At 42.3% G+C, this 144179-nt stretch overlaps 4 protein-coding genes and 1 pseudogene across 8 annotated transcripts; all 5 read right to left on the reverse strand.

Annotated features, from left to right (window-relative positions):
- Positions 1-4367: 4367 nt before the first annotated feature.
- Positions 4368-5842, reverse strand: LOC147011573 (uncharacterized; annotated as a pseudogene).
- Positions 5843-17613: 11771 nt separating this feature from the next.
- On the reverse strand, positions 17614-52981 carry LOC147011574 (hepatic and glial cell adhesion molecule-like). 3 transcript variants are annotated; one of them, XM_085857046.1, is made up of 6 exons: positions 52853-52981; positions 45246-45496; positions 43737-44168; positions 41525-41926; positions 25806-25828; positions 17614-21835 (listed from the first exon to the last, which is right to left on the reverse strand). In XM_085857046.1, the coding sequence occupies exons 2-6, from the start codon at positions 45301-45303 to the stop codon at positions 21698-21700; spliced, it is 1053 nt and encodes a 350-aa protein (XP_085713172.1). In that variant the 5' UTR covers positions 45304-45496; positions 52853-52981; the 3' UTR covers positions 17614-21697. The 3 variants fall into 3 exon arrangements, with proteins under 3 accessions (XP_085713172.1, XP_085713171.1, XP_085713173.1); XM_085857045.1 differs by having other exon boundaries at positions 52843-52973; XM_085857047.1 differs by having other exon boundaries at positions 45246-45479; positions 52843-52901.
- Positions 52982-61370: 8389 nt separating this feature from the next.
- On the reverse strand, positions 61371-88351 carry LOC147011575 (sialic acid-binding Ig-like lectin 15). Of its 3 annotated transcripts, XM_085857051.1 has the most exons (6): positions 88134-88342; positions 87809-87855; positions 71340-71759; positions 67574-67975; positions 63809-63849; positions 61371-63163 (listed from the first exon to the last, which is right to left on the reverse strand). In XM_085857051.1, exons 3-6 carry the CDS (start codon positions 71704-71706, stop codon positions 63041-63043), a joined length of 933 nt encoding a protein of 310 aa, XP_085713177.1. In that variant the 5' UTR covers positions 71707-71759; positions 87809-87855; positions 88134-88342; the 3' UTR covers positions 61371-63040. The 3 variants fall into 3 exon arrangements, with proteins under 3 accessions (XP_085713177.1, XP_085713176.1, XP_085713178.1); XM_085857050.1 differs by lacking the exon at positions 87809-87855; XM_085857052.1 differs by lacking the exons at positions 67574-67975; positions 87809-87855 and having other exon boundaries at positions 88134-88351.
- Positions 88352-99096: 10745 nt separating this feature from the next.
- On the reverse strand, positions 99097-116665 carry LOC147011576 (uncharacterized). Its single transcript, XM_085856351.1, has 5 exons — positions 116656-116665; positions 110715-111128; positions 105605-106006; positions 102233-102273; positions 99097-100331 (listed from the first exon to the last, which is right to left on the reverse strand). Exons 1-5 carry the CDS (start codon positions 116663-116665, stop codon positions 100251-100253), a joined length of 948 nt encoding a protein of 315 aa, XP_085712477.1. The 3' UTR covers positions 99097-100250.
- Positions 116666-124063: 7398 nt separating this feature from the next.
- On the reverse strand, positions 124064-134771 carry LOC147011577 (coxsackievirus and adenovirus receptor homolog). The gene is made up of 4 exons (XM_085857066.1): positions 134537-134771; positions 130011-130415; positions 128520-128924; positions 124064-125726 (listed from the first exon to the last, which is right to left on the reverse strand). The coding sequence occupies exons 1-4, from the start codon at positions 134589-134591 to the stop codon at positions 125713-125715; spliced, it is 879 nt and encodes a 292-aa protein (XP_085713192.1). The 5' UTR covers positions 134592-134771; the 3' UTR covers positions 124064-125712.
- Between the last annotated feature and the right edge of the window lie 9408 nt (positions 134772-144179).

Below are 144179 nucleotides of genomic sequence, written 5' to 3' on the forward strand. Positions count from 1 at the left end.
CTTATGTGTAGTTCTCAAAAGGAAATTAAATCGCTGAGTGTGTTCCTTGTTCTGAGAAATACAGAAAAGAGAAAGAACGAATAGTTTGTGCACACATAGTTTGAGGAACTTGAAAAGGAAATGATCCCAGGGGAGTAACATTTCGATCCATACCCATCACTTATTTACCAACCGATTGCTCTGAAACCCAATACAGCCCTTCTACACGATGGTCCACATAATTGCTTCGGTTTAGATTTTTCGATTTCAGATCAGGGAGGGCTCCTCGGGGGTTCCACCAAATCTCCCAAATTTCATTGAACGACAACCTCAAGAGATGACCATCAGCCCACTAGTTAGTTTTGCCGTTTGTTTTCATTACATTTGGTTAATACTGTATTATGAGTTGGCTACACTGGGAACCATCAGCGATCACCGATCGCAGCCCTCTTGTTTGTAATTGATTTGTAATTTTTAAGTAATAGGTATTCTGAGAAATATTTACTTTTGATCGTTTTGTTCTGAACATTTTTGAAGTCTTCCCCAAAGCCCAGTAGGTCCTGGTTTAAATGAGTGAAATCCTCCTTTCAAAGGAAGCCCTCCTCTTTGTAAAGTGGATGCAAGTATGAAAATCTCAGTGAAGAATTTAGCAAACCCAGAAAACCCACACAGATATTTTACAGTATTAAAAAGCTGAGAAAATAAGACAAATCAGATGAATTATGAAAAAAAAAAATATATATATATATATATATATATATATATATATATATATATATATATATATATATATATATATATATCAGGTTAGTGAGATTGCAGATATGTAGCAGTTGTGAGGTTTAACGGACAATGGACCAATAGGGAGTTTTACTTGGAGGATCTTGGAGTAATATCTGTTATTGGTGAAGGGCGAACAAAATAAAAAAAAAACTCTGGAGGGAAGAACACTGCAGGAAAGTGAGTGCAGTTGGGGGGGAGGGGGGTCAATTGAGAAATATGGAGCGTGAATTTGAGGAAGGAAGAGGTATCCTGGTACTGTATCAACATTTCCTCTATTTCGTAACCCTCTGAAGCTGTGACGTTTGTTTTGCACAATGCATTGTTGTGCACCTTTTGGGACTGTAAAGATAGCTTAAAGGTATGCACACTTAACTCTGAGCTGTGTTGCCCAGGTTCGAATCTCGACCACGTGATTTTCTAATTGTCATCCTTGTGTTTTGCAAGCAGAACGACACATCAATGTGTGTGCCGTCCATCGTGAAGGATGCTAAGCTGGAAGACTTGTTGCAAGCTGGTTGTCGGTGGACATTAAAGATCCCCTGATGTTGCTCGTGAAGAGTAGGCGAGCTATCATCAGCATCATTGACGAATTACAAAAGAACAGCCGGTCGGCCGGTTTATGAAAGACTGAGCAAAATGGACCCCAGCTGACCCCACAAGAGGGTGTGAATAATTGGGGCAATTCGAGCAGTTGCAGATCTTTATGCACCCTTCACCGCATTGTTAGCTAATGCTTTGCTTGTCAGGGGCCAGAAGCTATGGTGAAATGTTTTTTTCCTGGAATTTTACAATTTCCTGGATCGGAGTCAGATCTCACACTTCTTCGTGTAATGGAGGCAGGGCAGTGGTTAGGAAATTTGCCTTTCTAATTTTTGGGGAACCATCACGAATCCATGAATGCTTTGTTTCAAGCCAGTTAAACGTTTTAACTTCTCAATAATATAATGATGTGCTTTGAAATGGAAGATGTTTCCATAATGGTTAGCAAAGGTGATTTGGTGAAAATTTGGTAAAAGCTATATTTTCCTTGTCAGGGATTTTGAATGCAGGACACACCGCTCATAGGTTGACACGTAAGACTGTTCACCAACAGTGAGCCAGTGGAATGTAAACTGAAAATAAGAATGCCGTTTTTTCTCTCCAATGAGGAAGCCCTCAACTTACTGTGTGACAGAACTCTCCACTGTACAACATGAACAGCCTTGAGTCTTTGGGTAGAAACGGATCACAGCTTCTGGAGGTGGACTGAATGAAGTTACACACTCTGGAGGTGGATCGAACACCAAAAAAATCACAACTCACAATCAATCCAACCACACTCACAATGAATGATAATGAGACAAACAAATGTCACCATCTCCAACATACTGCAAACTTTAAAAATCCACCCAGACGCTGTCTTGTCTCCTTCTTGTAACTCATTTAAGACCTCTACCTTAAGGCATGTTTTAGTCCTGGATTGTGGTATAAGTAATTTGCTGTGAGGGTGGAAACATACCAGGGGTAGGTTGCAATTTAACTTGTTTTGTGAAAGCAAGTTTTGGATTTCTCGTGTTTTAGTGTATGTTTAGGATGTAGTCTGGGAGCTAGGTGAGATTTGTTCAACATGGAAGGTGCAGAAGGTTTCGGGTGCCAGTGCTGTAGAATTAGGTTAGGGGACCCCAAAAACCCGATTCTTAAGTTACACCAGTGGTGGGTGGGGTGGGGGTGCCACCCCAAAACCAACCCAAATTGTATTTGTTCAACATGAAGGGTGCAAATATCATACCAGTGTCATTTGGTAGAGGAAAGTACACTGAATGAGAAAATTGAACTTAAGAATGGGATTTGTGGTGGAGAGGGTACTTAAGAACGAGGTTAATTAACTGCTAATTAGACATTTATTTCACATAAAAGATGCAAGTCTAAAACCAACATTAAAATTTACCCATAGACAATATAAGTTTTATTCATCAACTTAAGAATGTAATTGGTGGTGGAAAGTGTACCTAAGAAAGGTCAAAGGTCACGGATGAACCATTTTTGACTTAATGACCCTTTTTGCAAGTTTTCAATTCACAAGTTCACAGAAATGTTGTTTATAGAAAGATGCAACTGGGTCATATACAAAGTCAATGAATCTTGAGCCACCTGTCTCGGTAAAATGTAATTTTATAACGAAAATTGCACTCTTTTGACCCCTTTAACAAATTAAAATTTTAATTAACATAAAAAGTGCGAGGATGAAACCTTGCATTTAATGTGGATTAGAATGATACTATGTATGATCACTCAATTAAGAATGATATTTCTGGTGGTAAAGGTACATAAGAAGGGGTTGAAGGTAAGTTTGCACCGAGTGACCCCGAATTAAAAATGCAATCAACATGAAAGATGCAACAGTGAAACCAGTCGCGAAAGTTTGAAATGGGTACATAGATTAGTATTGTGGTAAAGGTACTTAAGATGAGGAGATAGACAAGTTGGCATGATTGACATCAACTCAACATCAACTCAACATCAATAGACCATTTGGCATCAATCAATGACAGGGAGCAAACTGGTGATGATATTTAACATCCCTTGTGATATTCTGAAAAATTCTTTAACATTGCTTGTGAGCTCAGTCACTCTGTACCGGGCTAAAGATCAATTTGCATTATATTGCCAGCACTGAGGGTAACATGGCGTCATGCATTTGGCAGAGCTAGGACCTGGTGTTTGTTTCATTTCAGCTACCGCACAACTAATCTTCATCAGAAGATAGGCAGTCTTCATCATCAGATGAAGAAATGCTGAAGTCGCTGTCATCAGAGCTTTCAGGATCCAAGGCGTCATCTTCATCTGGGGTCAAAGAATCTGGAAGTTGAGGACCGTCGAACCAAGTGATTTCATATTGATCATCCACCAACTCCCACCCATCAGCTGATGATGGATGCTGGCAGATTTCTGATTTGTCAGCATTGGCCGACATCTTTGTCACGAATGATGATCTGCTTATGTGTTTGGAAACCTCAAATTCATAGGGAGAAATCAGGCTGGCGTCAATGCCCTTCAGCTTCACTAGGCAGTCCTCAGCTCTGACCTTTGGTCTATATGTCTTTTCAAATATGTTGCAGCGATGGTCATTGAGTGAGACATCTTTTCCCTTTAGACCATACATCTTGGTTGTAAATTTGTTCAGGGTGCCTCTGTCTTCATCGGTTATCGTTCCTTTGGTCATCTCTGAAAATGCTTTCTGGGCATCATTGTCTTTCACAAGCTGTGCAAAGGGGCGATCTTTTCCCTTCCCGTGGAAAGAGGAGGTGTAGTCTGATCCAGTGACCGCATGGAATCCTGGTAAGGCAGAGCAGAGAGGCTGTCCGATGCTGGCACCAATGGCAGTGATGTCAATGTATCTGCGACTATTTCCTGATGATGTTCCAACATCCATCCATATCCGTGTAGCCATATCCCCGCAGTGGTAGAGGAGGATGACGGCTATGTCTGTGTCAGATCCCCTAATGACAATATTGCAAGTGTGGTCCATCTCCTTGGCAATTGATTTGACATGTGCACAGATCAGGGTGTCGGCCTCTTCGTGGTTGGTTTTCGGCTCGCCTACTTCCTCTCGGACAACCTCCCCATCATGGACGAAGAAGTGGTAACTTGCCCCAAGGTATGAAATGAAGACATTTCTCTCCCCCAATTAAATGTGCATACCAAGGCGACTCCCACTCGGAGGGCAGGAACTTCGGAGTTCTGTTTCCATTTGATTCATCTCGAGTTTGTGGGATCTTGTTCTGATAGAGTATACCCATGGTATCATGGAGAGTATCGGCACCAGATAGTGTCCCAGTTAACTCGTCAAAATTGTCAAATGCAAACCCCATTGGTGTCCCTACAACAGTACCCTCTGGACATGCCATCTGTCTAGCCTGTATGGATTCCCCCAGTGCTGTCTCAAGTTCTTCAAGAGCATGATAATTGACAATATGTCCAAACCTGTTCAATATTCCTACCAGCTTTTTGCTGCCTATCATTGACTTAATCGCCATGCCAAGAGTAATATGTTTACCTGGTTTTACATTGCCATTTCTCACAATAAAAAGTGCATCTCGACTGGATGAGGCAACATATCGTTCAATCTTTTCACTATACTTTGCAGGATTTGCACCACCATACAGAACACTGTAGAATGACAGCAAGAGATCTGGAACTGGAGCTTCGCCAGTCTTCAGATCATTCAGACTAGGATTGTCTGGTCGGGGAGTTCTCTGCACTGCTTTGATCGATTCACGCAAAACTAATGCAGCCTTTCGAATAGCTGCCTCTGATGAATTAACGTAATCAAAATGAACAGAGAGAGAGCAGCTTCACCCAACCCTTTCACAAACACAACATCACCTCTTTTGAGTGATTTACTACAACGCATTTCAATTTGATCGAATCTTTTCAGTAGATTCTTTGACAAGTTTTGAGCAGATGTAATTGGCTCCACATCGGCATCCTCACACATTTCTACATATCGGCTGTAAAGAGATACAAGGTATTCTGACCTACGTTTTTTGATAATCCACTCTTCAATATATTCATATATACCAAGGAGTGCTTTATTATTGGACTTCTTTTGTCCAGTTTCACAGTTGGTTGATTTTACAGATGCCAAATTCATATAGAGACGTCTGCAACTTTGATGATATTTCACTTCCTTAGCTACAAAGTCAATGTCTGCAACTTTTCCTAGGAGTCTATAGTCATTTCTTGCAACAGCAGCAGCTTTGATTGTTGATTCTGCCTGCTTCGTTTCACATGCAGTGAGGGTTTCCTCTGTGCTACCTTTCTTGCGTCGGACTTTCCTGCAGAAAAGGCACTTCATGGGGAAAATACCCGATGGACGTAAACCTGGTGGCGACAATTTGAACGTAGTTGTTTTGGAGCAGGGATACTCATTCACACCTGTCTATGGAACAGCAGTAAAGTTCTTGTAGCATTGGACGTGGTTTCCTTGAGATATAGCAACGTTATTTGGCAGCGATTGGACGACTTGAAAGTATTTTGAGCCTTTGAAGTTCTTCTTGAGTGCCCTCTTTTTGTTGCAGCTTCTTTGACAACGTCCCATTTTTCAGGATTGAAGGAGAAAACATCAGGGCTTCGTTGCTCGCTACTGGTACTTGTAGATGGCTGTTCAATGTGAAGGATGCATGTTCCAGCGTCTACCACTCGATCACCAGATGTACCAGGTTCTGATGGATTAGATGAATCCATTGTCAGGGCTCTGGAATAAAAGGAATGCTGGTTTTTGTGGTAGGCAAAGCATATCGTAAAACAAGGGAGCAGTCTCTGAAACATCCACTCAGAACATGATAGTTGATACACCCCATCGTCGGTTTGTAACTAAAGGGAAAGGATTAGAAGGGGTAAAATAGTTCAATAAATCAGGGAAGGGTACCAAAACATGGGTGAACCGTGAAGCCAAAAATTATATATTGGGAAGTGGGGCATGTGGACGGACCCACTGTCCTCTTCTGCCACCTGCATGCCTACCACACATATATTGCTTCAGTAAACACAAAACACTCAACTAGATTATTGTACACGAGGCATCCCATTAGGCTGCATACATTGGATCAGAGTTATGCAATAGGAGCCAGCCTGATGGCATGGCCTACAGTCCAACTTCTGATATAGGCCTACATGTAGTCTACTTAAACTCACCTAGAGATTCTCATATAACATGCTAAAATGGATGTAACCTCTGAAATTGGTCAGCAGTTTTTCTTCATTACTCTTCTTGGCCCTCACATAGCATGTACATTTCAGGAATCTTTGAACATTGGTGGCAGCACTGACTTGAGCTATGGAATGCCAAATCATTAAAAAAAAAAGAAATTGATGTCAATCATGCCAACTGGTCTATCTCCTCATCTTAAGTACCTTTACCACCATAATAATCTATGTACCCATTTCAAACTTTAGCGACTGGTTTCACTGTTGCATCTTTCATGTTGATTGCATTTTTAATTCAGGGTCACTCGGTGCAAACTTACCTTTAACCCCTTCTTATGTACCTTTACCACCAGAAATATCATTCTTAATTGAGTGATCATACATAGTATCATTCTAATCCACATTAAATGCAAGGTTTCATCCTCGCACTTTTTATGTTAATTAAAATTTTAATTGGTTAAAGGGGTCAAAAGAGTGCAATTTTCGTTATAAAATTACATTTTACCGAGACTGGTGGCCCAAGATTTATTGACTTTGTATATGACCCTGTTGCATCTTTCTATAAACAACATTTCTGTGAACTTGTGAATTGAAAACCTGCAAAAAGGGTCATGAAGTCCAAAATGGTTCGTCCATGACCTTTGACCTTTCTTACGTACACTTTCCACCACCAATTCCATTGTGAAGTTGATGAATAAAACTTATATTGTCTATGGGTAAATTTTAATGTTGGTTTTAGACTTGCACCTTTTATGTTAAATAAATGTCTAATTAGCAGTTAATTAACCTCATTCTTAAGTACCCTCTCCACCACAAATCCCATTCTTAAGTTCAATTTTCTCATTCAGTGTACTTTCCTCTACCAAATGACACTGGTGTGATATTTGCACCCTTCATGTTGAACAAATACCATTTGGGGTGCGTTTTGGGGTGGCACCCCCACCCCACCCACCACTGGCGCAACTTAAGAATCGGGTTTTTGGGGTCCACTAACCGAATTCTACAGCACTGGCACCCGAAACCTTCTGCATCTTCCATGTTGAACAAATCTCACCGAGCTCCGGGACGAATGCCAGAAATGGCTAATATATTATCAGTTATTAGCAAAAACTGATTTTACACATTTTCAATGGCTCTACATAATTTGTTATGTACAAATAAACTAGAAAACAGGGTTACCAAAGTTATTTTTGGGAAACAGATGAGAAACAGTATCAAAATTGGATCCTCATATCTTATCTTCTGAGACATGTGCAGAAAAAAGATTCAATGCTATATGAATACAATGTTATTGTTCTTAGTTGTTGGATAAGTTTGCATGAATTTTACATATATATATATATATATATATATATATATATATATATATATATATATATATATATATATATATATATATATATATCTTTATCAGTTATCCATAGAATGAGAGATTGGAACGTGGAACAGCTCAGGTAGAGGTTTTGAATAAAATCAAAGTCATTCCCATGAGACTCAAGAATTTCTGGTTTTGCTCACAATTATTCATTAGTGTCAGAGTCATCAGTGGAATATACTTGGGTTTGGAGGTTTTCACATTGTTCATCGGCCATACAAAAACAAGCTTCTGTACAGATTAAGCCATTTGCTTTGCATCGGCGCAAGTCATTCCGCCTACATGCAGACTTTTTGCATTTGCATGAAATGAGCTCTCGAATGGCAGTTGTTGCAGGTGCTTTTGACATGAGAAGTGGTTTTAGTATGCCACTGACAAGCTCCCAACCGAGTCCAGCAGGTGATGGCAAGTGCTGAATGGCACAGAGTGATTTCTTCCACATATATGTTTGAAAGTTGGCCCTCTCAATATGATGCCCAAGACTGTTTGATGTTGGTGGCAAGTTCTCATTTTGTTTCTGCTTTTGGCAGAATAGGAAATATCTACTATCATCAGCTGTACTGTAACCATTTTTGAAAGACAGTGCACAAACCAACTTTTCACATGAAGCTTGACACAATAAAGACAGATTGAGATTCTCTCCAAGTAGAGACAAACATTGTTGATGCTCATCAGATGCCTTGAGCAAATTAAAACCTTTTTTCTTGCCAATTCCAGAGAAGGCACTGGTATGTCACATCCAGTCAATGCGTGGAATCCAGGAAGAGCAGCACACATGGATGGACCAAGATGATTTGCTATTGTATGTATAGCAAGTAGCGTAGCTTGTCTTTTGTAACAATTCTGAACCACAGTTCAGGACTATGCATGGATGAAAAGAAGTAGGCACTTAATACTGCCACATCTGTATCTGGAGATTGTATAACCATTCTATCATGATCCTAAGAGGCACGAAAGGGATCCAACATCATGCGTGTATCTGCCTCTTCATGATCAGAGTGCAGCTCATCTAGACATTCAGAATGACCTAATGTGAGCCTTACAACCTTCAGTGGATCACAGAATCCTCCAGCAAGAACAACTAACTTGTCTGTTGGTAATGTAGCAGTACATGTGTTAGTCCACCTCTCACAAAGAAAATTTGTAAGGTTGGCCTTATTGACAGGATTACTCATGAATTTGTTCCACTGGGTTGGTACTGGAGTGTTTTATCCAGCAATTTTTATTTCCAATGATGAGGATGATCCCCGTTTCAAACGCGTCTGCTCTTTGATCGAATCCTTCTTAACATATTGGTTAAAGACTATGTCAATTTGATTGCAGTCATTTTGGTTCAGTGCTTTTGTAAATGCTTCCCAATATTTATCTGCCAAAGCACCGAATGTTGTCACTCCAACAACCTTGATCATTTTCACCATTGCCATGGCATCTATTACAAATGCAGTCATTTGTGGTGGCTGTGAAATGGGTAATCTTTGAAACTTCTCTGTGTCTGTCTCTAGTAACTCCAGTAATGCACTCTTGGTGTTTGCTCGGAGATTTCCATCGGAATGGGCCAAAGCAAATGGAACAGCTGACAGTTCATATGTCAGGACATCTCTCAGATCAACATCTAGATTTTGCTGCTCTGACTAATCGTCCAAAAATCTGTCTGTCTGCATTGAGAACTTGTATCTTTTCTTCTCTTGGCTTCGTTTTTGTCTTCTGAAATAAGTTAGCAAATGTTTTCAATTTCAACTGTGGTACTGGGTCCCAGAAGCTTTGAGAATGACTGTTTAGTCGTTCTTCAACAAAATTTTCCATGTTTCCAAAAAATATTCCAACAAAAACTTGTTTTCTGGTTGAAGTGCACATGATGAATATGGTTGTGGTTGGAAAATCATTGGAAAATGTGTTTTTGGTTCATGCTATTATTTTATGATATATTAACCACCATGGATACACATATATCAGCTAACACATGTAGAAAAATATTAAAACTTTAGCGAAAATGCATACAATTGTCACCTACACTTGGTATGTTTTAACCCATTTTGAAAATTACTTCTACCACAATTCATGACTACAACAGGCCTGGGTAAATTGCTAAGGTATTTTTCAATCTGAAAAAAAAGACAAGACAAATAAGTACTGTATGGGCTATGTCATCATGTTGGACCTGGGTATTGCTCCTGGACTATAAGTCCAAGTAACTGTACTAATTACATAAACAATTTTAAAAGATTCATTTGTCCATCGCTTTGCATAACCTTTTTCAAAATGAGATTTCCACCTGTATATTCTTACTATATCACCAACTTTGAACTTAGGCTTTATGTCATTAATCTCATTTTCATATTTTAATTTTGTAAATGTTTGTGATGGTTTCATTTTCGTTGAGGTATGAATCGTATCATTGTACTTATCTACAATGTCCTGAATGATAGATAACCATTGTTGAGAACCGAGTTGAGTGAACATTGTATGTAGTCTCTCATTTAAAGTGCGATTGAAATGCTCAATAACAACTGCTTTTCCTTCATTAAAGGTGCTGTACAATGTAATGCTGTTATTTTTAAGAAAATTCATAAATGTTTTGTTGTAGAACTCTGTACCCTCATCAATCCACAGTTTTTTAGGTTTTCTCTTGCTTTTATTAAATATCTGTTGAAAGGCTAACATAAGAGTATTTCCTGTTTTGTTTTTTAAAGGGACAACCCATGCGTATCTACTCTGCAAATCAATAATGGTTAAAGCATACTTGTACCCCTCATCATTATTGAGTTAAATCAAATCAGCGGACCAGATAAAATCTACTTCCGTGGAATAAATCTTCCTTCTATTAAACTTTGTGATTATTGGTTCATATAATTCATCAGCTAATTGGTCTTCAATCTTAATGACATCAAGAGAGCCTATAAGTTTTTTCAATTTCCAAGCCCAAGTTTCAATTTAGCACTGATCATCTTCTTCACAGTGAACCTATCAACTTTTTCTCTCAAGGTTGGATTTTGAAATAAAGATAAAATTATACAACATTTCTCGATCTGCTTTGTGTTTTTCTTCCAATGTTGTTCTATTTCCATTATCAATATCGTGCCTCATGCACACTTCATCAACCCGATTCATAGGTTTACTCCACGGTTTAGGATTGTCAGCCTCATCTAATCTTTTATTCAAGCTTGTTCCTGGACCATAGAAAGAATACCCTGGTAGATGTAATTACCCTGGTATTCCAGTTGTTGTAAATTTACTTCATGAAAAAAAACTTCCTGGAAAAAAAAACTTTTGTATATCTCCCCCTCGTTTGTGTTTGGTGATGAATTTACTCTTTTTTGAGCCACACACCAAACATGTACCTTTTTATATAACCCTATTATTTTTACTTTTAACATACGAGATATTTTTGCTCTTGGTTTTCTTTTCACATTTGAGACAATAACTCATTTATTTATGTGAAAAATTCCTACAGAGTGCGAAAACCTCTTTAGTTTCCAACAAGCGCATTTGAATCTTAATTTTTAAAACATAAAGAGTCCTTAGAAATGTCTTCACTCTCTCCTCTATTTATTTAAGAAAAAAAATGTAAAACTTTAATCACAGCCAATTACACCAACATCATCAATAATATAATCTTTTCCTTCTTTCTCTTCTTTATCTCCACTTTCTCATTTAAATCTTCTCCCTGAAATCGATGTTAACACTCTTGACGCATATATTTCTAATAGACTTGTCAATTCTTTGTTTTCCTCCTCTGTGCATTGAGATTGATTTATTTCCTGTAATACCTTTGATCTTTTTATAATCTCACTGCTTTCCATATTTTTATATTTATTTATTCTCTCTCTTTCCTCCCTCTCCCTCTCCTCCTTCTCTCTCTCTTCTCCCTCTCCTCCTTCTCTCTCTTCTTTCTTTTTTCTCCCTCTCCTCCTTCTCTCTTGCCTCAGTTTCTTCAACTCCTTCCCCATCCCTTACTATCCTTGAACCACTTTCACCCGATAGAATATCACACATATATTCATCTGGATTCTATGATACTCTTGTATCCACAATTATTTTTCTCATAATAGGAAACCAATAAGATTTGTAGATGATTTCTAAGAGTTTTATATTTCATCACCTTTATAAGTTCATTTTTATTTAATATTTTAATCAAATCTCTATTTGTGGGTTTTTTAATATCAGTAAAAGGCCAGTTGACTTCAACAGGTGGTGGAAGGCCAAAACTATCAAAATAATATTTGTCTTGACTATTAAAAATACAAACATAATGAGAACCGTTCCCATTATTATCTTCTAAGTTCATAGTAATATTCTTTGTATGTTTAGACACATTTGTTAATTCGTCTCTCATACAAATAACCACATTATAAATTTTTAATTTCTTACAATATTTGATCAGTTCTAAATTTGATGTTGTATTCTTTCCAAATTCTTTAAATCACTCATCAATGCTCATTTATTAATTAGAAATATATATAATCAATTACCCCTTTTAGTTAATTTTACACCTGCTTGTGTGATAGAAGAAAGCTTGTGCGATATATACATATATATATATATATATATATATATATATATATATATATATATATATATATATATATATATTGTTACAGCTGTGGAAATTCGCAAAACCACCATTCAGGGCCCGTAGGTGAGATAACTCGAAGTACATGTGTAGTTAGCCCCAAACCCGTTGTTTAGAGGGAATTTTATGTGATTCATTCGGGCTGCGACGCTTTGAGTTAGGCGTTTTTCTGTTCTATCTTTATTTTGAATCAACCACCATGACCATCAAACCACCACCAAAAACCCTCCACCACCCTCACCTCTCTTCTTCTACGGGTATTCCCGCACCACCTGTGAACGCTGAGCGTCGGGCTGTCTTGGGCTCGTTCAAGCGATACGCATCGAGCCGCGAGTGCAAATAGCGGCCTTTCCGAGGGAGAATTCGGATCCAGAATGCTACACGCCCACTTCTGATCCGTCCAATCAGCAAGCGCGGAGCGGCTTGGCCCCGCCTCCAGGCACGTCCATGTGAAATCGAAATATGCAAATTCTAGGATCAGGGGAGGTTCACGCCCACTTTTCCTCCGTCCAATGGGTGAGCGTGGCTCCGCCTGATCCGGAAATTTGCATATAATATGGGTTCTCCTGCCGGCCTATAAAACGCCGAGCGCAAGGTGAATCGTGGCAGAGTCAGTTTGGAAGAGCAGAGTGTGGCGGCAGCAGAGTCAGGTGGCGAAGGCACCTTTGGGTTCTGCAGTGGCGAAGTTGGGTTCTGCAGTCGGCTGAGGAGAGTTGGGGGAAGATGCCAAGGAGCTCGGGTCCAAGGCGAGAAGGACGGCGGTTGGCGACGAGGTCGCGGCGGAAGATCGCTCGTCGCGGGACCCAAGCCAGCCAGCCATTCTCCCTCCCCCAGAGCAACAACATTCCCCTTTTCCCCTGCGCTGAGATAGTGCAACAAGGGTTCCCACCCCACTCCAGACGTCGTGCCAACGAAACCCGCGAAGGAGCACGGAGTCGGGGCACAGCCACGCGGCCACGTCTGCGGCTCGTCCACCAACGCGCCACGAGGACGCGGGTAGGACCCACCCGGTCTCGCGGACCTGGCCGCTCCTTCTGGTCCCGCGCACATATTGGCCTACAGGCCCATCTGCCCCCTTGTCTATGAGGGTGGCTTCTTTCCTTTGCTTTTGAGTAAATGTGTGTCGGCACCGTGTCTTGTAAAGTAGAATTGTATAAGTGTTGCCGTGTGTACGCGTATTCGGTTGTAACTCTGCATCGTTGTTTCTTTTGTTTTCCTGATATAGGTGCATTCTGACTGTTTGGCTGTATATGTGTGCTTTTCATGTGTCGCGTAATAAATGTGCATTGTGTGAACTGTTTTCCCATTTCGCTTCGTCTTTTCGTTATTGACCCTCCATCCTGCTTCACATATAAGGGTTCGTAGTGGGCTTAATACGCCCGATATTTAATCGGAACCGTCGAGGGCGACGATAACACTGCTTGGTTATCCCGATAGCATGGAACGGACCGCTTGAGCGGTTTGTGTCTGGAGTCGGCCTGCGGCGAGGTACGATCGCCCGGTCGACCATCCGCACAGGTACTTAGGTGATCGAATTTGGCGAGCGACCCTATCCTGCGCGGGTGGGCAATTGGCACGGTCGTGGTGTGGTTAAACCCCCACCCGTGACTAGCTCCCGGCGTTGTTTTGAGAGAGTCACGACAGAATTGTCTGTTCCGGTGGGCGAGGCGGGCACTATTCGAGTCGAGCGGCCGATCGCACATCGGCGGTGGCGGGCCTTTCGGCCTCACCACCTAACCCTAACCCTAACCCTAACAGCTCGGCAAATTATATACAATAGAAATAACAAAAAAATGGCAAATTACATACAATAGAAATGACAATAAAATGGGAAAATTACATCGAATTGAAATGATAACATCCTTGACTAATCCTTTTTACAATGTAGATTACTTAAAAGCAAGGGAATAAAAATGGGTTTTCAGCCTCGATGTAAAAACTGTTCTCGAACCGGATGCCTTCATGTCGTCTGGGAGTTTATTCCACAGGTGGGGTGCAACCGAGCAAAAAGCCCGATCCCTCATGATGCAAAATCATGTCCATGGCACAGATAGAAGTCCAGCAGTGCTTGACCTAAGGGTGTGTGTGGATTTGTGATGACCAAGTAAGCTTTGCAAACATGTGGACTGGGCTGGTGCCATGTAATATCTAAAAACTAAAAGTAAAAATTTAAACTCGTTCGATATTTTACTGGCAACCAGTGCAAGGAAGCCAGCACAAGAGTGATGTGCTCTATTTTCTTAGTTTTGCTTAAAACCCGTGCAGCACTATTGTGAACATATTGCAGCTTTTGAAGGGATTTAGCAGGTATACCAATAAGGAATGAGCTACAGTAATACAGCCTGGAAGAGAGAAAGTCATGTATAAACTACTCTGCATCAGGCATCTTTAAGGAAGATCTCAATCTGGAAATGTTTCTGAGTTGGAAAAATGAAGTTTGACACACTCTCTTGATTTGGGCTTCAAAAGACAGAAATGGATCGAATGTATCACTTTGATTAGTGACCAAGGAGGAAAGTGGAATAACTTGCCTATTATTTACAATATGGTCTTTTCCAATTTTTTTTGGTCTGATCAGTAGTACCAATAAGTACAGCCTCAGTCTTTCTGACATTGAGTTGCAGAAAGTTAACATCCATCCATACCCTTCCCACATCTAAACAGTTGTTTACTCGGGTAATTACAAGATGGATATTGGGTAAGGTTTACAAATACACCTGAGTGTCATCAGCATCATAATGAAAACTGATACCATACCACCTGAATATGTGACCAATAGGGAGCAAGGAAATTATAAATAAAATGGGTCCCAAAACTGACTGCAGTGGAATGCCAATTGTAACAGGGCAGATGTTGGATCGAGATTTATCCAGGGTGACAAATTAATTTCTGAGTGACAGATAAGAAGAAAACCACTGTAAGGCTGTACCAGAGAGACCTACGTGGTCATTAAGGCACTGTTGTAAGATTTTATGATCCACAGTGTCGAAAGCCACACTTAGATCAAGGAAAATGAGGCTGGGGAAGCCAGAATCTGCAACCCTGAAAAGGTCCTTAACCACCTTAACGATGTGCAGTTTCTGTTTGATATGCAGGTCTAAAACCAGACTAAAATACCTCATAAAGCTGGTTGGATTCCAAATGAGACTACAACTGAAAGGCTCCCACCTTTTCAAACACATTAGATTAAAAAAGGTAGAATAGAGATGGGCCTATAATTGGAGAGGACCTCATGGTCAAGATTATGTTTTTTTTAATTGGGGGTAATTGCTGCATGTTTGAGCGATGATGGCATGACATCAGTTCTAAGTGATTTATTGACTATGTTGGTGACAATTGGGAAAATGGCAGATAAACATGATTTCAGTAGAGATGTTGGAATAGGATTGAGTGAGTATGAGAAGATTTCATATTTATGATCATGGCAGATAAAACAGAAGGAGTAACCTCAGCAAGGATGTTGAGGGATGGGCCAGTGTAAGAAGCTGGAACAGTGAGGGGGGTTAAGCTGTGATTAGTGGACCTGGTTTGTTGTCTGATTCCGGCAATTTTTTTTCTAAAAAAATCTCATAAACAGTTACAATCCGCAGTAGTGTGTACAAACGGGGATGAATCAGAGGGCTTCAGGAGATGGTTACAGTAGAGAAAAGATGCCTAGGGTTGTTGAAGCCATTATCTATCAGGGTGACATAGAAGGAGGATCTTGCTACCTTTATCATGGCAGAGTAAGCTGACTGATGTTCTTTAAAAACTGGAGGTGAACAATGAGATCTGACTTTCACCATGGAGTTAGGGAGCACTGAGCAGTTTTCATGCTAGATTGTGACAAAGAGCTGTCAACACGTCAAACTCTGTTCCAGGGCTCCAGCATGGCTTGCCTCCAGGTTTGAAAGTGACCTCTCAGCAATGAACAGTCCTTAAGATAGAACCAATGAGAAATCTATAACACTTGGTTTACTTAGGGTGGTATGATTCATTCAGGGTTAACGGGTTTATTCACTGATTAATTTGTATTTATTTATTTATTACACGGTGGTTCTTGTTATTGCTTCATGTAGTTATTTTCCCATGCTGTTTACTTGTTAAATAAATATACCTGGTCACGGAGTTGAATTCTGCTTGTTATGGTGGCCTCATTTGGTGATTCCAGGTGATTTCAGTGTCGTTCGACCAGCCGGCTCAATCCAGCTTGGGCTGTGCTCAGGATCCACAGTTGCTTGGCCAAATTAGAAAGGACGCGAGCGCCTATCGTCACATCACCCAGTTAATTTCATGGTCCCAACGAGTATTGTAACATGATAAACATGTCTGGGAACTTGCATGGGGCTGTGGACTTGCGGTCTATGTTTTGACATGAATTCAAACCGGGTAACTGGAATGGGCCATGGCTGTAACAATATAATTTGGTAAATTAAGCGAATTATATAAATAAACACCATTTTTACCCCGTCCACGTGAAAAGAAAGCAGTGGTAAGCAATTGGAACACTTTTCTCTCTGTCTGTCCATCCATCTGCAAACGTCAGTTTATGATCGAGGATCAAGTTCATTTAAATTGAATTTTATATTTTGAACATGGATCAGAAAACAAACCTGCAATTCAGCAGAACTTTGGCTCTGAATTTGTCCCAATCACACATGTGCAGAGAGGAGAGAGATAATTGTTTTACTCTGTCTGCCTGTCTGGTTGTCAAGCCAGGTTAAAAAATCATTCCAAACAAGAAACGTACTGTTTGTATCTCGAGAAAAGTGTACCCCTTTGTTTTTCAATACTGTTTGGATGGGTATACCAAGGAGTACACCTATCTAGGTTAAGGACGTCATAAAGGGAAAAAACAACATGCATGAATTAACAAGGAGAAAAAGACGTAAAATGTCATAGCTCCCGTGGTTTTAGTAATTTTGCTGTACTGAGTTAAAGGGCTAGACTATATTTACAAGATTTATGTGTATGAGCAACTGACTTGAGTGGTCATGTGACATACAAGAACCTTTGTGACATGTGATATTTGCCAAGTTTCAACAAATTCAGACCATGCATCACCCTTCCCTCACAGCATTTTTGAAGAATCATGCATGAAAACGTTTTTATAGCAAAGTGTTAGTGTACCAAACAACCAAACTATGCCTGGGTCTAAAAAGACCCACAAATTAATTCTCGAGTTAAAATTTTAAAAATCATTTCTCCCAATCCTGAACCAAAAAACCCCAAACACACACAGGAATATGTAATACCCTTTATTTGAAGCACATATGAAGGATCTTGCATCGAAAAAAAAATTATTACAATGTTATAGTGAACCAAACAATGATTCTGGGCAATGTGATGGGGTAAGTTTTTTTTCAAAATAACCACCCCCCCCCCTCCGATCCTGAATGGAAAAAAAAACACACAGAAACATTCATCTCCCTTCGCTCGCAGCATTTATGAAAAATCATGCATGAAAACGTTTTCATCACAAGGTTATCGCGTAACAAAAAAAAGATAGCCCCGAGTCTAAAAAGACCCACAAATGCATTATAGGGTGTCTTCGAGCGGTTCTATGTAGGGTTAAAATCATTATTTTATTTCAATTGAATTATATACCTGAACACTGCATGGGGTAATGTGCTATATGAACTCTCGAGTTATCTCTACCACCAAAGGTGGATGGAGGTTATGTTTTTACCCTTGTCTGTCTGTGTGTGTGTGTGTTTGTCTGTGAGCAGGATATCTCACAAAGTTATGGAAGGATTCGGACTAAATTTGGTGGACAGGTTGGGTGTGGGACAGGATGCAGTGATTAGATTTTGGTGAAGATCTGGATGTAATAATTTTGAGACATTATAAGTGATTCTTCACCATGGAGAGATAGGGTCAAAATAATATATAAAGCACGATGTCTCAAAAGGTTGCTGATGAATTCAGATGTATCTTGGTGGTCAGGTTGGGTGTGTGAGAAGGACAAATTAAATCGATTTTGGTGAAGATACGAGTATGAGAAGTTAAAAAAAAAATTCAAATGATTCTTCACCTCCATTGAGAGATAGGGTCAACAAAAACTGTGCAGCATGATATCTCAAAAAGTTGTGGACAAGTTACAACAGAGTGAGGGGGATGAGTCTGTTAGGTGACAAGAACAAGCCGATTAGATTTTGGTTCTGATCCAGCCTATCAGTGCAATACAAAATGTAAACTGTTCAGCCTGGCGGAGGTATGCAATCTACCGAGTGCAGTTTTGGTTTTTACTGTTTTTTACAAGTTGTTTTTCCTTTACATCGCTAATTTTAATGTGAATATGTACAGGAAAATGTGACATCCACAGTCATTCAGGATAACCTCCTTCAATAAAGAAGTAAAAGACAAGACCGAAGAAAGGTTATAAAAAAAGAGAATTTAAAAATTGATTCAGTCCTTGAACTGCTGAAGGTTGTAGGTTGTTGGGAAGGCAGAGAGAGGCAGTTGAAGACAGACTATTATAGTATAAGTAAAGGAAAGACGAAGAACATTTATTGGTTCTGTATGAATGTAGGGTCACATAATAAGAATGGTTAACTGAAGCCAGGTGAGTAGAACGTGGAAGTATGATGGAAACTATAACTGTAACTGAAAATTCTGTAGAACAATGCCATGGCAGTGACAGTAGAAGAGGAATAGAAAGAAAACTGCTCTACTCTAGGTTAGGAGATGAGGGCTGACATCACATGGGCTTCACAAGCAAGTCAAATTTCCTTAACCTGTACTCCATTAAGAATACACAGCACAAATGGTCCAAGTTTGTGAGAAATATTCCATCAAGGGGTAAACTTGAGATTTGGAGTCAACAATGAGGAATAACTGGTATTTATGGCTCAGAAGAGAAATTCTAATTTCAAAGAAGCCTTTCAGGCAAAAGCTACAACATGGGGCTTCCAGGAGAGATCAGAGGGAATTTCATTTCCCTGAATGCTGATGATGGATATCTGTGAGATGGATGGATGTGCTACACACGAAAAGAGGAAATGATGTTTTTGACTTTATTCAGCTTCAAGTGGATTTTCCATTGCAATCTTATTGTTCTTGTAAGGATTAATATTTTTATTACAGGCAAATGTTGTGGAGACAATTCCAAGAAAACTGTTTTCGCTAGCTCTACAAAACTTTGACACATTTTTGATGCCTACGTAAACTATACTTGAGGAATTTTGTTTTTGCAGTTTTGACTTACTTTGGCTGCCAATGCCTGATGTCATAAACTTAAAACATCTTCTTCTCTGAAAGTGCTTGACCGATTGATACAAATTTTATAAATATGATCCACGACATATGTGGAATTTTTATTTTTTGAGAATGATGATGTCATGAGTCATGTGGTTTGGCAGCCATATTGGATTTAAAGAAAAACTTCAAAAATCTTCTTCCCTGAAAGCAATCAATGGAAAAATTTATACAAATGAGGATATAAGTTTGTGAAACAATGAGGATATAAGTTTGTGGAAAAAAACGTCATTGGTCCCATCGTTTGGTGGCAATATTGGATTTTCAAATAAAATTTAAAGAATCTTCTCCGAAACCGCCTATCCAATTGAGACGAAACTTGAAATATGCAGTATGATCGCATACCCATGTCAAAAAAGTGTTGAAATGTATGGCATCACAAGATATGTGGTTTGGCAGCCATATTTGAATTAAAAAGAAAACTTTATAAACCTTCTTCAAAACCAATTAACTTGTCGAAAATAAACTTTACAGGTATGATTGACTACCCAAGAGGAAAGTTTATTGACAGTGATGATGTCATCAGTCATGTGGCTTGGCAGCCATATTGGGTTGAAAGAAAAACTTCAAAAATCTCCCTCTCTGAAACCACTTAACCGATCCATGCGAAACTTCAAACATATGAACGCACACACATGTGGAATAAAAATGAAAAACAATGACATCATCAGACACATGGTTTGGCAGCCATATTGGATTGAAAAGAAAACTTTAAATATCATCTTCTTCTTCGAAACCTTTTAACCGATCGATATGAAACCTTACAGATATGGTTGACTTTGCATGCGGAAAGTTTGTTGACTTTGATGACATATCATCAGTCACATGGTTTGACAGCCATATTGGATTGAAGGGAAAAAAATTTTCATTGTCTTCTCCTCAACAGTTTAACCGATCAATACAAAACTTCAAACATATGATTTTGTTCCCACGACCATGGCAATAATTGATGTCTAAATATAACTTTATTTGTATCAACAACACTAAAAGTACCGACCGAGCCTGGAATCCTTTCAATATGCTCACAGTTCTAGTTTGGGATCTGATTGGAATGGATCTTAGAGTAGAGATAAATGGAACTAGATTTTGAGCCACATTTCATGACAGAGTTAACAGTAAATCAATTATTTTACAGTAAATGATTTCTCAAAAGTCGAGAAACTATAATTCCAATGAAGGCAACTTATGCTCTTATTGTTCGGAGGTTACAAAAGGTGAAAACAACTACTCGTCACAAAAAATAAATGTTGAACCTTGCCACTTGCATGTAAGTAAACTTTGTGAAGTTCTCCAGCAACATTCAGGATATGCTCTCATTCATAAATCAAATTATTTCATGTAGTTTGAGAATTAACAAATTCAAAAAACTGGTCATTATTAATGTTTGGACGCATGCTGAATCCAATGAATGACAACGCATGACCGAGAAGTCATATTCATGTTCCCACATTAAGTTTGTGGAAGAACACCCATACATCAAAACTATGCACAGAGATTTAAGAAATGAGAATTAAATATTATTTTCATTAATCCCCTCAATTCTGAATCCTGGATTGGAAGAGGAAAGCAGGTCAATTTAATTATAAGGGCACTCGGTAGAGCCAGGCTGAACAGTTTATGTTTTGTATCCCACTGATAGGCCGGATCCAGACCTGAACCAAAATTGAATTGGCATGTTCTTGTCACAGGCACAACTCATTCACTTGGTAATGTTATAATAACTCATGCATAACTTTTTGATATATTGTGCTCCATATTGTTTTTGGCCCCCATCACTCAATAGTGAAGAATCACTTGGAATTATTTTTTTTTTATTGTCGTATCTGGATCCAGATCCTCACCAAAAACGAATCAGTTCTTCCTTGTCATACATCCAACCTGTCCACCAAGTTTTGCTGGAATCCGTACAAAACTTTTTGAGATATCATGCCATATATTATCTATAGCCCAATGAAGCCCATATCTATAGCCCAATATCGCAGAATGAAGCAAAGATGGTGGCACTGCAAAGCTTTCGATGGGCAAATGTCGAATTGCTCATCTGTCAATGATGTAAGTTAAGATTTCTACTTTTGAACCACAGCGTAGACACAGTTTTCTTCCCCTGAAGCCTGGGAAGCATCAACACAGTTTTCTGATTTTGTCACTGGAGAATCAGCCTTAATATCACTTAGGGTGGCATATGTCACCTCTCCTTCTTCCTTCTGAAAAAAAAAAACAGGGATAAATATGATATTAAAAGTAGTAAATGATCTGAATGTTCTTTATTTCATGCTGTTATGCTCTAGACTGACTGAAAACAATGGAAACTAGTAGGGCACTTGGTTGAGCACATACCTCGCCATGTAATGCCTGATCCAGGAGAACATATTGGGACCAATACATTTTTGAAATATCATGCTATCCAGTACTATACAGTTTTTAGCCCTATCTCTCAATGGTGAAGAATCACTTAATAAAATTCTAGTAGTCGGATCCAGATCCGGATCTTCACCAAAATCTAATCAGTTTGTCCATATCACACCTGTCCTGTCCAAAAAGAAACTGTCCAAAAAATTTCATCCAGATCTGTCCACAACTTTTTTGAGATATCCTGTACACAGACAGACAGACAGACAGGCAGAAAGAGGGTGAAAACAACCTCCTTCACCTTTGGTGGCGGAGGTAATGAGCAATCAAAGACTGCAAATCCCTGTCCAGACTTGTTTGGTGTAGTTTAATCACATGCATTTTATAGACGTGATCGCATTCAAATTGTACATATTTTTTAGATGTACTCATATTCTAATTGTACATACTTTATAGATGTACTCACATTGCAATTGTACATACTTTATCGATGTACTCGGTTGAAAAAGAGAATGTGTACTACTGGCTACCATGAGATGGCGTTTGTGGTCTACATTAGCACATTCTGAGTGGACAAACACACAAAGAGACAGAGACAGACAAACAGACCCAAATGCAATATCATCTCCTTTGGAGAGGGTAATGAGAATGGCACTTAGTGGATCGTGTACCTCTGCCAGACTGAACAGTTTACATTTTGCATACCATTTATAGGCTGGATTTGCATCCAGACCTTAACCAAAATCTAAGAATTGTGAGGAGGCATAGATCTGGGGAAGGGTATAAAACAATTTATTGAGTGTTGAAAGTTCCCAAGAGCACAGTGAACTCCATCATTAGGATATGGAAAGAATATGGAACTAACCAGACTCTTCCTAGACCTGGCTGTCCAACCAAACTGAGCAACCAGGCAATAACGACCTTGGTCAGGGAGGTGACCGACCAAGAACCCAATAACCACTCTGATAGAACTACACAGTTACTTGGCTAATATGGGAGAACCTGCTGGTAGGACAACAGTCTCTGCAGTAATTCACAAATCTAGACTTTGTGGGGGTGGCCAGCCGAAAGCCATTCCTGCGAAAAAGGCACGGAAAAGACTCTGAGAGCATGAAGCAAAAGATTCTGTGTTCTTATGAGATGAAAATTGAACTCTTTGGCCTGAATGCAAAGCGCTACATCAGGCAAAAACTGAGCACAGCTCATCACCCATCAAACACCATCCCGACTGTGAAGCATAGTGGTGGCAGCATCATGCTATGGGGATTATTTTCAGCAGCAGGGAATGAGAGACTTGTAAGGATAGAGGGACCAATAAATGGAGCCAAATACAGCCAAATACCAGAGAAGAACCTGCTTCAGAGTGCAAAAGACCTTGGACAGCGGCGAAGATTTGCATTCCAACAGGACAATGACCCCAAGCATACAGCAATAACTCAAAGCTATAATCATTGCGAAAGGTGCTTCGACAAAGTATTGATGAAGGTTGTTGAATACTTATGTAAGTTATATATTTCTGTATTTCATTTTCAATGAATACTAATAAATGTCAGTGTGTGTGTGTGTGTGTGTGTGTACGTGTGTGTGTGTGTGTGTGTGTGTGTGTGTGTGTACGTGTGTGTGTGTGTGTGTGTGTGTGTGTGTGTGTGTGTACGTGTGTGTGTGTGTGTGTGTGTGTGTGTGTGTGTGTGTGTGTGTGTGTGTGTGTGTGTGTGTGTGTGTGTGTGTGTGTGTGTGCGCGCGCGCGTCAGTATGTCTGTCTCCTCCATAACTCCAAAACCATAAAAACCTAGCAGCCTGAAACCTTGCATGCATACAAAGAAAACTACAAGTAAGTGCGAGTGAAAATTGAGTGTTTGGGTTAATGAAAACACCTCTGTTGAAGATAATTAATGGCCTTATTTAATTATATCCTTTATCAGGCACATCCTTGGCCACCTCGCTCTCTGGGGTCTTAAGGCATATCCGAGGTAACCTCGCTGGGGTCTGAAGCCACCCTGATTTTTGGCCTGCTCAAGCATGCCTCGATTTGGAACAGGCCACAACAATATCTCAACTATAAAGTTTTTTTTTTCACTTTCTCACTCTTGTTATCGAATGCCTGTTCATCGTAGCTACAAATCGCTAGATAGCTGCAATGCTTTTAAAACACCGAGAGATGCCAGCATTCATGGCATTATTTCGTTTCTGCACATGTCATAACCTCGAGAATCTCTTTAACTAAGCAGAATTACAAAATTTAGGCTCCAGAATGGAACTTAGCAGCAGTTTCGACTTCTAAAATCTGTTCATTTGTCTGATTCGGACATATTTGACATTTTGGGTGTCTCCGGGAGGTGTGTGTTTAATGTGACAGTTTGGTGATTGCAAATCATGTACCAAGTGAACTGTTTGTCACCAGCTTTATTGGAGTGCCTAAGCCACTTGGTGAGCGCTCTGCAATATTCACACTGTCACTGAATACTGTATGTTGATTGACTTGAACAATATTCAGAGGCCTCTCACCTGTGATGGCCTCACATTGTTCTGCAGTCACATCAGCATAGTTAAACGCAAATAACTAAATAAAAATAAATGTTTTGTTTACATCACGGCAGGATAGACAATAGGTACTCACACTCACCCAAAGCTGTCTAACCTGCATTTGAATCCCGACCCAGCTATAAACTGTCATCCTGGTGTTTCACAGGCAGGGTGATTCATCAAAGTGTGTGTCACTGGACTGGTCCTCACCTCTGCTGGAATCCCCACACCTCCCCTCTTCTTCCCTGCCCCTCCCCCCATTCCCGTCTCTCTCCTCTCCCTCTGTGTGTCACCTCCCCCCACACCTCTCTCTCTTCCCCCTCCCCCTCTCTTCCCCCTCCCCTTTTCTCCCTCTCTCTGTCTCTCTCTGTCTTTGATTGTACCTGAATGGTGGTTATGCACCTATCCAGATGGTTGTATATCCAGACAGTGGTTATCTCCATACATGTTTTGACTTTGGTTATGTCCTGATGGTGGTTATTTCCAGATGCTGGTTATATCCGGACAGACCCTCCCTTCAAACTACTTTATCTTGCCCTCCCCTCATGCTGCCTTCACGTCCCCTCCATTCACACTTCTTTCCCCCGTTTTCACCCTGCCTTCCCTTCCCTCACCCCGCCTCACTCCCCCACCCTTCCCCGCTCCCCCTTCCCTTCTTGGTCTCCCTACCTACTCAATCCCTCCCCTCACCCTGTCCTCCCTCCCCTCCTTCTTACTCCCCCCCCTACTACACCCCACACACCCGAATAATATTTCCATCAGCGAAGCGACGGGTTGCATTTGCTAGTTTCATTAAATTTATAAAAATTCCAAAAAACATGTCCACTTTTTTGCCAAAAACCTGTTTTCACTTTGTCATTATGGGGTTTTTTTGCAGATCGGTGACAAAATTTTTTAATTTAATCCATTTTAAATTCAGGCTGTAACACAACAAAATGTGACAAAAGTCGAGGGGTGTGGATACTTTCTGAAGGCACTGAATAATATGGTTTTTGGTGTTATGGTGAAGAATCACTTGAAAAAATACAAAAGTCCAGAATCACTTGAAAAAATAAAAGAAAAAACATTCTCGTATCCGGATTCGTACGTTCACCAAAATCGAAACAATTCGTCCTTGTCAAGCATCCAAACCGTCCACAAAGTTTCGGCCAAATCCGTCACCAAGTTTTTGAGATATCCTAATCAAAATCAAGCAGAGACACAAACACGAATGAAAACATAATTTTCGTCCACCTTCGGTGTGAAGGGGTGATAAAAAAATAACTGAAGCAGTGCTGTAACTATGGAATGAATGGTACTTACAGTATCCTGCAGAGGTGAAGTTCCTGAAATAAATCACAGCAGTTAATCACAAATCAAAATCGATAAATGATTACAATTCACATTGTCATACACTATATTTTTAAAATCTAACATAATATCATTCGCTTGTGGACTTCAAATATCTCACGGGGCATTTTGAAGATAATCCACCATTGTGTGTCCGAGACAAATTCCACATCACCCTGCTCGGAAGGCAATGGAAACCCACCCAGAGTGTTTCTAGCAAAGCATGAGACTTTATCAGAAAAATAACCCTGCTGTAAAGGGGGTCAGAGGGGTCGGGGTTCGGGAGGGAGGATGACAAAATAAAAATGATAATCCATCCATCCATTAGAAACAGACTCTGCAAAGCAGTGGTGTGGCCGAAGCAGTATCCTTGGCTATTGAAAACAATCCTGGACAGGTCACCGTGCCAATACTGGATACCAGCAAGCTGGCATTCATTTTGCTGACCTCGGAAGGATGACAGGCAGTCAACCCCACATGGTATTAATTCAACAGCTGAGGGGGATTTGAACTCAGGACCCTAGATAAGCTCACCACCATAACCATTAAGAGTATTGCCATGTATGCGATAAATTGGCCACGGCCATATCAACCGGTTTACATCAACCAGTCTCCAATCCTATCATCAATCAACGTTGTCATCCTAGGACCCAAGAACCGAGGAATCTGACCTTCACTAAGACTTCACTTCACCAATATCGACACCTGTTAACATTACCATGTGTTTCCAACATGATGAACATATTATTAACTTCACTTCTGCACATGATGGTTAAATGACATCAGTATTGAAATGTGAACATGTCTAAAAGATTTTTTAATTAACATTTCTCAATTATAGTCACAAAGTTGCATTACAACGTACAGTACATGCAGGACGTTACATTTCCAGGATGACGTTGTTAGCAGGAGGAGGAGATTGGGACCATACTCTGTGCAGAGCGTTGGTGCTGCCTAAGCAGTCCCCTTGGCTATTGGGTACAATTCTGGATGGGTCACCACTCCAACACAGTATACCAGCAAGCTAGCACTAATTTTGCAAACCTCAGAAGGATGACATGCAGAGTCAACCCCACCTGGTATTAATTTAACAGCCAAGTGGGATTTGAACTCAGGATCCTAGGATCCCAAGCCCAACGCCCTAACCATGAAGCCAACACTTGGCATAATGATATAATCCTTGTGAAATAAATAATGTCGATTTGGCTTCAACAGTGAAAATGACATTTTAAAGTTCTGGGTGATCCTGAGTGATGGTGGTAATAACAATCACCATAATTAGGCATAAAATTAGTTGAAGACCAAAGAAGATAACTGACAGTTTCACCCTGGAAGAGAAAACCAATTTGTGAAAAATTATCTCTTTCACAGTTCGTGAGTTACAGGTGAAACAGTTATGGTTTGGAAATGGAACTTGGTTTTGATGGATGGTGTCCAACTAAACACAGGTGGCAAGAAGATAATGACGTCAATCGAGAAACATCAACACGAAATGTTCTCATCGTCGACTGATTGATTATTTTACAACATAGTTAATCACAGACAATTTCACAGAAAACGTTTCATAATCATACAGGTGAGTTCTCAAAACAGGTCAGAACTTTAATGAACAAACTAGCATTATCATTTTATTTTGTATACATAGTCAAGGCTCGTGGAAGAGCTAGTACTAGTACACTGAATGGATCAGCACACAAGGAACAGCAGAGAGAGAGAGAGAGAGAGAGAGAGAGAGAGAGAGAGAGAGAGAGAGAGAGAGAGAGAGAGAGAGAGAGAGAGAGAGAGAGAGAGAGAGAGAGAGAGAGAGAGGGGGAGGGGGACCAACAGCAGAGCCAAAGACCAAGACAGAGGGAGGCGGACAAACAATGGATGTACAGAGGAATTGGAGGGAGGTGGCAGGAGAGGCTGCATAGGGTGAACAATATAGACACAGAAGGGAACACTCAGGAAGGAAAACTGGATATTTGGATGAAGGATGAGGTATGTCATGGTAGAAGATGGAGTCATCAGCAAATAGATAAAGAGGATTTTCCAGGGAGTCAGAGATATCATTGATGAATATCAGGAATAGGGCTGGGCCCAGAACACTGCTTTGGGGCACTCAGCCTTCACAAGGAGAGCAGATGAAAGGATTCCGTGGAGTGCATCACGTTGTCTAAGAGAGTAGACAAAGTCAGGAAGCATGTGTGGAGTTGGTGTTGGATGCCATAGGCAGACAGTTTGGAGAGCAAGGCAGGATTCCAGACTGTACCAAAAGCACGAATGTCCAGAGAAACGGCACTGATGTCATGTCTGATATTGAGGGCCTCGGTCCATTGTTGAGAGAGTAGAAGCAGCATGTACAAGGTGGAGTGGCCTGGTGTGAAACCAAATTGATGATCTGAGATGAGGCTTTTGGAGAAAGCATGATTTCTTATCAACCGCAATGATGGATTCCATGACCTTGCTGATGATTGGAACTAAGCCGATAGGTCTGCAGTTAAAGGGAACAGTTTTTGCACCTTTTATATTGGTATTGCAGTGATGCTGGGAGATTTTCTGGCAGATTGAAGATGACCTAGCACAAATGAGAAGGTGAAAATTGCAGAGAGAGGATGTGTAAGAGCAGCAGAGCAGGTTTTGAGGACATGTGCGCCGATTCCAACCAGTCCAGTGGCAGAGTTAGAATTGAGGGTTGATGGAAACTTGTCCACCTTCTCAGTTATGACTAGAAAGGGTGGGTACAGAAAGTGAGGGAAGGGGGACATAAGATTTGGAAGCAAACACAGAAATGAAGCTTTCGGTCTTCTCATGAGCAGAGTCGGCTGTGGTGCTATTTGAACAGAAGGAATGGATAGAAGAGGAGCACACACCAGAGACCGATCAAGCAAGGTGCCAGCAGGTTTTAGAGGAGGGAGACAAGTTTGAAAATTCATTCTTGAGGTTTGACATATGTTGTTTTCTGGCTCTCCTGAGAGTGGACACACACTTGTTGTCAGATTGCCTTCTGAGATTGCCTTCAGTCAGATTTGCCTTCCATGAGGTGAAGGCAAGTTGTTTCAGAGCAAATGCCTCACCACAGGATTCAGTGTAACATGGGCAGGAAGGGTAGGATAATTGAAGACGAGATCGGATGAATCTGTATGTGAGAGAGAGTAGGTTTCTGTGGAAGAATTTCCAGGCTGAGTTAACATCAGGGGCAGTAGATATTAGACGAGGCAAAATCTGTGAAAATGTGTCTATTTAAGGTGCTGAAGGCAAATGGTGTTAATTTATGCAATACAAGCTATTTCGGGGTATTGAGGGGTGCTGAACTCAAATCTGATGTATGCACAGCTCAAAAATGGCCGATAATGCCTTAAGATTGAGAAATCCAAGATGGCCAACAACGACGGGCTGAAATGTATTTATGTTCATATCTTTTTGACTAAACAAGGTAGAAACTTGAATGAAATGTGCTTTTGTATGTTTTCATAAAAGGGGCATCCAATGCCATATTCAGTTTTGATATAAAATGTGAAGAGACTGATTGAAGATGAATAATTCGTCGACCAGATAAGATCCACAAGCAGGTTGATCCTACGTGTCCAGGAATAATTTACTCAGTTTGCAGTTTTTTCTCATTGAAGATATATCCAATATAATATAATCCAAATACGAATAATATAATATATAATAATAATAATAATATGTGAGGGCTCACAACCCCACAGGCACCCTGTGGACCGTCCACTTCCTGTTTGCTAAGCCGTTAGCTGTTAGCTAGACGCCAATTACATTGCACAGATGGTCGACAAACTGACTACCGACAGATTTCAGCAGCCCATGAAAGATACGTGTCAGGTCAGGTTCGATCTGTGACCTGCTACAGGTACCATGTAAACCTGTACTAACCTGTTCCATGGTCGGGTTGTCGGCGACTAAACCGTCTCCCCCACCAGGTTTTCTGGTGAGGAGGGTGTTTGGATATGGACACCCAGCAGGATTAAAAACAAAACCTGTCAAAGGGCGGAGGAGCTCCTTGTGAGCCAACGGCCATCCATATCTAGTGCCCAACTGTGTCTGCGGACGTCCTCCTGCAGTTGGGTCACTTCTTATTAGGAGGTTGGTGGCAGGATTTGCCCTCCGGCCACCGTAAAACCCTTCATTCCGCAAAATGCAAAAACGCAAAAAAATCTGAAAACCCACTCCGTGGGAGTACCTCCTGTGCAGCTTCCCTTCGCAGGGCAGCTCACCAGATGACGGGATTGGGGCAAAGCCTTCGGGACCCCCAATCTTTGATAGGAGGGAAACCACGGGGTAACATCCCTGGGTGAGATTGCGGGAGAGTGTGTCGGAGTGGTGCTGAGGTGTCGTCCACCAGACGGCGGTCTCCTTGGGTTAACCTGAGGCGGTCCCTTCGGGTGGGTGCCTGGAATGTCCTATCCCGAAGAGAGGATGATCACCTGTCTCTGTTATCATCTGAGCTCAAGCGTTTGGACATCGGGATTGCAGGTCTCTCTGAGGTTCGGAGACCGGATTGCGGCGAGATAATGGTGGGTGGTTACACCTACTATTGGTCTGGTCGCTCTGATGGTTACCATACCCAAGGAGTTGCTGTAGCTGTGTCCAATAAGCTGACCCCAATGATAATTGAGGTAACACCGGTCAACGAGCGTATTATGAGATTAAGGATTCGTCACTCCTTCGGTGTCATTTCCCTGGTCTCTGTTTATGCTCCGACTGAGGCGAGTGATCTCACCGTGAAGGATGCATTCTACGCCACACTCGAGTCTGTGGTTGATCAGTGCCCCAGACGAGATACACTTCTAGTCTTGGGGGATTTCAATGCATCGACTGGAACTGATAGTGATGGTTATGAGGTGTGTGTTGGTCCCCATGGGTCAGGAACTATGAACCAGAATGGCACTAAGTTCCTTGACTTTGCAAGAAGTCATGGACTTAGGGTGGCTGGTTCATGGTTTCAGCGCCCACAAGCTCATCGCTGGACTTGGTATTCCAACGCTGGCGGTGTGGCAAAGAAGATTGACCATGTCCTCATTGACGGTCGTTGGAGGATGATCCAGAACTGCAGGGTCTACCGGAGTGCTCAGTTCCTCAATACTGACCACAGGCTTGTTGTAGCAACTCTAAAGCTGCACCTTAAATCCTGGAGAATGGTACCATCCCAGCCGAGGCTGGATGTTGCCAAGCTCAGGGATGAAAGAGTAGCTGAGGAGTTTGCGAACAGGCTGAGTGGACACTTGGTGGGTCTGGGTGCTTTGGGGGGGGTCTGGGTGCTTTGGGGGGTCCTGAAGAGTTGTGGAGCGCCTTCAAGACCACCGTCCTTGATGTTGCCGGTGGATGCCTTGGAGCTCACCACAGGGCAAAGAAGAATTTTGTCTCTCAAGGGACACTGGATACCATTGACCAGAGTCGCAGGGCCAGGCTGAATGGCAGAGCTGAGCTGTTCAGGGAGCTGAGGCGTAAAACTGTACGTGCACTGAGGTTGGACAAGGAGGCCTATGTGCGAGGAATCTGTGAGGGGGTAGAGCATCACCTGTGGACAGGTGATTCTCGTCCCGCTTACAGGGGAATTCGCGCATTACGTTCATCCAAGCCCATCCCTCGGAGCACTACAGTTCGAGCAGAGAGTGGTAGGCTCTTGACAGAGGAGTCTGAAGTGAAGGCCCGCTGGGCCGGTTACTTTGAGTGGTTGTACCAGGCTGATCCCCCAACTATCGAGTTGGACGTCAAGGGTGTTACAATCCCTGTTGCTGAACCTCCAATCAACTGTGGTCCACCCATGCTTGTGGAAACACGGGCTGCGGTGAACCAGTTGAAACGGGGCAAAGCTCCAGGGATCTGTGGCATCCATGCCGAACTTCTCAAGGCTGGTGGAAATGCTGCACTCGTGTCGTTGCATGCAGTTTTGTGCTCTGCCTGGAACACAGGCATCATCCCAACTGACTGGAAGAGGGGCCTTGTTGTCCCTCTCTGGAAAGGGAAGGGTGATCGCCAAGACTGCAACAACTACCGAGGGGTGACGCTGCTCTCAGTGCCGGGCAAGATCTTTGCTCGGATAATTCTCGATAGGGTTCGCCACCATCTGCTTGAGCACCAGCGTCCAGAGCAGTCAGGCTTTACACCAAAGAGGTCAACGATTGACCGTATCCTTGCACTTCGTGTCCTCACCGAACGCAGACGAGAGTTTTGGCAGGGGCTGCTTGCAGCCTATGTTGATCTCTGTAAAGCGTTCGATTCAGTGAATCGGGATGTCCTCTGGAGGATTCTTGGTCTTCGTGGGGTGCCACCAAAACTGATCGATCTGATGTCTGAACTCTACTCTGGTACTGAGAGTGCTGTGAAGTGTGGTGGTACCATCTCTGACTTATTTCCAGTTGTTACTGGAGTCCGTCAGGGATGTGTACTTGCCCCCACACTTTTCAGCACTTGTATGGACTGGATTCTAGGGAGGATGTCGGAGAGATCAAGTTGCGGTGCGTCATTTGGGAATGTCAAGATCTCGGACCTTGACTTTGCAGATGATGCAGTCATCTTTGCGGAGACTTTAGACATCCTCTTGGGGGCCCTCGAGGTGCTGAATGAGGAGTCGGAGCCGTTGGGATTACGGGTTTCTTGGGTCAAAACTAAGATCCAGGCTTTCGGTGACATCTTGGATGCTGCTGTCCTGTCTGTGTCTGTTTGTGGTGAGAATGTTGAGGTCGTGGAGAGATTCACTTACCTTGGCAGTGATATTCATGTCTCTGCTGGCTGCGAGTCAGAGGTCAATAGACGTCTGGGTCGGGCCTGGGGAGTCATGGATTCACTGGATCATGGGGTGTGGCGCTGCCGGTACCTGTGCGGGAGGACGAAAGTCCGAGTCTTCAGGTCCTTGGTACTTCCAGTCTTGCTCTATGGGTGCGAGACTTGGACTCTGACCAAGGATCTGAGACGGAGACTTAATTCCTTTGGTACCAGGTCTCTTCAGAGAATCCTTGGCTATCGCTGGTCGGATTTTGTGTCCAACGAGCGGTTGCTGAGAGAGACTCGGATGAGATTTGTTACCTGCATAGTCCGTGAGCGTCAGTTGCGGCTGTATGGACATGTGGCTCGTTTTCCTGACTCTGATCCTGCTCACCGGATTCTCTCAGCGAGGGAGTCTCATGAGTGGAGGAGGCCAGTGGGTCGACCACGTGCCTCATGGTTGCAACAGGTTGACCATCATCTCAAGGAGATGGGGATGGGCCTGGCATCTGCCTGGGGGATGGCCAGACGGAGGCCCCTGGAGTACCGGCGGAAAGTGGACGCAGCGACGTGCTGTTCTGGCACATGCTCCCATACCTGACCTGATGAAAGAGTACCCGGCAGCTCTTGCATTTGATGACCCGAATGCTGAATTCTGGTGGGACTATATGACTATGGACAGCATCCTACTCTGCTTCACAAGAGCGCAATGTGATGGATCATGGGATTTCCACCTATATGCGTTCAAACGTATGCTGCCATTCTTCTTCAGGTACGATCACGAAAACTACGCCAGATGGGGTACTGTATACCTGGCTGAGATGTCGGTTCTCCCACCAGAAGTCCCCGTTGAGTTCCAGGAAGGCAACTTCGTAATAAAACGCACTGATCGATGCTTCAATCAGGTTTCGACAGACCAAAGTACGGAATGGCTAAACGCTACAGGAAAGAAGAGTGGAGGATTAGTAGGTATCACCAGAATAGCATCCACACTCAGTAGATGGACATTGTCATATAATCTGAGAACAGTCATAGCTTCTCAGACAACAGCAATGCTGGGACTGCCAATGGATGATGATGATGAGTACACACAATGAGTGCATGAGAAGTAGGATGAAGAAAGACGACTCTGATGAAGGCAGCATAGTTGTATCGTTAATACATCATGGCGTATTTCAAAGTGGCGGTGACACATTGAAGAACATAACCACCAAGGATGTGGTAACGCCTGTGATTCAAGAATCTCTGCTGAGTGCAGAACACCTTGGACAGGCGCAAATGAAAGTCTTCGTGAACAAACGTCTGTGTGAACCTCCAGATTTGGATCTGGAGGATCCAGCACCTGGATCTGAAATCACCCATTAAAAAGAATAAGGCCAAGACATATGCCTCTTTGTACGAAGTTGTGCAACTTTCCAAGGGCAAGCAAACCACTATCAAAGTGGACAAGAACATTCTACAAAGGCTCATAACAGCTTATAGAGCAGGGCACAAGGTAAACCCAGAAAACATCCTCAAGCATGAACTCATGATCATCCCACTATCTTTGGCCACAACTAGTGGTAGTCTACATTCCACCAACAAGTCTGTGTTAGCAAACATACTGACGCAACAAGTCCAAACTCCTGCAAATGTTACACTCGATGAACCCAGCTGCCTGCTCATTGATGGCCAAGCACTCATGATGGCACTTGGAAAGCCGCCTGACATTGGAACGTTTAATGACTATGCCAACACATTTGCTAACAATGTGTTGAAGATGGGAGCTAAATACCAGAGGATCGACATAGTCTTCGACAGGTATCAAGGAGAATCAATCAAAGTAGTTACCAGGACCAAACGCAAGCAGCGCCACTGACCGGTACGTCGTCAAATAGACAACGAGCCTTCAGTTCCTCTCCCATCAGACTGGTCTAGCTTCATGGCACTCGAGGAAAATAAAGCAGATCTCGGTTTACTACTTTCAAACCATCTGATTGAACACACCATGAGAGATGGACCAGTGGTTGTAGTAGCAAGGGGGTTCACCGAAGCGACCACTGTGTGATCCAGATCTTGAAGTCTCTCTGAGGGCTGACCACGAAGAAGCTGATACCCGGCTGATTTTGCACAGCATCCATGCTAATATGGAAACGATAGTTGTATCAGTACGTGATACAGACGTGCTTCTTCGACTTCTAGCACACTATGACAGAATGGAATGTACATGTCTCTACATGAAAGCTGGGATGTCGAAGGCTCCAAAGTATTTCCCAGTACATGAAATTCGCATGTTGCTATCTGCTGGTCAAGTGGACACACTACTTGCCTTCCATGCCGTAACCGGCTGTGATAGTGTGTCTCAGTTCAGTTTCCACGGAAAGAAAACAGCCTGGCAGGTGTTCCAGCAACATCATACTGATCTGATTGGCCGAGGCAAGGGTCCTCTCACCGAAAACATAGCTATATCAACAGAGAAATTCATCTGTAAGATATATGGCGTGCCCGAGGTCGATACATGCAACAAAGCACGAGTCGAGTTGTTTTGTATCGGTCGTGCACAAGAGACTCTGCCACCAACCTCAGATGCAGCAAAGTTTTACATCATGCATTCACACTATCAAGCAAGTGTCTGGAACCAAGCACACTCACCATATCCTGCTCTTCCTCCAGTGACCGAAATGGGATGGATGCACCTGGACGGTCAGTTCGTGCCACGGCTACTCTCTCTCTGCCACCTACCCGAAAGCATGCAGGGAGATCACCTCATGTGGTTGTACGAAGGGGTGCCTCAGCCAACGCTGCAGGAAATTCGCATGAAATGCATCGAGGCATGCAACTGCAGGAAACTTGGCGACAACTGCCGGAACAGTCATGACGACCGGGAACAAGTTCATGTGTGCACATCTACCTGTACACACAATGAAGGACTGTATATAACGCTCTAACTATATGATATATGATATAGACTCTGACTGATATAGACTATATGATGAACTCGTGCAATTCATGCAAGATTAAATCAAAAATTCTTGTCATTGTTCTCGTGTAACAAATAAACAAATTGCTTGTCAAATGTTGGTTTACGTCGAAGCGCGTCAGTGTTATTTGGGGGTACCTTACTTTGCTAAGCCAAAATGGGTATTGCATCCCACTTATATGTTTCCTGCTAACATTTAAATCATACGTAGTGCCTCTGGGCTTTAAAAAATGGGTGGTCTGTGTTCCTGGTGGGGAGGGTGAGAGATGGTGCTTGTGGATCTTATCTGGTCAACGAATTATTCATCTTCAATCAGTTTCTTCACATTTTATATCAAAAATGAATATGGCATTGGATTCCCCTTTTATGAAAACTTACAAAAGCACATTTCATTCAAGTTTCTACCTTGTTTAGTCAAAAAGATATGAACATAAATACATTTCAGCCCGTTGTTGTCGGCCATCTTGGATTTCTCAAATTTAAGGCATTATCGGCCATTTTTGAGCTGTGCATACATCAGATTTGAGTTCAGCACCCCTCAATACCCCTAAATAGCTTGTATTGCATAAATTAACACCATTTGCCTTCGGAAAGTTGATTTTTGGAAAATTGACCTGGACTATATGGGAGACCAGTCCTGAAGAGAGATGGTTGCTTGCAGTCCCTGCAATTCTGCCTGCATAAAATACCAGACTCACCAACATTGAGGTAGCTCTCTGAGAAAAGCCAGATAGATGTTGACTTTGACAAGCATATGATCAGATGAACCAATTGGAGTTGAGGAAGCGCAGGAGACATTTGCTGGAAAATTTGTCATCACCAAGTCCGGAAGGAAGGATTTGCCAATGGGAGAAATCCGGGTTGGAAAGTTCACAGATTGAGTCAATTCCATGGAGTCAAGTCCTTCGCTGAAGTGCCATGGCTAGTGAGGGAGGTACCAACATCCAGCCTCATTCCATTGTGACAATTGAAATCGCCACATATGAGGAAGAGAGTTGGGGTGAGTGGTTAAACGATTGTCCATGACGTCTGACAAAGGGACATAGATTGGGATGTCACTTTTACGAGGCCAGTGCAACACACAGATGAACAAGTGGTTGGAGCAGAAGGGAAGTCACAGCCAGAGATACTCCTGGGGGTTGGGAGGTGTAAGATCAGTACAAGGACAGTGGGAAATTGAGCTCTTGATGTAAAGTGCAACTCTACTGCCGGGGCAAGGTTCAGACCTATCGATTCAGAGGAGACAATAACCGGGAAGTGACACGAAGGAGTCACGGACGTCCAGGAGGAGTAAGGATTATATGAAACACATGATGTCTGCTTTTTCAGCAGCAGCCTGGATTGAGAGATCTGTCAGGTTAGAGCAGAGACCTCAGATGTTTGAGGAATATTGTTAGAGATAGGGGGGAGGTGTTGGCAGGGTGTCAGATAGGGGCGAGTGGAGGCTTTGTGTTGGCAAGGTGAGGCTTTGTGTGGAAGGGTGGGGTGAAGGGGGAGGTTTGAGTGTGTGGTGTGGCAGAAGGTTTGAGTGTTTGTGATGCAGGCGAAAGTGTGAGTGTGTGTGTGTGATGCAGAGGAAGGTTTCTATGTGTGTGGTGTAGGAGATGGTTGGAGGGTAAGGGGTGGTGGAGAATGTGCGAGTTTGAGTGTGAGGGGTGGGGGGGATGGATTGTGTTTGTGGGGTGTGGGGGAAGGTTTGAGTTTCAAGGTGTGGGGGAAGGATTTTGTGTGTATGTGGTGTGCAGGAAGATTTGAGTCTGAGGGGTGCGTGAGAAGGTTTAATCATGTGGGGTGCATGGGAAGGTTTGTGTGTGGTGTGTGAGGGAAGGTTTGTGAGTGTGGGGTGCTGAGGAAGGTTTGTGTGTGGGGGGTTAGTTTTCATTGTGTGGGGTGCATGGGAAGGTTTAAGTGTGTAGGGTACGTGTGAAGTTTTTAGTGTGTGGAGTGCATGGGAAGGTTTAAGTGTGTGGGGTGCATGGGAAGGTTTAAGTGTGTGGGGTGCGTGGGAAGGTTTGAGTGTGTGGGGTGTGTGGGAAGGTTTAAGTGTGTGGGGTGCATGGGAAGGTTTAAGTGTGTGGGGTGCATGGGGAGGTTTAAGTGTGTGGGGTGCGTGGGAAGGTTTGAGTGTGTGGGGTGCGTGGGAAGGTGAGTGGGTGGGGTGCGTGGGAAGGTGTAAGTGTGTGGGGTGCATGGGAAGGTTTAAGTGTGTGGGGTGCATGGGGAGGTTTAAGTGTGTGGGGTGCGTGGGAAGGTTTAAGTGTGTGGGGTGCGTGGGAAGGTTTGAGTGTGTGGGGTGCGTGGGAAGGTTTAAGTGTGTGGGGTGCATGGGAAGGTTTAAGTGTGTGGGGCGCATGGGGAGGTTTAAGCGTGTGGGGTGCGTGGGGAGGTTTGAGTGTGTGGGGTGCATGGGAAGGTTTAAGTGTGTGGGGTGCATGGGAAGGTTTAAGTGTGTGGGGTGCATGGGGAGGTTTATGTGTGTGGGGTGCATGGGAAGGTTTGAGTGTGTGGGGTGCATGGGAAGGTTTAAGTGTGTGGGGTGCATGGGAAGGTTTAAGTGTGTGGGGTGCGTGGGAAGGTTTGAGTGTGTGGAGTGCATGGGAAGGTTTAAGTGTGTGGAGTGTGTGGGAAGGTTTGAGTGTGTGGAGTGTGTGGGAAGGTTTGAGTGTGTGGAGTGTGTGGGAAGGTTTGAGTGTGTGGAGTGTATGGGAAGGTTTGAGAGTGTGGGGTGCTGGGGAAGGTGTGTGTGTATGTGGGGTGTGGGGAAAGGTTTGTGTGTGTGGGAGCATTGGAAGGTTTGTGTGTGTAGGGTGCAGGGGAATATTTGAGTGTGAGAGGTTTCTTGCAGAACTCCCCCTCTTCATCCATCTATTCAAATTACTCATCCCTTCCCTCTCAACCCTCTCTTTTCCCATATCTTCAGAAAATCCATCACCGTTTCCCTTTCAACAATCTTCTTCTCCCTACATTCCTAAAGACCCCTCTCTTCATCAATCCCTCTTGTCATCAATCTGTTTTAATCCTTTTTTTGCCATCTATCCATATACAAGTAGTAATGCCCGGTGTTGCCTGGGCTTTCTTACAAATTTCCTGAATAGCTGTTAGCGGTTAGGGGTTAGCGGTTAGGGGTTAGGGTTAGGGTTGCAGTTAGGGTTAGGGTTAGCGGTTAGGGGTTAGCAGTTAGGGTTAGCGGTTAGGGTTAGGGTTGCAGTTAGGGTTAGGGTTAGCGGTTAGGGTTAGCGGTTAGGGTTAGGGTTAGGGTTAGCTGTTAGGGTTAGGGTTAGGGTAGGTAACCCTAACCCTAACCCTAACACTAACCCAAACCCTAACCCTAACCCTAACCCTAACAGCTTGGCGTTCCAGAGGTAAACAGCGCCTGGGGCAAAGTGGAAATTTGCATCCCCCGTCGGCCTTAAACTTGAGTGGATTTGAATGGAAAATCCCATAAGGGATATCGATTTATCGATTTTTTCGAATATCGGAAGTGTTATGGAAAAAATTTATAGCCAATGACCTAAGTTGGACCAAAAGCCATAATCGTACCGAATTTGAATGGAATCGGTTGGAGTTTGTGAAAATGCGTCAAAACGAATTTTGAGGGGCCTCTTAAGGAAGACAATAATATCATTATTATATGTGCCAAATCTTGTTTCCTTTCATGCAGTAACAAAAATCTGATGGTGGAACAAAGAAAGGAGTGTGCCGAAATATTAATATAGATTACTAAAACTCTCATCTTGTATATTCCCGAAATACAGCTAAAACAGTACACGAAAGCACAAAATTTTTAGGGACACCTTCCTCCTCATGTATGCCTGGTGTTGGCTTAATGGTTGGGGTGGTGGGCTTTGGATCCAAGGGTCCTGAGTTCAAATCCTGCTCAGCTGTTGAATTAATACCAGGTGGGGTTAACTCGGCCTGTCATCCTTCCGAGGTTGACAAAATGAGTGCCATCATGCTGGTATACTATGCCGGAATGGCGACACATCCAGGATTGTACCCAATAGCCAACGAGACTGCTTTAGCAGTACCAACGCTCTGCACAGAGTATGGTACCAATCTCCATCTCCTCCTCATTCACCTACGGTGTGGAGTATCAAGTTTCCTTCAAATCAGGCAACGAAAAAAATTATTTAAAAAAATCAATTCCGGATTCAGTCAAGTACTCTTTGGGAGTATTTGATCAATGCAAACAACCTCAGCGGTATAGTTTGCTGGAGCTATCTTTTTTTTTTCTTCTTGAAATGATTTTTTTTTCATCAACCGCTGTCACAACGGGAATCCAATGCTGTTGTCTAGTTCTTCTTAAACCTCTCCTCCCCTGCACCTTCCCACAGTGCAAACCATGCACTCAATGCAAAATGTATTACAGTACACACATTACATTGCAAAATACTCTCAATCAAAGCCATTTGCAAGGTAATTCCTGCATTAGTTGCGTAACCCACAATACGCCACTGCAGCACCACTGGGAGAGATCCTCCGAAAAACTACGGGGGTAGCCGCATGCAAGAGCCAGTTGCATAGCTGACCCTCTGAAAAGCTGTGGGATGCGCACACCAATGAGGAAGCAACACACGAGCGTCAGAGTGTTACCACGACCCTTGCTCTCTCGAAGCCACGCCTCACCCAGGGCCTGTAAAATATGGAGCACACCGAAGATCGTGTCTGATTTCCAGGGACCAGAGTGAGAAGACAAATGCCTGCCTGCTTGACTCACTGCTTGCCTGTTTGGTCCGAGAGACAGAGCAGATAAGTTACACTGAAGCGAGGCTCGGAGACTGAGCAGCGGCTCGAGTTACCTGGGATGCATCAGCCGACATACTAACTTGCCTGCTCATTCCTTTATGTTTCTAGTTTCCAATTTGTCCACATGAGTCACACAAAGGAGCTCTCGAACAGCCCTAAAGAGTGATCACCGATTAACCTCTTGATCCTTCTTGGCGAGGTACTGATATGCATTTCACATTTTTCCTCTCGAGCCTACGCTGCATCTGCCGCACCTCTCCCGAGCATATTGCACACACACCAACCCCATTCCCTCCCTTCCTTCCACTTTGGGACCAACATGAGCCCATTGGCTCGTGTCAGGTGAGCAAGAGACCGACCCGACACCCAGGACTTTCTCTCTAATTTCCCTGAAGCGATTGAGGCACACCTGTCTTGTGTGGAGATAAGATAATAATGTGTAAGGGGTTCGACATTCCGTAAGGGCTGAGTGTTTTCTCTGTGCCACTGCATCACTTGTGAATATTGCTTGTAAATATGTGCCTTTTATTTCTATAAACTGTTTCCAACCTGTGCGTTTGTCTGTTTTCTCATTGGTTAAACATAGCATATGTAATAAATAGACAGGAAGTTGTACCCCATCGATTCATTGCACTAGATTAGCCAGAATCCCACCTACAGTTTCACTCGGTGGTACATAATAAGTAGAAAGGAAAGAGTGGGAAGTTGAGAGCACTGTTCTCATCAGGAAGGGGCTAAATCACCAGAAAGGTAACAAGAACTTTGGCACCTGGACCCTGCCAGATTAAACCTCCTGAGACAGCATCCACGGTTGCTCAGAAACCTGTCGAATCGTGGAGTTATCCGTAGCTCTTCAGCTTCAGGATCGGATGTTGAGTACCACGTCCGAGACACCACCTCGTGAGCCCCGCGCGCTCCTCCGTACACATAACAATATGTTCTCATATAATACATGTTGTGTCCCACAACTCGATAACCCCTGTTGCTGAGTTATAGACCGCGGAATATTTGATATAAGTGCACGTTTCTGGCATCAAAATTTAGCAGAAGGATCAGATAAGACGGGAAAAATAACACATCTCTAGTCTGATCATTGAGCTAAATTTTGACGCCAGAAACGTGCATTTCCATCAAATATTCTGTGATCTATAGCTCAGCAAAAGGGGGTTATTGACTTACCAGACACCCTGTATATAACAATTAAATATAATCTGATAAGAATGAAGACTAGTAAAAAAAACGCTCAGATTTGTAAGGAAAAATATGGATTCTAATTTTTCACCTTGGTTTTTGAATTTCTTCTTGCAGATAAATAATCCTACAGTGAGAAGAAGAATAAGAAGAACAAGGCAGAGGAGAGTTGACCAGAGAACCACAGTCCAGGAGACCTTTTGTGGTTTTTGTCCGAAGGACACAAACTTGTGATCCGCTCCGTGTTTGTTCTGTACCAGGCACTTGTAGTTCTCTTCAAGCAGCTTGTTTCTGATGATCAAACTACTGTTGATCTTTTGTGTTTTGTTTGGATACATTTTATCAACTAACATTTGGCTTGCATTCAGAAGGAGTCCCTGAGGGTTCCACCAGGTGATGTTTGGTTCCGGCTTGGCCTCGGCCTCACAGAACAGCTTCCAGGAGTTGCTGGAGTTCACGAACTCGCAAGAGATGTTCAGGATCTTCGGACGCACTGTGGGATCACATGGTCAAGTTTATACATCATTCACCGTGGTACATGATACATACACTTGCCATGACATAGTATCCTATATCATAAAGAAAGGAATATGATATTAAATGTAATTGTCATATGATATCATGATTATTTTATTACCTCCACCACCGAAGGTGGACTGAGATTTTGTTTTCACCCCTGTGTCTCTGTTTGTTTGTTTGTTTGTTTGTGTGCACGATATCCAATAATGTAATTATTAAGTGATGATTATTCACCATTGAGTCGCTTGGTGTTGGCTTAACTGTTAAGGTGGCTGACTTAAGATCTTAAGGTCATGAGTTTGAGCTCCTGTTGTGCTGTTGAAATAAAAACAGGTGGGTTGACTCAGCCAGTCATCCTTCGGTGGTGGGCAAAATGAGTACCAGCTTACTGGTAACAGGGGCACTTTATTAGCAGCACACTGCGCTTCCAGAAAATGATGCAACCAGCAACTGCAGGCTGCATATGAAACACCAACAACCATTGAGAGATCGGGCCAAAAACGATATATAGCACGATATCTCAAAAAGTTACAGATGGATTCATCCGAAACTTGGTGGACAGGTTGGGTGTGTGACAAGGACAAATTGATTCGATCCGAATCCAGATCTGAGAATTTTTTTTTTTTTAGTGATTTTTCACCATTGAGAGGTGGAGAAAAAAAACGACTGAAACAGTTGTTGACGGATTCAAACAAAGCTGGGTGGATGAGTTGGTCATGTGACAAGAACAAGCCCATTTGATTGTTTCAAGTTTGAATCCATATCTGGCTTATCAGTTGATACAAAACGAAAAGTGTTCAGACTGGCATCGGTCTGCGCTCTCCGGAGTACCATTCTATCTAACTGCCTTCCATGTGGAACCTCATCGAATTCCTTCTGAAAATCTACATAAACTACATCACCTGCACTTACCTCGTCTACCCAATCAGAAACTGCCTCATAGAACTCCAAAAAAATAGTTAAAGATGTCTTCCCTTCGGCAAATCCGTGCTGAACACCTGTAATGACTTTGTATTAATTTTCATGATTCTCATTCCGATCCCTGAATAATGTCCCCACACCTTCCACACAGGTGAAGTCAAACGAACAGATCTATAGTTCGTTCCCTGAGTTCTTCTCGAGATAATTTATGAAATAACTCGCAGGATAGCCGGTATGCACACTCGCCTCGAAACTGTCACACGGGTTCGAATCCCGACCGAGCTGTAATCTGTCATCCTAGTGTTTCACAGTCAGGGGAACTCATCAGTGTGTGTGTGTGTGTGTGTGTGTGTGTGTGTGTGTGTGTGTGTGTGTGTGTGTGTGTGTGTGTGTGTGTGTGTGTGTGTGTGTGTGTGTGTGTGTGTGTGTGTTTCGTCCCTTGTATGGACGTTCAACTGACATTCCATCTGCCTACATTAGTTGGTGGTGTTAAAGACCCCACGGTGTCCTTCATGAAGAGTAGGCGAGCTATCGCCAGCATCATGGACAAATTACAAATTCCGAACCGAACTCGTTTGTCGAGTGTCACGCCTGGCTTGCCAGTTCGTGAAAGACTTGCATGATAGACTTTCCCCGGCCAACACCACAAGAACGTGGGAACAATTCTGTCAATTACAGAGGAAGAAGATCCTTTAGTAAATGAAGGTGTTACATTTACTACTTTACAATCCCATGACACTTGGCTATACATACTATTTGTGTTCATGTAATAAACATTTCTATTTTTGTTATTCATTATTTTAAAATAAAAATGATAATCATCATTTTGTGATTATAATGTGAAACATTCTTTGTGAACTTACCATCGACCTGAAGATTTGTTTCTTTCCCTTTCCCAACTGAAAATCCCTCTTTTTTTCCATTTGATTTTGTCCATTCAAACCGACACATGTACATTCCCTGATCCTCCATCCTCAGGTGACTGATCCTCACCGTCCCATCACCTGATCTTGGGTTACCTACAGGTTCGATCCTCCCTTTGAAATCTTCACTCGTCTCGTTTGATGAACTGTTATAAACTACATTCTGTTTTGGGTTTTCTTTCATCCTTCTGTCTTTGAACAACAACAAACGTAGATCTTTGAAGGTGTTTAGATTAGTGTGCTTAAACTGACAGGGAAGAATCACATCTTCGCCCCGCACACCGATCACCTCTCGTTGTACACAAAGTTCTATTTCAATCCCTCCATATTTACTCTCAATTGTACAGGTATCCGTGTCCAGGATTCGTGATTCTGTGGGAAATGTAAACAACAATATCAGTTACAATCATAAACACAGACTATGTACATTATGTATAAACTGTACAAACAATGAAGGTGAATGAATACAAAATAATTATAAACTAAAAATAAGTTTCGGAGTTTCATGGTTGATAAAGATAAATGTTTGAAGGTAAGATAGTCTCGAGGTTTACATTCTCGGCTTTCTATCCTGGGTTTGAATCCCGACCCAGGTGTAAACTGTCATCCTGGTGTTTCACAGGTAAGGTGATTCATCAGTGTGTGTGTGTGTGTGTGTGTGTGTGTGTGTGTGTGTGTGTGTGTGTGTGTGTGTGTGTGTGTGTGTGTGTGTGTGTGTGTGTGTTGTCCCTCGGATTGACGTGTTAAACTGGGTGTCCAGTCTTCTGGTGTTTCATATTGAGTGTTAATGACTCCACGGTGTCCTCCTTGAAGAGGAGGTGAGTTATCACCGGCACCCTGAACAAATGACTAATTCCTTCCCTGATTGACTGCTGGGAAAGCAACTGCAAACCACCCAGGGTAACCCTTGCCAATCAACTGTTTCGACAGAACCAACGTTAAGTATTAAGCTTGGTGCATCATCATCATCATCATCATCATCATCATCATCATCATCCTCATCATCATCATCTTCAATAGAAAAAGTGTTTGAAATGTTCAGAATCCGCAAAATAGTAAAAACGGCATTACAACAACAAGATGGAGATCTTATTCTGAGGACAAAGGCTTGGAAATTTGATCGAAAAACGTCTGTCGTGGAATATCTATTTAATATGTACGTGTCCGTTGGGGGTGTGTGCATTAGTTCTGTGCCTATGGCCCTCTCCAACAAAATTTAAAAGGATTTGGAAGCATGAGGGGATAGATCGGAGGATATGGGGACGGAGCACTGTAGGAAGAGTAGGTGAAAAGAAGGAAATATTATGGATGGGGGAGGAGTTGGTACTCTACACTGCTACATTTGTGATGTCATGAGAATCAGAATTAACGTTTGTGTACGGGATTGGGGGTGTGGTGGGGGGGGATGGGGGTCGTGGAAGAAAGTAAGACATGTAACAAATCACTTACCGATTAACAAACATCCCAAGATCATGATCATCAGAGCAGGATAAATGAGAAAGATCATTGTCGGGAGGGAAAATCAGATCCTCGAGTTGGTGCTGATATGAGATTGGTATCTGAGGTCAGAGACGATGAACCAGCACCGAGTTCCAGATCCTGATATCAAACACTCCCGGTAGCACCAAGAGTACTTGTGGATAATTCACTTCCCATCCAATCAGAACGTTCCACAATCTCCTCCTACAAGGGGGTGGATCCTGAACGATATGGAGGATGTTCGAAAAACCAACAAATATATATTTACACCAAACTGCAACTACACTTGAACACATATAGAGTATTATTCATTACCTCTGACACCAAAAGTGGAAGGAGGTTATGTTTTCACCCCCATCTGTCTGTCTGTGTGTCTGTCTATTTCTTTGTTTGTTACTTGTGAAAATAGAAGATTTTTCAATTATATTGCTTGGTTGCATACGTTATTCTGTTTGTTTGTTTGTTGTTTGTTTGTTGCAAAATCGAATAATTTTCAAGTATATTTGTCAGTCGATTTGGTTATTCTGTCTGTTTGTTTGTTTTTTGTGTTTATTGCCTACAAGTCACAATTTTAAACCGATATTCACGAAACTTCACCCCACATGGTACAATTCTTCATGAGCAAGAAGCCTATTGTTTTTGAGGTCAAAAGGTCAACCTGGGCCAAAGGTCAACACACTGTATTTGTCCAATTTCTAAAATCCTCAATTTTCATCCCATTGACTTGAAATTTGAACAGGATTTGCACATTAGGTTCCTGAATTCAACCACCAATTACTTTTGAGGTCAACATAGGCCAAAAGGTCAACGTAGGCCAAAAAGTCGACACAGTCACTTCTAAAATTGTCAATTTTCATCCATTTGACTTGAAATTTGAATAGAATTTATATATTTTGTCCAATTATTTTTTCAACCTCCAATTATTTTTTCAATGTCAAATTTGTTTTTTGGAATTCACAAGTATTATGCTATGCATGACATTATTGTTTGTTTTTCTGTTTGTTAGTGTGCACAATATCTCAAAAAGTTGTGGACGGATTCAAGGTGAAATTCGTTGGACAGGTTCGGTGTGTGACAAGGATGAACTAATTACATTTTGGTGAAGATCCAGATCAGGCTACTAGAATTTTTTTAAGTGATTCTTCACCATTGAGAGGTAGGGCCAAAAACTATATATAGCACGATATCTCAAAATGTTGTAGACAGATTCGGACGAAACTTGGTGGACAGGTTGGGTGTGTGACAAGGAACAATTGATTGCATTTTGGTGAAGATACGAATCCAGGTCTGGATACAATAATTTTTAAAGTTTTTCAGTGATTCTTCACCATTGATAGGTGTGGACAAAAAATATGTGTGTGTGTGTATGTGTGTGTGTGTGTGTGTGTGTGTGTGTGTGTGTGTGTGTGTGTGTGTGTGTGTGTGTGTGTGTGTGTGTGTGTGTGTGTGTGTGTGTTTTGCGCTCAATGTGTTCTACTAGATCAGGCATTGTGTGGCAGAGTCATGCACTCTACTGAGTGCTCTTCCAGTTTAATACTGTCATTTCAAACTTTGTCCACAAAAATTAAATAATGTATATATATTTTTCTGTATTTCTCAAAGAGGAAAGCAATTCGTCAAGTCTGTTCTTTGCTCTGAGAAATATAGAAAAAGAGAAGGAAGGAATCGTTTGCGGATCTGAATATAAAAAAAGTCTGAATCTAAATAATTTGAGGACATGAAAAGGGAATGTTTTACACATTCAAATGATCCATTTCATATCATCTACACTTGTGTGATTGAAGGTATCACCAGGTGTTACTCAAAAATCCAAAATGAAGTCTCAACATGAATCGCTATATCCAGAGTAGTCTGGATAATCAGCACTCTCATCTGTCCATGGTTTTACATTAATCTTACTATAAACTTGGACTGGAGTTCGGACATGGATCACGTGGATGACACAGACATAAAGACACATCACTGAACATTTACATGTTTACAAGGACGTGATTAGACAAATGACAAACACACATACCTGAGTATCGACAGCATGAGTGGGTAGGGTGCAGATGAGGATTTGAATGCATGTGGTTCGGGAGAGGGTTTGAGTGTGTGTGGGGTGTCAAGTAGGTTATTGTGTGTGGGGTGTGGGTAGGTTTTTGTGTGAGGGGTGCAGGTGAGGGTTTGAGTGTGTGGGATGTGGGAAAGGGTTTGAGTGTGTGGGGTGTGGGAGAGGGTTTGAGTGTATGGGGTGCGTGGCTGGTTCTTGTGTGGGGTGTGGGTAGGCTTCTGTGTGTGGCGTGAGGGTTTGTGTGTGTGGGGTGTGGGGTGCAGGGGAGGGTTTGAATGTGTGGGGTGTGGGTGAGTGTTTGAGTCTGTGGGGTGCAAGTCAGGCTTTGAGTGTGTGGGTGCAGGAAAGGGTTAGAGTGTGTGGGGTGCAGGAAAGGGTTAGAGTGTGTGGGGTGTGGGGCTTGGGGTACATTTTTGTGTGTGGGGTGTGGGGTAGGTTTTTGTGTGTGAGGTGTGGTTGGGGATTTGAATGTGTTGGGTGCAGGTGAGTGTTTGAGTGTGTGGGGTGCAGGTGAGGATTTGAGTGTGGGGAGTGCAGGTGAGGATTTGAGTGTGGGGAGTGCAGGTGAGGATTTGAGTGTGGGGGTATGGTGGAAGGATTGTGTGGGTGGGGTGTAGGGGAAGGTGTTAGAGGGTGGGGTGAGAGGGAAGCATTTCAGGGGTGAGTGAGGGGAAGCTTTGCCTGGGTGGGGTAGCGGGTGCAGGTTGCTTTTTCTGATCACAAATTCCCAATTTTGACAAACGGAGATAAAGATCATTGGATGGAAGATAAGATCGCTTGTTAAACACATATTTTGTGTTAAACACACAAACAAATATTGCGGTGTTTGAGCGGGCATGAGGGGTGGGCGTGGAGTGGGGGGGGGGGGTGAGCAGACGAACATCTCAGAAAAATAATATTTTTGAAGATGAAGAAGAGACATATATCATGGTGGAGAAGAAGAACACATGTAGCATTTATGAAGGAGATAAAAGGGTTTCAATCTGTTCTCAAAATTATTTATTTTTAATTGAAAGTAAAAATCAGGATTGAAAGACATGTTTGGAACATGTCTTTCAATCTGACAAATCTCACACTCTCACTATCTCTCTCCAAAAGGACCATCTGACAACCCCCAATCTCCTTTCTTAACAATCCTCTTAAGGAACCTCAGTCACTCAAACTCCTGGTTCTCATTATCAGTCATTATCTTTATTGGGCAAACCACATTTCAAAATTGTCCTCCAACTCGAGACGCCAACTGGGCATCCTCAGTCGTACAAAGTCCATCCTTGGCAAACCTGAACTCCTATCCACCTGCAAGGCTTATCTCCACAGTTTGATGGAGTGCTGCTCTTCCCTCTGGGCTGACTCCCCTGCCTCACACCGTGCTCAGGTTGATGCCATGGAAACCAAGGCCTTCAAGATTATTGGAATCTGCTGCAATGAAGGTAAGTCGATGGGTCGATCACTTTCACATCGCAGACAGGTCGGTGATCTCTCTGTTTTCCCAAATTGAACATACGAAGGCAAACTTCATGGGAGGATTGATAAAAAAAAGTTTTCCATAAAAGCATGGAGGGATGTGGAGCTGCAGGTACAAGAGGGTGGTTGATGAACAATAATCATTTAGGAATGAATAGGTTTGGCGAATTAGCCTTGTGAAAAAGAAGAATGTCGGGGTTATTCCTGATGGAGTAGAAAGGAGAGTGAGGGGAATTTTAAAATGCATTTTTAAGTGTTTTTGTTAATGTTATTAAGAACTTTGGAAGGAAGAGACGTTTTATTCAGTGAAGATTCAGTTTGGTGATGTTTAAAAGGAGAATGGATGGAGAATGAAGGTCCAACTGTGTAGGACAGATTGAGGAGAAGAAGGAGGAGGAGGAGGAGGAGGTGTTGGTGTTGCTGTTGTTGTTTGGGAGTGCAGAAGAGTTTTTTGTTGTTTGTACTTTTTTTGGAGTGAGGAGAGGAAAAGGATTAAGTTGAAAGAGTACAAATGAAATATTTGGGAGAAAACGAGTGAAAAACGAAGCATGGTCATGAAAACAGAAACAGACGCAACAATCCGACTCACTGAGCCCTCGATGAGTAGGTCGGACGTTAACAGGGACACAAATTCAGAAGGTATGATTTAACATGGAAAATTGGACGAAAACACAAACAGAAACAAAGGGACGAAAATGTAACAGTAAAACACGACGTATTTGGTTTGGAAAACTTAGCTTTGATTGAGGTGCAGGAACAGTTGCAAATTGAACCAACAAACATGGAGCAAACCCAGCACCGGAAGTTGAATGGTAAAATGGTATTGTTAACGTTTTCAACAACATACCTTTGTGACGTGAGCTTCTCAACATTGACACTCCAAATGGGTCATATCGAAAGAGCCTGGATCAGGAACTCCATGGAGCTCTTTCCATCATAGAGCCGAACATTAAGCACCTGATCTATTCCTCAAGATAAGCTCAAGTTTCACACTGGTGCCAAATGGAAATTTAGGCATTGAATTCCTCACTTGATTGCTTATGGGAACAGATTTAAACAAATTATTATTTTCCACCCTGGGATCGATCTCTAATATGATGTTTGAGAGACGTGTTTTGAAAAATATTAAGTTTACAACCTCCTTTGCATTGGCTGAATGATAATGAGGATTATCTTTCCTCTCTCACTTTCAGGTGCAGCCTTATGGTCTGCCTGGTGTTGGCTTAATGGTTAGGGTGGTGGCATTTGGATCCTGGGGTCCTGAGTTCAAATCCTGCTCAGCTGTTGAATTAATACCAGGTGGGGTTAACTCTGCCTGTCATCCTTCTGAGGTCAGCAAAATGAGTGCCAGCATGCTGGTATACTGTGTCGGAGTGGCGACCCATCCAGGATTGTGCCCAATTGCCAAGGAAGGAGACTGCTTAAGCAGCACCAACGCTCTGCAGCGAGTATGGTCCCAATCTCCTCTCCTTTTGGCTGCTGGTTGCATCATTGATTAAGGACACAGCTCTGCTGTCCCTATAACCAATACACTGGTACTCATTTCTGCCAACCTCAGAAGGATGACAGGCTGTCAACCCCACCTGGTATTAATTCAGCAGTCAACAGGGCTTGAACTCAGGACGCTCGGATCGCAAGTCAACCACCATAACCACTAAACCAACACCAGGCCTATTTTTCCTAATAAATTTTCAAATTGATTTGTATCATTGTTTGAAATATTTTGTAAACAACTTGAAATAGTTTAATGATTTTGAATGTCAGATCTGTTCGTTATAATTTGCTTGTATAGATGGAAAGGTGATGTTACTTCTCTTTCCAATCACATGCTCGTGTGTGATGGAAATATCATACACATTCACACGTTATCATTTGGTTTGGTATGCCACAGAATTGAGCAAATTGAAAATGTGTCGTGAAATTAAAAATGTTGAAAAGAGATATTTCAAAAAATGTTCAAGATTTACCTTTCATATCACACGGATCTATTCCTCATGACATTTTGTCAACCTGATTAGATCACGGCTGTGATTGGCAGAATTATGTTGCCATGGAAACAATCTTGGTAATTTGGATTGTGTACCATATGTGTGAGCCTTCAAGCCTTGTTTCTTGTTAAATAGGCTGTGTATAAGGAAATTAAAGGTTAACTGTAATAACAGTTAAATAAGGTGAATAATAACAAAATGGGACAAAAAACAAAATTAAATTATTTAATTATGGGAAAACATTTATTAAACACAATCAACAGATTGTTCGATGGACCACCATTTTGATGAAGAATAGTAGGTGATGTCGTTCAAGGATCCATACTCCCTTTGGCGATATCCCAACGAGGGAGCATTAAGGTTTAAAACTGTATTCGACTCAGAGTTGAAAGAAAATTCTCATATGAACTAAATCTTACAAATTATACTCCAATTTACCATGGTCCATTTCTGAAATAGGACAACATCCACCATAACTCAGGACCTCTCCTGTTTTTGCTCCTCCTCTTCCTCCTCCTGCCTCAAGATTCACCAATATTATATTTACAATAATTATATTAAGATGAATGATCATGACGTTTCCAGATGTTATAGATGATGTACTGCTTTTTCATCAAAAATAACCGAATGGGGAAGTGGGGGTGGGGCAGGGTGTTGCACGGGGGGGGGGGGTGAGTCGTGAAAGAAGGAACAAAGAATGAGTTGTGGAAGCTCAGAGGAGAAAATTGTGGACATTAAAACTTCTGCAAAACTTGTTCGATTTACTGCTTTTTCAAACAGGGGAAAAAAATTTCAAATACATATTTGTGGTCATGACAACCACAGCTTTCTGTTCAGCCCATCAGACTGCACATCAGAAGTCCCTTGTCTATTTATTATGTTTGCATATATGTTGGGCAGTCTTCCTTCCCCCCCTTTGTGTCCCATACACAGAGAGATAACAACACTCGCAGATTTGCGAGAACAAATGGGTCAGGAGGTTTGCGGGAGTCAGGAGGGTGGATGGAAGGAGGATGGATGAACTGAGGGAGAGATTGGTGTGCAAACGAGCTTGATGAGGAGATGGGTGAAATGAGGCTGAGATGAAATGGTGCAGATGGGGGGAAAGAGAATGGCAAAGAGAGTGGATAGGTTGAAGGAGCAAGGTAGGAGGAAAAGAGGTCTACCATGGTTGAGATTGGAAGATTTGTGAGGAGGGATATCAGTAAGGATGGATGGTTGAAGAGTGAAGAGAGTTGGCTGAGGACAAAGGGAACTGGAAGGAGTATCATGGTCAATGCAGGGCAGAAGCTCGGTGACATGGCACCTCGCCCGTTATAAAATAATGAGATGAAGAAGAAGAAGAAGAAGAAGAAGAAGAAGAAGAAGAAGAAGAAGAAGAAGAAGAAGAAGAAGAATATCCCACTGGGAGGCCAGATCTGGATCCGGACCTGAACCAAAATTGAATTGGCTTGCCCTTTTCACCTAACTCATCCAGATAGTTTTGTTATAACTTGTCAAAAGCTTTTTGAGATATCATGCTTTCCACATCATTTTTGGCTCTTTCTCTCAAAATAGTGAAGAATCACTTAAAACATTCGAGGATCCGGATCTGGATCTTCACCAAAACCTAATCAATTCTTCCTTGCTACATCCCCATCCTGTCCACCAAGTTTCCTCCGAATCCGTCCCAACTTTTTGAGATACCTGCTCTATATCGTTTTGACCCGATCACTCAATGGTGAAGAAACACTTTAAAATTATCGGATCCGTATTCGGATCTTCACCAAAATCTAATCATTTTGTCCGTGTCACACAACCAACCTCTCCACGAAATTTTGTCCGAATCCTTTGACAACTTTTGAGATATCCTGTTCACAGACAAACAGACAGACAGACAGAGAAACAGACAGTGGTGAAAACATAACGTCTGCCCACTTTCAGTGGTGGAGGTAATAATTGGACAAAATTTTTTAGTAACACTGGATATAATAATGTATGAACAAAACATAAAGTTCCATGAGACTATACCAAATGAAATTAATGAAAAACATGGAGAGGTAAAAATTACTTTAGTACTTACGCCTTCTTACCATCGTTGTTTACCGGTTGGATGCAAGGTCAGGATTTTCACCATTCTTGCTGGAATTTAGTGAATAAATGAAGTCTTTTCCGCTTTTTCGGTGGAGGCGTCAGCCAATTGGATCCTTCGCCATTTCAAAATGAAGTTGCTAATACGTCAGAAAAAAAAACGGAATAAAGAATCCACAAAATGAGAAGTAATGTGCAGATCCTTTGCTGTTGCGAGACGCATGAAAGCCTCATTCTGATTGCCTGTTGCATTCTGCTTACTTTGTTCCTGGAAATGTAAAGTTCATTGGAAATCAAATGTGGGTTTATGATACCTTTACAGGGCTCGGCGGGGTTTGAGGTGAAAATACAGGCAAACTCCGTTGGATGCGGGTAATTTGGGACTATGTGAGTGGCATTTTCTGTCGCTGGAATGGGGTTCTAGTCATTGTTTTTGCCACAGGAAGTGAGTGAGGACATGTCCGGTTATTGGTTCATCTTTATCTCAGTCTGTGACCCATAAAACGACTTTGTCCTTCGTCTTTACTGCTCAAACTTACTATATTATCTAAATCCAGAATGAAAAAATAGTTGTCTCGTGAAAGCTGGTGTCAACGTTCTCTACTTTTGATGAAATTTAAAACCCCCATTCTCTCCTTCCCTATTTGTCCCACCTATCACGTTTTCTCCCACCTATCACGTTACTCTTTCATTCTTCCAACCTTGTTTACATTTGTTCCTCTTTAAAAAAAAAAAAACCTGAAAAAATTCTCATTTCACAGAAGTTGGATTTACTCAGAATCAACGTTGATTCCCGTTCACTTCTCGATTCCTTTTGATTTTATGTTTGGAATCGAGTACTTTGGATTCAATTTCACAAATTGTTTGTTTGTATCTATATTAAAGTTGTGTAGTATCAAACATCTGTTTATATACATATACATATATATATATATATATATATATATATATATATATATATATATATATATATATACATATATATATATATTTATTTATACATATAAAAATCCATATATATATATATATATATATATATATATATATATATATATATATATATATATATATATATATATATATATATATATATATATATATATATATATATATATATATATTGTGAGGGTTACAATCACAATTGTGATTGTTGTGATTGTAAGGGTTAGAACACAATCAGTGCGAGCATGTAGAAATATCCAGCAAACACCGGCCACTGCACCTGCTTCATCTGCTATTGCACAGCACCTGGTTGTCAACCCTATCTGTGCAGACCAGTACAATACAGATATGTTCAGGATATTGAGCCGAGGTCAGAGCTCGTTTCATTTACGTATGTTGGAAGCAACCTTCATCCTTACCACCGATCCAATTCCATGTCGTAAAAAGGAATTTGTACGATCTCTGTGTCTCTTTCAACATGGAAAGATCAAGGGAAGTATGGAAACAAATGGTGAATGGACCTTAGGGGAAATCCATCCCCCCTCTCTCCAGGATGTGGTTGCAAACGTCAATCATCGACGAACTCTGCTCCAGCCAATGGGAGCTCAAGGTGAAGATGAGGAGCTGACCAATGGGCATTCGGATTATCCGTGACGTCATTACGGTTGAACCAATCAGCGTCTACCTTATTGAGACCTGTGTATAAAGCACTCGCCTTCACTTCCTTCCTCACTTGCTGCGATTTTTTTTACCCTGAAGAGTGAGTGCAGCATAAGCTTCGGTCACTATTTTGTCGTGTTTGTTTGTATGTGTATATATGTGTATATATATATATATATATATATATATATATATATATATATATATATATATATATATATATATATATATATATATATTAGAAGATTTTTCAAGTGGGGGTGGGGCAGGGGTCAGTCGATTTTGTTATTCTGTCCTTCCATCTGTCTGTTTGCCGGTCTATTTATCGCTTCCAGGTCACAATTTTAAAGCGACCTTCACAAAACTTCACCACATGGTATATTTTGTCATAAGGAAGAAGAATGTTATTTTTGAGGTCAAAAGGTCAACACAGGCCAAAGGTCAACAAAATAGGTGTTATTTCTATATCCTCAATTTTCATCCGATTGACTTGAAATTTGAAGAGGATATATAGTTCATGTCACTAAATTCAAACAGCTAATTATTTTTGGGACCAATATGGACATAAAAGTCAACAACTAAGGTGGTATTTCCAAAATCTTCAATTTTCATCCGAGTGACTTGAAATTTGAAGAGGATATATATAGTTCATGTCACTAAATTCAAACAGCTAATTATTTTTGGGACCAATATGGAAATAAAGGTCAACAACTAAGGTGGTATTTCCAAAATCTTCAATTTTCATCCAATTGACTTGAAATTTGAAGAGGAATTGCATATTTGGTCATTGAATTCAACCATCATCGAATGGTCATTGAATGAGGCCAAATTTTTTTTAATGGATTTTGCAAATATCGTGCTCTCTCTCTCTCTGCACAATGTCTTCTTGTTTCTTTGTTTGCCGCACAGAACGTGAGTACAGTTTTTCTCTGCAACTGCTTGTCAGATGCACGACAAATTTTCACCATAGGAGTGACCACTCATATGGAATGTTTTTATGATAATTATGATGTCATAGAACACATCGTGTTTCAGCCATTTTGGAAAAAAAGAAAAACTCTGGACCTACTATACATCTCCAAAACCGCATCAAGGAAAATATTGAAACGTGGCAATTGGCAAGTATTCCTCATGGGCAGTATATATGATTTTTGAATAATGCCATAGGTGCCTTCATCATGACATCATAATTGCATACATAGAAAACTACATCTATGCAGTCTGAAAAATGTTGAGGGTCATCTTGAGAAAACTTGATTGACAGAAAAAAAAAAATTGAAGACGTCATCAGTCAAATGATTCGGCAGTCATATTTTTGTAATTTCATTTTAAACCCTTTAAATCTTCTCTGAAATGGCTGAATAGATCGAGGTGAAATTTTACAGCTATGACTGCCTATCCGTGAGGAAAAAAACATTCCCACCTACGATGTCATTGATCACATGGCTTGGCAGTCTTTTTTCTTTTTCTTCACTGTCGAGGCTCGTATGAGAAGTAACACACAGAACGTACAACAAGTGGAGCAGGAGACAAAGAGGGGCGTTAGAAGGAAAGAAAAAACAGTGGGGAAGAGAGACATGAGGATATCTGTGGAAGGGAGAGGGATGGGGCAGAGTACACAGGGTAAACAAGATGGACATGACAGGGACTTTCAGGAAGGAAAGCCAGGAATTTGAAGGAGGTGGGTTTTGGGTGGATTAGTAGGTGTAGAAAAGATCGTAGTTTTGGATGGGGGAAGATAAGAGATGATGGTGAACAGCTGTTTTGAAGACCTGGAGGGAAGAGTGGGATTGAACAGAGTGTGAGACTGTTCCTAAAGGCCCTGTCACACCTTAACGATTTAGCCAGCACATGGCAACGCATCAAAATTTATCTAAAACGCTGGCGCACGCTGAACTATTGATGTTTCTTTTTCAGTTTTGGGCGTTTAATAGTGTATTCATAACGAGTTGGATGTATGCATAATGTATTAGTAACGTACACAGAACGTTTCAATAACATAGATAACTTATACCAACGAATCCTTAGCATGTTGTCGGCGTTCACAACTTGTGCCCAACGATAGTCTAACTTATGCATAATGTGTGGCAGCCTATCGCCAACGATCAGGTGGCGTAGCCTATGAAAAGGCTGCCGCTCAATGATTCAAATCATAACTGCACTAGACATCGAAGTGTCAACATCACCGTCATGCCGAAGAAAACTTCTATGAATGCTGCAAAGAAGTCTCCTGGCCGTGGACGCGGACGCAAGGAGGATCCATCATCACTCACACCCTCCCCATCACGCTCACCCTCTGACGGAGAGGATGCTTGTTCCAACGGTTCCAATGTGTGCATATATATATATATATATATATATATATATATATATATATATATATATATATATATATATATATATATATCTCTTCTTCTTCCTCTTCTTTCGGCTGCTCCCATTAGGGCTCGCCACAGCGGATCATCCGTATGATCCGCATAGTGATTTGGCTTAGTTTTTATGCCGGATGCCCTTCCTGATACAACCCTGGTCACCCCTTACGACACAGGGATATGGTACACCTATTCTAACCGGGGCATACACCGGGCCCAGTACACTGATACTCACTTCGCCGACCTCAGAAGGATGACAGGCTGAGTCAACCTCCTGGTGTGTATTCATTTAAGTGACAACGGAGCTTGAACTCAGGGCCTTTTGGATCCCAAGCCGCTACCCTAACCACTATGTCAATGCCAGGCTTTATATAGATCTGTGTATATATGTATATATATATATATATATATATATATATATATATATATATATATATATATATGTATATCGGGAAATGTAAGCTTAGTTTGCTGCAAATCATTGTGGATGTTTACATCTCAGTGTTTTGGACTCCGTGGTACCGCGAAATAAATGTTCATTGACGAAATGTACTTTTTGTTGTGGACAGTGGAATATTTGGGTAAAAAGAAAATTGAGTAACAAGATCTACACCAAGTCGGTCAACAACAAATTCCACAACAAACGCCCCGCGGAAATATGGGGGAGGGGCATATCTCAGACAGAGCAGGGGGGCGAGGCTGGAGAGGAGATGGTGGAAGACAAAAAGACCACCAACATGCCTGTGGTGAGAGAGTGAGAGACCCAAAGACTCAGCCTCATTGTGGGAGATACCAGTGATTCTAAATCACGTGCAGTGTCAACTGTGTGGCCATTTGATGTGAGGGAGGAGATGGACGGGGAATATACACCAGAAACAGACTAAACTCGATGCCACCAGAATTTGGAGGAGGGAGACAAGTTTGAGAGTTCAGACTTGAGATTAGAAAGATGTTGTTTTCTGGCTCTCCTGAGGGTAGATACACACTTGTTCTGAGCTTTGTGGAAGGAACTGAGATTGCATTCAGTTGCATTAGCCTTCCATGAGGCGAAGGCAAGTTGTTTCAGGACAATTGCCTCACCACAAGCTTCAGTGAACCATGGGCAGTAGGAACAGTGGGACAACTGAAGATGAGATGTGATAAATCTGAGCATGCAAGAGAGCAAGTTTCTTTGAAAGAATTCGCAGGGCGAGTTTATGTTGGAGGAAGTAACGATGGGAGACCAGTCTGGAAGTTTAATGGCTGCTTGAAGACCCTGCCAGTTGGCCTGAGTGAAATGCCAGACTTGAAGGCACTGAGGTGGTTCTCTAATAACAGCCCGAAAGATCTCTACTTTGACAAGGATGTAGTCAGATGAACCAATTGGAGCACAAGAAGTACAGCAGATATTTTCTGGGAAATTGCTCAAAATCAGATCCAGAAGAGATGGAGTACCATTGGTTGAGATTCGGGTCAGTAAGTTGACAGATGGTGTCAGTCCCAATGAGTCACAGAAGTCTTTTGCTGAAGTGCCATGACAGGTGAAAGGTACCCATACCAAGTCAACTGGCATGATGACAGTTGAAGTCACCACATGTAAGGAAGAGAGAGTTGGGATGAGAGGATCGCAGTTTGTCCATGTTTTCGGAGAGCGAGATGTAAATGAAGTCATCACGGTTTGATGGACGATGCACCACATGTATAAATATGAGGTGGGGGTGGAGGGGAAGCCATAGCCCGATGTATTCCTGGGGGTTTGGGGGAGATAAGGCAGTGCATCGTGAGTGAGGAAAAGAGTTTTTGATGAAGAGAGCAACTCCGCCGCCAGGACGAGGTTCAGGTCTGTCATACCAGAGGATGGAGTAACTAGGGAGAGACACAAGGAAGTCAGAGATGTCATGAAGAAGGAAAGTTTCTGTTAAGCAGATGATGTCTGGTTTTTCAGTGGCAACCTGTATGGAAAGATCTGTCAGGTTTGAACAAAGGCCCTGGATGATTGAGGTCTACACTGTTGAGGAAGAGGGAGGGGAGGAGGTTTAGGGTGCAGGGTAGGGGAGGGAGAGGGTAGGATAAGTAAGGAGGGGGAGAGAGAAGGAGCGTTATTGAAAGAGTTTGGGAGAGGGCCGGATAGGAAGAGAAAATGCTCAGTGGTGATAGGTTGAGGTACAGTGGGGAGTAATAACAGAGGGGGCAGGGGGCAGTTGAAGATTGGACGAGGTGGAGTGATGAGATGGAAGAGAGAGGGTGTGGAAAGGAGGCACCTTTGTGGATGTGAGGAGAGAAACTTTGGGAAGGGGGAGTGAGGTGAAAGATTGGAGGGAGAAGGGTGAGAGGGGAGAGTTGAGGGAAAGGGGAGAGGCGGGAGAGTTGAGGGAGGAGGATGAGGAGGGAGAAAGATGAGAGAGAAGCTTGTTGGGGGAAGTGTGAAGGTTGTTTTGAGAGGGAGGGTTCAGAGGGAAGCTTTGAGAGGGAGAGGAGACGATGAGATCAGGCATGGCCAAGGTGCAGTAAGGCGATGGAAGAGGTGGGGAGAATGGAAGGATGAGACTTGGTAGTGGTATGGTGAAGAAGGGATTGGGCATGGGGAGGTACAACATTTGAGTGGTTGTGAAGAGGGGGAGGTGTGCTGAGAGGAAGGAAGGAGCATGTTTGTGGTGATGAATGTACTGATTGATAGAGTGAGATATCTGTTTGGTTAGAATGGAGCCCACAGATGTTAGAATACCACACAGTTTGGGACAACGGAGGAGGAGCTGATACTGAAGCAGAAGAAGTTCCAAGAGTGGAGATAGGATGAGGGGCAATATGGGTCGGGTAAGGAGAGGGTCTAACAGGTGAGGTGTTCAGAGGTGGTAGATTTAAGGAGTTGGGGTGAATTGGCACAGAAGTTGGAAAAAAAAAAGGATTGATGGAACACGAACATCCATTGCAAACTGGAAATTAAATTAGTCAGAGATGCGATTAAAGACATTATGTGAGGGATGCAATAAAGGAGAATTAAGATAATGGAGAAAAGAAACGTTGTAACAGAGGGACGTTTCAGACACGGGATGGAGGAAAGATTGAATTGAAAACAGCCTTTTGAAGAAGAACAAGAGAAGTGAATTGTGATACAATACTGAGAACCACACATGTGAAAGAGAAAGTTGTAACATTTATGAAACCATTTTTTTTTGACCTTGATAAAGATTACTTAAGATTAGGAAAAGGGAAGGTTGAAGAAAAACCGTGTCAGTGTTTGGTGAATTTGGACCGGCAAACGCAAAAAGAAGCTGGTAGTTTGACGAAAGTTAGAGAAAGAAGAAATGTGCTTACAAGAGGTGGAAGGTGAGAGGTTAAAAGAATAAAGATTTTTTTTTTGTTTGTGTTGATTGTTTTTTTTAAGATTATGTAAGATTAGGTAAAGGAAAGGTTGAAGGAAAAATCCTGAAGATGTATGATGAATGTGGGTTGGTAAAAGTAGTTGATGGTAGATCAGCAGAATGAGTAGGAAGAAGTCAGTATCGGAAATCACGTGGTTATGTGGGGTATAATGGGAGGTAAAAGGCATTTTTGTTGTAGTTTTTATCTTTTAAGATACAAAATGGAGGGGTATAGCTAAGAGGGATAGAAGGAGGGTGGAGGGAAAAATGGAGAAAACAAAAAATGATGGTAATAATAAAAAAAATACAATAAACACGATCCTGCACACAAACGGGAAGAAGGGTGGGCCTCAAGGAAACCCGATATGAAAAGAGGACAATATCTCAACAATTAGCACAAGTTTTAACACAAAACCGAACAAGAAACACACAGTAAACACAGAGATAACAAAATGACAGTAAAAACATGATGAAAACGACCAGAAAACCTATCTTTGAGAAAGTCAGCACAGACCCCGAAGCAGAACCGCCAATGTCGCTCAAGAACCGGAACCGGAAGTCAAAGAGAGTCATATTGGATAAACCCTTAAAACATTAAAAAAAATCTTCCTCTCCAGAATAACTGCACAGATTGAGGGGAAACTTCACACATGTTCCCCAAGCTTTGGGGATACCATGGTGTTCACAAATAATAGGTCACATGGTCTGGCAGCGAAATTGAATTGAACGAAAATCTTTAAAATATATATTTCTCTTAAACGGCTTAAACGTGAAACCAAACAATTATGATCTAGCAATGATGTGGGAAATATATTTCAAATTTCAACTTGATCGGACACATGGTCCGGCAGCCAGAATTATTTAATCTTTTGAATCTGAGTTCTTTTTTTTATTTTAAGTTTTATTTTTGAATAAGGCTCACTTGGTTGTGCCTGGATGGATTTGAGGGTCGAGGAGTAGCAGCTGAAATGCAAATCCTATCCAGGTTCTTCCTGATGATTTAATCTTTGCTTTTTGCTTGTTCAGGTTCCTTTTGATGACTCCAATGCAGGACTGTACCTATTTGTTCTTCCATCTGATTTGAATTGAATTTATTTTAATCCACTTCTGAATTCAATTGCATCATAAAAAATAAAATAAAAAACATCATGGGTCAGGGTCCGTTGTCCGATCAAAGCAGGGTTGCATCAAAGCGAGACGTCTTGGTACCTGGTCATCACTGCCAGCAGTTATAAAGCGGCCGTTTTAATTGTGTCTCTTATTAATTAGAGCACACATCAGTACACAAGATTACGCAAACACCACACGAAACAAGTCCTGGCGAGGGTCTGCAATCTCTGATTGCTCTTTTTCTTGTTGATATCATTTCATGCACATTATATTTGGAATGTTATACATGCACGAACCAAAGTACTTCAACACATGATTTCTGAATGACAGTTGAACCACAATTCACCACATTGTACGACGAAAACATCATGGGTCAGACAGCCATAATTATCTCACAAACGTGAGATGTATCTCACTGACGTTACTCCAAACACAGCCAGCCATAATTATCTCACCACTCCTCCCCCCCCCCCTTTCACCACCAAAAAAAAAAACCCCAACAGAAACAAGAAAGAAAAAAAAAACATTTAAATAAATGCAAAAAAAAAAAAACGGGTGGGGATGGAATCCTCCAAAAAACAACCAAACAAGGTAAGGTTGACACCACAATACGACACCACAATATGACATCACAATCCTTTTGCGGGTTGCCATAATGACATCCTTTGACATTTTTCCATCTGAATCCCACAAAAAAATTATTCTTCGTTGGTATGGCAGCAATATTGGTTGAGGATACGACTGTGCTGCTGATGCAGTGCCCTCTGTAGGTTGGAGCAAGAATTTGGAATTTGGTCAGGATGCTGCTGATTGCTCACCTACTCTTACAAAAACATCTTCATACTATTTTTACTATGACCACACAGTCACTTATGACAAAAATATCCAAAGATGTCATAATGGCAATCCGTTAAAAGGATTGTGGTGTGGTATTGTGGTGTCATCCTGACCTCCCTTCTTTTTTTATATTTTTTGAAGATTCCATGAAAACATGTTTTTCATTACCTTCACCACCAAACGTGTTTTTCACCCTTGTCCGTTTGTCTGTGAATATGATATCTCAAAACGTTGTGGACGTATTCAGCCGAAACTTGGTGGAGATGATGGTTGTGTGACATGGACGAAATGATTTGATTGTGGTGAATATCTAAATCAAGATCCGCAAATGTTTAAACTGAATCTTCATCATTGAATGATGGGGCCAAAAACGATATACAGTCCAGTATAGCATGATATTTCAAAAAGTTGAGGACGAGTTATGACAAAATCAGGTGATTGAGTTGAGTGTATGACAAGAACAAGCCAATTCGATTTTGGTTGAGGTCTGGATCCGGATCCAGTTGAGGTCTGGGATACAAAACATAAACTGTTCAGCCTGGCAGAGGTATATGTGCTCACCTGAGTGCCATTGTCATTTGTTATTGTTTTTCTTCTGACTTGTTTAAATATGATTATAATTTTTTTATTTCATCCAGAGTCTGTTATAATTTTTTTACATTATATACTGAAAGGAAATAGTCATTTTTCAATTTTGGCCAATCTTCGTAACCCTTTTTTTATAAATCAAAAAATCCAGATCACTCTGGTCCTAATGATTATGTAAGATACAAATTGGTAGTGGCTGTTATTATAGTTGAAGTGGAACTGCCAGGACGGATAGCTGGTGACACTTAAAAGATCTGCGGATTGTACCAGTGTGAGCAGGGACAGAGTAAGTAAATGTAAATAGTGTGAGAGACACGTGGAGTGAGGGAGCGTTCTCGGTTCAAATATTCTCGTACAGCTGGTCTTCAGAGATGGAGAAAGTATTTGGCACTGCTGTGTAGGTGTTGTCATCGCTATGATCCTCTTTTGACACTGCCATGTAGGTGTTCTCATCACGCTGATCCTGTTTTGCAGACACAAATGTTTAAAAAAAAAACGTGATTATGTTACCATTGTTATGTGTAACCATCAATAAATGTTGTTTGTGTACATCAGTTATACATGGTATGTGAGTTCTCACCAACACCTTGGTCAAACTACATAGTTCTGACCAAGTACTCTCCATTTGAATATCAGGCCTGGCCAGCTGGCTCATGAGCTTTTTTCTAGTTTCCAATGATTATGGAAGAATGGTGTGGACATAACTTCCCAGAACACATTGGGTGCCAGCGACACCATCTGGAGGCTGTGGATTTTCTCTCCGCAGTATAAGGGGCATTTTTAATGGTGAAATCGCACACCCGACTTTCCTTGTGGCTAATGAAGATATGTGAGATATCTATTGCACAAACTGAATGAGTCATGGTGATTATTCATTCGGAAAAGTTTCTCCTTCCCTCTCCAGGTTCTCTTAGTTTGCCTCATATTTCCCCCCTGCTTTTCCTCTTATGACCGTTATCCCCTCATACTCACATATACATTACCTATTTACCTTTCTCCCATTCTTTTCTCAATATACTTATAAAATTATAACAACACCAGAAATAGGTTTGATGAATGAAACAATGACAGGACAAATTAATTAATTCAAACATTAACTGGGACTTACCGGCTCTTGGAAATTGCTCGTCCTTCTATGGCCTTGTTTAACTGCAACAAAAACAAGGTGATTCTTACAAATAACATAAATTACAGCAAATACAACTGAAACAACAGCAGCAACCAACCCGTTTGTCAAGCTTGGTAGCATCGAGTGCAGGGTGAAGCATCACCTCGACCATGACACCATCCAATGTCTCCGAAAGTGCAATTGACTGTAAACTAAGATACCACACCCTATAAGGTGCTTGGAATGTAGTGAAGTTAAAAAAAATAGATCACATGATATTGCCATCACTCGACAACCAAATGTGTATCCTTTGGTTCATGTAAACAAGAAATGATATACAGTTTACAAATTCAAATGCAAACCCTTCTCATGCTGAACACCTTGTGTCATCCTATTGATGAAGCAGAATGTGAAAATATAAATGTGTTGCAGGTACATCTATTGCAGGTACATTTGCATCTATTGCAGGTGTTGCAGGTACATTTGCCATCCTGTTGCCAAATTTCTCTTTTATTTATTTACCTCTGCCACCGAAGGTGGGAGGAGGTTATGTTTTCACCCCCTCTCTGTCTGTTTGTCTGTTTGTTTGTGTGCAGAATATCTCAAAAAGTTGTGTATGGATTCGGATGAAATTTGGTGGGCAGGTTGGGTGTGTGACAGGGATGAACTGATTAGATTTTGGTGAACATCCGGATCCAGATCGTGATCTGATAATGTTTTATAAGTGATTCTTCACTTTTGAGAGATAGGGCTAAACTGATATATAGCATGATATCTCAAAAAGTTGCTGATGGATTCAATTGAAACTTGGTGGACAGGTTGGGTGTGTGATAAGGATAAATTGTTTCGGTTTTAGTGAAGATCTGAATCCCGATCTGGATACGAAAATTATTTAATTTTTAAAGTGATTCTTCACCTTTGAGAGATAGGGTCAAAAACGATATCTCGCATGATATTCCAAAAATGTATTGTGCCCAATATATTCTCGTGGATCAGGTATTGCGTGGTGGAGGTATGTACTCTACTGAGTGCCCTTCTAGTTTAAAGAAGTAGTGCTGAATGACTGAGCTCACTAACATGGTGATATGAGCTGAATAAGTAGTTACTGCAATTGACATTGAAAAGTTACTCTTCCTCCAAGGCATCCAAAACCAGCAGCCTACTGGGTATCCTCCCTCTTTCCTTGGCACTTCTGAATTGTTATATCTACTTACAAGGCCTTCATCCACAGCTCAATGGAATACTGCTCTGCCTTCTGCGTTGGCACCCCTGCCTCACACCTTGCTCAGATTGATGCCATGGAAACGAAGGCCTTCAAAATCATTGGAATCTCTCACTATGAAGCTGAGTCTCTGGGCCTATTCCTCACATCACCGACAGGTCAGTGGTCTCTTTCTTCTACCACCTCCATTCTGGATGTGCATCCTCTGTCTATCCATTCTCTCTCACCTCCACATTTCCAGATGGTGCACGTGTTCTGCCAGTAACCCCTTCTGGTGAAACTCCCAAAATCCAGACTCACTGCTCATCTCCTCTAATTTCTTCCTCTTTTTCTTACTTGTGGAATAAACTTCCTCAGTCTGTTCAATGTCATTCTTCCCTCTGGATCTTCAAGACAGCCACAGGTCATCCCCATCCACAGCCATGACCTTATATATGTCCATTCACTACCCCCAAGCCCTCCACTTTCCCAATTGCAATTTCATAGCCATTGTGAGTAGCTGACAGGAGAAGACTAAGAAAGTCCTTGCCCAACATCTCAAGTAAGCTGGGGAAGAACAAAACTGAACCAATGCCCATAACATTTGGACACATGAAAGAATAGTGGGAAATGCTCTCTAAAATCAATTCATTTCAATTTGGCCTCCATACTGTCATCCCTTCAATTAGTTCTACATTTCCAGGTCTATCTTCACTTTCAGCTCTACATTTACAACAACACCTCCATCTCCAACCACTGCACCAGTTGTGAGCTTTTCTCAACCTTCATCATCATAGGTTTTGATTGCACGTAAGGAATGTTTTTCACTTCACGTGGAGTATGTTTACGGTTATGAAACAGTAATTCGACTTCGAAGCCAACATGGCTGGAAGCCTATTGTTTTTGTTCGGCTATTTTTCAGTCCCCTACCGGTTTCACTGGAAGGGACTATAGGTTTGCTCACCATCTCTCCGTCCGTCTGTCCCACCTGTAGTTTTTCAAACCATTTTCCCATACCCATTAACATATTCAAATGAAATTTGGCACGTGGCTTTTTCATGATAAGTTACAGTCGAAGTTCGAGTTTCAAGGCGTTTCGTCAATTTTTTCACAGAGTTCAGCCCTTTTTAAACTTGGAGAATATTGTATATTATACATGGGTCAGTTTGCAGCTGCTCTGACTCCATCCCACTGATTTACAACCATTGGCTGGACAGCTGGCCTGACTCCACTCCAATAATATCATGCGCCGCCATTGCATGAAGCAGCACAGGTCAGCAGGCCTCAGGCTTTAGGCCTGGGTGTTAGTCCGTGTCCCAGTACAATTGGAATGATCCCAGGTATGGTATATCACCGCAATGTATTATATAATCACATAAGCTATACGCATGTTTATGCTTCATGTATGTGCATCACGTTATTTATAATATGACATGGGCACAGCCTAGAAATGAACGAAACATGGTGGATTGGAAAGGTGGTTCTTCTTCATTTTGGTTACGGAATCAAGCAAACTAATTTTTTTATCTCCAGTTTATTATCATTGCTGTCTTCATTGGTTTCTCGTCTACAAAATATATCGGAAAATAAAAATTGCTTTTCCTTTTGTTTTGCCGAATAGACCCAAACACGGTGGTTAAAAAGGATTTCTACTTCTTCATTGGAACCAGTAAGGAACATGTGTTGTCAAGCAATTCTCACTCTTGTTATTGATATTTTAAGCTTGCAAAATGTTATGTCCGTGTGAAATTGTTATTATTCTGCGATATTATTAACACAAATTTCTCAGAGAACACTACAGCGATGTAATTAAAACTCCATCGGCTTGTTACAAGTCATGAGGTCCAGTGGATATCCTTCAACTAAATTAGTTTATCTAAAGACTTCGTAGCCATCTTGGATTTACAATTTTTTCATACTAAAAGTTCAAAGATCATCAAATTCAGAGCAGCTGAACCTTTAAACCAGAACCCATGAAGTTTCTGATGTAGAAGTATCTCTTGAATGTAAAATGACCAGCAAGAGCCAATCAAAATTGAATTGAACATACATGAATAATCTCACTAATTCTAATTATGTCTCCTTAACATGTCTATTTACATTGGTGGGAGTGCATTGTTTACCATTGTAAGTGCTTTTTCACTATTCATAATAACAGAATGATAAATGTGTGGTAAAGATAATGACTGGTGCGTAAATGTCAATTCGACCACAATTAAGGTCATCATTGATCTATGCAAATTAGAATGTGATTTGATTGAAGAAAATTGGGTCAGTAATGGAACCCACATGAGACACGTTCAAAGCAAGTGAGTTACATCTGGGACATCCTGGATGGCACTCAGGACTTCCAATGAGTGCCCATAATAATATTCTGGTCCTTTTCTCTTCTCAAAATAAAACAAGAGTAAAAAAAAAAACGTTTCGAGTTTAACATTTTGTTGACATCGACATTAAGAGAATGCTGTTTGGAGGAATGAAGGTTATACAGCGGGTATGGAGGAAGGGAGTGCAGAGAAAAAAGTGGGAGAGGGGTGAGATAGAAATTGTCGATGAGGTTTCACCTCCTTGATGTTTCCAACTCTTTGTGCAGAAAAATAATCCAACACCAAAAAGAAGGACAACCACCCATAAAGAAGTTGACCATATAACGACCATCCAGGAAACCTCTTGTACTGGTGTCTCGCAGAAATCGATGTGTACTTCAGCCGTCCCATGCTTGTTCTGTGCCAGGCACCAGTATCTCCCTTCTAGCTCTTTCTTTGTGATGTTTAAAGTACTCATGATGATTTGCACTTTGTTTGGATCATCTTGATCAAGTAAGACATGACTTTCATTCAGAATGAGTCCCTGTGGATTCCACCAAGTGATGTTTGGTCCTGGCTTGGCCTCGGCTTCACACAATAGTCTCCATGATGTTCTTGAGTTCACGAACCTTCTGCCAATGCGCAGGATCTGAGGACGCACTGTTGGATACATATCATGCTTACTGTGACATCACCAACTTCAGCAAAACAAACACAAACTTTTAAGTTATGGGCTATAATACCATGAAAACGACAGAAATATTAGTTAAACTTTTACAACATATCATGATACATCCACATTCACCACTGAGCAGTTTCCTCTGGGTTTGAATCTTGGCCCAGCTATAAACTGTCATCCCAGTGTTTCACAGGCAGTGTGAGTCATCAGTGTGTGTGCTGTACCTCCAGATGAACATCAAATGTGTCGTGCCATCTGCCTGAATTACTCGCTAGAGATTAAAGATCCCACGGTGTCCTTCACAAAGAGGCGTCGAGCTAACGACAACACCCAAAAACAAATTACGAATTCCTGTTCTTACCGACAGGAGGGGCACTGCATCAGTGGCACAGTTGCGTCCGCAGCAAATTATGTTACCTGCAATCATTTTCAGCAAATTAAAGAAGAAGAAATAGGAGAAGAAGAAGAAGAAAAGAAGATAACGATTCATTGAAATCTAGAACAGATATCCGGAAACAATCATCTGATTCACTTTTTTAACTGTTGAGGATGCTCTCGGCTTGTCTGGTTGTTTGTAGATTTAGATGTAATGCAGTAAACCACCTCAAATTGAACAGAGCAGCTGTGCCAAAAGAGTTATGTTTTGCAAGTTCAAAAATCCAAAACTCTAAAAGTTCCCGTTCGTAAATCTAAAACGTTCGTAAATCTAGAATTCTAAAAAAGTAAATGTAAAAGTTTTAAATCAAAATCTCAAGATCAATTATGATTGGAAAATTTATCAAATTCAAGGAAATGTTTTTACGAATGAAACTTGTGAGTAAATGCAACTTATATTGTGAGTAAATGCAATGTAAATGTGAGTAAAAAAAAACTTATTCAGCATTTACATGAGCTAACCACCCTGTCGCAACCTGATTCAGGTGTTCAGGGACAGAGGTGATGAGAAAAGTTGTTGGTTCGGCTAAACGTCCCATTATAACCAGAACTGGCTCAAATGCTTTCCTTCATTTGAACAAGGTGTTTGTGCAGATTAACAAGCAATGCTCACTCACTGTGCAATGGAACACTCTTTCGCAATGAAAGATTAATTCAAATATCAGTCTTAGCTTATGGCGTTTTCAACACATGATCTCGGCTCATGGAAGAGTGAGGTGACAGAGACCAAACAGGCAACACACTGACAGTGGGGCAATCAGATAAAATATCCGCAACAAGGGTGAGAATTGCTTTGCACTACATGTCCCTTATGGATATGATATTTTCCAAATACAAAAAGGACATAACTTGGTTAAAAATTGACGAAACATCCTGAAATTCGAACTTGTTCTGTAACATATAATAATATAGCCATGTACCAAGTTTCAGTTGAATATATTAAAGGGTATGGAAAAAAAAGTCTGATAAACCACAGGTGTGACAGATGGAGAGACGGAGAGCATACCTATAGACCCTCCCTCCAGTGAAAGTGGTAGGGGACCAACAAGCAAGGGAATAAATTTACAGGAGAATGAAAAAGAAAGGAGAGGCAGGGGAAAATTGCAAACAAAGGTATAAGGTGTGTGTCAAGGGAGGCTTAAGGAGAACAGAAAAGATCAGGTGGGTAAGAGAATGGAGGGTGATTTGAAGTGATGGTCCACTGCCCACTTCAAGACCTGGATGTAAGTGTGATTGAACAGATTAAGGAAGGTGGTTCCACAAGTTGGGGGAAAGGTGGATCAATTAAAATGGAGATGAGTGCTGAGAGATGAGATTTTGGATGAAATGATGTGTAGAACCTGGAGAGACTGATGAAAGAGAGACAGATTAAAGAGCATGACAAAGATCAAGAGTGAAGCAATGTGGTGGAAAAAGGGAGGGAGGCCACAAAACGTTTTGCTATGAATAAGCAGCAGGTTCTAAACTCTTCCTTCTTTCTCTGAGATACCATTGATGTTGATTGCTGTGTATTCCACAGCATCTATTACAGACAGATGTCTGTGGTGTCACGAGATGTGATGATTCCTTTGATCAATTGATCAATTGAGAGTCTTCCAAACGTGAATCAAGTCCACAAACCAGATACAGCAAAACACACAAATCAACTGGAGTCCTACTCTGTCCTTCTCGCCTTCCCATTTATACATCTTGAGAAACCCCTCCATGGTTCTTCCTTATACAGGCCACGAGTGTTTTCTCAGTGCTTAGAAACCTCAAAGTCAGGGGAAAATTGTACCACCTCAACGACTATTCTACATAGGTCAAAGGCTAACCCCAATGTTATAATCTGTTCCCTTTTACTCAAAAGTTCTCGAATACCTAATTCACCTCCACAAACATTGCACAATCATGGCTGAGATAGAACACAGATCAGAAAGACCACTACGACCATGACTACTACTACGACCACACTATGCCAATTACTGCCACCTTCTTGCTGGGTCAGCCACAGAAAGTTTTTTGCCCAAATCGTTTATCTAACTGCCTGATCATGCCTGACATTCGCCTGAAAGCGACGGGAATTTGGAATTTAGCCAGCATATCGCCAATAACTCACCTACTCTTCACAAAGGAAATTATGAGATCTTTCATGTCCACCAACTAATGCTAACCAGATGAGACACCCAGCTAACATCCCTGGAAACACATAAGGTGAGGTGAAAGTAAGAGGTGACTAAAGGGTTGGTGTCAGGAAGGGTATCCGGCCATAAAAAAAACATTGCCTCATAAAGGGAATCATGACAGAAGATTGACATGGGACCCACAATGCTAACTCCCGCTCTAGCAGGGAAAAATGGCCTTAAAAAGTGTGTGTGTGTGTGTGTGTGTGTGTGTGTGTGTGTGTGTGTGTGTGTGTGTGTGTGTGTGTGTGTGTGTGTGTGTGTGTGTGTGTGTGTGTGTGTGTGTGTGTGTGTGTGTGTGTGTGTGTGTGCGCGCGCGCGTGCACTCCCTGCCTGCAAAACACCAGGACAACACTTTATAGTTGTGTCAGGATTCAAACCCAGGCTGGACAAATGAAAGTCGAGTGGAAACTCCTCTCAGCTACACTGTTGATGAAGATTTACAACATAGATGAAGTCTGTCCCTGGTGCCTAGCAAACAACAGACACAGACTTCAACTCCTGTATGTTGTAAAACTTTCCACATTTATAAAAAATCACAATTCAATATTTAAATGTAATATCAAGATTGCGGCATTTAGGGTTTGCTTTCAAAATTAATACGTTATGCTTTTAAGAACAAACCTGTCAATTTTGTTGTTTTCATTCCATCAAGATCATTTATTAAAATGAAAACATTGTACATTGCAATAAAAAACAAGAACACACAATGATGGGAATTGCAAATTAATATTCTCCATTTACTCACTTTCGACATGAAGAGTCGGCTCCTTTCCATCTCTTATTTGAAATCCACCTTTGTCACCATTGGCTTTTCTCCACTCAAACCGACAGATGAACGTCCCCTCATCCTCCATCTTCAGATCTCTGATCCTCACCGACCCATCTCCCTCACTTGGGTTTCCCACGCTTTGAACCCTTCCTTTGAAACTCTCATGCGTATAATTCGAGGAACTGTTATAAAGAATATTTTCAGTTGACCGTTTGGTTTTGTACAACAACAAATGTACATCTTTGATGGTGTTTCGTTCACTGTGATTAAACAGACAGGGAAGAATCACATCCTCGCCCCACAAACCGATTAACTCCCGTTGGGCACAAAGTTCAATTTTCATAACATCATGATTTAACTCTTTTGTGCAGTTATTTGTGTCCAGGTTTTGTGAATCTGTTGGGGGGGGGGGGGGAAGAAAATAACACAAGATATCTATGATCACAAAACAATCACCAAGTGTAAACCTCCCCACGATCCAATGAAGGCCATGTTTTGTTCGGACCGCCATATGACCTTGAGCTTCAACATTTAGAGATAGAGTTTAAATAAAGATAATGTTTTCTCTTCTACAATCTATCCATAAAACTTAACATCATGAAAAACAAAGGAAATGTTTTCAAGTTATGATTAAAAAGGTATTTTTTGTTAATTAGATCACAATCTGAAAAAAAGTAGTTCAACATCAACAATCAAATATTAGATGCACAACTTCAGTTCAGGTCCACTATTATGTTTTTTGGAAATCCAAGCAGTCTTAGAATTGATTGGCAAAATTGAGCACCGACAAAAAACACGGTTTTTTTTTCAGACCGCCATTTGACCTTTACCTTTACTCCGGAGGGGCGTGATATAAATTAAGCGTAAATGCGTCTTGCTCAAGGCTATCTCGAGAGGACATTTTCGTTTTGGTCAGAAAAACCTGAGTCAAGTTTTAGTGAAAAATGATAACATGTCTAATAAATTATGTCAAAACCTTAAAAATGAGGTCAGGGTCAAAAATTTTGTTAACCCAGCATTCTTTTTATTCTCATTATTGATGCAGAATTTCATTCCAAACATCCAAGCCGGCTCTGAGCTCGGCCATTTGCAGAAAAAAGGAAGAAAAACCTAAATGTTGGTTTAATACTCCAATGGGTCTAAAAAACTCTGAGGTATCATAAAAAATTAGGGACACTAATTGTATAAACAAACCCATAAGCTATAAGCCTCCCCATAAAGGCTCCTATCTTATAGGGTTCTTACCTATAATATCAGTTGCAATCATAAGCACCAAGTTTATAAAATATTGTTGCGAATTCGCGCCCGCCGGCGTGCGATCGGCCACGTGACTCGAATCGCGGCACGTCGCCAACCTGACGGACAATTCTGTCGTGACCCTCTCGGACGAACGCCGGGAGCTAGTCACGGGTGGGCCTTTCGGCCTCACCACGATCGTGCCAATCGGCCCCCCGCGTGGGATAGGGTTGGTCGCAAAACTCGACCTACCTAAGTACCCACGCGGATGGTAGACCGGGCGATCGCACCTCGCCGCAGGTCGACTCCGGACACGGGCCGCTTAAGCGATCCGTTCCGTGCTATCGGGATAACCGAGCGGTGTTATCGTCAGCCTCGACGGTTCCGATTAATTATCGGGCGTATTAAGCCCACTACTAACCCTTTACGTGAAGCAAGATGGAGATTCAATTAAAGAAAAGACGAAGCGAAATGGGAAAACAGTTCAACATAATGCACATTTATTTCGCGGCACACGGAGAGCACACATATACAGCCAAACAGAATGCACATATATCAAATGCTACAAAAGAAACAATGACACAGAGATACTACCGACGACGCGAGCACACGGCAACACTCAAACAGTTTTACTTCACAGACGGCGCCGACACACATTTACTCAAAAGCAAAGGAAAAGAAAGCCACCCTCAAAGACAAGGGGGCAGACGGGGCCTGTGGGCCAATATTTGCACGGGACCTGAAGGAGCGGTCAGGTCCGCGAGACCGGGTGGGTCCTACCCGCGTCTTCGTGATGAGCCGCAAATGTGGCAGCACGGCGGTGCCCCGACTTCGTGCTCCTTCGCGGGTTTCGTTGGCACCGCTTGGAGTGGGTGGGAACGGGGCCCCCTTTAAGCACTATCTCAGCGCGGGGGGAAAGGGGGAATTGTTGATGCTCTGGGGAAGGATTATAGCTGGCTTGCTTGGGTCCCATGACGAGGGATTCCACCGCGACCTCGTCACCGACCGCCGTCTTCCTTGCTTCGAACTCTCTTCGCTTTTCTGCCACTGCTCTGCTTTTCTGCTCAGTGTTTTATAGGCCGGCAGGAGAACCCATATGCAAATTTCCGGATCAGGACGAGCTCGGGGGCGGAGCCTCGCTCGCCCATTGGACGGAGAAAAAGGGGCGTGAATCTCCCCTGATCCTGGAATTTGCATATCTCGATTCCACACAGACGCACCTGGAGGCGGGGCCAAGCCGCCCCGCACTTGCTGATTGGATGGATCAAAAGTGGACGTGTAGCATTCCTGATCCGAATTCTCCTCGGAAAGGCTGCATTTTGCACTCGCGGCTCAGCGCGTATCTTGTACGAGCCCAGGACAGCCCGACGCTCGGTGCTCACAGGTGGTGTGGGAATGGCCACAGAAGGAGTGAGGTGAAGGTGGTGGAGGGTTTATGGCGGTGGTTTATGGCCATGGTGCCGTTTGGAATGGCGGTGATGCGATGTTTGCGGGAGCGAGTTGTGAAGGTAAAGATCGTGGCTGTTGGCGTTGTTGTTGTTGTGAAGCGGTGTTGTAGTTGGTGGTTGTTGTGTGATGGCGGTTGAGACGTGGTTGGTTCAAAATAAAGATAGAACAGAAAAACGGCTATCTCAAAGCGTCGCAGCCCGGATGGATCACATAAATTCCCTCTATACAACGGGTTTTGGCTAACTACACATGTACTTACAGAGATATCTCACCTACGGGACCTGAATGGTGGTTTGCGAATTTCCACAACCGTAACAATATGTACAAAGTGAATAAAAAATTAAGACATAGTTAGGAAAAAAAAAGGGTTCCAAACCAGAAGGAAGTTTTGTTTTTTAGTGTTTCATTGAATGAAATGTATTCAAAACAATCAGAATTTGAAAAAAAAAACAGTGAAAAACACAGAACATAAACTATCGGGGATTTTGACTGAAGACAAAGGCTTGAAGGTTTGATCTTCGACAAAATCTTGAAAGTGAACGATCTATTTATTACATTTATGAGGGTTGGGCTGAAATCAGTAAATACAATTTGACGTGTGTGTGAAAGGAAGAAAGGAATGTTGGGAAGTATGGGAGTAATGGGGAGAAAAGAAAGTTATTTTCAAACAAGGAAAGTCAATGTCACAATAAAAAGTTCTATAAAATTCTCAATCGAATCGATGTTAAAATATTGTTGTGGTTGACGAAATTCACAAACCACCATTCAGGTCCCTTAGGTGAGATATCTCGGTAAGTATATGTGTAGTTAGGCCCAAACCCGTTGTCTAGAGGGAATAAATGTCATTCATGCGGGCTGCGACTCTTCAGGATAGCCGTTTTTCTTTTACTATCTTTATTTTGGAACAGCCGCCATTATTACCACCACCAACCACGTCTCAACAGCCATCAACAACAACCACCAACCACAACGCCGCTTCACAACAACAACCACCAACCACAACACCGCTTCACAACAACAACCACCAACCACAACGCCGCTTCACAACAACAACCACCAACCACAACGCCGCTTCACCACAACCGCCACGACCTTTACCGTCACAACTCGCCACCATCGCATCCACACCATCTCGCGCCACTCGTGGGCACCGATGCTGGACTCGTGCAGGGCGCGCACCGAGCAGCGTATTCGGAGACATCACGAACTTTCCGCAGAAAACGGATCAAAAACGACTCACGCCCACTTTTGTTCCGTCCAATCGGAGAGCGTGGGCGATTTGGCCCCGCCTCCAGGGCATTGGAGGGCGGTCGCTATATGCAAATACATGGATCAAAAAACATTCACGCCCACTTTTCCTCGGGCCAATGGGGAGCCAGTTCGAGAGGTGAAGGGTCGGAGGCAGAGGGTCAAGGGTGAAAGAGCGAAGCCACGGGGCTTATATAAACGGCTGCGTTCGTCAGTAAAAGCAGTGTGCGGAGTTCAAGAGAGTCGTCGGTGGAGCTGGAAAGAAGTGGGAGAAGTCAAGAGTGAAGAGTTGGGACGAGCCAAGAGAGGAGACGGAGAGGGCGAGTAGACGGAGCTGTGGAGAGGTGACGGCGGCGAAGGCGGACGAGGGGGTGCTCGCGTCGGTGCCGGGAGCTGCACAGGGAGAGGCCAGTAACGCGACCGAGGTCGAGGAGGAGACGCTCGCCGCGGGACCCGAGACAGGGTGATATCCTCCTTCCCCCGAGCATCAGCAACCCCCTCCTGTTTCCCCCCGCGCTGAGATAGTGCGACAAAGGGGGCCCCCTTCCCACCCCCTACCAGACACTGTCCGCGAGGCCCACGGAGTTGAGGCGCCACCGCCGCTCTGCGTCTCATCATCAGACGGGTAGGCCCGACACGGTCTCGGCCCCAGGCCCGCCTACCCCCCTCATCCTTGAGGGTGGTTCTCTTTTCTTTTGCTTTGGGAATATGTGTTGTCGGCGCCGTCTGTGAAGTAAAATTGTATAAGTGTTGCCGTGTGCCCGGTAGTCGGTTAGATCTGCATTGTTGCATTTGCTTTTTGTGTAATATTGCATTGTCTTCTTCTTTTACATGTGCTTTTGGTGGAATTGTATATGTGTGCTTTCCGTTCATCGCAAAATAAATGTGCTTATTGTTGAACTGTTTTCCCGCTTCGCTTCGTCTTTTCCTCTATTGAATCTCCATCTTGCTTCACGTAAAGGGTTGGTCGTGGGCTAAAACGCCCGATAATTAATCGAACCGTCGAGGCCGACGAATAACACCGCTCGGTTATCCCGATAGCACGGAACGGGTCGCTTAAAGTGGCCCGTGTCCGAAGTCGACCTGCGGCGAGGTGCGATCGCCCGGTCTACCCTCCGTGTGGGTACTTAGGTAGGTCGAATTTGGCGAGCAACCCTATCCCACGCGGGGGCCGATTGGCACGATCGCGGTGAGACCGAAAGGTCCACCCGTGACTAGTTCCCGGCGTTAGTCCGAGAGGGTCACGACTGGATTGTCCGTCCGGTGGGCGACGTGCCGCGATTCGAGTTACGTGGCCGTCCGCACGCCGGCGGGCGCGAATCCGCAACACTGGTGTGAGGTCGTGCGATATAAACTCATCGCCCTCCTCGCGGCACTGGTATCGGAGAACGGAAAACGGGCTCTCCTGTCTCCGGCTAAATTCACGGGAATCGGTCCAGGGGTGAGAGAAGCGACCCCCGATTCCCTCCAAATTACGAGCGAGCTAAATTAACCCTTTAAGAGAAGCAAGATGGCGTCTCAAGGCGAGCGGGAGCCGGGGGTATTAGGTATGTGTCGTCATGTAGGATCCATGGCCCAGGTCGGTTCTTTTTATAATTATAACCCCACCACTAACTGTGGTCAGTGGGAGCGGCTTGAGCACGAACTTTGCCGGCAAACGGAGTCGCACAATGGCAGCACGGAGCGGGCTGATATTAATGGCACAGCACGAGGCGTGAGCTCCCAGTCACCGGTTCAAGGCACGTGGTCACGGCATGTGCCATGGCAGGCGTGGCAGGATGACTATGCGAGCATTGGCAGGCTTCAGGCACAATTGGGGGATGTCTTGGAAAAGGTGAAGCGTTATGAAGAATATATCGAGGAGGTGCAACGTGGAGTGGACGAGTCACAACGGCACGCAGACGCGCTTCAGAAAAATTACGTGTACGGGGGGACACAGCGATTGGACGATTTACTGGAACGAATTCGGTGGCAAAAACATGACTTGGCCAATAGAGTCGACAAATTACGTGGGAAAAAGAATTTGGTAGTGTTTTATACCCGTCAGTTGGAATATGCGAAGAGCAAACTGAACAAAAGAATAGAGGAACAGCAGATTGGTATCTCCCAGGAAAGGAAACAATGGGAGGAAGAATGGAAAACCGAGCTCGAAAAGAAACAAAAGGAGCACGACTTGGAAGTAAAACAATTAATGGAAAAATTACTGGAGCAAGCAAGGCGGTTCAAAGAACTGGAGGAGAGAGTGAGGGAAATACAGTTGGAAGAGAAAAAATGTGAACACGATGGGGAGTTGGAACAATTGAAGGAAGAGATAAGAACAGGCAATCAGGAAAGAGAAAGCCTAGAATGGAAGATAAAAAGAGGAGAGAGACAGCTCGAGGAAAGGGCGGAGGAATTGCTGGAAAAGTCAGAACAGTTCGAAGAACTGCAGGGAGAATTGAGGGAGGAAGGAGAAAGGAAAACAAAGCTCGAAAAGGAAAAACGCGAACAAGATGGGGAATTGGAACTACTGAAGCGAGAGGTAAGGGCAAGCCAGTTTAAAAGAGAAATCCTGGAAGGGGAGATTAGAATGGGAAAGGAATGGCAGAAAAAACTAAATGAATACAGTAAAAAAAGGGACGAATTTAGGAGGGAAGCGGTGGAAAGAAGAGATGAAATGAGTGAAGAAGCACGCAAATTGAGAAAGGAATTGGAAACAAAAACTTCTGAGATACTGAAACACGAAAACAAAGAAAGAGGATTACAAGACGAACTGAGGATGTTAAAAGAGGAAAGGAAGAGAACAGAGAATGAAACGTTAAGGAACCACACTGAGCAGATTGAACAATGAGAAGCCAAAGCAAAGTCGGAGTGTGCAGAGATGAGAAAGGAATTGGAAAAGAAAGTTTCTGAGTTACAGAAACACCAGAACAAAGAGAGGGAACTACAAAACGAACTGAGAGTGTTAGAAGAGGAAAGGAAGAGAACGGAAAATGAAACGTTAAGGAACCACACTGTACAGATCGAACAGCTGGAAGCGAAGGCCAGATTAAAGAATGAGGAACAAGAAAGAGTACTGAAAGAACAAGGAATGAGACAGGAGAAGGAAATCAGCCAACTGAAGGAAACCACGAGATTGCAGAATGAGATGCAAAAAAGAGTAATGAAGGAAGAACAAATCAGACAGGAGAAGGAAGTCAGCCAACTGAAAGAAATAACGAGATTGCAGAATGAGGAACAAGGGAGACAGTGGAATAGGAAATACAAAGAACAAGGAATGAGACAGGAGAAAGAAATCCGTCAATTGAAGGAAACGATGAGATTGCAGAACGAGGAACAAGAGAGACAGTGGAATAAAAAACTGAAAGAGTATGAATTTGAAACTGAACGACAAAAGGAAAAAATAGGTTGGAATACGAGGAGAAGTTGAAGGAGCAAGGAATGAAGCAGGAAGGAGAAATCAGGAGATTGAAGGACACAAGGAGATTGGAGAGGGAAGAACGAGAGGAACAATGGAATAGAAAACAAAAAGAACATGAATCTGAGGTTGACCAATTGAAAGAAAAGCTGAGGCTGGAGTACGAGGAGATAGACAAAGAACAGCGAATGAAACACAAAATGGAGATGAACCAAATGAAGAAAACCATGAAACTGGATAAGGGAAGACAGGAGAGGAAACGAGGAAGAGTAATTAGACAGCAGCAAATGAAACACAAAAAGGAGATTAACCAAATGAAGAAAACCATGAAACTGGAGAAGGAAGGACAGGAGAGGAAACGAGGAAGAGTAGTGAGAGAACAGCGAATGAAACACAGGAAAGAAATGAGCCAATTGAAAGAAACAATGAGATTGGAAAACAAAGAGCAGGAGGAACAGTGGGAGAGAAAACAACAACAATATGAGTGTGAAATTGAACAACTAAAACGGAGAGCGAGACTGGAGTCAACGGAGATTGAGGAGCTCCGGAGGGAGAACGAACAGCTAATGGGGCTCAGAGAGAAAGAACGACTCAGATGGGAAGGAAAAAGGAACCAGGAAGAGACAGAAATAAGGAACAAGGAGAGAAAATGTATAGAGACACGGGAGACAAGAGACGAGGTGAAAGGAATTGCGAGGGAGAGAAAAGAACAATTAATACGGAAAGCAAGGATGAGGTACGCGGAGATCGTGAAAGAGCAAGGAGTGAAAAACAGGGAAGGACGGGAGCGACTTGAGGAGAAAGCAAGGTTGACCTACATAAAGATAAGGGAAAGACGCCAGAAAGAATTGGAGACTAATAGACAGGAGGGGACAACAGAAACTTATAAATGTATAGAGACACGGGAGACAAAAAAAATAGAGGAGAGACTGCATGATAATGACAAGGCTAGAGACGCACACACACACACACGGAGGTAGTGGAGGACAATGGGGGTGAGCTGGTGGACTGGGTGGAGGCCCGGTGCGAGCAGCGGGATAGCCTCCTCCAGGAACGAGGGGAGGGAGTATGCCCCCTTGAGGCGAGTCACGACCAGGTGAGTTCGGTCGTGCTTTGCGAGGTTGAGGGGAAGAGTGCTGTGGACAGGTGCACGGAGAGCTTGGGGGGTATAGAGGCCCCGGAGACCCTTGTGGGGACACGAATCCCCAGTGTAGTTGTCCCTGTGTGTGTGGTGCAAGGCGTGAGTACGTCCCCGTGTGTGGAAGCGACCCCGTGTGTGAGTGGTGTGGTGGCGATGGTGCCAGAGTACGTGCTTCCCAGCACGCCGTGTGTGGATGAGGCACCGTGTGTGGAAGAGGCCGTGTGTGTGGATGAAACGGCCAGTGTGGATGAGGCACCGCGGGTGAGTGCCCCCGCGTGTGTGAGTGAGGCACGGTGTGTGGATGAGGCACCGCGGGTGAGATCCCCCGCGTGTGTGAGTGGTGTGGTTTGTGTGAGGGAAATGGCACGAGTGCGTGGAAGGCCACGAGTGAGTGGAGCCACGTGTGCGAGGGAGATGGCATGCGTGAGTGAACGGCCGAGTGCAAGGGAGACCGTGTGTGTGAGAGAGCGGTATGTAAGGGAGATGTCGGTGGGCATGTGTGAACATGCAGCCGCGTCTCCCGGGGTGAGTTTAATGGTGAGGTGTGTTTGCGTCGTAACACGTAGGTGTGCGTGTGTTGAATGGCGACGACGACGGCGACAGAAGAAAGAAAGCCGAGTAGCGGCTGCAGTTGTTTCGGGAACCGTGCCGGGTTCACCCAGCAGTGAGCACGAGGTCCGTGCTGTGCAACGCACGAGGCCCCCACGTGCTCGCTTGCGAGAGTGAAGTCCCGGTCCGGAAACGCACGCGGTGGATTTGCCGATCCCGCGGACGGACAAAGTTTAGGCAGGATTATGGATTTGGACCGGACGGGTTCTCCACGCGATCGTGTGTGTTATGCTCCAACGGGCAAAGGACATGTGTTCGCGTGGGGAACCCCTCGAGACGTGGGGCTTGTGTTTTTTTTTTTTATGCGCACGGTGACGTCATGGCTGCACGCGGGGTTGGAATCCGGCAGGAGGGGTATGTATCCCTGCCGGATGGTACCGTCCAAGGAGGAACGAGGAACACGTGCAGCTGCATGACGTCACGGGCAGGTGCAAAGTGCGCGAGCTGGGAGTTGCCGCGCTGGTGATGCGCATGTAAAAAAAAAAATAAAAAAAAGGAAACAAGCCTCACTTTCGGGTGCACAGGATTCCTGGGCAAGGGGTGGAAGACCCCCTTGAACTGGGCACAGGATGGAAACTAGTTAGGGGGAAGGGTTAGCTGAGTTAGACCGACTTCATGGGGCAGGGGTAAGTCCTCATGGAGTCCGTGGAATGGATTAGTTAGAGGGATTGTAGCCAGATTTAGGTGGGGAAATGATTTTTTATTGATTTGGAGACAGTGACAGACAATGAATGTGTAGAGGGGACGTAGTTTAGCTACGTAGTGTTAAAAGGAACGTGCTACTAGTTTAAGGGACGACGTGGGAGCACGAGTTAGTTAGGGGAGGTAGTTAGAAGGATGGCAGAGTTCAGTGGTGTGTGTGTTGAAGAGTTGTTGGTGAGTGAATTGGAAGAATGTGCTTGGTGAGTGAGTGAGGCCAGCGGGTCTGTGTGTATGGAGCGAATGGGGAATGCATGGTGCGATGAGTGATTGGGGGGAGGAGTGACTCCCGCCCAAGGGACCCCGGGGTCAGTATAGAGTGAGTTAGCTGGGTTAGTCAAATTAACAAAAATGGAGGTTGTTTTGTTGTTGGTGGGTGTGTAGGCTCGAAACCCATTTGGAGGGGTGCAGGAGCCCTGTTGACGGGCTGGGAGCGTGGCTGCGAAAAGTGAGTATCGCTGAGTGGGTACCCCGGGCACCAGGCTAGTCGGCCGTGGTAGGCCAAGGGCCCATGGGGGGCCGGGATAGCGTAGTGGGCACGGGTGCGCCTGCTTGGTGCGGGGGCCCGGGGCGCCATTAGCCGCGTGGGCAGTGTTGTGGGCACGGGTGACCCTCGGAAAGGGGCCTGAGAAGCCAGCCTGCCACGTGTGTGTTTAAGGGGAGGTGCCATGGGGGGCACTCCCCGGTGTTAGGGAGCTGGTAGGCTCGGAGGCAGTGTAGTGCCCGGGGGTGCCATAGCGGGAGAATCGGCAGAGGGTCGTGCCTGCCAAAGGGAGCCACGTGTCCCATCCATGAGACCGTGTGAGGGCACGGAGAGAAAATTGGGGGGCAAGGCCCAAAATTGTGAGGACACCAACACAGGCGACGGGAATCTGGGTTGTTAGAACCACTAGTTTAAGCGAGAGGAGCTTGTTGAAAGCCCCGGGGTAGTTTAGCAGTTAAATGGTGAGGGTAGATAGGAAGTGTACCCCTCCGCACCATCCATCCCCTTGCTCTCGTTGTGGGCCGCTGGACCCACTTTGGTTATAGATTGCCGAACTCTGGGGAGGCCATTCTGAGGCTTGAGTTGGGCCTTGACACAGGACGTTAGCTCTCCCTTATTCCCCTCCGGGAAGGGAACGTAGGGGTTGGGAGTAGGCTAGGTGACAGAATAGGTTAGCCGAACAAGGACAGTAAAGGGGGTTAGGGGACGATTTATAGTGGGGAAGTAAAAGAAAAAAATAATAATAATAAAAAAATAAGTTGGGGCTAAATTGGGGTTTGACAAATTAAGGGAGTGGGTATGTACAGTGACAGGCAAAGGCGATAGGTGGGAGGGAGACAGGTAGGTAGGTCCGAGCCCGCCTTCCAAGTGGCCAGCACCACCGCACTCCCTCCACCAACCTCCACTGAACGGCAAAGGCTGGCCAACTTCATCGGCTGGCCGTGTTTTGCTTCAAGGCGGAGGCCGGCCAACTTCATCGGCAGCTGTTGTTTTGCTGCAAGGCCTGTGCCATCGGCTGGCCGTGTTTTGCTTCAAGGCCTGTGCTGGCCACTTCATCTGCTGGCTGTTTTTCTTCAAGGCCTGTGCCGGCCAGTTCGTCTGCCGGCTGTGTTTGCCTGCAGCGGCCTTCTTCTGCGGGCTGTGTTTGCCTGATGCCTTTGCCATGCCATGCCCACTGCCCCTGTTCACCAGCCCCCGTTCAATGTTTGCTTTGCCCCCCCCCCCTGTTCATTGTCATGTGCGCCAGGATCAAGGCAACAGTTTGCAAGCTGCAAGAACTGCCCTGTTGGCAGCTACAACACGGGCCTGCAGTGGCGGCCCGTGCACCGTGTTTGCGTCCATCCATTCATCCATCCATTCGTTGTGTTCATTGCGTGTGCCACTTGAGCTGGCACGGAGACTGCATTTGTGCAGCCCATGCACCGTTGTGGTTCACTGCGTTCAGTTCAAACCATTCATGCATCCATCCGTTGTGTTCATTGCGTGTGCCACTTGAGCTGGCACGGAGACTACGTTTGTGCATCCCATGCACCGTTGTGGTTCACTGCGTTCAGTTCAAAAGGGAAGGCCTTGGACTGCGTGTGAGCAGCCAGCCACGTTCCCTGTCACCTGCATTGTTTTGAGCCAGAGACTGCATGCGAGCAGCCTGGCTCCCTGCTAACTGCTTTCTTTTTGCAGAGTTCAGTGATCCTGGGCCATGGTTTAGTGTAAAATTTGTAAGTTAAGGTTAAGATGTACTGTAAATATGAGTGCGCCCCCGGCATGTCTGTCTTAGCGCCGGCAATTTTATTTAAGTCGTCCGTGTGAGTGAGTTTGTTTATGTAGTAACTCAGCCCTCAGGTTATTTATTTTGGGGACACGAATACCATGAATGTCGCACTCAGGGATCCGTAGGTAAAATGTACTAGGGGAAAACTACACATGATGGCACACGAAAATTTGACGACTCGGGACGAGTCTGTAAAAAGGGGAGGGGGTAGTGTTGTGGTTGACGAAATTCACAAACCACCATTCAGGTCCCTTAGGTGAGATATCTCGGTAAGTATATGTGTAGTTCGGCCCAAACCCGTTGTCTAGAGGGAATAAATGTCATTCATGCGGGCTGCGACTCTTCAGGATAGCCGTTTTTCTTTTACTGTCTTTATTTTGGACCAGCCGCCATTATTACCACCACCAACCACGTCTCAACAGCCATCAACAACAACCACCAACCACAACGCCGCTTCACAACAACAACCACCAACCACAACACCGCTTCACAACAACAACCACCAACCACAACGCCGCTTCACAACAACAACCACCAACCACAACGCCGCTTCACCACAACCGCCACGACCTTTACCATCACAACTCGCCACCATCGCATCCACACCATCTCGCGCCACTCGTGGGCACCGATGCTGGACTCGTGCAGGGCGCGCACCGAGCAGCGTATTCGGAGACATCACGGACTTTCCGCAGAAAACGGATCAAAAACGACTCACGCCCACTTTTGTTCCGTCCAATTGGAGAGCGTGGGCGATTTGGCCCCGCCTCGAGGGCGTTGGAGGGCGGTCGCTATATGCAAATACATGGATCAAAAAGCATTCACGCCCACTTTTCCTCGGGCCAATGGGGAGCCAGTTAGAGAGGTGAAGGGTCGGAGGCAGAGGGTCAAGGGTGAAAGAGCGAAGCCACGGGGCTTATATAAACGGCTGCGTTCGTCAGTAAAAGCAGTGTGCGGAGTTCCAGAGAGTCGTCGGTGGAGCTGGAAAGAAGTGGGAGAAGTCAAGAGTGAAGAGTTGGGACGAGCCAAGAGAGGAGACGGAGAGGGCGAGTAGACGGAGCTGTGGAGAGGTGACGGCGGCGAAGGCGGACGAGGGGGTGCTCGCGTCGGTGCCGGGAGCTGCACAGGGAGAGGCCAGTAACGCGACCGAGGTCGAGGAGGAGACGCTCGCCGCGGGACCCGAGACAGGGTGATATCCTCCTTCCCCCGAGCATCAGCAACCCCCTCCTGTTTCCCCCCGCGCTGAGATAGTGCGACAAAGGGGGCCCCCTTCCCACCCCCTACCAGACACTGTCCGCGAGGCCCGCGGAGTTGAGGCGCCACCGCCGCTCTGCGTCTCATCATCAGACGGGTAGGCCCGACACGGTCTCGGCCCCAGGCCCGCCTACCCCCCTCATCCTTGAGAGTGGTTCTCTTTTCTTTTGCTTTGGGAATATGTGTTGTCGGCGCCGTCTGTGAAGTAATATTGTATAAGTGTTGCCGTGTGCCCGGTAGTCGGTTAGATCTGCATTGTTGCATTTGCTTTTTGTGTAATATTGCATTGTCTTCTTCTTTTACATGTGCTTTTGGTGGAATTGTATATGTGTGCTTTCCGTTCATCGCGAAATAAATGTGCTTATTGTTGAACTGTTTTCCCGCTTCGCTTCGTCTTTTCCTCTATTGAATCTCCATCTTGCTTCACGTAAAGGGTTGGTCGTGGGCTAAAACGCCCGATAATTAATCGAACCGTCGAGGCCGACGAATAACACCGCTCGGTTATCCCGATAGCACGGAACGGGTCGCTTAAAGTGGCCCATGTCCGAAGTCGACCTGCGGCGAGGTGCGATCGCCCGGTCTACCCTCCGTGTGGGTACTTAGGTAGGTCGAATTTGGCGAGCAACCCTATCCCACGCGGGGGCCGATTGGCACGATCGCGGTGAGACCGAAAGGTCCACCCGTGACTAGTTCCCGGCGTTAGTCCGAGAGGGTCACGACTGGATTGTCCGTCCGGTGTGCGACGTGCCGCGATTCGAGTTACGTGGCCGTCCGCACGCCGGCGGGCGCGAATCTGCAACAATATGAAATACGGCCATGATCAGTGAGCTGAGTGAGTACCGTGATATGATGCACACGTCATGTCGAACAGACAAGTCCTCACATAAATCCATTATATAAATGCGACAACTCTTTTTCATACGCGCACATGTATTTATCACTTTGCTTATTTTTGACCGGGCACCAAACTTTCCATCTTCTATCTTCTTCTTCAAAACAAGATTAAGTGATCCTGCGGCACACCACCTTGTCTCATCAGCATCCGTTTTACACGTCTGTACAATATATCTATACATTACTAAAACTCTTATCTTGTATATATGTATGTATGTATGTATGTATGAGTGGTGTATGAGAGTGGTGGGCTTGCGATCCTAGGATCCTGAATTCAAATCCCACTTGGCTGTTGAATTAATACCAGGTGGGGTTGCCTCGGCCTGTCATCCTTCCGAGGTTGGCAAAATGAGTGCCAGCATGCTGGTATACTGTGTTGGAGTGGCGACCTGTCCAGGATTGTGTCCAATAGCCAAGGAGACTGCTTACACAGCACCAACCCTCTGCACAGAGTATGATCCCAATGGATGGATGGATGTATGTTCCCGAAATACAGCCAAAACGGTACACGATAGCGTAAAAATTTTCAGCCCAGCTTACTCACCATTCTCCTGCGGTGTGTAGTATCAAGTTTTGGTAAAATCGGGCAACGAAAAAAATTATTAAAAAATCAATTCCCGATTGAGTCAAGTACTCTTCGGGAGAATTTGATCAATGCAGACAACCCCAGCGGTATAGTTCGCTGGAGCTATCTTTTTTCATTGAAATAATTTTTTTTATCAACCGCCATCTCAACGGGAACACAACGGGTTCACGGGTCATCTAGTTTACTATAATTACCTGAATGCTGACCTTTGGCAAATATCCTGATGACAAACAACCAAATGAATTACTTTTGACCATACGTTGTTCAATCATTAGGTATCCTTTTGGTAAATTTATTTTGACGAGTCATTTGTTGTGGAATTACAAAATTTCTAAGCTTTGTCCATTAATTAAGATGACACCATTTCAGTGACGTCATCATCAGCTGCCAATGTGACCAGCATAAACTGTAAATGGATGAGGTGTGTGTGTGTGTGTGTGTGTGTGTGTGTGTGTGTGTGTGTGTGTGTGTGTGTGTGTGTGTGTGTGTGTGTGTGTGTGTGTGTGTGTGTGTGTGTGAAGCATGTTTTTTGTTGAGCTCTACTAGACCTTCCTGATGTGGACAGTGATACACTGAAATGATTGTCAAGATCTCCTGAGTTGATTAGGCTAAACAACTACAAAGAACCCAGAATAATTCCCATGTTTAGGTGTATAGAGCAGCTTAACAGGTCTTTCCACAACTTGGCATTCTAATTACAAAATAAACATCAAAAATAACGATAACATTGTAACAAAGCATATATTAATGAATACTAATAATATTAACAATAATAATAATAATTGTATCATTAGGAAAGAATAATAACGAGCATATAATCCCCACCCTCGCCCAAACACATCTGAGCTAGTGAAAAGGGAAGTTAATGCTCAAGCAGTTCAGCAGGCAGGTATGCTCGATGATAGCAGGTATGCTTTATCACATGGCTGAAGACCAATGAAAATTTTGTCCAATGGACCAATGGTCTCACTTGTGACAATAAATAAGGCCCGACCCAAGGACAAACACGACAAAGAGTTGGCCTTCACCTGGAAAAAAAAACCATGTTTTCTCATAGACAATTGCAAGTCACTTTATCACATGGAACAGGAATTTTATAGTCCAGTTACTGTTGGCGATTAACAATATTTACCAAAAAAATCATTTTCTCAGAAGCGTGACTGGAGCATGCCAACAATTTAAACAATGTCATCTTCAAATTCCATACACCAATCAGAAATCAGCAACTTCATATTCTAAAGGCGACATCCATATCATCATTGATCTTATCACAATATGAACTGAAAGGGCACTTGGTCGAGTGCATACCTCCACCACGTAATGCCTGATCCATGAGAACATATCGGGCTCAAAACATTTTTGAAATATCATGCTATACAGAACTATATCGATTTTTGCCCTATCTCTCAATGCTAAAGAATCACTTATAAAATTAAATAATTCTCGTATCGAGATCCGATTCAGATCTTCACCAAAATTGAATCAATTCTTCCTTGTTACACACCCAACATGTCCACCAAGTTTGTCGGAATTTGTCCACAACTTTTTGAGATATTGTGCTATATATCGTTTTTGGCCCCATCTCTCAATGGTGAAGAATCACTTTAAAAATTCGAGTAGCCGGATCCGGATACACATCTTCCCAAAACCTAATCAGTTCCTCCTTGTCACACACCAAACCTGTTCACAAAATTTCATCCGGATCCGTCCACAACTTGCAAAATATCCTGCACACAAACACACAAACAAACAAACAAACAAACAGACAAACAGACAGAAAGGGGTGAAAACATAACCTCCTTCACCTTCGGTGGTGGATGTAATATACTTTAACTTCCATCCAGACTATGAAGAACAACTGGGTAGGTAATACAGTATATCAACATCAAAACCTGTTGTGTAGCAATGTACAACAAAATCACATTCACTCTGCACGAATTGCCATTTCACTGGATCCCTTCACTAGTATAACATATATTAGAAAGAAAAGTAACAAATGGCTTACCAATGAGCACAGACCCAGAGATCATGAGCAGAGCTGGATAAATGAGAAAGATCATTGTCGGGAGGGAAAATCAGATCCTTGAGTTGGTGCTGATATGAGATTTGGTACCTGAGGTCAGAGACTATGAACCAGCACCGAGTTCCAGATCCTGATATCAAACACTCCCGGTAACACCAAGAGTACTTGTGGATAATTCACTTCCCATCCAATCAGAACGCTCCACAATCTCCTCCTGCAAGGGCGTGGATCCTGAACGATATCGAGGATGTTCGAAACACCAACAAATAGATATTTACATCATACTGTACTTAATCCTTTAAGTTTGACACTATTTCTTATTTTTGTTACTATTTATGTTTTTTTTGTTACCAAAAATTCCAAGTAAATCTGGAAAGCTATATCTCTCTCACTCTTTGGAAAATAGAGGAAGAAATATTGTTGACATGGAATTTTAGGAAATGGAAAGATGTTTTACACAATTGTTCCATTGAGCTGTGATATGCATGTTGACCAGCTGTGAATCAAGATTACAAAGAATTATTCAAATGAATTTCACAAGAATTGCTTTATCTACAAAATGTTGTATACCGTCTGGATCTCTCTGATCAATGCTCTATCTTTTGAAGTTAATCAAATTAAAATACTCATGGTATAGAAATATGAAATAATAAAAGGGTTGATTACAAGCAGACATAATCAAATAATTTACCAAATACTGCACAGGAGTATCAGGAGGACCCAAATTAGACAAAGATGTAGTCATCAGGAGGAACCCAGATAGGATTTGGGTTTCGGCTGCAACTCCTCTTCCCGAAAACCCATCCATGTGCAACCAAGTTGACCTTACAAAAATGATTTGCAAGATTCACCCCTCCAAAGACGAAGAAAAAGAAAAAGTTATCACAAGTGTACATTTATAACATGAATTACAAGAACAGTAAAAAAAATGGTGGAAATACTGACCTTGCTGGTGGGATTTGAACTTGCATTTTTTTCATCATTGTGCCAGGGATTTTAGGTTAGAACACTAAAAGCTCAAAATCAACTTGATACCTCTGCCACCAAACATGGAAGGAGGTTATGTTTTCACCCCATCCTCTCTGTCTGTTTGTTACTTGCAAAGTCGAAAATTTTTCAAGTATATTGGTCAGTCGATTTTGTTATTCTGTCTGTCTGTCTGTCTGTTTGTATGTTTGTTTGTTTCTCTGTCTGTTTGTCACCTACAGGTCACAATTTTAAACTGATCTTTACTAAACTTCGCCACCTCGTCGAGTTCGTCATAAGCAAGAAATCTATTGTTTTGAGGTCAAAAGGTCAACATAGGCCAAGGGTCAACTTAGGTGGGGTTTCGAAAATCCTCAATTTTCATCCGATTGACTTGAAATTTGAAGAGGATTTGTATTTCATGTCACTGAATTAAACCAACCAATATTTTTAAGGTCAACATCGACCAAAAGGTCAACATAGTTCCAAGGTCATCAACTAAGGAGGTATTTCTAAAATCCTCAATTTTCATCTGATTGACTTGAAATTTGACGGATTTATATTTCATGTCACTGAATTAAACTAACCAATATTTTTAAGGTCAACATCGAATAAAAGGTCAACATAGTCCCAAGGTCAACAACTAAGTTGGTATTTCTAAAATTGTCAATTTTCATCCAACTGACTTGAAATTTGAAGAGGATTTATATTTCATTTAATTCAACCAGCCAAATATTTTTGAGGTCAACATAGGTCCAAGGTCAACAACGAAGGAAATATTTCTAAAATCTTCAATTTTCATCTCATTGACTTGAAATTTGAAGAGGAGTTGCATATTTGGTCATTGAATTCAACCACCAATTATTTTTGAGGTCAAATTTGTTTTAAGGATTTTGCAAGCAAGCTCTACACGGCATGTTCTTGTTTGTTTGTCTGTTTGCTTGTTTGTTTGATTGTGTGCAGGATATCTCAAAAAGTTATTTACAGATTCGGATGGAATTTTGTGGACTGGTTGGGTGTGTGACAAGGGCGAACTGATTAGATTTTGATGAAGATCTGGATCCGGATCCGACTCCTCGCATTTTAAAAGTTATTCTTCACCATTGAGAGATGGGGCCAAAAACGATAAATAGGATGATATCTCAAAAAATTGTGGACAAATTCGGACAAACTTGGTGGACAGGTTGGATGGTTGACTTGGACGAATTCATTCGATTTTGGTGAAGATCCATATCCGGATCTGTATAAGATAATTATATAATTTTTAAAGAGATTCTTCACCATTGAGAGATAGGGCCAAAAACGATATATATCATGATATTTCAAAAATGTGTTGGACCCGATATGTTCTCGTGGATCAGCCATTGCATGGCGGAGCTACATGCTCCACCGAGTGCCCTTCTAGTTCAATATGTAATTAAGAAATCTCAATTTGGCTACCCCAACTCCTGAAGTCTCGTCATTCCGCTCACCTACAATCCTCTGTCCCCTTTTTCAGTCGTTTGTCTCTCTCATCAAAATAATTTTTTATTATCTGTCCTAAATCCTGCTGCACTATCTTCATTTTACCATCTTGCTGTTTTGTCTGCAGATCTCCTGTTCAACTCTTCTCTTTCCCAACGTGCCGGTGATCTGTTGTCCCTGTAACCTTTGTTTACTCCAGCTCTTATATGAGCCACAACCATCACATTATAAAAGGTGCTTAGTATGGGTTGGCCTGAGGTTAAGACCCAAACATTTGGTTTAGTATTAGGTTTTACATCAAAGGAACTTAAGATTTAAAATATGGGTTGAATGAGGTATGATTATTTCAGTTATTAGAAACCATTATCCTCAGCACATATTTATAAAAATAACGTTTTCGTCATCATCAAAACTGTTAAGGAGATAGTTCAAAGAACACCTCAACCTGCACTATCTTGAGAGACAATGACATAAGAGGGGTCTACGAGCAGAAAATGTGATTGGTTGTGATGACGTAAAATGCAGTAATATTTTATACTGCTACATCACCTTCTTGAAGATGTTACATTAGTTATTTGTGCCTGTTGTTTGTCTCCATTATGTTGTCATTAAAAACAATAAGTTGTTTTTGGAATGATTTTAAATTTTGTTTGACTGCCATGACTAATATAAATATTATCTCACTCCTCCATGCGCTTGTGTGATCGGTACTACAGGTTCATTTTCTGATTCATGTTCCGATTCATGTTCAAAATGCAACATTCAATTTATATCAAGTTGTTGCTCAATCATAAACTGATGCCTGTGGATAGAAAGACAGTCAGACAGAGAAAAGTGAACCAATTGCTTCATCCCGCTTTCGCTTCCCATGCGTGGGGTAATAAAAAAATGATCTTCTTTTGCTATGATCTCATTACCATGCTCATTCATTGTACATTGTATTATCCTCAGAGGATCCTGTTACTGCCCCTACTTTAAGAAGAGCCACTCGTTTCACGTCTTCAGACACATCGGGCTGCCATGGAAGTTTTCCATTGGCTTGGGGGCAAATCCTGGATGGGTCGCCATTCCAACACAATATAATCAAATAGATCATTCTTCCCAGTCAGTCGATATTCATTTTGCCGACCTCAGAAGGATGACAGACTGAGTCAACACTCCTGAGGTTATGTTAACAGTACAACAGGGGCATGGTGGAGGGGCTCAAACTCAGGACCCTGGGATCTCAAGCCAACAACACCTTCAGATTCAACAATTATATTCACAATAATTATAGGAAGATAAGCAATCACATTTGCAGCTTTAATGGATGTTGTACTTGTTTTTCAAAAATTATCCAAAGTAATTGAGTGGACAAAGGGAAGTGGGTCAACATACTTGACTTCCGGTTCTGGGTTTGGAGTGACCAGAGGTCTCCTTCGGGGCTCTCTGCTGACGTTCTCAAAGTTGTTTCCGGTCGTTATCTGTCCCGTTTTAACTGTTTAATCATCTCACCTACATGTTACTGTGTGTTCCTAGTTCGGTTTTGTTTCAAAAAATCGTGCTGTTTTGTGAGTATTTTTGTCGACGTTCTTACCAAGAGTTTGAGGCCTAGGCCTTGGCCTAGGCTTGAGGCCTACCGGTTCCACTCGGTGTTCGATCGTTTTTTTGTTTGTTTTGTTGTTTTTTCTCCACATTACCTTCAATTTCTATCCTCCCCATTACCTTCAATTTTCATCCTCCCCACTTTCCTAACATCCCCCCATTCTCCCAACTAATCTCTTTCTTATCTCAAAAATAATAATAATAATAATAATAATAAGAATAATAAAATTAAAAAACATACCCAACAACAACAATAACAACACGCTGACCTTCTCCCGATTCTGCTTCTTCTTCTTCCTCATATCTTCCTCCTCGTCTTCCTCGATTTTTTTCTACACTTCCATGACCTAATCTGTTGAAAACTCTCTCAAACTTTAATATTAACAACAAAAACGATCTTATAATGCTTCATCTTCCTCTCTCACACATGTGGTACTCTTTACTGTTTCATAATGCACTACTCTTCTGCTATTTAAACAGACTGCTCTCAATTCGATCTCTCCTTCATACCTTGCCTAAAAAATCCAACTGTTACAGCGCTTCTTCTCTCCATTCTCTGAACTCGCCTTCATTGCATCCATCAAGAATTGTGTTAAATCGCATCTCTGACCTAAAACTTTTTAAAACACCTGTTTGCTATGAATGTTCGCTTTCCATCAACCATTCTATTTTTCCAACTTCATTGCTAACTCACCCCCCTCACCCCTCACTCTCACTCTCAAAGAAACCATCCAACTCTTCTCCCTTCAAGCCTCCCTCTCACCTCTCTCAAAAATTCCCCCCTCACCTTTCTCCCACGTTTCATCCCCCTCACTCATCCTTCTCAAATTTGCCCCCCTCTCATCCACCAAGCTACCTCCCTCGACTGTCCTCTCACCTCCATCTCTTCACTCCACCTCCTCAAATCCTCAACTGCCTTCTTCCTTGTCTCTTGTCCCCCCTCTCCCCCAGCACCCAACAGCCTTTTCTTCTCCTCATTCAGCCCCCTCCCCAAGCTATTCTGCAATACCCCACACTCTTTCAACAACCCTCCTTACCCCCCCCTCGTCCCTTGTCCGACCCTTCCCCTCCCCCTCATGTTTATATGTGTACTGTATGGTCCACCGAACAGTGGTGACTCCATCTACACCTCACTATCCGAAAACATGGACCATCTTCTATCTTCTCATCCAAACTCTCTCTTCCTCTTATGTGGTGACTTCAATTGTCATCACCCCAGTTGGCTAGGTGTGGGTACCTCTCTCACCTGTCATGGCACCTCAGCAAAAGCCATCTGTGACTCATTGGGACTGACTCAATCGGTCAACTTCCCGACCCGAATCTCAACCAATGATACTCCATCTCTTCTGGATGTGATTTTGACAAATTTCCCTGACAATATCTGCTGCTTTTCCTTCGCTCCAATCGGTTCTTCTGACCACGTCCTTGTCAAAGTGGACATCTCTCTGGCTATTATCAGAGAACCACCTCACCGCCGTCGAGTCTGGCATTTCACTCAAGCCGACTGGCAGGGTCTCCAAGCAGCCATCAAACTTACAGACTGGTCTCCTATCACTACTTTCTCAAACATCAACTCATCCTGGGAATTCTTTCAAAGAAAATTGCTCTCCCTCATGCACAGATTTATCCCCTCTCGTGTTCAGTTGTCCTACCTTCCGACCACCCTTGGTTCACGGAAGCTTGTGGTGAGGCAGTTGTCCTGAAACAACTTGCCTTTGCCTCATGGAAAGCAAACCCAACTGAAGGCAATCTCAGTTCCTTCCACAAAGCTCGGAAAAAGTGTGTATCTACCCTCAGGAGAACCAGAAAACAACATCTTTCTCATCTCAAGTCTGAACTCTCAAACCTCTCTCCCTCCTCAAAATCCTGGTGGCATTTAATCAAATCTGTTTCTGGTGTATGTTCCCCCTCCACCCCCTCCCTTACCTCAAATGGCTGCACTGCTGATACCGCACGTGATAAAGCTGAATGACTAAACTCGGTGTTTGCAGCTAAATCTTGTGTCCTAAACCCATCACTTTCTCGATCCACCTTACCCAGTCGCACCCAACTGTCCCTGGACTCTGTGTCCTTTTCTCCTGACAAGGTGGAGAGCTTTTTGTCAAACCTCGACTCAGATTCTGCAACCGGTCCAGACGGCATCAGCCCACGTGTCCTCAAAGCCTGCTCTTCTGCTCTTGCTCACCCTCTCTCTGTTCTATTCACCCTCTCATTTGCCTAAGGTCATCTGCCATCTGCTTGGAAATCTGCTAACATCACTGCCCTGCATAAAAAAGGTGCAAAAACAGATCCCTGTAACTACAGACCAATCAGCCTTCTCCCAATCATCAGCAAGGTGATGGAATCCATCATCGCCTCAGATATGAAATCCTTCCTCTTCTCCAATGGCTTGATTTCCGATCATCAATTTGGTTTCAGACCAGGTCAGTCTCCCCTGGATATGCTGCTTCTGCTCTCCCAACAATGGATGGAGGTCCTCAATGCCAGACAGGAAATCTGAGCCGTATCCCTGGACATATCACGTGCTTTTGTCACAGTCTGGCACCCTGCACTACTCACCAAACTCTCTTCCCATGGTATCCAAGGCCATCTCCACTCACGGCTCGCAGACTTCCTCTCCTGTCGCAGTCAACATGTGGCCCTAAATGGAATTCTTTCTCCCCCCCCCCCTTCCTGTGCAGGCTGGAGTTCCTCAAGGTAGCGTTCTGGGCCCTCTTCTTTTTCTGATTTTCATCAATGATCTCTCCGACTCTCTGTAAAATCCTTTATTTCTCTTTGCCAACGACTCCACCCTCTGCCGTACCATCTACCCTCCCTCAGACCGGCAAGCAGCAGCTTCTTCGCTCACTGCAGATCTGGATAAAATAAAAAACTGGTCCAACACGAGGAACATGTCTTTCAATCCAGACAAATCTCACACTCTCACTATGTCTCTTCGAAAGGACCATTTAGAACCCCCCCCCCATCCACTTTCTGAACAATCCTCTGGAAGAAGTCCTTTCTTTCAAGCTTCTGGGTCTCACTATCTGCCATGACCTTTCCTGGGAAAGTCACATTTCCAACCTCGCCTCAAAAGCCAGTCGCCGACTGGGAATCCTCCGTCGTGCAAAGTCCTTCCTCGGCTCTCTTGAGCTCCTGACCACTTACAAAGCTTTTGTCCATAGCCTGATGGAGTACTGCTCTCCCCTCTGCGCTGGTGCTCCTGCCTCCCACCTTTCTCGGCTTCACGCTGTCAAAACCAGGGCATTTAGGATCATTGGCATCTCACGCAATGAAGCTGAGTCTTTGGGCCTCTCACTCAATCACCGCAGGTTGGTCGATGATCTCTCTGTCTTCTACCGACTCCTCTTCAGCCTTGCCCCCCCTGCTCTCTCTGCGATTTGTCCCCACCACATTTCCACAGGGCGTTCAAGGTCCACCACCAACCCCCTTCTGGTAAAACTACCAAAATCACGAATCACTGCTCATCTTCACCCTTTCATTCCTCTTTTTTTCCCGCCTTTGGAATAAACCTCCTCACTCTAATCTTTCCCATTCTTCCCTCCAGGCTTTCAAAACAGCTGCTCACCACCACCTCTTATCATCCCCCATCCAAATCCTCGATCTTTTCTACCCCCGATAATCCACCCAAGCCCACTTCCTTCAATTCCCCTGCTTTCCTTCCTGAAAGTCCCTGTAATGTCCATCTTCTCTTCGCCATGTTCCCCATCCCATCCCCATCCCTCTCCCTTCCACAGTTCACCTAATGTGTCTGTTCCCCACTGTTTTGTCCCTTCCACTCCCACCCCTCTTGTCTCATGCCCCCTTGTTGTGAATTGTGTGTTAGCTCTCAAACGAGCCTCGACAAGTCATACAAAAAAAAAGTGGGTGTTGGCGATGAGGTGAAGGACGGGAGAGGATGGGTTTGGGGAGTTGAGAGAAGTCTACACTTCTGTTTTGGTTTGGAACGCGGCCCAACTTTGTATCACATGAGAAAATGAGAAGTCATGTTCGGACATCACAACTTCTGCAAATCTGCTTTGTTTTGCTTCTCTTTTCACAAGAAAACACTGTTCTTAAAAAAAAAATAATAATAATAAAAATAATCATTTGGTTGTGATCAAGACCATGCCTGCACAAAGGTATCAATCCAGCTTTGCATGTAAAACAAGAGGGAAAATTAATTCAGACAAGGAGTAATTATCTGATGTTTCTCTTCAATCTGGAGCCGCATCGCTTATTTGGTAAGCTACCAGCGAATTTCACCACAAAATTGTCTTGTACGAAATTTGAATGAACTGAGGAGGAGGCCTAATTCCCAGGAGCCCTAATTAACTTCAAAATCACCTCTCTTAATATAAAGCTGCAGAATTGTCTCAACTCCCTTTGAAAACAAAGCAAAATTATTTGCCCTGAAACGATCGGTCCTGTACAGATATATCTTCATGACATAATGGTGCCAGCAACTTACCTGTTACCTTATTTACCGATGGCGAGGACAGCTTTCTGTCTTACCCATCACATTGTGTAACATCAGACATTGTCCATATAGTGTACATTTGTATACATGTGATGGTGGTGTTTTTAAATTCCCCAAACTCCTCTCTTCTCTATCTGTTCCACATCATTTTTTCCCCTCCCATCCCATGACTTTTATCCTCCCAACTTCATTCCCCTTTGTTTTGATCCAAACCTTTTTCTTCTTTTTGTTTTTCTCTTTTTCACTTCCTCTCTTCCCATCCTTCGATCAAATTAATTTATATAAATGTATTACATCCTTCAAAATAATGTAATCGCTAATCTCAGCACAAAAGTAGCGATCTGCGTGGGCGGCAAAAGAAGTCAAAACAAATAGGAAATGAAATACTGTCGCGCCCCGGCATTTGCCAGGGGATACGTTCCTGAAAAATGCTGCAAATGTTGAATCTGTGAATGAAGGGGCATCGTTTCATTGGAAAGTGGGGGGCGGGAGGGGGGCAGGTTCCTGGCGGTTCGTGGTTCATCAGAAAAAATAAAAAAAAAATCCAGTGAAATACTGGGATTTTGATTTTAAATATGTCGGATCATAATTCCCAGTGATGGTGAAGGGGTTGATGACTGATCATGATGTGATTTCCAGCAGCAGAGTTCATGTTGCAGCTTCCGACAGGAATCTTCTGTGTCAAACCATTTCTCTGAAAATTCTCAATGTACTCACATGATTATCTTGGACTCAATGTTTTCTCCACCAGGTGCTTGCAATTTAGCTGCTGCAAATTCAGTTTTTTCATCTCTCCTTCTCTCTGTTCTTCTTCCACTCTGACTTTGCAAATTTGTCATTTATAACACCGATAGTTACATATTTTGGTGTTGACTCATAACTTTGTTTTTTTTACTTGGTCTAAGGCTTGTGAATCTGCAAGACCAATCACACACTGGACTCTGGAAGGGACGTGACTCTCTGGGGGCACTATGGATAATGGTGATGCCATCTTTATGACTTTTGACTTTGCTGACATCATCTTTTTTGCTGAATAACACAACATTCATCCTACTTTCTTTCATTATTTTACAATAATCTTCGGCTTCGAAGTAGGTAAACCAACAAGCAAAGACAACATAAATATGACCTAAGAACAATGATACATGAGCTATAAATCGAAGCATCATTGCAAATACTCTGAGGTAGAAGAGGGCCACCAAATTTTGTCCAAATCTGTCCATTACGTTTTTAGATATCGTGCCATATATACTGTAGTTTTGAGCTGTGGAAACCAAGAGTGCAGACCTCTCAAAGCTGGTTTCTCAACACTCTCAATCTTCCTGGACATTCATTCAACCACTTGGCAGTTTCCAAGATCACCACATTTCAATAAAAGTAATAGTCAAAATGTAAATAGCAAAACCTTATCTTCAAGATATATGAAAAACAAAGACCCAATCACATCTCTCACTTGTGAATGGAGGGAATAACCAATTAGCTCTCACCAAATTAATTAAACCCAGGTGGCGAGGTTTCTATAAGTAAATCGACTTCTCCCATGCTCTTCTCGCCGAAGAAGCTGCATGAAGCAAACATGAAAAGCTACGTAAGGTAAGTGCTTTATTTTTTGCTTTATGTAGCTTGCTTTATTTTTGGCTTTCTTCAAGGCCCGAGTGGACAGGCATGTGTAATACAAACCCCCAATGGATTACTACCAGTGAACGGACTGTGTATGGAGATGAGGTGCTTCTGAACACCAATGGGAAGAACATATCTGGGGCTTGTGAATGTACAGGGGGAGTTTAAAATGATGATTTTACTAGTAATCATGTTGGGAGGGACAGGGGAGCTATGAGAGCTGTGAAGGCTGTAATATGTATTCTTTTTGTTGTTGTCTGGTTCTGGGGCCACAAAATGAATTGCATTAGATTTATGCATCTTTTGCTAAAAGGGGAAGTGTGTGTGTGTGTGTGTGTGTGTGTGTGTGTGTGTGTGTGTGTGTGTGTGTGTGTGTGTGTGTGTGTGTGTGTGTGTGTGTGTGTGTGTGTGTGTGTGTGTGTGTGTGTGTTATCCAGGGTCAATGCTTGCTTGTATTAACAGGAAATGGTGTGAACCTGACACCTCTCATCTACAAATAATTCACACATTTCCTATATTTCAATGAATCTGATTTGCATTCAAGAACAGAACAATTGTGGTTCACTGACTTTAAATTGTTACTTTCTCATGTAAATGCTGAAAATTGTGTTTAAAAGATGATTCGAATCACAGATATCACGCGAGCAATGGCAGGTTAAGGTGCCTGGCGAGCAGAACCGAGTCTGTATAAACACACACACACACACACACACACACACACACACACACACACACACACACACACACACACACACACACACACTGAATACTCAAAAGGCCTCGTTTAGAATTCATACATCATTTTGAAAGTTACATATTCAATTTTGAAAAACACCAACACTTGGAATATCCTTGATTTACCTGTTCAATGTTTATTAATGCTTACAAACATTCATACATCGTCCTTTCATCAGAGTACATAAAAACTCGCGGAAACTATTGAAGACGAAGTTTAAAACCACAGATACATGTCCATGTCAATCACTGATCCAAGGCCTTTTCAATGATGAATGGATCATCGGTGTACACTAATGTATATTCTGTGATTCGCTGACAGACATTATGAACATCTATGGTAATTGGTGACATATATATATATATATATATATATATATATATATATATATATATATATATATATATATATATATATATATATATATATATATTCAGCACACTTCACAAAATAAACTGAAAACATGGACACAAGCTTTCTAAATGTATGCCAAAAGGCACAACTATATAGCGAGAAAAACATGAACAACAAGTATAACAAGAACATTGACGAAGCTATAGCTTTGGAGCATCAAGATGGTGGTGTTTACCAGGCAAAAAGGACAGTTTTTCCTTGATAAACCATAATTCAAGAAAAAAAGTTGGAAACTATTGCAGGGCAGGAATTTTGAATTTTGCCATGCTTCCGGTGATAGCTCACCTACTATTTGTGAAGGACATCATGGGATTTTTAATGTCCACCACCTAATACCGGCAGATGGGACGACCAGTTTAATGTCCATCCGAGGGACGGCACACACATTGATCAATCTCCCTGCCTGTGAAACATCCGGGTGACAGTTTGCAGGGTCTAGATTAGAACCCAAGCTAGTGTGCATACCTGTATGATATCCGAACAGCCAACCCCTTGAAGTCAATGAAACCACAAATGGGAGCATTGACTGTAATTTGCCGAAAAACAAAGGCACACAAAGTTGATCCCTGAACATATTAAAATTTCATTTTGAGGCTGTTCTAATTTTAAAAGAGAAGTGAATTGATCTTTTAGCTCCTGTATGAATCTCGCAACATTCCTTAAAATCATATTATTGTAATACGAATGATTATATGTTTTATAAAGATTGCTTGTGGATATTTTATTATAGTTGGAAAAGAAATAGAAGAAGGGATGGTCGGTGAGACTGAATGACAAAGAGATCTGTAGACTGTAGCAGTATGAGTGAGGGACAGAGTGAGTGTGAGGGACACGCAGAGTGAGGAGGTTTCCAATTTCAAATATTCTCATACAGCTCGTCGTCAGAGATGGAGAAAGTATTTGGCATTGCTGTGTACATGTTTTCATCACTCTGATCCTGTTTCATGGATACACACGTTTTAAACAATTATTATTTTAGCTTCATGGCATCAAACCATCAGTACGTTTCTTGTGAATATAAATTGCACATTCTTGATGATACATAGAGTGATGAGTTGTCTTTTAAAAAAAAAAAATAATAGTTTCTCCTTCCATCTCCCCATAATTTGCCCCCATTTTCCCCCTTCCTTTCCCTCTCATTACTTTCATACGAGCAACATGTGTTATTTTTTTCTACCCCTACCCCTGCATCCTCCTACCCCTCATTGTAACTCCCCAAATACCTATCTTCCATTGGTCCTCTCAATACATTTGGTCTGAACATACACCAACCCCCCACATTAAAGTATGATACTGGCACAATGAATATGGGGTGGTATGCCTTGGTTTACCTTGGTGGTATGCCAAGACATCATTACATTAACACCAAAAATCAATTTAATGAATTAGCAATGACAACATTAACTGGAGCAGCACTCGGGAAAGCACTTACCTCCGCCAGGCTGTTTGGTTAAAGTTTTGGATCCCACGATACCTGGTTTTGGCTTAATGGTTCGGGTGGCAGGCTTCGGATCCTAGGGTCCTGAGTTCAAATCCTGCTCAGCTGTTAAATTTATACCAGGTGAAAATATCAATTCTATTCAGGGGTTGATTCAACCTGTTATACTTCCAAGGTTGGCAAAATGACTACCAGCTTGCTGGGATGACTGAGCCAATCTGATATCCTGTGTTGGAGTGGTGACCCCTCCGGGATTGTGCCCAATAGCCGAGGAGACTACTTTGGCAGCACCAACGCTCTGCACAGAATATTGTCCCAATGGATTGATGGATCCCACTGATAGGCTGGATCTGGATTCGGATCTGAACTAAAATTTTATTAGCTTGTTCTTCTCACCTAACCAACTCATCCACCAAGTTTCATCCGAATCCATCAACAACTTTTTGAGATATCGCATCCCTCTGCCATGTAATGCCTGATCCACAAGAATATATCGGGCCCAATACACTTTTGAAATATCTTGCTATACAGTACGATATAATTTTAGCCCTATCACTCAATGGTGAAGAATCACTTGAAAACTTCACTGATTCAGATCCGCATTTGGATCTTCACCAAAATCGAATCAATTCTTCCTTGCTACATACCCAACGTGTCCACCATGTTTCGTCTGAATCCTTCCACAACGTTTTGACATACTTTGTTCACAAACAAACAGACAAACAAAAAAAAGACGTCGTGCAGAGCACGATACTTGCAAAATCCACTCAGGTCAATCAGATCAAAATTGATTATTTTTCAGATTGAAATTGATGGTTTTAGAAGTTTGACCTCGAGTTGACCTTTGACCTTTTGACCTCAAAAATAGTTGGTTTCCAAATTCAGTGATGTACTTTGCAAATCGTGTTAAACTTTCAAGTCAATAGGATTTAAATTGACGATTTTTCAGATAAAAATTGATGATTTTAGAAGTTTGACCTTGTGTCGACCTTTGACCTTTTGATCCCAAAAATAATTGGTTTCCCAATTCAGTGACGCAATATACAAATCCTCTTCAAATTTCAAGTCAATCGGATGAATAAAGACTATTTTAGAAATTTGACCTCAATATGACCTTTGACGTCCAAATCAATCGACTTCTCAGTTGAGACTCCCTCACCAACTTGGTAATGTTTCGTGAATTGGGTTTAAAATTGTAAACTGTCGGTGATTGACAGACAAACAGACACAATAACAAAATTGACTGACCAATAGACTTGAAAAATCTTTGATTTTGCAAGAAACAATCAAACAGACAAACAGAGCTGAAAAGCATTTAACCTCCTTCGACCTTCGGTGGTGATGGTAATTAATTAATGGTTAATTTGTCTGTGTTTGATTAAACATGAGCTGGGACTCACCGACTCTTGGGAATTCTTAATCACTGTATGGTCCTGTGTACCTGTAAGACAAACAAGGTGATTACAAGGAAGAACATCATTCAAAACATAGTGGGGTCCAGATTCCCCACCTGAAGATAGACTGTCTGGTTAGTGCTTCGCAGGTAGGACGTTCTCCCGCCATTTGGATGGATCTTAAGCTTGTTGTTCCGTCGGCTTGCATTATTTGGTGGACGTTAAAGATCCTATGATGTCCTTCATGAAGAGGAGGCGAGCTATCTAAATTCCTAAATTCTATTCTAAATTCTTTCCTTCGCCTTCGCCTTCGCCTTCGACAAATTCTAAATTTCTTCGCCTTCGCTCCCCCAGGCCCTGCTGTGAAAGACTTGGGCTAAAAATTTTCACCGCCCGATCCCACAAGAGGGGAGGAATAATTGGGGTCATCAAATATGTAGTAGTAGTCATAGACAAGTTGGGTCTTAAATAGAAAATAGCAGTTGTCGCACAGGTTCGAGCTTGTGATTTCAGAAATATCTTGTGTGTGTGAGATTGGAGCAGCACGAAAAAGTCTTTTTCAGGTGAATATATATATATATATATATATATATATATATATATATATATATATATATATATATATATATATATATATATATATATATATATGAGGTTAGCCTATGGATGAATCATTTCAACTTCACTGTTTGACTCGATGGACAGTATGGAAGAGCTGGCAGGATATCCTCAGGGCACACTCCCCTCCAATGCTGTCCTGCACTCCAGCCTGGGTTAGAATCTCGGCCAAGCTATAAACTGTCATCCCCGTGTTTAACAGGCATCGTGATTCATCATTGTGTGTGCTGTCCTTCTGATGAACATTAAATTGGGGGCACAGAGGGGACAGAGAGTTGTGAGAGGAGGTTGAGGCTTGGAGGGGTGGGGTTGAGGATTTGGGGATTCTTTGGAGTGGAGTTGAGGACTTGAAGAAGAAAGGAGGCGGGGAGGGCAGAGAGTTGAGGTGGGGGGCAGAGAGGCAACAGAGTTACTTGAGAGAGGGGGTTGAGGCTTTGGGGTTTGGGTGGCAGGTGCAGACTTAGGGTTCTTGGGGGGTGGGGAGAGGTTGAGGACTTGAAGAAGAAATGGGGAGGTAGGACAGAGAGTGGGGGTGGGGTGTCAGAGAGTTTTGATAGGGGGGGCAGAAAGTTGTGAGAGGGAGTTGATGTCTTAAGCAGGGGTTTGAGGACTTGTGGTGGGGGGGAAGGAGGATGGGCGTTGAGGATCTGGAGATTAAGCAGGATTGCCGTCAGTCACTTGTCATACATAATGTCATAAATTTTAATTTTCGCAAATGATAATAGTCTCTATAACATGTCTATTTTTATTGGTGAGAGTTCACTCTGTTTATCATTTGTAAATTTAGTACCAGCTTCATCACATGCATTTTCAACCTTGATGATGATAATAAATGATGCCTCAGAAAGAGATCTGGGAAACAGATCATATTGCAACAGTCCAGTCCATTGGGACCAAACTCTGTACAGAGCGTTGGTGCTGCCAAAGCAGTCTCCTTGGCTATTGGGCACAATCCTGGACAGGTCGCCACTCTGACGCAGGATACTTGAATGACTCGGTCATCCCAGCAAGCTGGTACTCATTTTGCCGACCTCGGAAGGATGGCAGGCTGAGTCAACCCCCTGGTGAATTAATTCAGCGGGCAACGAGGCTTGAACTCAGGACCCTCGGATCCCAAGCCGCCACCCTAACCACTGAGCCAACACCAGGCTGAATATTGCAACACAAGGAAGGTAATCATTAGTCGGTATAGATTTGACTGGGATTAATTTACAAATTTCAGATGGACGTTGCATGTTGGAATGCAGCTATTCTGTTGAGGCAGTACCTCTGCAAAAAGGGTGGAAATGTGGAATTTGTTCTTGGTTTGACACATGATGGTTGTGTGTGTGTGTGTGTGTGTGTGTGTGTGTGTGTGTGTGTGTGTGTGTGTGTGTGTGTGTGTGTGTGTGTGTGTGTGTGTGTGTGTGTGTGTGTGTGTGTGTGTGTGTGTGTGTGTGTGTGTGTGTGTGTGTGTGTGTGTGTGTGTGTGTGCGCGTTTTCACACGCACAAACATTTGAGTGTCTTTCGAGGGACAACCATTATTCAAAGAAAGATGTAGGGATGGTTGCACATGATCATTTCCTGTGACCATCCCTACCTTATTTACATACTTTTTGGAGGAACATACCTACATCCTTTTACATTTTTAAAAATGCTTTTATTGCTTGGGTTTCTACTTTTTTAGAGATGTGTTTACATTAAATTGATGAAAAAGTAATTTCTGGTTCTAAAGTGTTTGCCAAGAGTGTGTGACAAGAGCGCCTTTATTAACGATGTTATACCGCTGATTTACGAATGTTGTAGTAAAAACATGGCAGTGGCACAGAGACAGTAATTGACCTCCTGGGAGCGACACAGAGATTCCTCAAATCCAAGATGTGGGATTGGGTGCGGGGTGCAGGGAGGAGTGGGTGGAGGGAATGGGCCGGTTCATGGGAACTGATCGGCCCTATGAGCATGACCACGCTTCCCTCATGAATCTGGACAGCAAGTAACAGTGGGATAGATTTGGCCCCGACTTCTGTTGAGGGGTACAACAATCATGAAGATGCATCCCCAATAGTTCATGTATCTGTATTATTCGTACGTACTTTATAGACAGACATACTCATTTGCATTGCGTTTTGATAGTATGTACTTTATAGACACACAACCCTGATAAAATTCCACCGTTAACCTTACCCATTTTGGTCTGATTGGTCCTTGGGCAAATGTGTCTAGTGGCCCCGCCCCCATCAGGCTGATTGACAGTCATAGTCCCGCCCACCCCACTTTTTCCCTTCCTATTCCTTTGCGAAGGAATGTAGTTTTGCATACTTTTCGTGGAATCCTTTCAAGCTATTTAAATTTCGATCAGGTTACACCTTCCCACTATAAAATGCCGTCAATTTGTGTTTAAATCAAGTTTGTAGCTTAAACCAATTTTGAGTTAGTCTGTCGTAAAATAATAATAATAATGACAAAAGGGCAATTTTGGGTTTCTCATTTTTCTTGTTCAGTGATGATGTCCCAAAGTTTAATGAGAGTTATTGGATGGGAAATTTTCCGCACATGACTGGAAGGTAATTTATAGGTTAATAAGTTTTATCTTAGTCGATTTTTTGAGGATTTATGTTGTATTGAGCCAATGGAGTGTTCAAGCATCGCTACATAAAAAAGTCTACCAACAATTCTTGATAAATCATTTTGAAGAATGAAAGTGAGGCATGCAGCAGGAGGTTTGGGGAGAGGAGTAAAGATAAGGTGTAGGGGTGGGGGAGTTGTCCATAAGGTTTCACCTTCATTGCATTTCCAATTCTTTATGTAGAGAGATAATCCAACGGCCAAAATAAGAAGAACCAGGCACAATGAAGTTGACCAAGCAACTATGGGCCAGGAAACCCCGTGTACTGGTTTTTTACAGAAATCGATGCGTTGGTGAGCTGTTCCGTGCTTGTTCTGTGCCAGGCACCAGTATCTCCATTCTCGCTCATTATTTGTGATGTTTAAAGTACTAATGATGATTTGCACTTTGTTTGGATCATCTTGTTCAATTAAGACCTGACTCTCATTCAGAAGGAGTCCCCTTGGGTTCCACCAAGTGATGTTTGGTCTTGGCTTGGCCTTGGCTTCACAGAACAGTCTCCATGATGTTCCAGAGTTCACAAAACTTCTGCCAAAGTTCAGGATCTGAGGGCGCACTGTTGGACACATCATGCTTACTGTGACATAACCCACTTCAGCACACCAAACCTAAACTTAGAAAGCTGTAAAATTCGATAAAAACAAGGAAATAATATTTGAAATCTCGTTACACATACAAACACGATAACCTGGTAGCAAATCACTGAAGATAGCGTTATAACCTAACGTTAAGCACTGGAAATTTCATCACATGTACAATTGTGGTACTTGACTTTAGTGTGCATCTTGTTTAAGAAAAACCCAATGATACATTAAACTCGAGTTACACGATTTGGAAAAGTTTCAGGTTAGACTTTATCATTTCACCGCTCCTCATTGGAATCGAAATATCATTTCTCAAATGGGCTTTGAATTACAATAATTTAAGATTAACTCTGACCGAACATGATGTGAAAATCATTGTTACAAAATATACATTTCAGAAAAGAAACAAGAATACATTTTGGGGTAAAATGGACAGGAAGTTTGCAAGAAAGCCAGATATTCATTAATCACAAAGGAAATAGTCATTATATTTTCCTCGATATTTAATCTAAAAGTCAAGTCCAATTCTGATTGGGAAGTACAGCACACATGTCAATGATAAAGGAAACTTACACAAGATGTCCACTATCAGGTGTTACGGAAATGGAAAGTTGAAGGTTCAGCTAACACCCAATTATGACGACAAATTGGCTTGAAATGATTCCCTTGATTTAAACATGGTGTTACATGCAATATAACCAGTTATGCTCATTTACTATGAAATTTAACACCCTTTAGAAACTACCAGTCAATTTTGACCTCATTCTTGGATGTTGGCTTTTATTTTCATGCAGTACGTTATTAAGGCAAGGTGATTTTAGTACTTGGAAGAACGAGGTGACAAAGACAATGCACATGCAGTGGAATAGAGGGACAACACATGGACTTCAGTTATTGTTGAGAAAAATCAGAAACTTTTCAAATTGGATGATGGAGACGGGAGAGACCGTGCCAGTTGAGAGGAGAAAAGACGATGTTGGCAGCATCGATGGATTCCACGATCTTTCCTATAATTTGAAGTTCGGGTAAACTATCTCATTTGATTTTATAGGATCTTTTTTTACACACATATTGGGGCTGGGAGTGATAAGGGCCTTCTTCCAAACAGATAGGACCGGCTGAATAGCGAACTACTGCCGGCACCCTCACCACATTCCAAACTATTGCTCCAACCTACAGGGGGGCACTGCATCAGCGGCAAAACTACAGCCCCAGCAAACTATGATACCCATAACTACGTGCTGCATCGAAAGAAGAATTAGACGAAGAAGAATAAGAAGAGGATTAGAAAGCTGAAGAGAGGAGACATAGGATCATGGACAGCAAGCAACAATGCAGGATTTGAGAACACGCGTCTGTCAATGAGGCAGAGTTAAGTCTGGCCAGAACTTTATCTCCATTCTCAGCGAAATAAAGTGACATTATCCATGAGGAAATTGGTACAAACGCAAAGTTAGGGAGAGAGAGAGAGAATTGATTGGTTTGATACACAAGATTTGCTTGGAAAACAGGCTGAGTCAAGACTCACCTTGAGACATTTGGTCTTGTCTCAAGGTAAATCAGCCATTTGAGGTGAGGTGGGGGATGGGGAGAAAACAAAAATAGGACCGCGAGTACTGATGTTCACCTGGATCAGGAGCAACGGCAACTCAAACCCCACGTAGACCCTCCAGACCCTGATTTATTTGTTATGCCATGAACCAAATTTTGTGCATCATGAGTATTGAAGTGGTTTCATCGAAATCATGTGTAGTTTCGGCGAAGAGAGCAAATACCTCTTTTTGGGGGGATTCAAACCCCTCCACAGATCCCCATACATCCCGATTTTTGTAATGGCATGAACAAACTTTGGTATGTCACATTTGTTGAAGGTTGTGGTCAAGTTTCATTGAAATTTTGTGTGAAGTTTCAAAGGAAAAGCAAATACCTATGTTGGGGGAGTCAAACCTGGACACACATTGACCTTAATAGACCCCCTGAGACCCTGATTTTTTAATGCCGAGAACAAACTTGAGTTGTAATATACCAAATATCATATTAGCCAAGTTTGGTCACAATCCCACCAGCAGTTTTGGAGAATAACTTGCAAATGTTTACAGACCGCTGACGAGCTGACGGATGGACAACGCGTCATCCCATAAGCTCCCTGGAACTACATTCCAGTTGAGCTGAAAAACAGAGACAGACTTCGAGTCTAATGTAACATTTTCCGCAATGTCAATTTTGGGGAATGTTGTGAAAATTACCGAGGGAAGGCAACATGAGGTGACAGGAAGAGAAGGCATACTGCGGTGGAGCATTAATTAAGATTTATACTGTGTCATCAAAATTATTCTGCATAGAATAGTAGTAAAGATGGAAACAAAATAATGTCTGAAACCCATTTTCTACTGTTCATAGTGTAAATACCGTCCAGAGACAAACACCCAGACAAATTGGGATACAAACACTGGCGGAACAAGTCCGGAGACAGAAACAGTCTTGAAACAAACACTGCCTGGAGAAAAACACCACCTGGACACGTTCCGAGACAAAGCCCGCTGGATGTGTCTGGTGCCAAAACATCTGGAGGCAAACACTGCCCAGACACGTCCGAAAAACAAACTCCTATCCGGACATAAATATCGTCTGGACGCGTCCGGAGACAAACTACTGCCTTGACATAAACACCACCTGGACACGTCCAGCAATAAATACCACCCGGACACATTAGTAGACAAAGAGACATGGCCTGGACAAGTCAGGAGACAAGTGCCAACCAGACATAAACACCGCCTGGACACGTCCGGAGACAAACAGCACCCAGAGATAAACACTGCCTGGACACAAACACCTACTCGACATGTTCAGAGACAAACACCATCCAGAAAAAATCACCGCATGGAGACAGAGAGAGAAGAATGAGAGATAGGTGTGGGGATAGGGTAGTTAGCAGAGAGAAAATGTTATGCTTTATAAATAACACACACACACACACACACACACACACACACATTCGTGCTTTGCCAATATCGGCAATTTTTCAGGAATCGGCAGATTGGAGTCATTGTGATTACCAACTACAGTACGTCCTATATACAACCACAAAACCTTTAGTAGCTTTCACTGTTGTTTTGGGGGAATTTTAAGAAACAAATTATAAAAAACAACATTGCATTATAAACGTTTCAGGGACATGCGCATAAACATTATTTTTTTATAAACAGCTGCAAATCGTCATGTGATGCGTGGAGAAAAGTTTGGCTCGGTAATTTAGACCAAATGTTAATATGGCAAACGGCTCAGAAATCAGATGTTATCATATATATTTTGCTTTGACTCACAAAGAGAAACATATAACCTTTGTAAAACAAACCCAATAACCAATTGCTTTAGAAACAGTCGCAAGGACAATGGAAAACCTGATAAAACCTCCATAAGATATGGGATGAAACTTTTCCAGCATGATACCCATAACAGGAATGGCATATCCAAACACCTGCGGAGAGTCCATATAGACCAAAATCTACCCATCTGTACCATGTCCATGTGTGCTGTATACGTACTTCTACCTTCTACCTTGTAAAGCAACTGCCGACTGTACATCCCGAATGGGACACACACTGTACCGCTATCGACTGGAGGGCACTCGGAAAGTGGCTTTAGCACTCAAACAAGCACTCCAATGGAATGCCTGGCTTGGCAAGTGATTAACAATTGCTGCCGATAAAACCATGCAACCGGAAACGCCCAAGCAACACCCGAATTGGACAAATGGACACTTTTTTAAGAGTCGGAACTGCTGCTAACTTCAATTCTGGAGCTTAAATTTTGTAATTTGGCTTAATTTAAGAGATTCTTGAAGTTATGGAATGTGCAGAAATGAAATAAAGCCACGAACACTGGCGTCTCCAGGCAATTATAAGCATTGCAAAGTATCCACCGATTCAATGTTATTTATTGATACTTCCACTTATTGTGAGGACATGATTTCATGCTTTCAACTGGCTATGATCAATGGTGCATCACCACTGCTACCGAGTATGGGGGCACCACTGATGAGATGCCCCTATTGCCAATTCACTGGTACTCCCTATTACCAGTCCAATGGTGCTCATTTTGCTGATCTCAGAAGGATGACAAGCTGAGTCAACCCCACCTGGTGTGAATTCAACAGCTGATGGGGCTTGAACTCAGAACCCTAAGAACCTAAGCTCGCCACCTTAACCATTAAGCCAACACTAAGCAATTCATATGCATCAATAATATGAGTGAGTAAAGCAAAAAAAAAAAAACTTTATCATAAAGAAATCGTTGTGGCCTGTTCCAAGTCAAGGCATGGTTGAGCAGGCCAAAAAAACATGGCAGCTTCAGACCCCAGTGAAGAAACCCAGGATATATCTTGAGGCCCCATAGAGAGGGAGGTGGCCGAGGATGGCGCCTGATAAAGGATATAATTAAATAAGGCCGTTAATTATCTTCAAAAGGTGTGTTTTAATTTAAGCAAACATCCAATTTTCACTCATGTATTCTGTTGGAGTATTCTTAGTATGCATGCCAGGTTTCAGGCTGATAGGTTTCATGGATTTGAAGTTGAAGACACACACACACACACACACACACACACACACACACACACACACACACACACACACACACACACACACACACACTGACTTTTATTATAATACATTTACTTACCATCAACCCGAAGGTTCACTTCTTTTTCCTTCCTCACTGAAAATCCATCTTTGTTCCCATTGGATTTTTTCCACTCAAACCGAAACTCGTACATCCCCTGATCCTCCATCTTCAAATATCTGATCCTCACTGACCCATTACCCTCTCCTGGAATTCCCAAAGATTCAATCCTCCCTTTGAATCCCACCGCAGTGAAATTGGTGGCACTGTTAAAAATAATACTTTCAGGTAACAAGTCAGTTTTATACAACACCAAATGTAGATCTTCGATTGTGTTTCCTTTGCTGTGATTAAACCAACAGGGAAGAATCACATCCTCGCCCTGCACACCGATTACCTCCAGTTTTGCACAAAGTTCAATTCTAATCTCATCTTTTTCCTCAATTGTGCAGTTGTTCGTGTCCAGTTTTTGTGCTGTGAGAAATGCAAATAACAATATCAGTTATATTCAGAAGCACCAACTTTGTAAATGCTGTTAGTGATGAAACAACAAAAACGACATTACAAAAGAGTTCCAACACCAGGAAGAAGATGAGTTTAATCTTTCATTTTAAAAAAAGATGTATTCATATCGTTTGCACAACTATTTTGAGGAGGATCCTACTCGATATGATGTCACTTGTCAGCAACTTGGAATATGATATTCAACACAGACAATTCTCACGCCCTCATCTTTTCTCTCCTCAAGGATTGAAAATCGAACAATCCAATATATTTCTCTTGATTGACACTATAAGATGTGCAGTACCTGGATCTCCTCGGCTATACTATATACCATTACCTTTCATTGGAGGATCACATTGCCATGTAGTCTCAAACGTTAGTCGCCGTCTGCATAGTATTCATAGATACAAGGCACGTGTGAGCAGCATCGAGCTCAGAAGGGTTAATGGGGCTCTCATAGAGAGCTTCAAGCCTGGTGTTGGCTTAATGGTGATGGTGGTGGGCTTGCGATCCTCGGATCCTGAGTTCAAATCCTACTTGGCTGTTGAATTAATACCAGGTGGGGTTGCCTCTGCTTGTCATCCTTTTGAAGTCGGCAAAATGAGTGCCAGCTTGCTGGTCTCCTGTGTCAGAGTGGTGATCCGTCCAATATCGTGCCCAAATATCCAAGGAGACTGCTTTGGCAGCACCAATGCTCTGCATGGACTATGGGCCCAATGGATGGGTAGGGAGCTCCATGGAGCATCAACAATCCCTATTCTGGGCTGGTGTTCCTGATTACCTCCTTCCTTCTTTTGAAGCGTTAAGACACAATGCCTTTGGTATCTCAAGACAAGGAGGTGGATTCCCATGGACTGCCATTCTCCCAGCAGTGGAAACTTGGTGGGCTCTCTCTGTTATGAAAGCTTACATCTGGCCTTGCTGCTCCTGCCCTCTCCAACTTACCACATGTCACGTGTGTTACTTAACAAAGCCTCACCTGGTCACCTTCCCAAAGTCCAGGCTACTTGTCCTCCTGCATCCATTCATTCCCATATTCTAGCTTTTGTGGAATCATCTCCCTTTGTTGTCTTTTCCTCGCTTTCATCTTTCAAATGTACTGCTCATCACTAATCGCCAATCCACATTAACTATCTCTTCCACACTTGCCTATTTGTTCCTGTTCTGCTCCTCACCAGGCTATTATTACCCGTTCAGTGTCATTCCTCCCATCCATCTTGTATATGTCCATCCTCCCATACTATTTGGTAGTCCGTGAAGCTGCAACCCTTTGGCATTTAGCTCCTTCATTTATTTAGGTCCTTGTATCATAGGAAATTTTAATATCATGAATACCTGCAGAACAAAAACCTGGTGAGGATTTTTCTTTTTTCGGCTCAAAAGTTTATTCTCTGCCAAAGTCTTGAAAATGAAACATCTAATTATTACATATGTGCGAGTGATGGAGGCAGGGATGCAGTTGGGCTAAATTAAGTAAGAAAATTTAATTGTGTGCGTGTGTGTGTGTTTGTGTACAATATGTGTGTTTATAATATGTATTAATATGTCACGTATAATATGGCATGTGTCGGTTGTTAATCTCTATTTGTGGGTTTGAGGAGATGGAAGGGAAGTCCTCCCTGGACTCAAAGCAAACACCTTCGCTTCGGTAAGGGATCACTGTGTGTGTGTGTGTGTGTGTGTGTGTGTGTGTGTGTGTGTGTGTGTGTGTGTGTGTGTGTGTGTGTGTGTGTGTGTGTGTGTGTGTGTGTGTGTGTGTGTGTGTGTGTGTGTGTGTAAAACAAAGAGAAAGGAGAGGAAAGTAGTGCAGGGAATTGTGGGAGGAGTGGGGTGAATAAGGGGAAAAGACCTGTTAGTAGACATGGGTTTGCGATGTGAAGGTTTATTCCTGGAGCATACAATGGAGGAATGTAAAAGTGAGGGGAGGTGTGAAAATGTTGCCATGTTTGTGTGTGCAGCAAATATCTGAAGCTGCTTCTGCACTTTGCGATCCTTTGCAATAATTACAGACTTTGAATTCGTCTCAAAGGCACTCATGATTCTCGAAAAGAAAATGAACATTTGCACAAGAGCGGGGTCATCGATGACAGGAGCAAAAGTTATAAATCGCTTACCGATTATAATCGGAAAGCGATTCTTCACTTATGTGATTCTACCGATATAATTATCACAGATACCGAGATCATGATCATCAGAGCGGGATAAATGAGGAAGATCATTGTCGGGAGGGAAAAATCAGATCCTCGAGTCGGTGCTGATATGAGATTAGAACCTGAGGTCAGAGACTATGAACCAGCACCGAGTTCCAGATCCTAATATCAAACACTCCCCGTAACACCAAGAGTACTTGTGGACAATTACCTTCCCATCCAATCAGAACGTTCCTGAATCTCTTTCCACAAAGGGGGGGGGGGGTGGGGCGCTGAAGAAGCGGATCCTGAACAAGATCGAGGAAGCTCGAAAGACCATCAAATAGACTGTTATAACACACTGTACTTGTACATCCTTTAACACACTGATCAACAAAGCTGAGTCTGTGCTTTGCTCTTTGCGAAATAGTGGGATGAGTTGTTTATAAGTCGTTTAAGAAACTGCAAACGAGAATGTTTTCCAAATTTTCCAAAAAAAAACATGATATTAATCCGGTGGTGAGGCAGTTTATCTGCGTTGGATGGATTGTGTGATGTAACGTGATGTAACGTAACGTAACGTAATGTAACGTAATGCTTGATTGCCGTGCATTCTGAAATACCATGCATTCTGACGAGGTTGATTAAACCTTCCTTTTATTCGACACATGATGAGATTTTTCGGGGTCCCTCATCATGATTAACACTCGACACAAACATAGTCAATGGAAATCTGACGCAACAAATCCAGACAGTGTATATTCAGCAGAGCCCTGCAGGCCAAATGTGTTTGGCCAACCAGAAAGCCAAGAAGACAGGCCATATCATTTAATGTGGGTTCCATGGTGGGTGCAGTCAACCGATCGATGTGGGTGTTGGCCAGCAGCGGTCCGACCAATGGGTGTACATTTCAAAAATCAACCCCAAACAAGAACCCCAACAACAACAACAACAACAACAACAACAACAACAGCGATGCAGTGCTTTAGTACACCTGCGACATGTCATTTTGGAGTAAAATTGACAGGATGTTTGCAAGGAAGCCAGATATTCATTCATCAGCTCGGAATTATTCATCATATTTTCGTTGATGTTTAATCTAAAACTCAAGTCCAATTCTAATTGGGAAATACAGGAGGAGGAGGAGATTGGGACCATACTCTGTGCAGAGCGTTTCTGCTGCTTAAACAGTCTCCTTGGCTATTGGGTACAATCCTGGATGGGTCGTCACTCCAACACAGGATACCAGCAAGCTGGCACTCGTTTTGCCGACCTCGGAAGGATGACAAGCTGAGTTAACCCCACCTGGTATTAATTCAACAGCTGAGCAGGATTTGAACTCAGGACCCTAGGATCCCAAGCCCACCATCCGAACCATTAAGCCAACACCAGGCATAAGAAATACAGTAGAGTATATCGATTATAAAGGAGACTTACACAAGATGTCCACGATCAGGTGTTACTAGGGTTGGGCACACATCGACTTTTTCTCCGTTGTGCCATTGAAAGGAGTGTTTTTATGGCCAAATTTCACGCTGATCACGAATCCGTTGAAATTTTTGACCTAGGATGATGTCTTAGGTTGATAAAATGCAAAAAATCAAAATAGCCACCAAATTTACCCACTTTTCAGGTAAAATTTGATAATTATGGCTTACTAGGGCATGGAATATGTCATTTCTTATGTTTTTAGGGTCGCTGATATCGTTAATCATAGTTTTAAACTCGTACAGGTCAACCAGACTGCCCCAGGATGCATATTGCGATAAAATCAGCAGAAAAATGTGAGCGTGATTATAATTTCAAATAATCAAATTAACACATCACAAATTTCCTTAAACTACTACTTTAATCATCACATCAACATCTCAACATTCAAAGCACTTTTTTCAGCAATATATCGACATCGACAGAAACATTGTCCTCTTGTTTGACAGCATTTCTGATAGATGTTTTCATTTCGTCTACACTGAACTTCTCAAACGTGAAAGTTTTTGTTCCATCGGTACATTTCCCTCTACGCTTCTGGCGTATATTGGGCACCACTGTCGATCTCAGGTAGCCTATTTCCTTGAGTAGTTGTGATTCATTAAGTCTCTCAAGAGAGTCAAGGGAAAGAGGAGTCACTGGACCTCTATGCTTCTTACACTCCTCAAGTACCACCATACAGCCATCATGTGTCACTGTTTTGACCTCATATTCGATATCAGCGACCCTGAAAACATAAGAAATGACATATCATATGCCCTAATAAGCCATAATTATCAAATTTTACCTGAAAATGGGTAAATTTGGCGGCCATTTTGAATTTTTGCATTTTACCAACCTAAGACATCATCCTATGTCAAAAAGTTCAAAGGATTCGTGATCAGCATGAAATTTGGCCATAAAAAAACACTCCTTTCAAAAAAAGGATGGTTGTATGCCCAACCCTGTTACAGAAATGGAAAGTTGAAGGTTCAGCTAAAACTCGATTATGACGACAAGTTGGCTTCAAATGATTTCCTTGATCTAAACATGGTGTTTCAGACAATGTAACCACTAATGCTCATTCACTGTGAAATTAAACACCCTTTATAAATCACTGGTCTATTTTGACCTTATTCTTCATTTATGGCCTTTATTTTTGTACAGAACGTGATTAAAACGGATGATTTTAGTACATGTGGAAGAACGAGGTGACAAAAGGCAATGCACTGACAGTGGAATAGAGGAACAACAAATGGACTTCAATGGTTGTTGAGAAATATCAGAAGTTTTACAAATTGGATGATGGAGACTGGAGAGACAATGCCATTTGAGAAGAGAAAAGACGATGATGGCAGCAACGATGGATTCTATGATCTTTCCTATCATTTGAAGTTGGGTTAAACTGTCGCATTTGATTTTATAGGATATTTTTTCACACATATTGGGGCTGGGAGTGATAAGGACCATCTTCCAAACAGATAGATGGTGGCATAACTGGAAGAACCGGCTGAATAGCGAACTACTGCCGGCACCCTCACCACATTCCAAACTATTGCTCCAACCTACAGTTGGCACTGCATCAGCTGCAAAGCTGCAGCCCGAGCAAACTATGATACCCATAACTATATGCAGCATCGAAAGAAGAAGAAGAAGATAATTAGAAGGCTGAAAAGAGGAGGCATAGGATCATGGACAACGAGCGATGAAGCAGGATTTGAGAACATGGGTCTTGTCGACGAGGCAGAGTTAAGTCTGGCCAGAACTTAATTTCCATTCTCAGCAAAAGAAAGTTGCATTGTCCATGAGGAAATTGGTACAAACACAAAATTATGGAGAGAGAGAATTGTATGGTTGGATACACAAGGTTTGCTGGGAAAATAAGCTGAGTAAAGACTCACCTTGAGACATTCGGTCTTGTCTCAAGGTGAATCGGCCATTTGAGGTGAGGTCGGGGATGGAGAGAGAACAAAAAACAGACAGACTTTGAGTCTAATGTAAAATTTTCCGCAATGTCAATTTAGAGGCATATTATGAAAGGGCACAACAAGTTAATAATACCAATAAAAGATATCAATCCAGAAATGACATTTTCGCTTTGCCATCGATATCGATATTTTATATGTTGAAAATCAATTTCTAAGTATCTCGTGTGAATTGCGTTGCTGTAGTTCTTCTCTTGTTATCTACTTTTGTGAGAAAACTTTACCAAATTAAATTATAACCCATTATGATAGGAACTTGTCTTCAGATTAATATTATTAATATTATCGACCCGAAGGTTCGCTTTTTTGTCCTTCCTGACTCAAAATCCATCTTTGTTCCCGTTTGATTTTTTTCCACTCAAACCGACACCCGTACACCCCCTGATCCTCCATCTTCAAATATCCGATCTTCACTGACCCATCACCCTCTCCTGGAGTTCCCAAATATTCAATCCTCCCTTTGAACCCCAATTCGTTGAAATTGTTGGCACTGTTAAAAATAATACTTCCAGGTGACCAGTCGGTTTTATACAACACCAAATGTAGATCTTCGATTGTGTTTCCTTTGCTGTGATTAAACCAACAGGGAAGAATCACATCCTCGCCCTGCACACCAATCACCTCCAGTTTTGCACAAAGTTCAATTCTAATCTCATCTTTTTCCTCAATTGTGCAGTTGTTCGTGTCCAGTTTTTGTGCTGTGAGAAATGCAAATAACAATATCAGTTATATTCAGAAGCACCAACTTTGCAAATGCTGTAAGTGACTAAACAACTGAAACAAGGTTGGAAATGAGTTCCAAAGTTTGCACAACTATTTTGAGGAGGTTTTACCTCATAATGTAAGCCACTGGTCAGCCACTTGGAACATGACATTCAATGCTGGGAGGTAACATGCCCTCATGCTGTCTCTCTTCAAGGATCAAAAATCGAACAATCCAATGCATTTATCTTGAGTCATTGTAAGATGTGTGGTCTCTGGATATTCTTGGCAGAACTATCTACCATTATCTTTCATTGGAGGATCACATTGCCATGTTGCTAACGTTAGCAGCCCTCTGGATATTGCCATTAGCCGCCGTCTGGACAATGCCATAGAGATAAAGGCATTTCTGGACCACATCGAGATCATCAGGGACAACAGGGCTTTCAAGTGGAGCAAGGCTCCCCATTCTGGCTGATGCTCCCGATTTCCTAATTTCTCCTTTTGAAGCATTCGGCAACAATGCCTTTGACATCAAAAGACAGGAGGTGGATTCTAATGGACTGTCATTCTCCCAGCAGTGGAAACTTGGTGGGTTCTCTTTGTTATGAAAGCTTATATCTGGCCTTGCTACTCCTGCCCTCTCCAACCCACCACAGCTCACGTGTGTTACATAACAAAGCCTCACCTGTTCACCCTCCCAAAGTCCAGGCTGGTTGCCCACCTTCATTAATTCACCCCCATATTAGTCCTCTACCGGTTTCACCAGAGGGGACTATGTATTTGCTCTCCGTCTGTCCATCCGTCCCACCCGTGGTTTTTCAGGCTCTTCCTCCACATCCTTTTACATATTCAACTGTAAAATGGTGCATGGCTTTGTGATGATAAGTTACAGAAAAAGTTCGAGTTTCAGGGTGTTTCATCAATTTTTCACAGTTATGTCCTTTTTAGACATAGAAAATATCACATACAGAAACTAGAAGGGCACTCAGTAGAGCGCATATCTCCAGCACGTAATGCCTGATCCAAGAAAACATATCGGGGCCAATACATTTTTGAAATATCATGCTATGCAGTACTATATTGTTTTGGCGCTATCTCTCAATGGTGAAGAATCATTGAAAAAAAATTATCAGATCAGGATCGCGATGCGGATTTTCACCAAAATTTAATCAGTTCGTCCTTGTCACACATGCAACCTTTCCATATTGCACACCGAACCTGTCCACAAAATTTCATCCAGATCCGTCCACAACTTTTTTTGATATATCCTGTACACAAACAGACAAACAAACAGACAGTCAAACAGACAGAAAGGGGTCAAAACATAACCTCCTTCACCTTTGGTGGCAGAGGTAAATATCTCATATACATGGCTGGATAAATATCACATATCACATATACTTTACATCAATTAGCTGGACAGCCGGCCTGACTCCACCCCAATGAAATCATGCGTCGCCATTGCATGAAGTAGCACAGATTAGCAGGCCACAGGCCTTGGACCTCAGTGTTCATCCATGGCCTAGTGCTTTTGGGATGATCCCAGGTATATAACAACAATTTATTATATATGCGCATAAGTTGAACGCATGTTTTTTCTTCATGTATGTACATCAGGTTATTTTTAATATGAAATAGGCAAAGCCTAGAAACGAACGAAACATGGTGGGTTCGAGAGCATCTTCTTCATTTTGGTTTAGCCTGAGCGGAAACTTTTATTATCTCCGGTTTGTCATCCTTGTTGGCTTTATTGGTTTCTCGTCTTCAAAATATATCAACAAATTGCTTTTCCTCTTATTTTGCTGAAAAGACCCAAACACGTTTGGTTAGAGAGTTGCTTTTCTTCTTCATTTTGGTTCCAGTATCAGCTCGAGTGTGTGTTAAAGGCAAACATATTTTTATCTAACGAGCATTCATTCAGACTGGAAGGGGAAATGTATTGCAAAGCAATTCTCACCCTTGTTCTACTTATTGTGGAATCATCTTCCTTTGTCTGTTGTCATTTCCTCACTTTAGTCTTTCAAATGCACTGCTCATCTTTAATCACCCAAAGACATTGACAATCTCTTCAACACTTACTTATTTGTTCCTAATCTGTTCCTCACCAGGCTATTCTTAGTCGTTAGGTGTCATTCCTCCTATCCTTCTTGTGTATGTCCATCCTCCCACACCATTTGGTAGTTCATGAAGCTGCTGCCCTTTGGCATTTTGCTCCTTTATGAACCTGGGTCCTTTTATTTATTATAATAATTTGCAAAATACAGTAATGACAAGGAAAAAAGATGGAACATGTCATAGCCCATGTTGTTTTTGTAATTTTGCTGCACTGAGTTAACGGGCGAGCACATATTTATTTACAACTCAAATAGACGCCAGCCTATCAGTCAGCCATCTTTGATCAGATCACAAAATAAATTGAGGTGCACGTGTATGACATCATGTACTGTGCTTGTACCAAGTTTGAACAAATTCGGACCATGCATGTCAGAGAAATGGTTGGGGACACATATAAGTAACAAAATGGCCACAAGTCGGCCATCTTGTATCTCATCTCAAAAAAAATAAAAATATGCATATGTAAGCCATAATTGATTATCTGTGTTCAACAAATAGTCATGTATACCATCATGTGTTGTCTTTGTGCCAAGGAAGAATAAAATTGCTCCATACATGTCTGAGATATGGTTGCGGATGCACGCACGCACAGACACAAAAATCGAGACCAAAACCATTAAGCCCCCGTTTCAGACTAAGTCCACAGAAAAACAACCTGGTGAGGATTTCTTTTCATGCACAAAAGTTTAATCTCTGCCAAAGTCTTGAAAATGAAGCATCTAATTATAACAAGTTTGAGCAAGATCGGAAATGCATGTCTGAGAAATAGTGGAGGTCGTGTTCAATATCGGGGTTTTTTTTTTACAACTAATATGGCTGCCAGCCAACCAGTCGGCAATCTTTGATTCGACTGCAAAATAAAGTAACTTGCACATGTATGCCATCATGTACTGTGCTTGTGCCAACTTTGAACAAATTCGGACCATGCATGTCTGAGAAATGGTTGGAGACACATTGAAGTAACAAAATGGCCGCCAGTCGGCTATCTATGATCGTATCGCAAAACAAAATGATGTGGATATGTATACCATCATGTGTTATCTTTGTACCAAGGACGAATAACATTGCTCCATACATGTCCGAGATATGGTTGTGGATGCACACACGCACAGACACGAAAATCAAGACCAAATCCATAAGCCCCCATTACCGACGAAGTCCACAGAAAAACAACCCTTTTTTGTTTGTTTTCTTTGTTAGGATTTTTTTTTGTGAGGATGTTTTTTTTAGGCTCAAAAGTTTAATCTCTACCAAATTCTTGAAAAATAAACATCTAATTATAACACATATGTGAGGATTATAACATATAAACGAGGGGGGGGGGATTTTGTGAGGCTAAATTAAGAAAAACTAATTGTGGTGTGTGTGTGTGTGTGTGTGTGTGTGTGTGTGTGTGTGTGTGTGTGTGTGTGTGTGTGTGTGTGTGTGTGTGTGTGTGTGTGTGTGTGTGTGTGTGTGTGTGTGTGTGTGTGTGTGTGTGTGTGTAAAACAAGGAGAAAGGAGAGGAAAGCAGTGCAGGGAATTGTGGGAAGAGTGGGGTGAATAAGGGAAAAAAGACTTGTTAGTAGACAGGGGTTTGCGATGTGAAGGTTTATTCCTGGAGCATACAATGGAAAAGTGTAAATGTGAGTGGAGGTGTGAAAATGTTGGCATGTTTGTGTATGCAGCAAATATCTGAAGATTCTTCTGTACTTTGCGATCCTTTGCAATAATTAGGGATTTTGAATTAGTCTCAAAGGCACTCATGTTTTTCGAAAAGAAAATGAACATTTGCACAAAAGTGGAGCCATCAATGACAGTAGGAAAAGTTATGAATCACTTACCGATTATCACAGATCCTGAGATCATGATCAACAGAGCGGGATAAATGAGAAAGATCATTGTCGGGAGGGAAAATCAGATCCTCGAGTTGGTGTTGATATGAGATTGGTACCTGAGGTCAGAGACTAGGAACCAGCACCAAGTTCCAGATCCTGATGTCAAACACTCCCGGTAACACCAAGAGTACTTGTTGATAATTCACTTCCCATCCAATCAGAACGTTCCACAATCTCCTCCCACAAGGGGATGGTTCGTGAACGACATTGAGGATGTTCAAAACACCATCAAATAGACAATTACAACACACTGCACTTTTACATACTTCAACACATTGTTCAAAAGAGCTGAGTCTGTGCTTTGCTCTTTGTGAAATCGTGAGATTGATTGTTTATGAGTCGTTTGAGGAACTTGAATTCAAAATGTTTTACAAATTTTCCAATGAGACATGATATGAATCTTGCGGTGAGGCAGTTGGTCTGAAGCAACTTGCCTTCTCTTCCTGGAAGGCGAATCTGAGCGAAGGCAATCACAGTGCATTCCAAAAAGCCTGCAACATGTGCGTGTCCACTCTCAGCAGAGCCAGAAAACAACATCTATCCAACCTCAAGAATGAACTTTCAAACTTGGCTCCCACCTCTAAAACCTGGTGGCACATTGTTAAGTCTGTCTCTGGTGTATGCTCTCTTTCCATCCTTTCCTCACTTCAAATGGCATCACAGCCGACTCCGATCATGAGAAGACCAAATGCCTCAATTCATTGTTTGCATCCAAATCTTGTGTCCCCAACACCTCGCTCTCTGCGCCCATCCTTTCCTGTCCTACCCAACTGCTCTTGGACTCTGCGTCTTCTGCACCTGAGAAGGTGAATAAGATCCTTTCAACCCTCGACTGAAACTCTGCTAATGGACCTACAGCATCAGCTCACGTGTCCTAAAAACTTGCTCTGCTGGTCTTGCATGCACTTTCTCTTTCTACCCCTTTTACCCTGTCATTTGTGCTCGATCATCTTCCATCTGCTTGGAAATCCACTAACATCGCTGCACTGCATTAAAAAAAAGTTGCAAGATCTGATGCCCTTAACTATAGACCATCTTATTTCCAATCATCGGCAAGGTCATGGAATCCATCATCACAGTTAATATGAAATGCTTCATTTTTTTTTTTGTATACAGATTCAAAGCTAGTGGAAGAGTTAGAACCGAGAATGGATCAGGACGCAACCTCGCAAAAGGAACAGCAGGAGATGGGAAAATATACAGACATGGACAAACAAGGGATGCAGGTAACATGATGGTTGGGGGAGAAAGCAAGGAGTCGACAAGATGGGTTAAAAAAATAGGAAAATTTGGGGAGAGGTGGGGGTGGTTTAACGAGTGTAGAAAAAAACATCAGTTACTCACATTTCTCTATTCCTTTTCAATATCCCCAAACTGAATGTTCACCAAATAAAACGTTCCTCTTCCTTAAAAGGACTTCATAACATTTTTTTTTTTAAACTAAAAAAAAAAATTCCAAAATGTATCTTAAAGTGACTGACTCTGCTTTTTACTCCATCAGGAATAACCCATTCATTCTTCTTCATCAGAATCTCTTCCTTTTCTCTCTGACGAGGCATATTTCCCAAAACCTCCTCACTCCGAAACGCTGAGTTATGTTCATACCACAATAATTTCCTCTTAACATCCCCTTCGCATAGTGTATGGACATATTTATATACATCTATAAATACGTACACACACACACACACACACACACACACACACTAGCAGGTTTACCCGGCATTACATGGGAAGAGAAACGTGAATAAGTAACACTTTGGAGCCAATCACAAAGATTCATTAAATGATGGGCAGCTTGGAGCTCTGTTTCAATTTCCACGTACATCTGTCCCTCAATACGTCTGAAGAAGAAGTCGTCTGAATACAAACGGCTTTGCATTTTGCATTTATATTTTGATCTTCCTCTTAGTGTATTTTTGTATATAATTCGCAATTCAGCATCTAAAAAGGCTTTTATGAATATCCCATTAACAATGTCCCCCGACTCACTCCTTAAACCGGCTAATTTTATTTTCCCCCCAAGTGGATGTGGACATGGTTTGCGGGGACGGGACATTGTCATAACATTGTTAACATACGTCAACATTGATGAGGGTAAATAAGCCTGAAATCCACATAGGCGGCTCCGTTTGATGTTTAACCAATGTAGACCATAAAATATTTGTCTGTATGACAGAGTTGCTGGGTTGAGGCCTCTGGATTGGAGGTGAAGCTTTGATGTAGGAGGTCATGTCCATTGGAGATCGGGGGAGCACTCATCATGCTCCATACATTTCCATATACAAGTATAAATATATATTGATATGTATGAATATATATATATATATATATATATATATATATATATATATATATATATATATATATATATATATATATATATATATATATATGATGCATCCAGCAGCCACAGGTTGCATATGAAACAATCACCAACTTCAGTCGAACATCAAGTCCTGCCACCCGGTTCATGAAAAGATTTGGGTCAAAAGCAACCACACAAAAATGTGGAGATTGACTGCTGGTGCCATTAAAGAAGTATTTGACACATCGTTGGATGAAAACGTTTCAAAAAAGCTCAACAGATGCAAGGAGGGAAAAAAACAACCACTGAAAATCAGATGTTTAAATATTTTTCAATTTTATTACGTTTGCAATTCTCACAAATGGAGTACAAGCTTATTAGGCCATTTACAGGTTTATAAAGGACTCACGTTTCTGCAAAAGTTTCGGGAAATGCCAGAAGCTCCTTGTCGATCAGAACCTGACTTTACACCTTTCGTTATCATATTAAATCAATGTCGATAATTTCAACTGTTTTCAATCGAAACACAAGGCAAGAACTTCATAAAAGGTTTATACTTGCTATTCGATGTTAAGTTTGATTAATAGAGAAACGTAACTGAAGGTTATCACTTAATGAGATTAATGAAACCTTAAAGATTGGAATTGTAAAACGAAAAACTTTAATAAGGATGCAGATATTGGAAAGAAACACTGGGGGGCAAAGAAATGGCAAATCAGGATATTTATATAACTCTATGCTAATTTCTGAAACTGGTAAATATATTGAATTTTTGTTTTTAAAACCGTAACGATTCTACAAGTAATAACAATTTGAATTAAAAATTATTGTGGTTATGAAAGATGCTCTAAGTTATTTTCATTGTCTGCATTAATTGTTATGGAATTTCTTACTCCGCACTTGTGCATATCACTGGAGGAGAGAAACTTACGTGAAAGAGCAACTTTCACTTACGTGAAACTTACGTGAAAGAAACTTACGTGAAAGAGGAGAGAAAAAAGAAGCAACAAAGACAAAAAAAAACAAGAAAGAAACAAGGAATGAGGGAGCGAGAGAGAGAGAGAGAGAGAGAGAGAGAGAGAGAGAGAGAGAGAGAGAGAGAGAGAGAGAGAGAGAGAGAGAGAGAGAGAGAGGAAGATAAAGGAAGAAAGAAAATGAAAGAAAGAAAGAATGAAAGAAAAAGAGAGATGACAGAAACAAAAGAGGGAGAGTGAGATCAGATGGATATCAGAGAAATCTCCATAAGGTGTTACCATGGACCACCACCCAGAAGGGGTCATTCAATCGTCACATGGACTTGTTCAAAAAATTTAATCAAACCCTGGACCAAGGGTGTGTTCAGTTACCAAGCAGCTTGCTAGCGCTTGCTAAGCCAGCCGTTCCTTATAAACGTTTTCAAATAGTGTTTGCTTGAGTGCTTCAGCCACTTTGATGCTTCAGGTAAATGAACACTCCCCCTGTCTTGACCGAGCTGTTTCAGACTTCACATTCTCATCAGCAAAACATCAGAGTACTTGATCCCAAAAAAATGCCCTGAAAGCTGATGGGGAAAGTGAATGCAAGGGTACAAAATAACAAAAATAAATAAAACAATATTTATTAAAAAAAGAAGTTTGGGATAAAAAAAAAATAAGGAATACACAAAGAGAAAGTTAGAAACGCCAACAAAGAAGGAAAATTCGAAAAAAGTGAAAAATAAGTACAGCTTTTACATATCATTAACATAATGAGGTGATTAACCAGTCAAATGGAAGGATGAAGTGAAACCATGGATGGCTGGTGAGCATTTATGATCACAATGAGAGCGACAGCTGGAGATGACACCCACTGGAGCGAGTTTCGGGCTGAGAGGAAGAAACTGGAGAGAGGAACATGGAGGGTGAGTGAGAGAAGGATGAAATTTTAAATCTTCTCATACACGTGGCACTTGAGCTGTGAGAAGTCTTCGTCAGTGCCAAGTAAGTCTTCTCATCGTGCTGGTCCTATATAAACACACACACACACACAGACGACAAAACTGAGGTCATATATATATATATATATATATATATATATATATATATATATATATATATATATATATATATATATATATATATATATATATATATATCAAATCCCCTGTTCGTAATCACAATGAATTTTATCTACATAATCTTACTCATTCACATGGAACACAGGACAGACACAGCTCTATCTTGTCTTATCCATTCACATGGGAACAGAGGACAGACAGAATACAAGGTTAATGGGACAAATTGGAGAATGTAATCTGAGTCGTGTATCATCATTTTGTTAATTCCCAGACCCAGATTTCACCACATAGACATGTGGGACATGAGCAAGGATGAGGATGTTGAGTATGTATTTGTGTGTATATATATATATATATATATATATATATATATATATATATATATATATATATATATATATATATATATATATATATATATATATATATATATATACACAGTATATATAAAGAAAGACCCACCCACGTCTCTCACCTGTGAAGAGAGGGAATAGCCAATCAGCTCTCACCCAATCAACTAAACCCAGGTGGCTTGGATTATATAAATAATTGACACCTCCCACACTCCTCAAGCCAAAGAAGCTCCATAAAGCAACCCAAGAAGGCTTACGCAAGGTAGGCGCTTTGCAGTTTCAAACCCTGCGCAGTTCCTTTATAGTTGTTGAGGAACTCTGGGAAGGGTTTGAAACAGCAAATCGCCACCCTTGTGTAGGCCTTCTTGGGCTGCTTGATGCAGTTTCTTTGGGTAGAGGAGTGTGGGAGGTGTCAAATTAATATATATATATATATATATATATATATATATATATATATATATATATATATATATATATATATATATATATATATATACATACACATACATATAGTGTCGCTGGTTGTGATCACAGTGCAGTCATTCATGTTTAACATCAACTTTCCAATTAAATGGAAGACCAAACACTGCATTTGAGTCATCGAAGGAACCTGAATAAGCAAACAGCAAATATGGAGTCATCAGGAGTAAACTGGATAGGATTTGGGTTTCATCTGCTACTCCATGACCCTCAAAGTGAGCCTTACAGACTCAGACTCATGCGGTCAATCACATACAGCTGCCCCATACACTCTCTATGAGTTTTCTCAGAAGGAACTTCAATCCAGGAAGAGGCCTTGGACCCATTAAAGCCTGCGCTATGGTCTTGCCAACTTATGGTTGTTTGTCCATGCTCTATCCTTTTAAATGCTGAGCGTAAAGCAAGGAACAGCACATACCATTTTCAGTTTTCTGGTATGACTGAGCCAGGGTTCGGACTGCCGACCTCACAGATTCAGAGCCGGCACTGAAACCATTACACCAGAGTCTCCTTTAATTTGCCACCATCAATTATGATGTTGTTAATTGCCTTTTTCAAATTAAAGTCGCCATTTTTAAAAATAGTTTTTGAATAGATATTAATATATTACGAGACAACAAAACATCTGCACTGCCGTCCTATACCCTATAGAGATGGTTGATATTCAATCCACGTATCCCACTGCACTTACTTCCAGAGAGAGTGAAATTTCACGGACATAAATTATAAACGCATTGTTTGTATCTGGATGTTGTTCAGCTGTGCATTCCTCAGTTGCATGAATGGTTGCCCAGTGATAAAAATGATGCAACACACACAAACACATGCCGTTCAATCGTGTTGTATCATCATTACTATCATGAAGATGGTGAGATGGGATTAGAAGAGAAAACTCGTTGCCATTGATGTTTCTGGCAAGGCAAACTATGACAATTGTGTTAGGTGGTTGCTCTAAGTTAGGGAAATGGAAATGGTGACATGATCAGGTATTGTCCTTTGCGAAGTGACAGAGGTAGCAGTCACAAGTTATGGCATTGTGTTGTGATGAAGACTGGTGGGTCATAAATGAATGGAAAATATTGTTGGGAGTTGGTTTGAGATAGAGATTATTAGATGGCAACAAGGAGCTGCTTGTTAGCTGGCATTTCCTGAGTATTGGCATTCATAAGGCATGGGCGTTTAGTTGTGTTTACACTAAAATGGGAAGACAATGTTAACCATGGTGATAAGAAGGAAAGGTAAGGTACCCAAAGTAGATACAGATGAAGGCAGGGTGTCAATGAAGGATGATATATGAGGAGGGTGAAGAATGGATGATATATGAGGAAGTTTCCTTTCTTGATTCCTTTGTGTCAGGGTTGACATTTTTGGTGCATAATAGGGGGGTGTGGTGCGGTGACTGTGTGAAGTTGTTCCTTTAGTGAGCTGTAAAGAGTTGATCTGGATATGAATGCCTAAAAGAGAAAAGCAGGAGTAAGCTGCTTCCCTGTGCTGGACATAAGGGGTACTACGGTCATCGCCAAACATTCTGGTCTTTTCCTCCAAAATCTGGGAAAGCTGGATTTTGGTTGGAACTGGCAAATTGGGATATAATGTCCTTCTTTACACCGTCTAAGTAAAACTGAATTCCACACAATGTCAAAAGACCCTGAGACATTTAGAGAGATGGAGAGATGAACAGTGTTTCTGCACCAAAGGGTAATACCACCGGGCCAACTCAATGTGAGTACGTTGTGGTGGTACCTGCACATGCAATGGGAAAATGAAGACCAAGCTCGTAACTACAGCAAATGTCTCAGATGAATATCTAACGAGTAGAACATGCTTGGAATGTGGGTATGCTGTATGTAGGTATCTACAGTGGTATAATATGATGAGCTACAACCTTTGTTTACAAATCTTACCTTTGACCCTGTTACGTCTCCACTTGCAGGCAAATGCCATGAGAGCTACGAGAGCAACAGCTGCGATTATGCCTCCGAGCACGGTCCACAGGACATGCCGTGTTTTGCTTGGTCTCCCAAACACTTCGTAGTTAAAAAGTTCCTGCACCACACCGTACTGGTTCTCCGCCAGGCAGGTATAATTCCCAGTTGGTCTTTGACTCGTAAGATTCAAACTAATAATGATGGTTTGTATTTGATTTGTGTCATCTGGACCAACCATGGTCCCACTCAATTCAACGAGTCTTCCCAGTGGGTCCATCCAAGTGATATTGGGTTCAGGCTTAGCCTCGGCCTCACAGAATAGCTTTTCTGCATTAGTGGAGTTCTCAGATTCCTTCCAGATGCGCAGGATCTCGGGACGCACTGGAGAACCACACAATGACAATTATATTGGGTATTGTGGTCAATCGTAGAGAAATTTAACATTGGCCATTCTTGTGTAATACAGTAACTGATGATAAAGAGCAATAATGAACAAAAGTGTCATATAATCAGGAGTTCACATAACTGGTACTCAGGTACTCATGCACAGTAAAAAAATAAATAAAATAAAAAATAAATAAATGTGTACTTCAAAGATGCTCAGAAAGCTCAAAAGCATACTTGCACAACAGAGGCTTTTGATGGAAGGTTTTCTCATCTGGTGTCGGTAAGATTCTTCCATGATAATTCTGATATATTATGATTTCAAAATTTAAGTGTACAAAATTAATTTTATAAACTATATGAATATAAATTATAAATTAATATTTAGGCATGCAGGCTCGTGGAAGAGCAGAAAAATGAGGCAATGGATCAATCCTATGAAATTAAATAAGGCAATTCTCTGTATGTATGTTTGTATGTCTGAAAATCATAGAAACAAACAGAGCTAGGCCAATCTCCACCAAACTTTGCATATGTGTTCTCCACCAAATTTTGCATAAGTACCCAGGGTCAGGATACCCAGGGTCAGGTCATGGTCATAGCACCCCCCACCCCCTCCATACTTCCAATTTTCGCCTGTACACGTGGCACAGTGAAAGTGGTTCACTGACCCCTGCTGCGGACAGGGGGAATTATTCGCCACAGCACAAAATAAATTTGCCCACCTCCCCCACTGTCTGCCTCATCACTTTGTGCTTTCCTGCAAAATAATCATTAGGCTTCACTTAAGTCAAGGAACTTCCACAATAAGGAAGAAGATGACATAAATGTTCGAAAATGGACGGCAATGCAATTAGCTCTTTCTTCTTGTGGTTGTTTTATTTATTTATTTATTTATTTATTTATCTTCTGAAATTCATGGCATCATTTCACCTGGCATCCATTACTCATCTCTGTGCCCAGGAAAAAGAACAATAAATGTCTGCAATTAGTTACTGTGATCATTACATCAATATACCCACAAGAATGGCACAAAATATTCCACCCAATGGTGCTGCCTTGAAATGTATCATTCTCACCCACCGTCAACACGAAGCTGTGTTTGCATTCCTTTCCTTGCTTGAAATCCATCCATGGTCGTCAAAGATGTTTTCCACTCAAACCGACACACATACGTCCCCTCGTCCTCCATTTTCAGATCTGTGATCCTCACTGACCCGTCTCCCTCACTTGCGTTCCCCATGGGTTGAATCCTCCCTTTGAAACTCTCATCCATATAATTTGAGGAGCTGTTATAGACATAATGTTTGTTGGAGCTCGTCAGCAGATAAAACAAAACACGCAGTGCAATCATGTCTGACTCTTCCTCATGAGTGAACCGGCAGGGAAGAGTCACATCCTCGCCCCGGAGACCGATCACCTCCCGTGAAACGCAAAGTGACTTTGTTCCTTCGGTTGTGCAAATGTTTGTTTCCTCAGTCTGTGACTCTGTCAGCAGAATATTTTGGGATATAAATTAGAAATGATTTCAATCACACATATAAACAATTCTAGCATTTCTGTACACTGTAACAGGGTACTAAAACAGGGAACCACAAGCTCGAAAATAACATCTGACGTACCTGTGATACATCTAACCTGTGATACAGAATGTTGGTTCTGCTGAAACTGTTTATTGTCCAAGTATCATGCTGAGTGGTTTGCCATCCCTCTACCAGTAGTAGTTAGGGCAGGAATTAGCAACTTGGCCATGGCACGGGCAATAGCTCTCCTACTCATCATGATAGACACCGTGGGATTATTAATGTCTACCGACTTATTCTGGTGAACGTGATGCCCAGTTTAACGTCTATCCGAGTGATGGATGATGAATCAACCTACCCATGACAATTTATAGCTGGGTCGGAATTCAAATCCAGGTGAGACAGCTTTGAGGCATCTGTGCATAGCTCTAGGCCAGGGAATAACATGTTCACCTGCAATTATTCAGTTTAAACCATTGGTCAATTTAATGGGACATCACTGATGATGTAAAACGGTACACTGGTTTCCTTGAATGTCACATTTTTATCATGTGGCCAAGACGTGTTTAAAATGTTGTGTTTGCATGCTTTCGTCGAAGCAGTGGTTGTTGGAGAGATGTCTCCAAATTATGTTAATTTGAATACAAAAGTATAAGCTTCAAGGCAGGATATACGAGTGCTTAAAATGCATTGCTTAGTAATCCATGAAATGAGCATCTCTTGAGAAGGAGAGCACTATTAACCTCTGCAGTTTGAATGAATGAGCTTTCACACGATCCAAATCACCCTCAGCCACAGAGCCACTCTCTCACAACCACTCACTAAATATCCCAAAGGAACAAAGGAACTGTGACAACGAAGGACTGCAAGCCAGGTGGGGGGTAGGAATTCGGAACTCGAACAACGTCGGTACACAATGCTGTCCTCCTTGTGATCATTAACCACATGGGATTGTTAAACTTCATAAGAAGTGCTGGCAGATGGGATAGCCTGCTTTTGAATACATGGTCAATTATATGATGCAACACTTTTTTTTTTTCTTAAATTGATTTCAGGCTCATGGTAGAACTTATTCATAAATGACATTCGGAGATAGTGTACACTAATTAAAAACATTAGTAGACCATGTACAAACACTTAAACTCAATGGGATTTGAACCTGGGTTTCCAGCATTGTCAGGGCGTTCATGATGTTGTCAAAATGACATATTCAAATTAATCCAAGAAACCCCAATGTCTTGATGATTCAATATGAAGCATATGTATTTAGAAAGAAAAAACATATTACCTTACTCATTATTTATTGCAACATTGAAACCTTTCCAACCCCAACCGAGTCATTCCAAACATTAAAAAAATTTGTATGTGCTGCTTCTTTGCTTGATGCTCAGCATGTGAAAGGATAGAACATAGACAAACAATACTTGACAAACCACCCAGTATGACCCTTGCCAATAAACACCAAAAATTATCTATTTGGCCCAAGGCAGGTTATGGGAAGTGGGAACAACGTCACCTGAGACGGAATCTGCTCTTAACCTGTATATTACTAGATTAGCAGAGTAGATGCTGTTGCTTTTCAGTTGGATGTGCTTTTTTTCCTTTTAAAATGTTTCATCCGGTGTGTGTGTGTGTGTGTGTGTGTGTGTGTGTGTGTGTGTGTGTGTGTGTGTGTGTGTGTGTGTGTGTGTGTGTGTGTGTGTGTGTGTGTGTGTGTGTGTGTGTGTGTGTGTGTGTGTGTGTGTGTGTGTGTGTGTGTGTGTGTAAGATTGGGGTGGATTAGCAGGGTAGATCTTGTTTTAATTTTGGAAGTGCCTTCTTTTTCACATTATGTGGCCAAAAGTATGTGGACACCCCTTCTAATTCGTGGATTTGGCTATTTCAGCCACAACTATTGCTGACCGGTGTATAAAATCAAGCACACAGCCATGCAATCTCCATAGACAAACATTGGCAGTGGAATGGGCCGCACTGAAGAGCTCAGTGACTTTCAACGTGGCACCGTCATAAGATGCCACCTTTCCAACAAGTCAGTTCGTCAAATTTCTGCCCTGCTGGAGCTGCCCTGGTCAACTGTAAGTGCTGTTATTGTGAAGTGCAAACGTCTCGGAGCAACAACAGCTCAGCCGCAAAGTGATGGGCCACACAAGCTCACAGAATGGGAACCCGCCCAGTGCTGAAGCACGCAGCATGGAAAAATCGTCTGTCGTCAGTTGCAGCACTCATGACCGAGTTCCAAACTGACTCTGGAAGCAACATCAGCACAAGCACTGTAAGCCGAGAGCTTCATGAAATGGGACTCCATGGCCGAGCAGCTGCACACAAGCCTAAGATCACCATGTGCAATGCCAAGTGTCGGCTGGAGTGGTGTAAAGCTCACCGTCATTGGACTCTTGAGCAGTGGAAACGTGTTCCCTGGAGTGATGAATCACGCTTCACCATCTGGTCATCCGAAGGATGAATCTGGGTTTAGCGGATGCCAGAGAACACTACCTGCCCGAATGCATCATGCCAACCGTAAAGTTTGATGGAGGAGGAATAATGGTCTGGGGCTGTTTTTCATGGTTCGGGCTAGGCCAATTAGTTCCAGTGAAGGGAAATCTTAACCTTGCACCATATAATGACATTTTAGATGATTCTGTGCTTCCAACTTTGTGGCAACAGTTTGGGGAAGGCCCTTTCATGTTTCAGCATGACAATGCACCTGTGCACACAGTGAGGTCCATACAGAAATGGTTTGTCGAGATTGGTTTTGGAAGAACTTGACTGACCTGCACAGAGCCATGACCTCAACCCCAGCGAGCACCTTTGGGATGAATTGGAACGCTGACTGCGAGCAAGACATAATCGCCCGACATCAGTGCCTGACATCACGAATGCTCTTGTGGCTGAAAGGAAGCAAATCCCCACAGCAATGTTCCAACATCTCGTGGATGAGCCTTCCCAGAAGAGTGGAGGCTGTTACAGCAGCAAATGGGGAACCAACTCCATATTAATGCCCATGATTTTGGAATGAGATGTTGGACGAGCAGGTGTCCACATACTTTTGGCCATGTAGTGTATATAGTTTATATATATATTTTATATATACAACAAAACATATATTATTGCCATGTGTATGCTCCCCCCTGGCCCCACCCCCCCTCCCCAATCCAGAATCGCAAGCAATTGAAGGCGAGAATGCATGTGCTGGTAATTAATCCCACAGATAGCCGGCTTAAGGTGAATTTCGGACAGAGTGCATTGCCCAAGCAGTAATTGCTAGTTGTGACGTGCTTCTCGTCCAGTGTCAGGCATGTCCAACACGTACGATGAGCCAAACAAAGAGATTTCTAAAATTATTTATTTATTTCCTCGAGGAATTTTCAATTACTCTAATTGTCGGTAAAATGGCGACAATTCAATTCATATGGAACCTTAAGGAAATATAAATAATTTAATAAAACATGGGAGACAGGCAGAACAGAATCCTGAACACAGGGTCACAATAAATCAGTGCAGTCCGTCACAAACAAGTATTTCTTGAACCTGGAAGATTCTTTCAACCGGCAGTGAACTACCAATTTTTTCAACAAATCAACTGTTTCAAAGCCAACTGTGATGCAACAAGTAGCAATCTCAAACTACCAAAAAAAAACTAAAAAAAAAAACTACAAAAACAACTAAATAATCAAAATCAATCACATCCAGAGCACAATCAAAACTCCAAAAATCTAAACGGTTTTTAATTACTAAAACGGGTGTTTTATTTCAAAGAGAACGAAACACGAAGATACATGGATGCTCAGAGAGCCACACCCAAGAACCCAATATGCCTCTTCAGGCCATGGTCATGATACGACGACGCAATGAAAGAAAGAAATCCAGAGGCAAACGACATGGGTTTGCATGCTTGGATATCCCATCAAAGCACGCAGCTCATGATGCAGGCAATTCCCGTTTGAAGTTCGATTTACTATTTTGATTCCTCCACGGTCTCCTCATGATGCTCTTGTGTTCTACTTGTAATAATTTTGTGCCTTCATAAGCCTTAGAACTTTTTCTTTAAGTGAAGTCCTAACTGCAAAATGATGATTCATTACTTACCGACGATCACAGACCCGAAGATCAGAAGAAGAGCAGGATGAATCGGAAAGATCATTTCCTGGCAGGAAGGGAAGACCCTTAACTCAGTGCTGACACTGAGGTTGGTACCTGAGACGAGGTTAATTCAGCACCAGCTTTTCCAGGATCACAACCTCAAACAACCTTGACCAAGCACTCAAAATGACTTTCAATTCACTCTGGTTGATGGTGCCCTGGTGGTGTCCTATGGGCACTTCCCAAGTCCCCTCCCATTAAATGGTGGAACGTCAACTATTTAGGGATTCAAGGGAAAGAAAAAAAACGCATATTGTCCAAAACACGACATGCTGTGTTCTTCCCCCACCCTCCTCTCCTCAACCACCCTCCATTCCTCCACAAGTATTCAGTGATTGTTAGTTGAATATTCGTCGCTAGATCCAAAAGTAAACTAAAATGTCTGTTTTTCCACTCGTTTTTCCTGTTTGCAATACTGGAATCCTGTCTATTCCTACATGGTTTCAACCGGCATACAAGGCAACATCGGATTTTTATTTCTGAATTAAAACTTGTGTTACTAATCCACCCTCATACCTTCAGACCATGTTCAGGAACGGAAAAGGATGGAAAATTTATTAGGGGGCTCTTTTATTTCCACCCCACTGAAACTGTGGCTGGATTGTGACCTCCAAAAGCACGAATGATTCATGAAATGAGCCTCGCCCTCCTTCAGTGTATGGTACTATACTCAACCGGTCTGATTATATGATTATATGAGCCTCACTCTGTTCTATTGTACAAACAATACTCATCCGGTCTGATTATGAGCCTCACTTGGTCTATTGTACATACAATACACATCCGGTCTGATCATGAGCCTCACCCTGGTCTATTGTACATACAATACTCATCCGGTCGGATCATCAGCCTCACTTGGTCAATTGTACATACAATACACATCCGGTCTGATCATGAGCCTCACACTGGTATATTGTATATACAATACTCATCCGGTCTGATTATGAGCCTCACTTGGTCTATTGTACATACAATACACATCCGGTCTGATCATGAGCCTCACCCTGGTCTATTGTACATACAATACTCATCCAGTCGGATCATCAGCCTCACTTGGTCAATTGTACATACAATACACATCCGGTCTGATCATGAGCCTCACACTGGTATATTGTATATACAATACTCATCCGGTCTGATTATGAGCCTCACTTGGTCTATTGTACATACAATACACATCCGGTCTGATCATGAGCCTCACCCTGGTCTATTGTACATACAATACTCATCCAGTCGGATCATCAGCCTCACTTGGTCAATTGTACATACAATACACATCCGGTCTGATCATGAGCCTCACACTGGTATATTGTATATACAATACTCATCCGGTCTGATTATGAGCCTCACTTGGTCTATTGTACATACAATACACATCCGGTCTGATCATGAGCCTCACACTGGTATATTGTATATACAATACTCATCCAGTCTGATTATGAGCCTCACTTGGTCTATTGTACATACAATACACATCCGGTCTGATCATGAGCCTCACCCTGGTCTATTGTACATACAATACTCATCCGGTCGGATCATCAGCCTCACTTGGTCAATTGTACATACAATACACATCCGGTCTGATCATGAGCCTCACACTGGTATATTGTATATACAATACTCATCCGGTCTGATTATGAGCCTCACTTGGTCTATTGTACATACAATACACATCCGGTCTGATCATGAGCCTCACCCTGGTATATTGCACATACAATACTCATCCGGTCTGATCATGAGCCTCACACTGGTCTATTGTACATACAATACTCATCCGGTCTGATTATGAGCCTCACTTGGTCTATTGTACATACAATACTCATCCGGTCTGATCATGAGCCTCACACTGGTATGTTGTACATACAATATTCTTCCAGTCTGTGTGGCTTGGTCTATGGAGTCCTCATCTCTGATCTTCCTGTAATCCACAACTAGATTTCTCAATCAGACTGTTTAACCACTGTACCCACAGTTGTTTTCAATTAGCATAAAAAGAATCACATATATATATATATATAATTTTTTGACGAGCAGGATGAGGCTGCAGGTAAAATTGTATTTTTTTTTTCGGTCCGTTCTTTTGTTGAGACCATTTTCTGCTCTGAATGCTTGCACTGTTGTCCTTAAACTTTATATCCATCTCTTTCTGTTTCACAACTTGTGTCATGGTCTGAATGGGGCTATTGTTCTTTCCCTCTCTCTCTCTCCTTGGGTGTTGGCATGTGAGGATCTTTCTCTCTCTCTTTCTCTTTCTCTGTTTTTCCTCATGACAATTTGTTTCCAGGACTGAATGCTTCCACTGTGTCCTTAACCTTCTTCTCTTTTTCCAACTTTCTCTTCATTTTCCATGTCAGAGTAAAAATAATGGCAATTTGCCAGATGAAGTCTCTCTGTCTCTGTCTCTGTCTCTCTCTCCACATATATTTTTGCATTTATGGGTTATATGAGGTTACCTTTCCTGGACTGGCAGTATAGCTTAGTTTGAATCTCGACTTAGCTATGAAGTGTCACCCTGGTGTTTCATAGGCAAGGTGATGTATCAATGCATGTGCCGTCCTCCAGATTGTTGTTAAGCACCAGTTCACTCATCTGTCAGCACTGGTTGTTTGTGGACATTAATGATCCCACAGTAGGTCTTTCACGAAGAATAGGTGAGTTATCATCGGCACCTTGAACAAATTACAAGTACCTCTCTCACAGTTTAAGGTCAGGCCTTACCGGCCAGTTCCAAAAAGATTTGCGCCAAAAACGTTCCCCTGTTCAGAACCTGCACAAGGTCACATACAAGGATATACAATGGACTTTGACCCAGTTTAGAGGTTATTTGGCCGATCATGCCTGCACTCTATGAACATATTGATATTGATTAAATATACCAAATTATTTACTTACATTCGCTAGGGGTAGGTACAGCAACATGACCAAAGTGTTTTCTAATGATTTTCCAAAAATAATTTTTATACATATTATTTATGTTGTTTATATTCCCCTCACCAAAGGAGAGAGTATTGCATTTGGGTTTGTTTGTTTGTCTACACAGAACTTTCGTGTTTTCCTCCGCAACTGCTTGGCGGATTGAGACAAAATTTTCACCATTGGTGTGACTACTCATGCAAAATATTTTAATGATAATTATGATGTCATACGTCACTTGGTGTAGCATCCATGTTGGAAAAACGGAAAATCTTTGGACCTCCATCTCTGAAACTGCACCAAGGAAAAATTTGAAACTTGGCACATAGCAAGTACTCCTCATGGGGAATGAGTGTGTTTTTTAATGATGATATGACGTCATAATTGATATGTAGAATGGTACATCTGATGAGTATGAAAATATTTGACGGTCATCAAGAGATAAAATGGTACACAAAAAAACATTTGGATGATGTCATCAGTCACGTGATTTGGCAACCATATATACATATATCTTTTTTTAAACTTTCAAAAATCTTATTCTCTGAAATGGCCAAACCAGTCATCACTGCCAGCATTTAAAAAGTGGCAGTTCTAAAAAAATGTAATCTATCCACTGTTTCTGCTGCCACACATTTCTTGGGATAGCATTCACAACTCTCTCAGTGAAAGACCCTTGACTTACTAATATGTTGACTCTCCTCTTCCTTTGTCAAAGGGTGTGGCCCATGGTTCTATCATTGTCTGATCTGCAGAAAAAAACCCTTCTGCACCTTTTCTGTTCTACACCCTTCATTATTTTAAACATCTCTATCAGATCCCATCGTAATGGTCTCCATGATAATGTAAAATGTCCTGTCTCCTTCAGCAGCTCTTCATAGCTTAGTCTAACTCGGCCCGCAATCAATCCAATTGCTCTATGTTGCACCCTCTCTGGAGCAGCTATGTTCATCCGCAGATGTCGTGACTGAAAATGTACACTATATTGTAGATGTGCCCTCACTAATTGCTACATCATACATCTTTTTTATGGAAATTGCCCCAAATAAGGCATAAAGCCACTCGAGGTAACAGGCTGCAGAAAAGTTTGATAAAGTCAAAGCAAAACAAATAAAAGAAAGGAAAAGAAGATAAAAACATTCAAGATACAGCAATATAAGTGCCAAAAACACCATTCACAAGACAGGTGGTGGTGCTAAGTTTCACTTTGGAAAACAGCCACCTCAAAATACAAGGCATGAATGAATGAATGAATGAATAAATGAATGAATTAATAAATTAATAAATACATACAAACATACAGACAGATCAACTCCAAAAGTCGAGCAAAATAGGATGAAACTTCTAGAACATTATACTAACAATGGAAGGGAATTAAATCTGGGTTATTTATAAACAAATTTGTTTTCCTTTGTGAAACAGCAGATGCTTAAACTCGTTTATTTTTTTTTTTTTAATTATCTTCTGAACTGTTTTTTTCAAATGGAGGAGGAACATGGTCCGACATGGAAGTGAAGAAGATGGAAACTGGTGAATGTTTGTAGATAGGTTAAAACTTTTTGAGGAAGTGCTTCTTGGGAGAGAGGGACAGCTGGGGGATTGGACAAGCTGCAGTGAGGAATGCTTTGAGTAAATGAAGCAGGTGCATGAAGATCTGAAGAATTATTTCAGCTTCCAATAAGTTTGAAAACAACAACTGTATCAAAAATACATAAACATGTGGACACACATGCGTGATCATTCAAAGCACACACAATACCCCTTTAATATATCCTAAATCTGTAGTAACCAATCTGGATAAATGGGCGAATTACTTGGTTATCGTCATCCTCTTTTCAGTCTACTTCAGGATGAAGGTCTCCTTCCAAATGACGTTGGGGGGTAATGGAGTATTTGCCATGCTTGCCAAATGTGGGCGGGCTGGGTTTTGGCCAGAATTTGGAATTTGCCCGGGATGCCGGCATTAACTCACCTCTTCTTCGCAAATGGCATTGTGGCATCATTAACGTCCACCAACAATTGATGCTGGCAGACTGATCCTTTGGTTTTACATCCATCCGATGCATGGAGCACATCCCAGATCATCTGATGCCTGGTTGCCCTGCATGTGAAACACCAGAGTGGCAGTTTATAGCTCGGTCGAGATTCAAATTCAGGCAAGACAGCTCAGAGGAAAGTGTGCATACATCCAATATATCCTGCCAAGCCCTCATGGTCCATTGAATGCTGGATTATAAATGGTTTTACCTGTAAGTACAGAACGTATACAGGTGATGGTTGTAAGGTTTACAAGACTGACCTTTTCCCTCTTTTATGTCTCCACTTTCAGAGTAAACACAAGACAGTCACAGAGTGATTATATTGTTGCGCAAATGCCTTCTAGGGGTTAACATTGCACAGTATATTGATCGGTATTTCCTTTAGGGCATGTATTCGTATCAGCACAATAGTTGGTTCTTAGTATGGACAAGAAAATGTTGATAACTAGTGGTTATTTGAATTTACAGATTTTCAGTGAGTCACTTCCGTCGTTGGTTTTGGGTGTGAAGAGGAGACAGAAGTGTGGCCGTTGTGGTGCTTTCGCTCTTGGTATGTGCTGTGCCCAGTTGGAATTCTCATTATGCTGTACGGTTCTGCATTGAAGAATATACTTCCTTTGGAAGAAACCTGTCTCCTAGTCCTTTGGTTATTCTGTTAAAACTCAGATGTAACACCGACCAACGTTAATCAGGTGTTATACTGATAGCAGCAGTGATTTCGGATATGGCAAAGGACAGTTATTTCACATCCTCAGGAACTATGGCAGCGAGACAACTTGTTAGTATAGTTTATCTCGTATTCTGGACTTTTTAGTGCAAGTAAGGGCAAAAATATTACTCAAATGGCTGACAAAGAACAGCGAACCTCGACAGCAGCACAGGGCGTGAGAGCAGACACAGTACAGTATGGAATGCCATTTCGTTTTGAGCTTCCTCCACCCTTTAAAGAAGATGCTACAGAGCCATTCAATTTGTGGATAATGCAGCTTGAAGTCGTTCTGAATGTTTATTCATTCCACCCTGACAAGGAAAAACTGTTACTGGCAAGACTGGCAGGTGCAGCGTTTTCCTATTGGCAGAGCCTCTCCACCAAAATTCAGAATGACTACGAACAAACGAGGAATAGTCTGAGTTCCGTTTTCGGTTGCACAAACAACTTGGAAACATTGCAAATGTATCTGAATGCTCGTCCTTGCAAACCCAACGACCCGCTAGAGGATTATGGTGCAGAGTTTGGAAGCCTTGTGGATGAGGCCTTTCCAGCATATGGCCCTGAACCCAAGCGATGTGAAGTTTTTCAGAGATTTGTGTCTGGTTTGGATTCTGCACTTCAGCTTACAGTGCATAAGCTTGGAGTGACAACAATATAAGCTGCTTTGAAGATTGTTGCCCAATGTGAGCTGAACAGCTTGCTTTGAATATCTCAACTCCCAACTCACTCATGTCATTGACTGCTGCAGTCCCACAATGGAAACATCCTTCTGCACATCCAGCACACATTGCTGAATTATCTGCTGCCATTTCAGGCAATAAATTTGAATTGCGGGAAATTAAATGATATCAAACCAACAACACTGAAGACCAAATTGATCTTCTGACACAGCAGTTTGCTCGCCTGCACCAGATGCTAATGTGATTGCGTAACATCCACCTATCGTGCAACACAACACAGACAGTCATGCCGACATCAGGGGGCTCAGTCCAAAGCGCTTAGATCCTGAATCTCAAAGACACCATGGCTACTCACCATCACTTCGCCACTCTCCTTCACCTTATCGCAGGATGCATCATGCTGATCGAAGACGTTTTGACTACTCATCATGGCCTCGCCACTCTCATTCATGTGACCACAGCATGCATCAAACCAATCGCTCCTACAACTCGGCTGCTGCTGACAGACTGGAGCTGCTGGCCCACGCACAAATATAGGTCTTCACACATATGGCATTCTTCACCTTACTCACCTAAACAAAAATATTCACATCGGTCTTCCAGTCCTCCACGGTACTTCTGCATTGTAGATTTTCCACATTCATGGTACGACTAGCCCTTGCTGAGAGGATGCTTTGACATGCCCAAGAGATACCATGACTTTGATGAGAAGGAGCCTTCAGGGAAATGACCATTAGCTGGCATCGCAGACCAGATGCCAGCTTATTCAATGCAACCGGTCTGTCAACACATCTCTGAGTTGCCGATCAATGCAGCCACCACATCTTTCATTCAACTGATTCTAAAAGGAACAGAGGTTAGTGCTCTTGTGGATACAAGATCTGGCATCTCACTCATTGCACAAACATGTTGCCAGTCCATCCCAGCCCTGTGATCATAAACCCTAGTGAAGTCCTTTGTTTTTGCATCATCTATAATGGGACATCTTCTTGACATGCTTGGCTCTCTCACTGTGCAGTTGCATATGGGAAGCCACACATTGAGGTATGTGTTCCATGTCATCCACACTGCTAATGATCCTGTCATTATTGGCTGGGATTTCCTCACACAACATTACATCACCGTTTATCTTGTCCACGGACACTGTCATTCTATAACAACAAATTGCCTTTGTTACAGTCAAAGCACAACAACACGGACACCATGCCTTGACGCCTGTATGACACCTCTCCATTGGTCAATACACCACTGTCAGATCCACCACTCGTAAGCTGCATGGGTGCAAGAAATAACTCAACAGCAACCAAACACAAACCACTGTGGTGGTCTGCGATGACCCTCTCCACATGACCTCTTCATTGGCTCCAAGTAAGCCTGATGCATCGTCCATGTTTTCTGCTCACAACACTACTCAGTTCCATGAGCCTGTGATGCTCACAGACCTTAACCTGGTGAACATTTAATCAGTTAACTGGGACCTCCTTGACCTTCAACACTCTGATCCTGATCTGAAATTTGTATTCCAATGAATGACATATGGGGGGAAAAAAACTCTGCTTTGGTGAGTGTACAATGCTTTGCCCTACCTTAGGAAACTGTCGACCCAGTTTGGTCATCTTACAGTGAAGGATGATCTCCTGTGTCGATGGATCCACCATTCACTCTCTCGAAGTGAGTTACGGCAAGTGGTGGTCCCGAAGTCTTTAATTCCCAAGTGCTACAACATGTATATGGACATCCCACATCTGGACATTATGGCTATTCAAGAACATTGCACAAAGCTACTCAGTGATTTTATTTGGCTTTACATGTCTGTTGACATTTTATACCACTGTCTACGATGTCCCACCTGTCAATCGTGGTTCTCCCATGCCACGACACCAGGAACCTTTGGTGCCCACTTCATCATCAAGGCCCTTTCAGATCATTGCTGCCGATCTGACAAAGGTTGAAACATCCAGGAAAGGTCATTGCTATGTGCTAGTTGTCATGGATCTTTACTCCAAGCTTGTCAATCTTTACCCTCTATGAGAGCAAATGGCTGAATCTCTGGCACGCTGTATTTTTTGAGCAGTCAATCCATCAACACTCAGTCCCTGAAGCCATGCATTCAGATTAGGGCAGATAGCTTGAATCCAACTTGATCAAGGATCACTGCTCTCACCTGGGAATTCACAAGCTCTGGGTTTCAACATATCACCCACAATGTAATGGAGCAGTGGAGCATTACAATCATACCATTAAGGATGAACTTGCCAAAGCCTTGGTTCACAGAGGAATTGAATGGGATGAACATCTCCACCAGATTGAAGGGGCCTACAATGAGATGACTCATGCCAGCACAGGCTTCACTCCCATTTATCTGGCATGTGGATGCAAGGCCAATTTATATCTCCAGGTTCTTTTGAAGAACACTCAGCCTGGGACATCTCCAATACCTGGGACACCAGCCAAGTATGTGGCCTCACTCAAATTCAGATTACAAAAGGCTTTTCAGAAAGTTTCCAGATCTAACGAGAGGTCAAAACATCAGCAAAAGTTGTACTATGACAAACGCCTCAAGTATACTACTTACCTCACTAGGTCTGGTGTTGTATTAACAAAATTATCATCATCATTTGACATAGGCATAAGCCCAAGGTCACCTCCTCAAGTTATACACCACCGGAACCACGACCGCCGCTTTCATCACAACACATCTTTCAAGGGCTGCCATTTTGAATTCAGTAATATTGCATCCTGACCACTCTCAGATGTTATTGACCCAACACATCTTTGGTCAACCTATCACAAGACGACATCTCTCCAGAAAACCATCAACTACAGCTGCTGCCAGTCCACCATGCCGAATCATGGCTCAGCCATGCTGCCTTGCGTTCCATCATATTACTACAGCTGAGTCGCCATCGGTCACCGATCATCTTCATTAAGCTCTCATTTGTAGCATGGTCATGCCACTTGATGTTGAGCAGGTGACGCCAGATAGTTCGGCCAAAGTAGTCTAGTCACCTGATGTTGGTTGTCTTCAACGACAAGGTGGTGGCGCCATGCAACACTCTTGATATGATTAGAACCTGAGCAAGCTGCGCATTTGTTTCTTGGGTGACACAGGTGTAATGCAGGTGTTTACACTGCGGAAGGGTGGATTTGCCCACCTATCCGCATTTGCACCTCCTTGCTGTCATCTAGAGTAAGGTTGATCGACACACCCCAGGTACTTGAAAGATGTGACATGGGGTATTGGT

This window comes from Eptatretus burgeri, chromosome 15 (assembly GCF_056783735.1).
Source record: "Eptatretus burgeri isolate ZD-2024b chromosome 15, Ebu_testis_v1, whole genome shotgun sequence".
NCBI lineage: Eukaryota > Metazoa > Chordata > Myxini > Myxiniformes > Myxinidae > Eptatretus > Eptatretus burgeri.

Bases quoted from the DNA above. Each gene is read 5' to 3' on its own strand.
- LOC147011574 (XM_085857046.1), bottom strand. From the start codon at position 45,303: ATGATCTTTCTCATTTATCCTGCTCTGATGATCATGATCTTGGGATGT. The intron at 25,829-41,524 runs GTGAAAAATTAG...GATTTATTTCAG, and splicing joins GAAGAAATTCAAAAACCAAG to GAACTTCACCTCTGCAGGAT. The intron at 21,836-25,805 runs GTAAGTACCATT...TTTTTTTTTCAG, and splicing joins CTTCACCTCTGCAGGATACT to AAGGAAGAAGGAGAGGTGAC.
- LOC147011575 (XM_085857050.1), bottom strand. From the start codon at position 88,188: ATGATCTTTCTCATTTATCCAGCTCTGCTCATGATCTCTGGGTCTGTG. The intron at 63,850-67,573 runs GTGAAACCTCAT...TTTTTGTTGCAG, and splicing joins GAGTTGGAAACATCAAGGAG to TTAAACAAGGCCATAGAAGG. The intron at 63,164-63,808 runs GTAAGTCCCAGT...TCTGCAAAACAG, and splicing joins CGAGCAATTTCCAAGAGCCG to GATCAGCGTGATGAGAACAC.
- LOC147011576 (XM_085856351.1), bottom strand. The intron at 106,007-110,714 runs GTAAGTAAATGT...TGTGTCCAACAG, and splicing joins AGTGAACCTTCGGGTTGATG to TGCGCCCTCAGATCCTGAAC. The intron at 102,274-105,604 runs GTGAAACCTTAT...TTTGTCTTACAG, and splicing joins GAATTGGAAATGCAATGAAG to GTACACAGGACCATACAGTG.
- LOC147011577 (XM_085857066.1), bottom strand. From the start codon at position 134,591: ATGATCTTTCCGATTCATCCTGCTCTTCTTCTGATCTTCGGGTCTGTG. The intron at 130,416-134,536 runs GTAAGTAATGAA...TTCTGCTGACAG, and splicing joins CTTCGGGTCTGTGATCGTCG to AGTCACAGACTGAGGAAACA. The intron at 128,925-130,010 runs GTGGGTGAGAAT...GTGGTTCTCCAG, and splicing joins AACACAGCTTCGTGTTGACG to TGCGTCCCGAGATCCTGCGC.